This window comes from Buteo buteo, chromosome Z (assembly GCF_964188355.1).
Source record: "Buteo buteo chromosome Z, bButBut1.hap1.1, whole genome shotgun sequence".
Classification (NCBI taxonomy): domain Eukaryota; kingdom Metazoa; phylum Chordata; class Aves; order Accipitriformes; family Accipitridae; genus Buteo; species Buteo buteo.
The window spans coordinates 13624047-13758938 of record NC_134204.1 but is presented as its reverse complement, the minus strand read 5'-3'; the positions used below and the strand labels follow the sequence as shown (position 1 = coordinate 13758938).

Genomic DNA, 134892 nt, shown 5'->3' with positions numbered 1-134892 from the left:
CTCAGACGTTTATCTAATAAAAGGGATGAGAGAGTTCAAACATTGACCAGATGATATACAAAACTGACTTCTGGGAATGTGATGCTGCCGTTGAGCACACCTATTTTGGTCAGGTCCACTTGGGTCACTAATTGCTTAATTTCATGGGGTCGTTACTTGCCTTGCTCACATGCTTTCCCTAAAAGCTGCAGTCAATCTCCCAGTTGCTTTGTCTGCATAGCTGGGCTACTCACCACGGGCTGGATGGACGTCATCACAGTTAGAAAGAGGTAAGTTTCATTAGGGAATACAGTACCCAAAGTGGTTCTGATGAACAAAGCAAGGGCCATTATTTCCAGTTTCAGCACTATGGTTTAAGAGGGATGTTGCCTACGTGGAGGGAGTGGAAGAACAAAAATAAAAGGAGGGGTGGAAATCATAGTGCACAGGGAAAGGTGGAAAGACAGATCTTCGTGACTGCAAGGGCAGCACAAGCAGGACAAGGTGACCTGCAGTGGGAGGGCTCACCTATCTTATGCTCTCCTGAATGACCAGCATGGTGCTTGTGGAGAAGTTTGCCAGTATCTGTGCAATGTCAGCATCACATGAACAGGAGCCAGGGTCCCAGAGAGAAAGAAGACAAATGCCCTGACTGTTTGTTGGGTCTCTGCACACAGACATGGTGCAGAATATATTGCCCTGAAGTTATGCCTTCTTGTAATTTAGTGGATGACTGAACTGACTGTATTACAGGGCTTTTTCCTTGCTCTGGGTGCAGTGTAGGCCAAGAAGGAGCTTTTTGTTTGCTGTTCACCTTACTGACCAATACAAGCTCCACTGGCAAGAACTCTTTGCAGTCAGCAGAGGTGTATGTGCTGCAGGAGGAGCTGGCTACCTGCAGAACCTCAGAGGGGCCAGTCAGTTCCCCTTCCTTCCCGGCTCCTGCAGCAGCTCCCTTCTTGCACTCTGTCTTGCACAGCATCAGCCAATGCTTTCTACCATTATACAAAACTGATTTCTCTCCACAAAAATGCATACAGGAAAGTTAGGTATATGCTGTCTTTTACTTTTTTACATGTGTATGGATTAACATCACATACTGCTGTCTGGACTTGTGGGGATGGTACTGAGTTGGTACATAAGACACAATTTTTATCTTAGCTTTCGCTCTACAGTGGGTTATATGCAAGGAGTGTTGCCTTCAAAGTCTAGGGAAATGTCAAAGCCAAGTCAGAAATTGATCACAGTCATATGAACCTGTGCTAAGGCCTTATGTGAAAGTGAAGCGATGCTGGTGAAAAACAATAAACAAGGATTGCTTACAGGTTAGGGAGACTGCCCAACCTTTCAGTGACCTTGGCCTGAGGTGGAGTTTGTAACAAAACATGAAAACAGGCATACCTCCCCTAGTTTCACTTTTCAAAGCAAACACTGCAAGCCCAGCCCCAGTGCAGCCAAAGTTTAACTGCTACAACCAGTGAGAAACAGGAGTATATGGTGAGATCCTCCACAACCACAGATACAGCACTTATTAGTTCAAGATCATTATGTTGATGCATACAGTGTCACATTATAATTCCCTATGCAAACTTCATCACATTTATAACATCAGTGAAAATTTTTAGTGCTTGCCAATGCTTCGCTTATTTGCTTCTCTCATCAACACCTTTTTTTTCATGCTGGAGCACTCAGCATTTGTGTATGCTTATGTGAAGTGAACTTTGCAGGGACAAGAGAGTTGCATTGCAAACGGTACTGGAATCATAGCGTCACACTTCCTCAGCTGTTGTGTTTAAATTTCTCAGCTTTCTGATTATTGTAGAGAAAAAAAATTTCAAAGTGGAATCTTCCAGTTTAGCTCCCACTCTAGGAAAAGATTTTCGAAGTAATAAGGTAAAAGAAGGCGGGGGGGGGAATCATTTCAGTGAGATTTGTGCTTCTCAGTCACTGGAAAGCTTTTGAAAATCCCATGATAAATCTTTTGTTACCTAATATTTGTCTTGATTTTCACAGCTCTTCCACCCCCTTCATTGATCTCTAAGAAGTTGGTCATTACCTCTAAAGATCTGACTATTTATTTGAGTAACTAAAAATAGATTTCTGCACCTCACTTTAAGGAACTGTCTTGCAAAGGACTGTCTGTAGTTTCTTCTGCAGGATAATATTTACAAGGCTGCTGCTTCAGAAAATGTTCCTTCCATTTTACTGCCCCTTTGCCTAACTACAGGGTTCCATGGGGCAGTTTTGTTGATTACTGTGGATTGTCATTCAGCAGTTATGAAAATATATATATATAACATTTTGGAGAAATGCCCAGAACTGGGAGTGGTTTTATGTTGACTCATTCAGGACTTAGACTATGTACAAGGAGTACTGATTTCCTTCTACGAAGATGTCACAAAAGGATTGGCAATAGTTAGAAATGCATGTTCATTTGAAGTGCTGGCATTGCTCAGCACAGTTTTAAAGGCATACAGAGGTTGCAGTCATTCCCCCTTCCCAGGGCAGATTGGCTGCACAGGTTGCCTAGGTCCGTTGCAGTTACATTCAGCCCCACAGCAAAGAAGATGTAGACACCATCACAAACATGCTTTGTAAAAGTGAAGTGGAATCAATCTATTTACAGCACACTGATTTGTGCCTATTGATAACAAAACCCACAAAACCTTAATTTTTAAGATAAGTAAATATTAGCTTCATTTCATAGAGAGGGAATTCACTCTTCAATGTGAACTATGAATCCTGCCAGCACCCTGATCATTCAAGAGCCTTTTTTGTCCACCTGTCCATCTAATTCAAATACCTGAAAAAGATCAGAACTTTGGAAGAGGAATTGAACACTGAACACTGTTTGTTAGGAAACCAGATTGGAAAAAGCACCAACATTTTAACAGAACTGCATGGTTTGGAGTACTTTGTACTTCTGTCCAACTGGAGACTTAATGAAGGCAACCTCCTTAGCAGTAATTAGTAGCTGAAGGCACTATATGAATGAATATGCATTTCCAGTGAAATCATGGTAGCTGTCAAACTGAGTGTGGGAAAATCAGGATTTTAACCAACCACAATGTTACCTCATGAACCATGATTTTATACTCAGAAAGTAGTAACAATAATAAAACCTTTCACTTCTGCTCCTTTCTGAAATTACAGAAAAGCTGTACCAAAAAAAAGGTGAATTCTTCATCTTGATAAATCTTGATTTGTACTTTTATGTCAGCTTCACTTTATTTTCTCTAAAATTGTTCACTTATGTAAAACTATGATGTGAACTCTGGGTTTAACTAAGTAGCTGATCACAGCAGCAAGGGCTGTAGGGTGGGAAATGCACCATGAACCAGAACAGGACACGGGCATGTTCTGTCTCTGCCACAAATATGCAGCTTTGGGTCCTATATAGGTATGCTGAATCTGTCCCAGGCACCTTTACTATCTAACAGTGGTTTATGCTGTCACAGAAGTGGTATTTTAACAAACAAACACATGCAGAATCTTGAAGTTTCCTGACAATTGACTCATATGCACGTACAAACGAGAAAATGGTGTTCAGATAGGAAGCTATCAAAAAACTGTTTTCCTGTTTACATAGCAGACCCAATACTTACAGCTTGAAAAGTTTATTATAGTCCTGAATACTACTAAAATATTTTTACTAATATAAAAATTACCAACACTTCACATGCACTGAAAACCCGAAATTTTCTGTTCCAAGGTAAGAATACACAGTTGATGAAACAGAGGGTTCAACAATAGCTAGCAACAGAGAAGGTAGCAGCATTGGGGACTATGGAGAGTTAAACCACTTTAACTGGTTTGAACTGGTTACTTAGTTAAGCTAGAAAGCCTCAGAACAGACATTTTGGAAAGAGAAGCAGATTTGATAATTCATTTGTTGCTGGTGATCAAGGTCCGTAAATGTTGCTTCCTATGCTCAGAAGCAGTGGGACACAGCAGCGAGTGGGGGGCTTCCTGCAGCAGTGGGATTTTGTCATAGACATCAGTGAGGCAAAGATAGCCCGCAGCAGCTGTTCCATTTAGCTTCCTACCTCTATTCCTATATTATTAACAAATAATTGTAGGAGTAGTTACTTTTATATAACCATTTGAAAATTGCTTTTTAGTTTAGTTGCTATGAACATCTGTACTTGGATGTGAAGGGGACAATTATTATTAATGTATGAACCAGAATATCTGTTGCTCATTTCCCTCCCATTTTATCACCTCATATAAACAAGAATGTTATAGTAATTTACATTATCCAAATTATGCATGCATTATGCAAATTACTAAAAATGCAGAGGACTGATACGTAAAAAAGGAAATTCCTTAATCCAAAATTTAAATGAAGTTTATGAATCACAAGTACATTGGCATATCTTTGGATTAGTTTGTGAATGCCTGGCAAAGATGAAAGGGGCTGAGCTTTTTTAAAAAGTTGTTTGAAAATAATAATCACAGTAACTACATATAGTGATGGATTTGACAGCTCTGCTAATGATGTGTCATGCAATTTTCTCTGAAAGCCTTTCATCTGCTGTAAAGCCACAAAAATCTAGTGCCTTCAAATCCACACAAGAATTTACTACATCTGAAAAGACAGTCTACGACAGTTACTTCAGATGACAAGCTCCAGTTGATTACCTTAACTAAAACTCAGCTCTTATACCACATTTCCCACCTTCAAAGAAATATAGAAATTCATGTTACCATGTTTCGTTCCATGTCTTCTTTTAAACTTATTACCTAATAGACTGTTTTATTGTGTAGAAATAATCAACGGTACTTCTGAAAAAACATTGACCACTGTAGATTTTTTTATTTACCCTAAAGATGTACAAGTGGTTCATTTAGGTGTGGGTGTGACGTGACACTTTTGCCTGTGGTTTATGTGCTAGAATTGTTTTATCTAATGAGCCACTAGCATGCAGGCAACCTGCTGCTGGTTGTATGCATTGGGAATGAATGATTGTGGTCTGCATGTTTCTCATAGATCAGCACTCTACAGTTACTTAATTGCATAAGAGAAATCTCCGTCTTTTGAAGAAGTTTCACTTCTCACAGGTGAAAATGGAAAAACCTAGTGCTTGGCAAGATGCAAAATCTTCCCTTCCCCTTCCCTTTCCTTTTCACTTTCCCCTTCTCTTTCCCTTTCCTTTTCCCTTTCCCTTTCCTTTTCCCTTTCCCTTTCCCAACCATTATAGTCTTGAGAGGTTAATCCTACACAGCTTGGATGCCAGCCAACCTGGGCTTAGCATCAGGGTGCGATAGTCTTTGACCATTTTTTATTTAGCAATATAGACATAGCCTGGGCATATTTCTACTGCCCGAGAGTAGGTCTCAGTGTCTGCTAAATACCTCAAGTAATGTTCTTCATCATCTCCTTCCTTCCGTCTTTCTGTCACTCCCCCCTTTCCCTTCCACCTCCTTCAGTGCAGTCCCTGGGATTTGTCAGCTTCTGCTTCTGTCCTTCCTCTCCTTTCTCTCTCAGTGATGCCCCTCAGAAGCACTACTTGTTAGTTTTGCCCAAAATGCTAGTTGAACCATAATACAACTGAACAGCAGAGCTGAAGAGGAAAAAAATTAGAGCTTCCTACTACAATGCCACCGCCACTTTTAAAATAGCCTTTTTAACAGGTGAGGTTAACTGGACCTAATTTCATGCCTATTCTAGTCCTCCAGAGTCAGTTACAGACACTCTGAAGAGGTAGAGAGATACTTGCCCTTTCTGACTGCATGAAGGCAAGAATCTATGCAGAAGAAAAATAAGTTCCTAAATAATAGTATTGACTCTGCATTTGAAAACCACACAAGATTATGTAAAAGAGGCTGGAGAGGTCCTCCAGCACTGCAGTAGTCTGACAAAGGATGTCTTTGCCATCTTTTCAGATAGCAGGAAAAAAGTGACCTGATATTTCCTGAGGATATTTCAAATGCTTAAAACATGCATTAAACTAAAATATGTAAATGATTATAACTGAGTCACTGCTGCTACAGCAATTACTGAGAGACTCATTTCATTTGTTTTGGCTGTTTGAAGTTTCCAAAGCCCTTCACTTTTACATAAGCATGTGTCGTGGTTTAACCCCAGCCAGCAACTAAGCACCATGCAGCCGCTCACTCCCCCCCCCCACGCAGTGGGATGGGGGAGAAAATCAGAAAAAAAAGTAAAACTCGTGGGTTGAGATAAGAACAGTTTAATAGAACAGAAAAGAAGAAACTAATACTGGTAACAATAACACTAATAAAATGGCAGCAGTAATAATAAAAGGATTGGAATGTACAAATGATGCACAGTGCAGTTGCTCACCACCCACCAATCAACACCCAGTTAGCCCCTGAGCAGCGATCCCCTGCCCCCACTCCCCCCAGTTCCTATACTAGATGTGACATCCCATGGTATGGAATACCCTGTTGGCCAGTTTGGGTCAGATGCCCTGGCTCTGTCCTGTCCCAGCTTCTTGTGCCCCTCCAGCTTTCTCGCTGGCTGGGCATGAGAAGCTGAAAAATCCTTGACTTTAGTCTAAACACTACTGAGCAACAACTGAAAACATCAGTGTTATCAACATTCTTCTCATACTGAACTCAAAACATAGCACCTACCAGCTACTAGGAAGACAGTTAACTCTATCCCAGCTGAAGTCAGGACAGCATGACAATCAATTTAATGCAAGGACCTTTTAACCACAGTAACGTATGATGATCTAAATTAGGTCAGCTTGTATTTGTGAGTGTGTTAGAAGTGTAACCTATTCAGATCAAATTAGGTCAGCTTGTATTTGTGAGTGTGTTAGAAGTGTAACCTATTCAGATCAAATTAGGTCAGCTTGCAGTGTCCTGCTTATGAAATATGCCTCTAGAACAGGAGGTACAAAATCTGTCAAAACATTAACTGAGAAAGGCAGAGCAACTTGGGAGTACATCACCTTCTGTTTCAGATCAGTGTACCTATATTTGGCCCTTATAACTGGAAGTGAAAAAACATACCAGCAACATACCTTTCCTTAGACAGTGTAATTATGTATCTCCTCCTCCAATACCATTTACCTGTTGATTTCTATTGTATGTCTGGCTGAATATAATTGCTTAATCAGCCAGATGAATATCATCAAGGGTATTCTACAATATATTCTCTGCTTGCACAGAAAAAACAGCAATATAAAACTTGCACTTTCTCATCTTTAATTTTATGAAAGTATTCCAGTCTTTCTAAGTGTTAATTTTTCATGCTTATGCATTCTTTGGCTAAGGAGAAGCAATATGATAACATATATTAGTACATTCTTTTTAGGTATACAGCTTCTACCCTCGCTAAGCCCCTGAACATGATGCTTTTTTTTTCCCTAAACCATCTGCGTGTAAGCCATGCTTGGTATGCATGTTATACTGTATGTTCCTTTATTGATTAACATCTCTCTAATAATACAATACTACCAGAGTAAGATTGATTTAGTCTCTTGCAGCTGCAGCTTAACTTCACTAATTCCCTCTAAAGACTTTTGATGATGACACATTTAAGTCTTCTAGCTTATAACTACATGAATGAGATCAGTATTCTTAGCCCTTCACTACAGAAAACATGGCATTCCTTACATGAAGGCAAACTTACGTGCAAAACTTTTACACCTGTAATAGAAATTAACAAAACTTTTAGCCAGTCTTCCCAAAAACCTGCCTGGCCTCTGTTTTGTATATGCTACACCCATCTGAGCTAAAAGCCTTTTTGAGACTAACAGTTTAACACAGCCAGTGCCATTAACACACCGTCGTGACAAGGTTATCTTGATAATCTCTGGTAAAATATTTTTCAAAATACTGCACAACTCCTGTCAAACAAATCTAATTCAACTTGATCATATGTAAGAATTTGCAAACCCATGTTATATGAGATTGAGTTTGCATTTCTACATATAGACCAGGTGAGTAACTGTTCAGTTCGGTATCAACACTTGTCTGCAGATTAAAAAGGACAAATGAATAATGCAGATCTGAAAACACGATTTACAACACTTAAGTCCATTTAACAGCTTAGCCTGTTCTCTAACTCTGAGAGTGCTTAGACCACTTATACGCACAAATAAAACTAACACAAAGGCGAGCTCAGTGTTTCATAACTAAGCCTCCAAGAGCGTTGATGTGATCAAGATCAGCTGTAATACTCTCCAGCAACGAATTAAACCGCTTTTGCACATTAAATAGTTTGCCTTCGTGTAAGGAATGCCACATGTTTTCTGTAGTGAAGGGCTAAGAATACTGATCTCATTCATGTATTTATAAGGCAAAAGACTTGTATGTGTCATCATCAAAAGTCTTTACAAGGAATTAGTGAAGTTAAGCTGAAGCTACAGGACACTAAATCAATCTTACTCTGGCAGTATTATATTATTAGAGAGATGTTAATCAATAAAGGAACATACAGTATAACATAAATACCCAAAATAGCACATCCTCCAAATCCCCCACAGGTCCACGAAGAGCATAGCTGCTGTCAACTGTGCATGTTAAAGAAAACTGCAGCCATATTCTGCAGTGTTATGGCCTCACTAATTTTCTAAGGGGATGTTAAATTTTAAACCTTTGTAACATATTTTTTTATATTTGGCCTTTCTACTTTAAGAACACATCAGAAAGCTTTGTTAGCAATTTATTGAGGATATAGAAGGTGGTAAAAGAGTTGTGAATATTAAAATAATACCCGATTTCTAGATAGGCTTAACATAAGTTAAACTGTAATGTCTGACCAAATACTTGGCATACTTGATTCCAGAACCTGAGCTCAGTAATATAGAGGAACATCCATACAGACATATGAGGAAAGACATCAGAACTTAACTTTATTTTTCCTCTATAAATGAAAGATTAAGAAAATATTTGGTCATTGTATCTAGCTTCCAAAAGAAAGAAGGCTTTTCAGCTTAGAACACAGCGCACAACAAAGTCCAGGCACTGGAGCATGAAGTTAGAATTCAATCTGAACAAGAGGTGCACATTTTTAAAAATTAGTGTAATTGTTAGAATAAGTTGGTGTCTGATGGTCTGCGCTCTCTCCTAATCTCTTGCAATCATAAATGTACACTTTTCTAAAAACCATCAGGAAGGATTACTAGGCTTTTTGTGGGAACTTTAGAATGAAGTTTCTTGCAATCAAAGGTAAAATCTCCAGATGAAAACTTGGTTTAGATTGAAAGCAGTAACAAACAGTCCACTGATTTTAGTAGAGACAAAAATTCACCCTATGAATATAAATGCTCCAAAACAAACTGATGGTAGGAAACAATCTTTGATTTTATCTGAGTACCAGCTCTTTTTTTCTTTTTTTTTTTCTTTTTTTTGAGTTTGTCCTCATTTTGTTCCTTACCTTACCATTGTTTTTGTTGTTTGTATGTTCAGATGTGGGTAGTGGTAGAGAAGAGGAAACCTGTTTCTTACTTCTAATTCATCTGTTTCTGAGAAGCCACCCTAGCCCTTCCTTTGCTCAGCTTTGGATCTTTTAAGGAGTCTTGCATTTTAACTATTTGGGCTTACAATCAAGCATGAGAATAATGAAGAAACAGAGATATTTTTCTCTTTTTCTTTAGCACCAGACTGAAGAAAGATCAATTCAAACTAGATAGTTTGCTTGGGGAAAAGGTAAAGCTGTGCTGGTTGTCAAGTAGCCTATGTAATTCAGATAATGAGAGGTGAAAATATGCCATGGGCTAAGCTTCAGAGGGCTCATCTAATTCAACAGATTTTAAAGGAAGTGGTGGGGGAGATAAAAAGCCAAATACGCTGAGGTAGTGAAAACATACTTCTTTTAAAGTAAAAGCTAATTGTTGCTAAAAGTGTTAAGCAGAACACCTGAAGAGATCAATGTTCATCTCAAAAAATAAGGAAAAAAACTTCTATGGATTCTTTGAGATCCCATTGACATGGAACGAAGCTGAAACCTTCTGTTTCCTGCTCCCTTTGCCACTGGAAGAATGGAAAAGAAGCATTTTTCAGAAAACTGATTTTTGTCTCCTAAGGATGTATGCATGCTGCAGAATGCAGTATGAAGTTCAGGTGCTCTAAGTTTAGTGATGGCACTACAATTACCAGCCTCTGTTTGTTTTAGCGAGACTCCAGTGCCTGAACTAGCTAATTAACTTACTTGCAGCCAGCTTTGACACCCCTGTATTACATTTCACTTGACAAAGAGATATATCCTTATTGCAGAACCCTAACCACAAGACCATCCTTCTTCCCTTTTAGGCTTCCTCCCAGAAACAATGTGAATGACATGCCCAGTTTAAAAACCACTGGTTTCACTGTGTCACTATTAATCATTATGAGGCTAAAAAGGAAAACATGATGCTAAATCAATTGCAACAGGTACTATCTGAAATTCAGCTGTCATGGTACTGCAAAGCTTTTTTTGTGTTTAATCTAGCTCTGAGTACACAGGACTCCTGAATTCCAGGTGATTTCAGCACATCCAGTTTTTTAAAATACCAACAATTATTTGACTTTTTTACATAGTGCTATTTCTATTAACAAATCAAAAATGCCCAACAAAAATCCTACACTGACATAATTAAATGTTATTTCTCTAGAAGTAGCAATAGTTCCACAGGACTGACTATGACCAAGACCTGCTCCTACACCTACCTTATGATAGCTATAATATCTGTGAAGTTCTGCAGTAGATCAGATTACAAGTACAGTGCTGATTATGCTGCAAGTAAAAAAAAAATCAAATCAGGCACAGAATGTAATTTGCTGGAAATGCAGCAATTCACAGTTAACCAGAATGTAATTAAACTTCTTCAGATGAAAACATTTTAGCTTTCTCCATGTATATATGTGTACATATATACACATATATATACACATACATATTGGAAACAAAGAAAAGATGAACCTCTGTTATGAGAAAAAGAAGAGAGGAAAAATGAACTCTTTGCCTAAATTGAACTTTGAAGTGGGAGTGGGCACATTCTTTGTTACTGACAGGTACTGCTGCTACTTTTTAATTAACAGATATGATATTCATACTGTGAGGTAAATACAGGTTTTTTCAAAGTACAGGCAACCACTTGTGTTGCTAATGTAGCAAGGCCATGAGCTAGAACCTTGTTGAGCCTTGAGCTACTAAGTCAAAGCTCTGCTATTCTGAAGCGTAAGGATGTCTAAAGATGTTGCTACTGAGCCATGACAGTGAGAAATCGTGAATGTAGAGTGACTACAGAAGACAAAGGAAATGAAATTCAAAACGTTTCAGAGAATCTTTAAATGAAGAATAGAATATTCAAAGGTCCGGAAATTCCCCCTACATTTACCTTTACAATATGAATGCTTCCAAACTAAATAAAGGCAGTGATGTTTTATTTCTATTTTCTTTGTTATAACTCTATCGAATCAATTTTTGTGTATCAATTAACAATAAATTGCATAATGCATATATGGCAAAGCCATGGGTGAAATCTAGCACACGTTTAAAAGTGACAGTGGAAGATATCATTTCTGCTTAACAACAGTGCTACCTGGATATAGCCAAAGTCATACCTTTTGATCTCAGTAATGAAAGGATGTTCACTTTTTCATTACTCTCATCATGGTGCTCATAAGATAAGCAAAGATACTGGATAGCTTTCTCATCTATTTTCATCTTCAGAAGAACTGGTTGTTAAAAGCCACTTAGTTATGCCTGTGTCACAGCAATGAAGTAAATTATTTTTGCAGGGTACAATTGAAAATAATATATTTAAGATCATAGAATAATTCAGAAAGGAATTTACAGAGGCCATCTATTTCAATCTCTTGCTCAAGCAACATCTAGCACGATGTCAGAACAGTTTGCCCATGGCTGTATGCAGTCAGGTCTTGAAAACCTCCAAGGACACAAGACTGCACAGCCTCTCTGGATAACCTGTTCCACTGCTGGACTGTTCCTATGGGGAAAAAGGTTTCACTTTCCTCTGCTCAGAACCAGTCATGTTTCAAATGGTGCCCATTGTCTCTTGTCCCCCTGCCATGCACCACAGTGGAGAATCCGACTCCATCTTCTTGATAACTGTGTCATAGGTATTGTAAAACTACTGTTAGATTCCCTCAAAGTCTCCTATTCTCCAAGCTGAACAAGCTCAGTTCCTTCAGTGTCTCCTCTGCTGGCAAGTGCTCAAGTCCCCAACCCTCTTAGTGGCCCTCCAGTGAACCCACTGCCATTTGTTGATGTCTTTCTGGTATTGGGAGGCTCAAAATTGGACACACATTCTAGACATAATGAGTGCCGATTGCTGGAGGATAATGACTTTTCTCAAACTGCTAGCTATGTTCCTGCTAACACACACCAAGATGCTGTTGGTCTTTGCTGCCAGGGCACACTGCTGGCTCATGTTCAGCTTGCTGTCCACCAAGATGCTCAGGTCCTTTTCAGCGGAGCTGCTCCCCAGCTGGAAAACCCCTGGTGTTCATCATTGCGACAAGTTACTCCTTCTAAAGGGGCAGCTTTTTGCATCTGTCCTTGAATTTGCAGGGATCTCCTATGATGATATGTCAAACTGCAGAAGCTTAATTACACATAATACTTAAAAATAATAAAAAAAATTATTTCCCAATGTCAAGGAAATTTTGTAAAATCAGGAATGACATAAAATTGCTTTTCTTCTTACAAATGTGCACATTTGTTGCAGAATCTGTTAGAGGTACAAAAGCAGCACCAAAGCAAGTAATTTGTACTGATAAAGTAAACAATATTACATCTTTTGAAATATTTTGATTATTGTTGTTTTAATTTCATGTCTATAATATTGCAAATAAATTTGTGCAGTATGCTTGATTTTCAGATTGTATCTATCATTCTGTGCTTCTTTGAATGGTTTGGAGGACTTCTCTTTAGCAGCCTTCATGCGTTAAGAAAATTCAGCACAGCTAAGAGGCTTTTCACAAAATGGCTTGCTTCATGTACGAAAAATATGAAAAGAAACCATGGCTGAACTTCATGCTTAGTGGAAATTTTGAGGTATGGACCACAGAGCAGATTGAGGAACTCTTCTTGCTATTATGGTGACAATGTGACACCACATAGCCACATTTTAAAGTGAAAAAAATACTGTCTTTAAAAGTGTTCTTCTTACTTGTAAATTTTGTAATCATCCTGTACCATACTCTCCTGAGGGGTGTGCCTGGAGGGATTCTACTTATGCAGAGGAATGGATCACACCCCTGAAACAGACTAGTATGGAGCCTGAATTCTTTAGAAAATGAAATGTTGAGCTTGATTTATGCAGAGAGATTTTATGTGAATCAATACAAGTGTAGGAGACATTCTCATTCAGCAGCACTTTGGGGGTTTGGGGTTTTTTTGAAGAAACATTTTTGCAGGGATGGAATACAAGTAATTTTGATTATGATAAGAAAATTGTTAATAAAAACTCCCTTGCATCTTTTCTAAGGCAAACTATCCAAGGCATTTTCTACACAGCACACACAAGAATACCTGAAATAAGTGAAGTTAAGGAGTAGAGGAAATAAAACATTAAAAGATAGCATGCTGTGAAAACAGGATCAAACACCATTAACTGAAAGCCAAACTAATTTTTCAAGTTTTGTTTTTAATTATGTATTGTAATATCAAAAGTGCAGTTATTTCTTGTTTCAGTTCCCATCACAAACTGGATTTAAAAGAACCATCTATCTTGATTTTACAACTCTGTGATGAGGAAATCACTGCAACATTTAGCAAGTTGCTTCAACAGTTAATCTACTTCCCTGTTAAAAATTTGTGTGTTACTTTGAAGCCTAAGGTTCCAGCCATCGAATCTTGCTTGTCTTTGTCTACCAGAATGAAGATGCCTTACTTGGATTCTTGTAATCTGATATCTGAACACCCATTAAGCTTTCCTTTGATGAAGCAAGAGGACTGACTTCCTTGAATTTTCTGGTATAAGACATGATTTCCCATCATTCTTGTGGTTCTTCTCTGAACACTTTCCAGTTTTCAACATCCTGCTTGAAGCGTAGATTTGAAAACTGAACATGATACAACTGTAACTCCACCACCAAATCTGACTGCAAATGTACTCAGCATTCCCCCTTCACAAATACAAGGACCTCTTTCATGTCTGGGCTCCAGCATTAGGCTGGGAACTCCAAGTCTATTGAACCACTACTGTGATACTCAATTATACTCAAGTAGTAACTGTTAACAAAAATAAGTTGCTATTGTCAGGGCATACTTCTTTGTTTTTTAAATTATGCCTTTAAATTACCACACAGAAATATGCACTATTTGACACTTCACCATGCAATCCAGTTCACTTTTTATTATTTGGCATTGCTCCACAATTTGCACTTACTTTCAAACTTTATCAGTAATGATTTTATGTTCCGTTCTAGGCTATAGGTAAAGTATATAAACAGTGTCTGACAAAAGAGTAACAGTTGAGGAACCTTACATAAATAGTAATTTATGATTTCCAGTAGCTGAAGTAACCTTTTACCTCAGATTTGCACTCAGATTTACGGACGGTAGGCAAGCCTTTCTGAAAACAATGCCTTTTATTTTCACATGGAGAACTGCAGTATGCAAAGTCAGAATTTAACACTTAGTAATTAAAGCTGGCTTTTATTAAAGAAACTAAATATGAAACAAAAGTAAAAATTTAGAGATTCCGAAACATGCAAAAGGCAAGAACTGCACTGTAATTTTTTTCTATCCATGTAATATTTTCACATAAGAAGAAAAAAGCCAAAGTCTTGTATGAATGTATATATCTCTGTATTTCAAGAATATTGGGGATAAAATTTTTACCAAGTTGTATGTGCTACGTGAAGAAATGATTCTGGTAACAAAGCAGATTAATTTGTATGCATCATAGTCTGTTGTCATAAGTAAAACGAGGATGTTGAGGTTTTAGCATGGTTTGCGGGGGCACAACAAAGTTACATCTGTTTCTAAGATAGTACTTAGCTACAATGTGCTGGTGTGGTTAGCACAAAATATGTAGAGTGAAGAGACACAACATTATCTGCCTGAAGTGATAATCTTACTGAGTTCTATTCTGAGCTTCATATATCACATATAGATGCTTTGATCTGCTACCGCTAGACTACCAACTTTCCTTTCAAAATTTGACTGTCTTTAATTAACAAACAAACCTGCCATTATTGACATCAGCAAGTTCTAAAAACCTGAAAAAATGTTTATTATATCATGACAGAAAACAAAATGTATTTTACAGGTAGGTCTGCTAGTCATTGTCTAACTATAACTATGCCAGTTTATCTTTTTTGTATGCTGCTATTGCTATTTTGATACATAATTGTTTTATACCTCAAGGAGGCAATTTAGAAACCTCATTAGGAACATCAGCAAATGTTATGCAATTACTATACTATGTCATGCATACTTGGCTAAAAAGTAATAAAGTTAGTTACATTAAAAATGTAAAAGTATTCTGTGCAGATAGCATGTCTCAACAAAGGGCAAAGGTTTGTGGTTCCCTATGAGTTAGCTGACTTCAATGGGACTATTTGTATTCTTAGAGAGCATCATATGTTTGAGTACTTTGCTGAATCAAACTAGGGAAAGGAAGCTTTAAATGTTTTGTGCAATTGTTACCAGGGTACTGCCAAAGGCAGAAAAAAATATGCCAGAATGATGGAGCAGTGTTCAGCTATGAGTAGGCTCCTTGGAAGTATTTACTTATTAATTATGTTTCTAAGCTAGTAAGACAATGTAGAATGCACAAGGTTTGCTAACATCTTGGGCAGCTGACAGATTGCAAATTAGAAGGTATACCGAGTTCATATAATCACAGTTACCTACTTGCTATGTTCAGTCTTCAGAAAATTTGAAACTGTAGATCAGAAGAATGAGTACCACTGAAAACTGAGGGTTTATTAGACATCTCAATGATGAATTCCAGAGGAATTAATTACAAAGAGTGCTCTACAATTTATGTTAAAAAGTTCCACAAAAAAATAGTTCCTATCGTCTTATAATTAGCCATAACTAGCCACAAGAGAACAGCAAAGTTGAATAAAATGTCAAGAAAACACAAACATCCTATTAGCAAGAAAATTTCTATGAAAACTGTTCCAGAACAACTTCCAGGAAACCAGTAAGAGTCAGACTGGATACAGAAAAAGAAGCAACGACTTCAGCAGTACATAAGGAGAATGTTTCACCAAGACTCTGCTTCACCTCCCACAGAAGGCATCATCCGCTAGGTGTCATCATGTGCCATGGAGATTTTTAGGCAAACACCTACCATACCTGAACACCTGCAACGTGTCTCTGGAGTATACGGTGCCTTTGAATACACTGTGCTGATTAAAAAAGGACTTTTAGCCGATTACCGAAAACAATTGTGTGGAACCCCACTGCACATTCTAGTCACTACCGATATCATGTGCAGAATCAGCAGTGGAACTACAAGTGGTGTAGCACCTACCTTACTGCTTCAGTTGGGGCCTGCTCAGTGCAACATGGTGGGAGGGGAGGCTACTGAGGAGCAGCACCCTGTGACACCCATACGTTTGGGCTCTGTGCAGTGCTGCACTGGAGGAGCCTGCAGATTTTCAGTGGGTGGTAGCAGAGTTGAGCTGTAATGGAAGGTGAGAAATAGAGAGGTCGGATAACAAATATTCATCACGTCTGCTGTCAACCAGCACTCCATTTTCATGTACATGGTGTCCTTTTGGTAGTTTATCCTGATAGAGGAAACAGTGTTTTGATTTACTTATTTTATTAGCTATGAATTGCAACATGTTTTTAAAAATTAATTGATTACATTTAATTCATTAAAAATTAATGAATCAATAAACTATACACATAACAAAACGTGACCAGATATCTTAGCTCACCTACAAGAACTAGACATACTCTGTTCTTATACCAATTATTAATGAACACACTATCAGCTCTATTTAAGTTCAGAAACTGGTTTAATTTTATTTTGAACTATCATCAGATTAGTTAGTATGAACTAATATGAACTAACTATAACTTTCTCTGTTTGGTTTGTTGGGTTTTTTTTATTTTAAAGTAACAGCAAATGTGTAATTGCAATGGGGTTTTGCTTTCAGAACAACAAACAAACAATCCTTTCCCATGGAAGGCAGGACTGGAGATCTAAGACACATTTCTTACAAACTTAAAAAAAAAAAAAAAAAGATTTCTTAATGTTCATGAACAACGATTTTTCATACATTGATGTCTTTACATGTGGTGTTTTTTCCGTCAGCTGACTGTGCTTGTTCGGATCTTTGGAGAAAGCTTTTAATATCCTATGAAAAGGAAAATGAAACAGTAAAAGGTCATTTCATGTCACAGCCTTATCTACCTTAAAACTTGTAATAATAATGTCTGTCTTTCCATGGGGTGAGCTTTCTAACTAGTGAGTAGAAGATTATGATGAAAAACTAACTTCAGTGGAGATACATTGCTATAAATTATACTTTCTCTAGGTTACATAAGATGTCTTGCAGAAGGGCACTAAAACCAACACTATCATAGCACTATGTATGTTCAGTGCACTCATGAAAACATAAACATACAGTGACAATTGTGGAAAGAACATTCTTCATGGCAAATTCTAAAAGAGTTCCCGAAGTATCATTAATATCATGCCATTTTCATGTTATCCACACAATATCATTGCCTTCAGCAGTTTTACAAAACTACAGTGTGTTAAAATGCAATTCTTAGAGTAAGCAGAGATCTTAAGCATCAGCTTAAACTTATCAGTAAAGAAAGGTATTAAGACTGTTGTTTAAATCAGCAAATATTATTCAGAACATACAAAGACAAATTCTTCAATAAAGTTTCATTTTTAATATGTCATATTTCAGGCTGAACTTAAACAACACTCCAAGGAAGTAGAAATAAAAAAAAAACAAAACTAACATTTGGCATAAACCACCCACATTTAGTTAATTTTTTCACAGCTCTGCATTCTTTGTAACACATTGTTTGATTTGTTAATATTTGATAATTTTGTATTAGCACAATCTTCTCTATTTCCAATTTGAGCAATACTATTCATCGTGTAAGTAGGATGAACAAGGAATTTTTGATTTAAAAAGTAATGTGCTGAATGGTTAATAAAAAGATAAATAATAATTTAACTTCCTAGCATTTTCTGGTATTGTCAACATATATTTCCTTGAGGAGAATAATTACCAGTCAGAATTTTTATAAAATAAAATAGTTCAAATTCAAATACATACTCCAATAGGTATTTTGTGCATACTTTGAAGACATGACCTTTTTTCAAAAGCAAAAATGGCCTGTATGTAATGATGCCTCACATGCCTTGCAAAATATCAGGAGCATTTCAGTGAATACAGAAGAACCATTTTTAAAGATAATTTTACCAGTCCTTTGTTTTGGAAGGTAGTACTAACATTTATCTTTGACTCTAAGAAATACTTCAGTATAAGGAGGCCTTTTTCAGCACATTGAGTCAGAAAAAGGAGTTTCAATTCCGGTTCAACAGAAGTAAATGTTAGTAAATGGAACCTTCAGCAAGTTCATTATCAGTACTTATCATTACCACATGAAGCAGATGGGGATCTCAGTAAACTGTAGTGCTTCTGGTGTGATAGAATGTGAATTTGATTATGAGAGTTCTAAATATAAAGTACAAGTATATGTTCCTGTAAAAAATAAGTTTGAGAAAGCTACTGCTGATCATTGTGGAGCAAATGATATTTAGTGATGCATCCAATACTCTCATTGTGTGGGAAGTGGAGATTTTATGCTCTAGCAATGCCACGGAAATATATGTTAAATATCAATCTAAAAGTAAGAATGGTATGATTGAAATTTATAATCTGATGCAGAAAAGAGAGTGACAGAACAGCATTTAAGAATGAAGAAAAGTTTCCTCTGGACAGATTTTACTTATCTAACTACCAGTTTTGCAGAGGAAACCAAAACTAAATAACCTCAAAACACTGGAGAAATAGTACTGCAACAGATGTACTATGTCTGTGTTTGATGAAGCAAACAATGTTTCTGTTACATGAATAGATATTTTTATCATTTTTTAATGTAAGAAACAGTATTTTTCATGTATATTTGCACTTCCTAAGATTTTTTTCATGGAATAAAGAGAAGCACAATATAGGTATCTTTTTTAAACTAGGTATTTAAACACTGAGTTAAATTTTCCTTCTCTTCCACACTGGGACATTTAAAACACCACATGAAAAAGGTTTCTCAGGTTTCATAAGTATTACAACTACTGCCTATGAGTAGACAGTGATTCAGCAGTGGTTTTTTTTTTTTGCCAAAGCATTGACTATGAACTACATGATCCACCTCAAGCCTTACTGAATGTAATCTGTATGAACTCTGTCTATACAGAAAGCATTTTTACTTCGTTAAATGATACATGGAGTTCTGAATGTTTGTTGTGTGATATTAAATGCCTACTGTGACTATAAACAGGTTTTGTAATAATTGTTCCACATACCAATAAATGTTTTTTTGATAAAGACATGTTAACTATACATTATAAGAAATCCTGTCTCAGTGGAACTCCTATTTGAATGAATATCTGAGTAATGTTACCAAAATGATTAACAAAACCAACAACAATAACAGCAGTAATAATGTGACAATTAATTTAGAAGGAACAAGGTTGATGCAAGGGCCTATGTTACATGTATTCAAAACACAGATGCATAGAAATGCAACATGATATCCCTATCTTCAAACCTAGAGGTTTTTAAAAAGGACTATTCAGGATTTGAAAGCAGGATAAAAAAAGGTAACATAACATTATGAAATGCATAACAGTTTTGATATCAACAAATTGAATGCTAATTATCAAACTACTTTGCTATCCTCAGTAATTATAAGAAGGTAGTCCACTGAAAATAATAGATTAATGCAAGCATTAAGAATTAAAGAAGTAGGATATATCCCAGACTCAGTATTTAAATTTATCACAATAAAAATGCAGAATTACTAAAATGTGCAGTTGTTTCTCTATTACTGTATCTGTGACAGTCTCAGGATAGAAGGCAAAATTTGTAACAAGAAATAATACCAGGCCTGAAAAAGACTCCTTAAGAGACCAATCTTAATAGACAAACATATGCAGTGGAAAAAGTGGAATTGCTTGCTTCTTCCATCTGAATCAATTGGTCTAACAAAATTTGTCTCTCTTTTATTATTAAATGTATTTAAAGACAATTTAACTCAGAATGTAATGAAGTGTAGTCATAAACACACACTCACATATAAGTGTGGTCTAACTATTCTAAAGGAATAAATTTCATTTGATAAGTGAAAAAAATGTATTGATAATGGCAAACCACTTGAAAGTTCTAGTCAGGACCAGAAAGACTTCTAATCAGAAGAGAAAAGACCAGATGAAAAAGTAATAGAATTTCCAAACTTGTTCATTTGTTGGCATTTGTACTGAGGCTAACAGAAAGGTAATTACCATGTAGGATGTTGCCAGCCCACTGGTATATGAACTGAGAAAACAAACTCCCTTCAAAAGACAAGAATATATTTCACCTGGAGAAAATATTTTTATCAGAGGTAGTATTGCTTAAAACTGAAGAGGTCATCAAGAGGTCAAAGGAATCAGGTGCCTTAACTCAAATTTAAAAAATTGTAAGCTAGATATTCCATTTATAGTTTTCAGCAAAACATTTTATTTTCCACTGTTTATGACTGCAGTAGTAGAAACATTTTAACCTTAGAAACCACACCCTAACTTACTATATTTATCTTGTAAAAGATCTCAAAATAACAGCGCTGTGGTTAAATTTCATTTTTATAGAGATTTTTATAGACTCAGGAGAATTTATGAAAAAATTATTGGTGCTAAAAATATTGTTTACTTACTTTGGAAATGTTTTGGGAAGAAAAAAATTCACCTGTTCACCAAATATAGTTCTATGAAGAACTGTCAGAGGAAAACTCTTCCTGGAGTACGTATGTTTTTGACTAGAATCCTAACCTCCATAAAACAATGGCCACTGGGTCTCTATGTCTGTTTGCTGGTGAATATAATAATTTGCTGTAATGTTGAGTAAGAACTTGTGGTCTTAGCTCTTCCCCAGTTAGTCAGAATTTGAAAGTAAAACTGTGAAGTGCTGATTTCATGCATAAAACAGTAGTCTGTATTTACCAGTACAGTCAAGGAATATAATATTCTCTTTTTAAGTACAGAAACCATAGAGCACTATATTTGAGACACAGTCAGTATAAGCCCTTGCAAGAGGAAATTCTAAGTATTACAAATGAAAACTGAAGCTCTGCATCTTCTGTCAAGTCAGGAGATACAGGCATCCAATGAATCTGCCAAATAAGTAGAAAAATGTACTATTTAAATGTAATAATACTGGTATGTCTTTAGTAGACAAGCTGTGGAAACTCGTTTGGGCTAGAGCATGTGCACTGAAACCCTCAGCTACTGCCAAGATTCATATACAATTTTTTCCCACCTACACCTTTTCTCATAGACTGACAATTTTTATAACTGTACTGCCCTGACATATCCTACCAGCCACAAATAACATAGGTGATAGATGGTAGCTAATAAATTTTAAATGTATGCTACAATCTACTCTTTAAGCTATATAAAACAGTTTCTCCTGAAAGTGGTACAGGAAGATTAGAATTTTTGATAAAGAATAGACACTGTGCTCTTGATATTCAGCTATTGGTTAGCGTGAAAAGATTTTAAAAAGAAGTCCACCTCCCTGTAAAGAGCAGAGTATATGCATATGGCATTACTCAGTTTAGACACTAGTAAAATGTTACTTCAGGTTGCATCATGTTTGATCTTTGTGAGGAGCTTGCATTATGTTAAATGTTGTAGTCAGTGAGGTGTTTGTGCAAAGAACAGTTCTTGAGATGGATCGGGTACAGAACAGAGAGCTAGTTTAAGAAATGCTGTGGTCTACAAGAAGTTCAGTGAAGCTGGAAAAAATGTTCAAATTAGGAAATGCAGTACTCAAATAAAAAGGGTCAGGAAGAAAGAATGGGGACAGGAAGTGAGGAATGACCTAACATTCCACGGTGTCTATCTTCCCAAATTGGCTGAGACATTAACATAGGCAGGATAGATACTCATTGATAGTTATAATCTTCAGTTGTGTTGTCTTTGTCTTACATTTTCCTTTTGTATCTCTTCCTGCTATAGCAAATAAATTTTTAACCCTTAGACAGAGTGAATATATTTTTTTATTCTTATATCTTGTCTTTTACTAACAATGATTATAAGTAATATAATAAATGCTGGGCACTTCACTTCTTATAAGCGGTGAATATAATTAACAAACAGCAAATTACTCCTGGAGTATCATGTATCTTATTCAGATTTACAGTTTGTGGGACACTATGTGTCCCTGGTGGTGATCATCTCAAACTTGTGAAGACTGTTTATGTTTGAACTTCAGGCATGCAAATGCAAACATCCTTTCATCTTGCCTCACACTATTTTCTTACACCCTGTATATCACGTATTTTTGCCATAGTTCGACACATTTAATAGGTTGATACACTGGCCCAAACTTGCCTTATGTGTAACTGTTTTAATGCACATTTAAACATAGGTGCAGGTAACAGGGATGCTCTAGACTAGGGCAGGGAACAATATTTGAACCTGTACTACCTCTGCATACCCTTTTCTGCAGCCTGGTTGGCCTAGGATGGAATGTGTTCTATCACATATCCTATAGTGTCTTGCAGTAAGATCCTGTTGGGAAGATAATTCAACCAGGCTCCTTCCTATGGGTGGGGGGAAAGGCAATGCCACATGTGACAACACAGTAGAAAACCTGTAGGCAGCTATAGGCCAGCAAGACAGGTGTAAAAACATAGGTCAGAAAGCAGTGCAGTCTTTGATGGATGGAGTTTTCATGGAAAACAAAACAACTGATCTAATCTACAACCTGCTATGCTATATATCTGGTCTACACTGCAAATTGGCAGTATCTAAATTAATTATATTTATGTGTCTGAGATAATGCCAATTTCAATATGTGTACTTACGAAGTTCTTGGTCCCAGAAAGCAATACTTACAGGAAGCTTGTATTCTTGATACCTGTTGATCAAGTCTTGAATGAAAGGATGCTTCAAAAGGAGTGCAACTGGGATGGGTGTCAGGTCTTCAGTGCCTAATTCTTTGTATATTTTGATGAAATGCTTTAAGAAAAATAATATGTGGTCAATTAATTAAGTGTTTAAAAAATTTGGGGAAAAGGAAAGATTGCAGCAGGTATTTATTTAACACCTAATGCAAGGTACAAAAGCTTCTTTAAATCAACCAGCCTACCTTATCATAGCTCCCTTCCCTGTCCAGATTACTAAACCTATGATTATCTTCATCTTTACTTCCTCCGGTATGAAACACTTTGAGTAGAGTTGCCATTGAAATTATTCCTTCACCCATGTAATTCAAGACTTCTTTTTCATCCTCTATTAAAGTTTTCTCATTTGGCACTATATTGGTATAAGGAAAACCCTAACAAAATAAAGCATAGATATAATACTTGGTGATAAATGGTCTGTCAGTAGGTAATCTGTTTTAGTTAGACATTCATTAAGGATCAAGTGGATTATACTTCCAAACTTCAGTTCTTACAAAACAAAAATCATCAACTCACACAAAATTATCTGCTGAACTATAAGATGAAGGAATAGATCCCGAGAGTCCAGAAATATCCGTAATGTTGGCGTTAGTAGAAATCTAATAAACAGCTTTTTCCAGGAACACGGCCAACATTCCACTGAGAAATTAATATTCTTCAGAGCAACAAAATATAAAAATACTTAATAGTTACAAATTACGATACTACCAAGAATTTTGTGTTTGTATAAGGAGCAAACTTGGTAATTCTGGATGTTCACATAAAAAAACCAGCATGAATTTTCTAGTCCAAAACAAGGAGTCACTGCAAGAACTTTATTTTGGCTAACAGTTAACATAGGCTCACCAGCTCTCCATAGAAAAAATGAGAAAGGCTTTATGCAGAAAAATTAGAAGTTTACTATAAACAAGCAATGAGGAATCTTTGTGGTGCTATTGGAGATGGCCAAAGAGAAAAAAAAAAAACCAAAACCTGCCGTAGAGATTTTTAAGCATAAAGATGAGAAAGGACCTCACACAGATGAACAATGCTTTGACTAGATTAGGCCACTGTGTAGACTAACCATTAACAACAACAGGAAACTGCATTTCATTGATTAGGTCACTGTGTGGACTAACCAGTAACAACAGGAAAGTGCATGTAATTGAACATACCATTCGTTTCCTCATTAGGAGGGAGAGACTGCTGAGATTCAGTCACACTTGTGCTATGTGTGGCCTTAATACATGTCTTTTTCAATACACGAGGAGCAGAGTCATTGATACAGTCCTTTTAAAATTTTTAACATTCAACAGTGGAGTTTACACAAATATCAGCACTTAGGTTTTTCTACCTCCCACTACTGTTTATATTTAGCTATAAGATCTACACAACCAATAACAAAATTATTGAGACTTAAAAGCTAAGTATTTTAAGTAAAAGGGTCTTTGCTATGAAGTTAGTAAAAGTAACAAAAGTCTCTAGAAAATGCTTGTCTGATCTTCTCCTATTAACATCATTAAGTTTCAGACTTATTTCTGTAGGCATCTAGTAATGAGAAGTCATTACAATTATCAGCCCAGAACAAGAAAAAGAGAAGAGACAAATTAGGTGCTGCTGCATTAAGTGCCTACTTATAAGCTAGCTATCTAAAGTGTATTACCAAAGTCCTTTGAGATGAGCTGATAGAGCTTTATGTTCCACTGATTAATACCCCACTAATAATATTTACTAGATTTCCAGTAACTGTAGCGAGAACTGGGATATTTAGATCACATGTAAACAGCCAGAGACAGAAAAAGGTTTAGGTTCTTAATTTGGTACTGAAAACCACTTTGGAGGTCTTCAGGGATCTATGTCATTCTATTTGATGGAGCTTGACTCAAACATGACACAATACCAACTCATAATTTACTCTTTGCGCCCTTGCGGTTGTTGAATATCCTGCATGAAATGCTGGCCCTACTGAAGCCAATTGTGAAAACTCATTCACTTCAGTGGAACAAGATTTTATTTGTTCTCTTTTTTCTGTATTCAACTTTATTGTTAAAGTGTACACATATGGAACACAAGGCATAAGAAGAAAGAAAAGATTAAAATTATGTTCTATGAGCCCTGCAATTCTGAGCACCAACCTATGAAAGACAACTATAAAGTCAAAGAGAATCCACACATGCAAGATGTTCATTTAGCATCTAATTCTTAATATTTCTAGGTTTCTGAGGGACTCTCCAAGATTAATTAGGTACACTAACTGTCTGTATAATACATTGTGAGACATACATCAGACATAGCACAGATTCACAGAGCCAATACATTGAGTGGGAAACTAAGCATGAGGAAATTCTCAGGCTGGATGGTGTATAACACTTGCCCCTCAGAGATACGTTGTTAACTCAAGATTGAAAGGAAATGTTTCCCTTCATCTGTGACTCACAGCCTTAAGAAGTCATAGAATCATAGAATGGTTTAGGTTGGAAAAGACCTTTAAGATCATCAAGTCCAACTGTCAACATGCCCACTAAACCATGCCCTGAAATGCCTTATCTACACACTTTTTGAACACCTCCAGGGATGGTGACTCCACCACTTCCCTGGGCAGCCTATTCCAATGTCTGACAACTCTTTCAGTAAGGAAATTTTTCCTAATAACCAATCTAAACCTCCCCTGGTGCAACTTGAAGCCATTTCCTCTTGTCCTATCTCCAGCCACCTGACAGAAGAGACCAGCACCCACCTCACTACAACCCCCCTTTCAGGCAGTTGTAGAGAGTGATAAGGTCTCCCCTCAGCCTCCTCTTCTCCAGACTAAACAACTCGAGTTCCCTCAGCTGCTCCTCACAAGACTTGTGCTCCAGGCCCCTCACCAGCTTGGTTGCCCTTCTCTGGACACGCTCCAGCACCTCCATGTCTTTCCTGCAGTGAGGGGCCCAAAACTGAACACAGGACTCGAGGGGCGGCCTCACCAGTGCCCAGTACAGGGGAACAACCACCTCCCTGCTCCTGCTGGCCACACCATTTCTGATACAGGCCAGGATGCCATTGGCCTTCTTGGCCACCTGGGCACACTGCTGGCTCATATTCAGCCGGCTGTCGACCAGCACCCCCAGGTCCTTTTCCGCTGGGCAGCTTTCCAGCCACTCTTCCCCAAGCCTGTAGCGCTGCGTGGGGTTGCTGTGACCGAAGTGCAGGACCCAGCACTTGGCCTTGTTCAATCTCATACAACTGGTCTTGGCCCATCGATCCATCCTGTCCAGATCCCTCTGTAGAGCCTTCCTACCCTCGAGCAGATCGACCCTCATGCTCAACTTGGTGTTGTCTGCAAACTTACTGAGGGTGCACTTGATCCCCTCATCCAGATCATTGATAAAGACATTAAAGACAACTGGCCCCAATGCTGAGCCCTGGGGAACACCACTGGTGACCGGCCGCCAACTGGATTTAACTCCGTTCACCACAACTCTTTGGGCCTGGCCATCCAGCCAGTTTTTTACCCCGCAAAAAGTACACTTGTCTAAGCCATGAGCCGTCAGCTTCTCAAGGAGTATGCTGTGAGAGACAGTGTCAAAGGCCTTGCTGAAGTCCAGGTAGACAAGTCGTTGACACATAGCTGATAATGCCAGTGCAGTTGCTTACAATCTTACAAAAGTCCCAAGCAAATAGATCAAACCAAGCAGAAGACAGTAAGGAGGAGAACAGGTTGTGTTGCTTTATATCTAGTGACATCAGAGTTAGAACTTTCCACTGAAATATGGGAAATGGGAAACTAAGTTCAGATCTACTGTATCCAATTGGCAGCATGCTTCTTTCTATGAAATGTGAAAAGGAAATTGCCTTATTCAATCTCTCCTATGGACAAAAAACTCTGTTGTGCCAAATAAAAGCAGACACAAGGGAGTACAATAATATATTTTGTCATTTGAAGTAATAAAATGTAATTAGGAATATGTATAGGATTACACTGTGTGGCAAAATAATGCCCTTTCTGTACTGTTTCTGGAGAGTACAACTGTATTTTAAGTATTAGGCAAATGCTAGAGTCACTGTGGTTGTGAAAGCATAGTGAAACATTTCATTATCTAGAAGAGAAAGGTCTTTCCAAGGTGTATACAGATATATATTTTATGTCTCAAAAAATGACTTATACTTCAATAATAAGTAACTGATGCATGCAATGCACTAATGGCAAATTTGAGACTTTAAAAATAACAGCATACCCCAGAAATACTAACAATGGTCAAAACCCCAGCTTCATTTGATGTGACAGTAGAGTCATCATGGCTCTAAAAATAATTTTTAAAATTATTTCATATGAAACTAATTATTAATTATTAATCCTTCTGATTTACAGGTAAACCAAAACACTTGAAAATAACAACAAAGGTGTATATACTTCTACATAACCCAAAGAAACATAGCAGAAAATAAAGTAAGACCAGCAATAATATCAGGTTTTATATTTTTAGATAACAATACCATAAATCACACTACAGTCTAATTCCTGGGGATCAATAGCTGGACTTAATTGTCTAAGATTAGGTCAAAGAATGTCCTCTGTTCATCTCTACAAGGAGTAGTTACCAGTAAATATCTTAAGCTTTCATTTTTATTTGGCATGCAAATTTTCAGACTTTTGGCAGAGTACTTCTGAGTATTATTACCAAAGTCAGTGAAACTATTTGCAGAATTCCCATGAAGTCAGTGGGATTACTTGTAAGGACTGGAGCTACACAGGATAAGAAAATATACAGAAATCTAGGTAATTTATAATTAGCAAGCACCACTACTGTTCCTAATATTTTACTGTAATATTTTACCACACATGGAAGAGAAGCTGCTTCTTCGCTATGAATATATGTTCCAGTAGCAATGCTAAGTGCTCTGTAAACACCTTCAACTGGATCAGAGTGGGAGGCAAAATAAAGGAGCATCTGAGTATAGTTGAGCAGAGCAGGATCTTTTCTGTTATCAGCAAATAAACTGAAGAAAAACTATAGACAAAAATATGTAAATTAATTTCTACAAGTGGAATTTAATCAAATACAAATCAAAGTCTGTAGAGAAAAGGACGAAATAAAGTAATGACTGCTGATAAGTGGTATTATCTTTAAAAATGTGTTGACGATGTGTAAATCAAGAAAAATCAGAAGTGTGTCTGTCATTCAGGGAAACAGAAATTGTAGTATTTTCTTTTCTAGGCTGAGGACTTTCATGCAACAAGGAGAAATTAATAAAATCTTGTGTCATGACAAATAGGTCCAAAACATTTTTTTGTATTCAGATCACACTATTACCTCCCTCTTTTATGGCGACTTCCACGAGCTTAGATGTGGGGATCATTTGCCTCCCATTCTTTACAAAGCTGGTTACTGTGTAGCAAAATTAATGCAGTTCAAAGGAGAACAGGAATAATTAAGTCTTTCTGAGTAGACCATGATTTAGAATACTGAAGGACAATTCCTAGACTCCTTGCTACATTATTTCTAACTTTGAGTTTTTTATACATGGAAATCATATTCTGAAGCACCACCTGACCTCAAAACCCACAGAAATACTGCAACAGTTACGAGACAAAAGATATCCAAGAAACTTTTGAATAAGACCTCTCAGGTTAGAATAGTGAGTGGTCTCTTCAAAAAATACCTACGTTTTTAAAGTTACCTTTAAGAGATGTCTTAGCCTATCTAAAGGCAAGGGTTCTGTGCAACTTTTTGTTATGCTTAGATCTTCATTTCCATTAAACCATAAGCCAACCTGATTAAAAAAAAAAAAAGGCATTTATTTTCACACATTAAAACAAAGTGATCTTTATGCTCTATCATTGTTCAACAGATGGATTACTAAAAGCTTAATTCCTGGACTTAATCAAGCTAAATTTGTTATTAATATACAATGACATCAGAATAATGAAGTAGTTGTTTGTACTTTGTAACAGATACTTTGGGAATTATTGAAAGTGGAGTAGGGTAGGAGTCTATGCTCTTGAAAAAACTGAAAATTAACTAGGTAGTTGTAAACCTACACTGCCCAAGAAGTCACAGAGTTTCTATGTGTGTTCTGGTTTCTTCCTTTTAGGGTATCCTTTGCTACCCCATAGCTTTTGTCCTAACTGTACTTTGGGAAGAAACTGTCCATACACTTTGGTATAATGAAGGACAAGGGCATGGCTCTTCCCATGTTTGCCTGCTCTGAACAACAAGACAGAGTGTCCCGTAATGCCTACAGAGCTGTACCTACAACTGTAAATTAAAAGTGTCCAGAACCAATTCTCCAATACTAGACCCACCACACAGGAAATATCAGCTAGATCTTACCTTCTAAAACAGGATAGCCAGGAACAGACTGCCTACAGAAAAATTCACTTGCTTGGAAATGGCCCATGTTAAACCATGCCAGGTTGTGCAAACAATGCCACAGTATGGACAATTGAGTACCATTACCTGGGGATGTTCCCTAGCACTGTGTAGTTTACTAGTAAAGGTGCAGATAGAAGTGCCAGCTGGGGCACCTCAAATTCCCAGTGGAAGGTTCTTCCTGTTATTCTCAATGAACATTGCTTGTCATTGTTTCTTGTTAAGACAGTAAAATAAAATAAATAAAGTTTCATGACATTTTGAATGCATGTAAGCGCATGATCTTTTTGGTACTTTTTAGTCATTAAGGAACTGTATGAGACTGTAGGTTCAGCATCATTAGTCTCATGGAAGTTTGGAAGAACTAACGGGGGTAAGTCTATAAACAACTGAGTATACACCATTGCATACTTACTATCAGTGACTGAATATGAGCAAATTCCAATCCTGAAGTGAGTAAAAGAATTGCTCCATTAATATTTGAACTAGAATCCTGTGTTAAAAATGTACATTCTCAGTCTGCATGTCTTGTAACTGGATCATATTTTTAAACTCACACTTCAGTAAAGATCACCACATCAATAGACAAATAGATGCAGATAGTCCTGCACATTTTGTGGGTTTTCTGGCTTTGCAGAATTTGTTTCTTTGCAAGTCTGGGATGGGTAGGGGTTGGCAGGCACTCCTGGAAGTTTTAAATTAATCAAAGTAGTTCTGAAACTAACAGGCTTCTGGAATAACACAGCTTCTATTTAATTTTTGAGGAAAACTAATACTAGGTGACTGGAAAACAAACCGCAATAAAGACTCTGTGAAATTTATTTAAAACAGTTTGAAAATTATTTTAGTTTCACCAAACAAATAAAAACTGACAGAACTGTAGAACTTTTGTGTATACATGCACATGCATATATATCTACATATATATATATGTTGATACATAAATATATATCATATATAGGGCTAGTATGCACTAGAAGAATGAACCAGCAGTCATCTTAAGTATGATTAAGAATCCAAAGTAAAAGTGAAAATTTAATGAGCAGAATTTTGCTAAAAGAAGAAAAATGTATTCTTAATACTCTTTCATGAAGCTTGCTTCCTGAAAAACCTCGCTGAACTATGCGACAGTTCAAAGAGAACTTGTCTTTAGAGAAAAGAATAGATCAGAGAATTTTATAATTTTCTGTGTATTCAAGGTCTGAAAAACAATTTTCATTTGCAAAAATTCCTTATTAGAAATATTCTAGAAATATTTAATTAAAGTAGAGCTGGTGAGCCCAAACTAAAAAACTTATTTCTGTTTGGAGCAAATTTTTTGTCTTATAGATACATTGTCAAACAAGTTAATAGCACAGAATAGTTTCTTTAGAACAGGAAGGATTTTCACTTGAAATTAATTTATGGGGAAAGTAGGAAATGGAAGTAAAAAGTAAGCTTAATTAGTCTGATTTGTGGAACTATGGATAAGATAGACATCAGGCCTTCAATTTTCTGAAGAAAATTTTCACTAGAAAGCACCCTCAAAACCCAAAACATTTAAAATTCAGACTGAATTTCTGAATGTGAATAAACCAAACAATATATCGTTCAATTAAGAGAGTTTAACAAAAGAATATTATTCAGAAGAGAGTTTAACAAAAGAATATTATTCAAAAGAGAAAAGAATTATAACCTGCATATAGTATTCCTGTGTGACAAAGCCTGACCCAGCTACATCAACAGACTTGAAGCTATGCAGCGTTTTGAGAAGTTGTGTCACAGATGGTATTGGCCAAGGCTGTGCTGCTGCTAGCAGGAATCTGCGCCAGTCGATAAGTTCTGAGTTCACTGTGAATGCAGATGCCAGATTTTGTAACTGTAAAAACAAAATAATAAATACTGTCAAACGTGTGCATAAAAATACCCTTTCTATGTATTATGTCTCCTTAGGTCTTTTTCCTGGTTAGGATGGACATGGTTCTGCAGTGAGATTTCAAAGATGTATAGAAGGACATGTATCACTAAACAAAACAGGCAACAGACCACTGTCTGTCAATGAGGCCAGTTAGCCTGTGCAGCCCTCTAAATAAATACTCGGACTCCCCAGACAGGTGTGTCTATCTAAACTGCCTATCAGATAACGGCTCTTAGTACATGCTAAACCCTGAACCGTCCTCCATCTGGGAGAGCACTAAGCATTGAAAAGACAATTTAGCAGCATGAGTACAAAATCTAGTAAATGCTTGGGCCTGTGCCTTGGCCCTATTTTGCTAACTCTAATGGGTGTCCACCACGTGGCTCTTCTCTGCTCCAGCATTATTTTAAGTTAGAAAAAAGTAGTTGTAGAAAAGCTGCTTTGCAGCTTGCCGCATGTGTCTTTTTACCACTGAAGACATTGTATGTGGACAGCAGAGTGGGGTACAGAACACAGATAGGAGAATACATGTAAAATCTCCTGACACAGCATTGTGAAGGCTGTATCTGATAGAGAGAACAAAATTGGCACAGTTCATTTCTGCACTAATGGTGTGGTGAGACCCTACTATGTATCTCTACGCTATCTCCTGCCCCACATCCAGAATTCCTTGTCAAGGGAAGTGTCTGGTTTGTTCCAGACTGGAGTTCGAGAAGGAAGCAATGTGTTTACAGGAATAAGGGCCTGGGGCAACACAGAGTAAGACAATTTGGTAATGTTGTAGATGTCATCTGCCCTAACGTTGGCAGGTACAGTACCACTTATTAGAATTTGAAAACTTATTTGAAATTCTATTAAGTCACACAATGATGAAATGGTGAGTTCAGTTCAGAATAGCTTGTGCAGAATAAAGGTCTACCTTATATAATGCTTCATGCATCTCCTTTTGTATGTAAGTTCTTGCCTTCACTATAAATTTAAAAGTCTCATCTAAAAATGGTGCTTTTAAGGAAAGAAAATTCTGATATTAAAATAAAAATAGTACTTAAAAGCACTAAAAGTTCTCAAAGCATAAAGAACAAGGCATACATACATGTCATCTATTAATAAACAATTTTTTACTCATATAATTAATCTCCTGTGCTAAGATTAGATTTTTATGTACTGACGATGACATTGGTGCCTAGTTTTCACTAAACTCAGTTTAGTGAAATCCATCATTCAGAAATGTTAAAATGGTTTACTCATGCAGTTAATCTGTGTGAAAAATATTTGAATAAGGCTGTTTCCCTCATGTAAAATCCAATTAAAATCTTGCAGTGAATCATGGCTTACTATCAGAAATAATTATCAAAAAATGCTGAAACAAGTAAATCTTTTCATTCTTTTCATTCCATAGGCTTACCAGCAACATCTGAAAATAAAATTAATCAGAGAATTCAGTGATGGATGATTTGGAAAGACTAAATTACAATTTTTCATGTTCCTAAATCTGAAAATCTTGGATAAATAAATTTAAGGTCATACAGCTCCAGATTTTATTCTCCTGTGTTAGAATGAAGAACATAAACAGTCTTATTTTAACTCCTGGAAATGGAATTTTCAATGGTGTCTAAGGAACTGATATAATCTGAAAATCATAAATAAACATAGCGCTGACAAAAACATTTTATTTCTGGCACAGTGGCTTCCAGACTCTTTCTCTAGTGAAACAGAAGAATTTTAAGGAAAAATTGATAGTGCCCTTTAATAGTTATACTCTTGACTTTATCATAGTAAGGACAATACTGCATCTTCTACACAAACCAATACTTCAGTTGAAATGAAAATAGGGGTTAACTTACATCTGGAAGTGTTAAGTTCATCCATGCGTTGGGAAGGCAATTTGCTCCAAGATTCAAATTAATCAAGTCAATAAAAATGTCAATAAATACTTTCTTTTGTATAAAACCTAAGAAAAGAAAGACAATATATTAAAAAAAAATATATTTACCATTTTAAATAGACTTCTTTTGTTAAAGGAATTCTATTTTTTTATTTAAATGGCCATATGGGAAAATTATTTATTTTGCTATTATGTACTATTGATAGTGGTAATACCTTTCAAGCCAAACATAAAATTTTCTCATTCAAAATAAATCATGTGTGGTCTGTCTAATAGCAAAATGTAAAATATTCCAATACACTGCCATTCTTTTAATAAATCTGATCTGTACTGTGATCACTAACACATTTTCATGCAATCCACACTGACAATTTATGAGTTATTGAATTCACAAATACCAATCACACACATTTTCTATGTAATGAATACCTATCTACCTTTTCTTTTGGTGTGTTCTATTTTAACCAACCATAAATCTACCTCTATTCTTGAAAGCAAGCATGTATTAGAGAACAGAATGGAAACACACATGACTGTCTGTTAAACTTTGAAACAAAATTTAATTGCTTAAAAAGCTTTAAATACTTCTACAAAAGTTATAAATAGCTCCATCAATTTTATTTTAAAGAAATCATAAGATAAAAATAAGTAAGTGCAAAAAATCCTATTTGTTTTTTAAAATAGGCATGGATTTTCTTATAAACAAATAGAAACTTCAAACTTCATGCACAGGATTAAAACACAAAATTATGTATACTAAAATTTAACAGACAGATATGAGTCTTTTCTTTCAGAAATGGACTTTGCTGGCTAAGTGAGGATTCACTGCAAAACCTCTACAGTTAATGACAAAAAATATAAAATTAAAGTTTCAAATGATCTAAATTTTGAGAGACAAAGCTGATTTGGTCAGGTTATGATTACTTCTATAGCGTCAAAACAGTAAGTTTTCAGATTACCTTTAAAGGCAAACACAATCAGTGAAATACTGGAAGGACTTACTTAATTTTTTTCTGTTTTACAGCCAAACGTCTTCTCCTTTTGAAAAGGCACAGCTGTGCACATTTTATGGCTAACAATTTTTTTTCTTTGAAATGGAACAGTGAAGTGAAGTTTGTTAAGTTTATGAAGAAAGATTTAAGTGCTAGGAATATTGAGAATGTGAATGAACATTAATTTTATAATGTCAGTACTCAAAATCAAGTTGCCAATTTGAATTAATTGTCTACTATATCTGTAGACCTGTTTGCCTCCAATCAGGAAAAACAGGAGTAATGCCCTCAGCACATCTTAATACAGCAGAGAAATCCTATACATATATAAGCTTGGATAGAACAGAAGAAAATAGATCTGCGAAGCTTAAAGTCCATTGGGACAAGAAGAAGGAAGTGAGAAAGACCTGGACTTGAAGTCTTATGTCCTACAATAAATTTCAGCATGAAAGCAAAAGCTGCGAAAAAAATACTGGCAGACTGGTAACAGTGCTCTGATGTCAGCTCTTGAAGGTTTTTGACTTATCAACTTTGAGACAGAACATCTTTTAAAAATCATGTGAGTTAGGCTGTTTATTGAAGCACCTTGGATTGCTGATTTCTTAATGTTAAGGTAACCAGAAACTTTTATTTTGATGAGAACTTCAAGCCACAAGAATCAGATGATTTCCATATAGCGCAATAAAGCCTACATCACAGAAATATCATTACTGTGAGACTTCATAGAAGATTCAATAAACCTGGTAACTTTTTAGTGGTTCATGAGGAGAATAGGCTATGGTCCACCAAGGAGCCAGTGAAAACTTTATATTAAAATAACAGGAAAAAAATTTTACATCTTATCTGCAGTCTCAAATTGTCTAGTGCTTTACCATGAAAAGTCCAGCTATGATAATTTTTATTTCATGTTTACTAAACATTTCCCTTTCCACATCTGATCCCCAGTACTCTGGCAATCTAAGTTCTTTCTCTCACATTATTTTAGGGTTTAAACTGTTCAATTCCTACTATGATTTCCCTATATGACAATAAAAAATGCTGTTCCCGTATTTCCTATGAGTTTCTGGCTTCCTAAACCAAAATTGAATTCTGGTTTTCTGCATGAAATTCTAAAAGGATACTAATATCCTCATGTCACTTTTTTGTGAGGTTACATAACTTCAGAAACATACCTAAAAAATATTTGAGGGGTGAGGAAATTAAAGAACTTGAACCAAGAGATAATGTCAGAAATGGGATTAAAGGCGGCTTAGAGTCTAAAAAATTAAGCACAATTTATAGAACTTTGGATTGTCAAACATGCTAGAACATAGTTTTCAGGTAAATTTAATGTTAGCTGATGCAAGCCTATGGCAAACATGAATTAATGTGAGATATTTGAGCACTGTCAGGTGATCTGCAGTGTCTAACCATTTTTATTCCTCTGTGGTAAATGTGAAGAAACAACCCTCTCTTTCATTCAGAGCTAAGCTACTTTCTATCTATTAATTATAGAATTGCTGATGTGCTGTAGGGTAATTTCTTTTGCTTTACTACCTTCTCCTGAAACATCCAAGGTGGGACAATTCCAAAGTGTCTTCAGAAAGTTGTAATAGTTCAAAAATTTCAAATGGAGTGTGACCTAACTCCTCCTCGTGACATAACTAGGAGGAATGAGGAAGTCTCAGAGAGAGAGGAAACCCCTCATAAGCATATAAAAAAGATATCAAATAACTTTCCTCAATGTATTTTAAAATATTTTGTCTATATTTAATGTATTGGTTTTATATCATAGAGCATGGAACTGGTTTTGAATATCTGATTATATTACAGGACAAAAGGTGATTCATCAATTTAATTCAGGAGTTGCCAATGTTTTATAATCATGGAGAGATGCTATGACTGGGCAGCTACACAGGTGGTGCTGAGAAAAGAATACTGGTATCTGCAAATGGTACCCTGCAAGTGGTAAAATGAAATAATGTCTTCTGGGAAAGAAGGGGAAAACAGTTCCTAGAATCAACTTTGTCTACTAACAAGACTGGTTAAAAAAAAAAACAAGTATGCTCTTTAGAAAATCTTTTCAAGTCCAAAAAAGAAGAAACCAAACCCAACAGGTTTTTGTTAAATGATGTAGGAGACTGACTAGAAAATTAACTTATTACATGTGTGGAAACGCTTTTAATTAGAAGGGATAGCAAGCATTTTGGAAAAAGAATCAGAATTCAAAAAGATTTTGAAAAACTGAAGAGATGGTCAAGATCAGTAAGTTTCACTGGAAACAGATCAAAGTGCTTTGAGGAAACAGACTGCACAGGATTAGAATTCAAAATGAACTTTACAAATTTGAGGTATAGTCTAGGCTAAGAAGGACACTATTCAATAAGAATAATTGTCAAGTGCCACACTGGGATGAAATAATGAACTGCATAAATGTCACAATGGAAATCTTACTGGCAAAGTAAAATTTCTGTAGAAAAGGCTCTGGGCATTATGGCAGATTACAATATTGCCAGAAAGTACATGGGAAGACACTGGAAATAATCTAGTGCATTCTTTTCAGCTGTTAAAGCTTCTGTCGGTATACAATTTTGGAATTTGCAGATCTAGAAGGATGTATGGAAACTAAAGAGTGCCCTAGAGAAGGCAGCAAGAATCATCACAGGCTTAGAAAACATGTCCTGAGAGGCAAGGCTGAAGGAATTCTGCTAGTTTCATCTATGAAAGGAAGACGATGAGAAGACATAGCAGTAGTTTTCCAGTTAAAACCAAATGTTACGAAGAGGATAGGGATAACACCCTCTCCATAGCTGCAGTTAGGAAGAATGATAGGAGATAAAATTTATTTTCAGCAAAAATATTTCAGATAGTAGTAATAAAACATATAATCAGAAGGACACCAAAGCACTAAGGAAAACAAACCATACATTCTACAGTAGACTATTTTAAAAGCTTATAAAAAAAGAACAAGGGGGAAATACTGGATACAGATTGTCTGACTAATCCGATTTTTAGACATGGATGAGTTCCTGATATTCCTTTCCAAATACTTGTTATGATACTAAGATTTTGCTATTATTTTTCCATGGGCAATGTATCCATTATCTTCAATTCAAATACTAAAAATGTGATGCTGCCACCATGCATCATAGAAGTGACTTCAGTGTTATAGATTCTAAATATACTTTTGTTCTTTATTTTGTTTTTTGTCTTCTGTTGTTGACATTCTGGGGACACATTTTCAAACTTTTTCCAATCTCATCATTGTTAAAATCTTCCCATTTGAAAACTTTGAGGGGAAAAACTTGGTATTATGTGACTGTGAGAGACTGAAAGAGTTAATGTCTCAAACATTGTGGTGGGGCAAGTTCTGCTTAAAGACAAATTCTGAATAACAACAAACCCTGTACAGCAAGGAACCACAGGTGAAAAGCCCATCAGCACAGGCATCAGCAACAGCTTGGGGAGGGCATGCTGGAGGGTGCACAGCTCCCTGTTCTGATAAGCTGTTCTGGATGGTCTGCAGGGAAGGGGAAGTTACTCCCCAAACGACCCCCAAACCCAAAGGCTCACAAACTGCTCATTAGCCTAATGAGTTCGAGTTCCCACCCAAAGGAGGGGCAAGGAGATTATAAAAGGACACAAAATGAAGCCTTAGGTGCGTGCACCCAGTGGAACTGGACCCAGGACCAGTGAAATCTTTCTCTCTTCCTTTTTCTCTCTCTGTCTCGCTCTCTCTTTCTTTTTCCTTTTCCAAAATCCCTACACTTCATCCCTTTAAGTCATAAACCCCTGACCAAGTGTGGGACTTAGGAGTGGATCCAGCCGCCCCTGGGCCCTTCTCTAAGAAGGAGTGTAGAAAGCAATGGGGTCTGCTCTGAACCTCTTGACTCAGTGGGAGGGATCTCCTTCCCTGAATTGATGTACGTGGTTACCACAGGTTACATGGGTCACTGAGGTAGTTCCATGCCAATTCCTGTTGTGAGAAACCCCACCACCGACTATCACACCTCCCCAGTTCAGTTTGCTTCTGCCATGAATAAAATCTTTAACTGATCATTTGGTGCCGTTTCACCTTAATTTAGCCTGTCAGAATTCTGAATTAAACATGACTCCCTGGTCTGTCTAGCCCTGGTCATAACAGTGACTTAACAGAAAATCCTTAGAATTAGCAATGCCACATATCTAATAAGGTACCCTTTCTCATATATATCCTGTTGCTTATTAGATAAAGAATAACTAAACATTTTTGTTATCTGAGAAATCACAAATGAAGATACTTCACTGATGGATCTTTTATAATCAACCATAGAAAGCACAGTACTGATATTTTTTTTCTGATCCCCACAGATTAACTCTACTTGAGTGGACTAACATCCCCTAACGAGGCATGCATTCAAAACCTACTCTATTTCTGACATACTGTTTAGACCTAGAAGAAGCATGAATATATGCAAGGTATGCAATATATGCAAGACACACAAAATAAGACTATATGTGTGTGTGCGTATATACATATAGTATATCTTCTGCAATTACTAGACATGTTTTATATTGAAAGTAGAGAGTTGATCCTGATTAGAAAAGGGTTGATTTAAAGGTGAATGACCTCACATTCATTTCTCCCCAATTATTTCTAGTTCATCTTCATCACTGTTGGAAGAACTAAGAAGGGTCATGAAGGATTTCATTTTTAGCTATCTTGTGATATAAAACATTGCTTTTTCCTTGATGGTAGACATATATTGTGCTGCTATGCTTTACCTTGATTATTGATAATTTTATCAAGTAGAAAGTTGCATTTAAAACATGTAGAAGTATGAAGTTATGAAATCAGATACTTCTCTGAACAATTCTCATTCTCAGCTCCTAAATTAAAAATCAAGATACAGTATTCTTACTGCAACCCTCACAAACATTTTTACAGGTAATAAAAGTGGTTCAAGCTGTGAAGTATATTAGTCATATCCTAGCTGTAATACTATTTGCTATGGGAAGACTGATTTGTGCATTAATAATCGGCAATGGAAAATGGATCTGTTCTGCCTCTGTAGGAAAGTCTTCTGAAGGACAAGTCCGACAAAAACCTGTGAAAAGTCATATTAGACCTTATCCACAAGAGAATAAAAAGTAGCAACACATATAGATATGGAGAGAAGGTATGACCCAAAATTCATAGGTTACATAGGTCAAGCAATCATTTGACAGAAATAATGCACTGATTTTCCACACATTTATCAAAAGAAAATCAAAGTTTTCAAATCAGTGAAGCTTCTTGAACTATTAAAGACTGATAGTAAGATGACAGTTAACTCCAGTGGTTATAATATAATATGACTCAGCTAAAGGCAATAAACAATTAGATAGAAGTTACGAGTCATCCCTCCGTCCACCAAGCTAACAATGTACTCCATTATTTTTGTTCATTGTCTTCAGATTTACAGAAGTCAGGTACAGAAGAGCAAATGTAAACATCTACTGGTGATTCAGCAGTGAACATAAAGAAAAGGCATGTTTGAACATTAGAATACATTATGAAAAAAATACAAATGTTACACTCATTAACCCTGCAAGGAATTCTGTTAAAGTATCCATATAAGTTGCAAGAAGATTGCAAAATAAAAAGTAACAATATTCATCTATTCACTTCCACAGAGACTCTCCAAATCAAACTCAGAAGAGTAATCTGGTCTTTCATTTGTCATCATATCACCTCCCTGTAGTCTTCTATTTCTCTGCCAAGTAACATTCCACAAATGAATAGCTTTCTGGGGGTCAAATTTTTTGATATCTGGAGAGTTCATCTGAATTACCATAAGATCCGTCACACTTTCAGACCTTAGTTTAGAGTGTAAATGCATCATGGTGAGTTTCATTTGACTGAAGCCTCGCTCTGTTTCAGCTGAACTTGCTGGCAGAGTTAGGATCAAATCTACCAATGCCAGGATGTTGGGATACTTCTTTGAATAATGTGAGTTCACTGAATCCCATGTCAAGGTCTGGATGTTCTGAAACCTAAAAAGCATGGTAAGAAATATAATTATAACTACCACTAAATGTATTTCCATAATCCTTTTGAGTAAATCAATAAACAGAAACAAATGAAGTTTTTTTATTACCTGTTATACAGCTCTAATTTCAACATGCTCCATTCAGTTTCTATTTCACCTATTTTCACACTAGCAGCTTCTAGTATGACTTCATAATGTTTAGTCAAGACAGATACTTCCTCTTCACCAAATTCTATAACGGAGACAAACAAAACATATTTTTATGCTTTTAAAAAATTTAGAAGGTGCACTTCAAATGGCCACTACCATTGTTCTATACCTTGTTTCATTTTGTGAGGCCACAGTTTAAAACTTCCAATAGTAGTTGCTCTCAAGACATCTTGACTTGCATCACAAAAACAATCACGTAGCCTCTTCACCAAATTAGTTAGTACTTTGGTTCGTACTGCAGAAATATTTCCATTTCCAACAAGCTGGTAACCATGAAAGTGCTGAATGGTCTCCATCAGCCGTTCCTTTGGACCAGCTCTGAAAGATACAGAATACAAAACAATATATAATACTCTTTTATTATATTCTAAGAGATCATTGTTCAGTTGTTAGAAATGCCAGACCTTGTTTGATACATGTGGAGTGTTTCCAGTGTTGACTGCACAGTTGCAAATACATCTGCAATGGAGGAGTTGTGATCCAGAGTAACACGTGACAGAATGTTGAGGACATTGATGACATCCAACAGAAAGTGAGAAAACTTGACTATCTCCATTCTCAGAAGGAGGTGTAAAAGACCTTTGACTTTCTGCCGATTTGAGGCTTTTGAATCTCTTTCAATCTGGAAATCAATATAGAAAAATAAAGTGTCAGGTGTGTGGACCAAAATTAGCCATAGCAATTAATTTTTCCTGAAGTTACATTGAAATTTTAAATTATTTACCTTACTCAGATGTAGAACAATTGCAGGATAACCTTTAAGGAGAATTTGTAGAGCTGTTCGTAGACGAGGAAGCCACTGGGAGCCTCCAATGCGAGAAGGAATAGCTGGGTGTAACTTAATGGCTTCATATGTGGCTTTGAGATTATTCTTATTTAGAGGTGAGTTATGATAAAAGTAATAGATATTTCTCAAGACATTGCTTAAGATGTTGTACAGCTGAATATTCTTCAGTGCTCCTTTGTAAACCAGCTTTAGGCGGTGAGCAAAACAATGCACAGACTGTACACAAGGCTGAATTTCCCTCAGAAGTTTAGCTACCCCACTGTTTTCTCCTACTGTGACATCTGTACCATCGCTTCCAAATCCAACTAATTTTCTTGACCAGTCTTGGCTTGCCAGACTAAGCTGAAGATTTATTTGTAATGTGTGCTCAATTGCATTTTTTATAGTTGAAGCATCAGTTTTGTGAACAGGTTGAACCCCAACAATCTGGCAATGAACTTTTCCTTCACTTGCAAAGCGTACGTAGACAACTGCAGCTGCTTTGAGTATGCCGTCTGTGACCCCATCACTAATAACAGAAAAGAATTTACATTTATCCAGTTTCTCTTTCAAAGCTCTTCTTTCTACTTCAGCAATAAAATGTATAAACATTCTTGCTGACTTGTCATTTCTAAATACAGAACCAATATCCACTCCTTTCATATCATCCAGTTTGCACATCCAGTCAAGGTCTGTAAAGGGATGACCAGATTTAGCAATAGCATGACATGTTCTAAAAATATTTTCTACTCTACCTAATGTTATGGAGTTCATGCTCTTCAACATCTGCTCAGCAGAAGCTGTATCTGGTGAAGCAGTACTGGCAGCTTCCATGCAGGTAGCCCAGGCATGAGCTTCACTACTCTGGTGTGTATTTATAAATTCAAGTTTGAAGTCATCAGTGCCAGAACAAAAATTATGAATGTTTTCCCCCAAATCCACATTATGTTTACGACATGGTGCACAAAACATTATTCCTCTTTCATCATCATATTTTAACCAAGAGTATTTTGTTAGCCATATTTTTGGAAACTGGCGATTCCTCTTTGTTCTCTGATGTTCCAAGTCTTTCTTCTCTTTCCCTCTGTCACCAACTTCTCTCTTGCTAGAAGAATTACTCTTGCTTTTAAATTGTTTCAGTGCTCTTATGGCTATAATTTAAAAAGAAGCAACTAAATATAAAATAGTTTTTATTTCATAAATTATCAATTGTATTTTTTCTTTTTTTTTTGTCCCTATTTATTTTGTTAATTTGAGACTAGAATGTGACTTGAAATAAACAGCCATAAAAGAGAACAAGGAAAACTGAGTTCTACTCTCACATCACTTGGAGGCTACTCAGAACCCTTGTAAGAAATCGTCAGTTTTGACTCCAACTTCCTTTTGACTACCAGAAGTTTGTCAGAATATGCAATCAGTAAAAGGCAGAAGCATCAATACCATTTTTGAAACACAGAAAAACAGAGTTAGGGAGTGGAATTCAGAATGGTCTTTCAGGCAAAATGTCTCCCAAAGATACTACTGAAGTCACAAACCTATTACGATGCCCATTACACCTGACATTAACAGAAAAGTTAACTTGGAGCAAGTCTGTAAATACATAATCAAATACCTGTCACAGAATGCATAAGATGTTCTATGGCATATGTAGCTGATCTTATCTTCTTAAAATATATTTATCTGCAGAATGATTTTAGTACTGTTTTGAGAAAGAGGAACTGTATAAGCTTCACATTTTGTTCTCAAAATGGAAACATTCTTAAAGCATTGAGATTGTTCTCAATATTATTTTCCCAAATTGTTCTCAAGATGGTAATTCTTAAATTTTATAGGACTTAATGCCATAAGCTGATGTTTTTGAAATTTTTCTCTCTAGAGCTCATGAATCTCCTACTTTTGGCAAGTAATTTAATGATTCTTTTAGTACACTGTTGCCATAAGTTCATGACTTTGAAAAGAAAGCAGTCAAATAATGAAGGCAATTTCCATAAAGAACTGAAGCAATAAAACTAAATATCTATTCATTGGGAAACAGCAGAAGTAAAGCAGTGAGGAAATGACCTAAGAACAATCTGATTCCCCACCCTCCTTGTTGTGCTGTGTACGTCAAGGGGCAAAATTAACAATTGCATTAAAATAATCATAGAAGGAAATGCCATTTCTGGTGCTTTAAAAGGCCTTAAGAAAAAGAGTCCCTGTATCCCACTCTTCTCTATTTTACAAGGGCCAAATTTTCATATATGCATTATACAATTTGTGAGAACTGTTTGTTTGTTCTCATTGTCATAAAAATGAGAGCTTGTCTGTTCCATTCTATTCTGAGCATCCAGAAAGGCCATAATATTAAAAAGTTAGGAACATGCAGTTTAAATACATTTCCATTATGAGCGATTCTTTTAAAGGACTTTAAATCTGAGGTAGCAGCTGTGGTCCAAATGGACAGCAAAAACAACCAGACCACAGAAGTTTTTTCTGACATGTGCCCAGGTATGATACCCAGGACCAAAAAGAGAGGGGGAGAAGCTTTCTTAACATACAGTGAAGATTAAAAATATTCCCTAACATTAGGCAGCCTCAAACTGCAAGAAAAGGTGAAAAAGAGATGGGGGACAGGATTAATGGATTTGAAACTGCAGAAGTCAGGGGGTGGAAGGTACAAAATGGTTGTAACATCTTTGTAGTGCCTACTACTTTTTCAGGTGTACGGGCACCTGTAGAAATTTGCTGTTGATTAGAAAAACGGGGATTAGAGTAGATTCTGTGAGTCACTGTCAGGGATAAGATTCCCTGTAAGAAGGACCTTCAGTCACCAACATTTTTCAAGTTTTGAATTTTTTTACTTCAAAACACAAGGATTTAAACTCTTAGAAAAATATGTTTGGGACATCATGTGTTTATAAGTGATCAGCTGTATTTGTCTTTAGAAAGACAGCATATCCTACAGTGTGTGAGAGCAGTAACTATATAGTTAAGAGGCATGAGCCATCACATCAGCTCTATAACCAATCTAAACTATGATTATACTCATTACAAATCCTCCCTCTAGTATATTCTTACCATGCTTACCTAAGGAAATAAGGTCATGCAGTTATGTTGCCTATATATCTTTAAATCAATTTGTCTGTCTGCCAGTTCTCCCTCACTGGCCAATTTGAAACAGGTTTGTCAGGAGGGTAGAGTTATGAAGGTCCTATAAATTTCTTTCAGATCTGTTCTGAGGTACAGGAGAAAGATCCTCAAAACACTCCTGCTGAGGAAAAAGCAGGGAGGTGACCAGCTTTTATCCACTCTGTGGCCAAGAGGCGTAAGTCAGCCTAAACTCAGTTCCAGACCACACAGCATCCAGTGCATCCTAGCCATAGCTGTGCAAGCAAAACACATAGATAAGATGACATGAAAGAAAGACAACAGTTGGTTTTTTTTCTTAAATGAGGCTAACAGACATGAAAAGGAACAGGAGGACTAGTGGGAGGAAACTGGGAACATGGGAAAAGGTGGGATTTGTTGCAGTGGTTCTATGGAAAGAACACAGGATACAAAAGAAGGCCAGTCTACTACTTCTGAAGCAACCTCTTTTTCACATAAACGTTTGTCATCAATGAAATAAAAATAAAAACTAATGTAGAAAAAGCTACACAATGTAGAATTGTTTTCCATGAAAATCTTTTTAAAAGTCAGTATCATTCACTGATACACAAGGTGAAACTGACAAGTATTTACATGTTTCAATAACCAGTGCAGAAACATAATAAACAAATGCAAAAAATTAGTGAAGAAATCAAGAGTATGACCATGAGTGAAACCGAAAACAGAAAAATAAACATTAAAAAAGGAGCATTAAGAATGACAGCAGCATAAGTGTACACTAGGTGTGTACCCTGTGAACCAGGACTGACATTTTAAAGGGACATAAGAAATAAAGAGCAACCACCATGCCTCATTTATAAGGCACAGATATACAAATGAGACTATTTCTTAATGATACACGAGTAAGCAGAATATTTTCATACATATGAAAGTATTTCCCTAAATCGAGGATCTGTAGTAAAGATTCAGATTACAAATTTAAACAGGCAACAAAATATGAAGAAATTGTAAACCTATAATAGAGATGAGAATTATGTTAACATTTTACTCCCTTTTCATCAGATTTTACCAAAACATTTCAACAGATTCCTGTTCTTCTCCATTTTCACTGAGAAAAATGTTTCCATAGCAATTTCTGACTAGAAGTTTGGATGATGATCTATGCAAGTTACGCACCAGAGTCTGTAGCAATGCTGTAAGGGATGGATGAGTGAAATAAACCCTGAGGCTGAATCATATTCATCTAACTTTAGTAGTCTAAAAGCTAGTAATATGGGATACTTCTGTCCTTAGATGAAAAAGACAGGAGTCACAAAAATATGATTAATTTCCTGCAAGATATTGAGATTCTCATCAGCCCCTGCAGGTGATTTCCACTGTAAATATTTACTTCATTTATTCACTAATTATTACTGAATCTGCTATGTTGTATGTCCAATCTTCACTAATTAGCAAGAATTGGGTTTTTAAATTTAGAATCACACAAAGTAAGGTATGCCTGTTGCTGCACAATCATGCTGATTGAAATCTTAATATTTGTATATATATATTCAAATGCACAGAAACATATACAAACATTAAATATCTTTCATAAAAGTAACTGGATACACAGATGTTTGAACAACATAGGCAAACAGTCAGAGACTTCTGAAATTAAATAACATACATGATTTAGTAAAAGACATAACAGGACGTGTAAGTGAAACTGTCAGTAGAATTACCAAATTTTCCATTATCTGTAGGGAGAGGTATTCTATCTATTCTGGATCTCTGATTAAGGGCTTTATATCTCCAAAGTTTAGCCATTTTCTATCTATATAATTTGTCTAGCAAAAGATATTTCCTCTGTCTACAAACTTAACTCTTCTTATTTTCAAGTTTTGAAAAGAAATATAGTCTTAGAAAAGAGAAGTTGGAGATGATGAACTTTCTGTGCTCACACATGGACTTCACTCTCTCTTCACATCCAAGTCAGGTCATGAGGATTACCATTTTAAGCTCTTGAATTGTTTCTACAAAAACACTTGGGAAGAGAAAGCATAATCTACAGACATTATTCAGGATCAGCATATAATTCTGACTGTTCCACTCAACAAAATATTCTATTAAAGAGGTAAAATTTTAGCCTAACTAGATGCACACTTTAATCTGCCTATCTGTTCCAAATCTAGCAACACACTAAAACTCAATTGACAAGTCTACAATTTGAAATATAACAGCAATACCATTTGGTCATAGGTTTTACTGGTTTTCCTGGTTCACATTTTAGCAGAGTATTTTATAGTTTTATAAATAAGCATTTTAAACATTTTCTGGATATTGGATATAGAAGTTTTTTAAACCTGATGGAAGTTTATTTCTGATGAATAATCAGTTTTAGAATTCAAACTGGAATAGTGCATGAGGATCATGACTGTGAAAAAATGAATAAAATTTAAAATTCCCTTGTGTAATTCAGTCATAAGATAGAGAACAAAAGTCTGGGATAGAATCTGGTTTGATCTGTTTGATAATACAAAACATTACCAAAATTGCATTCTCTGAAGCACCTTTAGAAGAAAATTGAGACATTCCAGATGTGTCCTAATTGAATTGACAATAGATGTGGTCATAGGAAGAATATAGTCCTAAAGGGAATCAAAGCAGATGAGATCTAATAGATGGTTAGTTTAATTTTGTTGATAAGAACAGACACATCCAAAGAGACTGTAGAAAAGAAAAGAAAAAAAAGTGTTAGTAGCTCCATTTAAGACCTGCCACAGTTCTTCCTATAAAAAAGCCGCGCATTCCTGAGGCAATATATTAAAGCACTGTCATCAAGTTGATCAAAGGAGTTACTGAAATCAACAAATACTGCAGAGCCACCTTGAGTTTGGGCAATGGCACTTGGATTAATAAAAAAAATAGTAATTTAAGTATTTCCTTATCAAATGAAAGACTGGGTCAGTAGGTAGGAAGGTCCAGCATAGGCTGTAATTTCTGTCCATCGGAGTTTAGAATGGTGAGCAATGTGCTTCAATGGAGAACCAAGTGTGCAGGATAGAACAAAGTTGTCTGTGATGAGTCGGCAGTTCTTTAATACTTTAAATTCCTAGGAAACACAAAACTGTTTACAATTTTTATAAGATTTCTTTTGTAAGTACCAAACAATTTTAAAGTATATTGGTATTCCCACTTTTTGCTTTCATTTTGGCAATTTGTTAAACATATCTTGAAAAGACATCCTTTTGACCAAATACCCTGTGAGAAAACTGTTTACATATTTATTTCTTCCAACATAATAATTTCTCCTTTGTTATTCTTTGTTTTGCTTGGATTTCTGGGTAAAAGTCTTCTTCATGTAATCTCCATAATGCTATAGAAAATAAGCCTAATATTCCATTTTCAGAACAACTTTAGGAATTTTGCTATTTAGATAGTACAGAATATTGGTAGATTTATTCAATTTAGACTTGCCCTATAGTCTATGCCTCATGTGCTCATTTGTGTGGATTTCCATTATGAATGCTCAGAGGACTGCTTAGGTAAGAATTAGAAGACTAAGATATTTGGCAGCAAATTTAGTTCTGTTTACACGTTATCCAAGACAGGGTTAGTTTGTTACATTCTTGTATCTCCTTTAGAGCTGCTGTCAAACAGTTTCACTGCCAGTGTGTTGGGTGCTTTAGTGTTTTTCCCTCTTTTGTTCAGCAAGACACTAACTACTAAGGAGGCATGTTTTCTGTTGAGCATTCTATTGAACAAGAGGATGTGAAAAATCTTCCTGATGTTTTAGGAGAGGAAGGATTTAACTGTTCCTGTGGAGTCTCTATAATGAAAGTGAGTGGTTGCCTTAGGAAATCTGGGATGTGATTTATGTGGTCTTAAAGTGTGTAACAGAAGGAAAGTATTTTAAAAATGACTTGCATAGCTTGTGCTTCCCATCCTAATTCAGCTATCCAAGAAGATAAATATCTTGACTTAATAGTCACCAGACAGTAGAAGAATGCTGTTGCATGTTCTTTGGGACCTTATTTTAAACAATAATTCCTTACCATTGTCCCAGATAACATGCAACAGCGTTCTTCTACTGTCTGGTGGCTATTAAGTCAAGATATTTACCTTTTTGGATAGCTGTGCAATTAATCTTGGGTCAGTTTAGTGAATATAATATTATCAGAAGGACAATATTGTAGAAAGAAACATTTCATTTGTCTTCTTGCTAATTATTACAAATGCATGAGGAAAATAGTTGTTCTGTCTTAAACATGTCAAGAATATGAGAGTTTCTATTAGACAGTTGTTTTAAGTTTTAAATATCTTAATGAATAAATTATTTAAAAGCAAAAAAAACCCAAACCCTTTTAAGTGGAATGACCAGTCAAACTGGTATCTGCGTTTCACCTCTGTGGCACTATCTAATGACTACAAATGTAGAGATTTTTAGTTTCACATGGCATTATATACGCAATACTGTCTGCTAAATTAATCTCTATAGAAGAGTTTGGAATGCTTATACACACCCACGTTCCTACACTATAGATAAGATGATATGCATCTCTCTAAAGGAAAATTGTAAACATCTTTCTGCCTACAATGGGTTCATGCTTCAAAGTTAATTGGAAATCCTCCATAAATATGCATGAAAAGCATTTCCAAATAAAGAATTAAATTCAACTTCCTTGTGCCTTTGTGGCCTTATTACATAGAAGAGTTGGATCCAAGATCATAAGTACATGTTTACACATTGTATTTCATGATCTTAGTGGCAATCATGCTAAAATTATAATTATAATATGGAACACTGGTAGTAATGAAACTCTCTTCAAATATGTGTTTAACTACTTTCCACCTCAGTTTAAAACTGCCTTACCTAAATTATTTTGTAACATTTATACAGCAGTAGGAACTAGTTTTGCAAGAGAAACTTTCCAAGCATCCTAAGCCTAAGGTTCCCATAATCAGAGGGTAGGCACACAATAAATGCACATATGAAGGAAAAAAAAATACATCTCTGAGTTAACACTTGCAAATCACCCAAAACAACTGGCACACATTGACTTGAAGAATATAATGGTTAATAGTTATAATAGGCCCTATGTAATAGTTTCAAGAAAATAGTGATTTCTTTTAAAATGTGTTTTAAAATAATATAGCTTCACTGTTCACTGAGCTATGAATTTGTAAACAAGTTAAAGATTTGCATCTTTAAGCAAAGTAAGCATGACACATACCACTCTTAAAAACATATTACAGAGACACCTATTAGAGGAATATTAATTATGTGGTCTTGAGGATATAAAGCCCATAGCAAAGACATTAAAAGTTTTCAAGTGGTCTGGTATTTCACATTTTCAATATTCTGCACTATCACTTTACTTTTATATGTAGCAGGATCTTCAACTGTATTGCGATCTTTAACAATATAGGTAAGTAATGTTTAGTAGCTCCCACCAGTTTCAATTTTAAGTAGATAACTAACAGTCCCTCAGGTGTGAAAAGGAAAAATTTTTCTTACCTTTAGGTGCCACCTGTAGAAACTGCTTATGAAGTGTACTAAGTTGTGAAATAGTTAGAGTACCACTTCCAGAGGTCTCTATGTGTGGAACTTGCGGTGATAGAACAGGGTCAGGAATCACTTTTACATCACTGCTGATGAAGAAATCTGCTTCTTCTAAAGTAATTTCGTACTGGATTTTGCTAGAACTCTCAATATGATGTCGTGCAACCTCAATCAGCTTTTCAACACTGTGAAAGTGTAAATGCAGAAAACAATGAATACTTTTAATACACAATGTTAAAAACTTAGGTTCAAATTTTAATGTGTTTACACTTTGAGAGCTTTACTGAAGTAATAATTATAAATCCTGTGTGTGAATTCTGTACTCAGCAAAATCATTAGGAAGCATACCCCTCCTCTGGCAGCAAGAAATCTTGTGAAAGTGGCAAGAAATTTATATAAAGGCAGATCTAAGCCACAGAAGAAACCAGATGGAAAAATATGAAAGTATGACTCTTTATTCCATACATTTTATAGGGGTGGAGCATACACGTTCTATCTGTAATCATCCTTTACCCTTTACCTTCATCTTCTGCTCTGTCCCTAAATCCTAGATGTACAAAGCACTTTCTAGAGTAGCATTGTGGAGGGGCATATGAACACCTGTTTCAAGTGTAATGAGTACAATTTATACAGGGAAAGATGTCAGCTTTCTATAATGTTCAACTAGACATAGGTTTGGCCTGAGGTATCAGGTCAAAGAACATGATGTTCTGTAACTATTGTGTCTTTGGTAGTGCTTGTTGTCAGGAGACCAAATAAAACTGGCTGGAAGGCAGAGGCTCAGCCTCTTTGAGGTATTGACTGTCAGAGCTTTCACATCCTACATTCATCTCTCGTCTTGGCCTTGCCCTGACATGGATCAACTAGCACTGTCCCAGGTATACTTCAAAAGTTAGTACGGGCCAGAAACATTTTCCAAAAGGCAAAGTGACCCCTTTCTTTTGGAGAGTAAAATCCTTTAATGATATGAACATAGGCCATTCTATGTCAGATGACCTAAGTGTCATAGAGTGCTCCCAAACACATTTTATTTACTAGGACAGAAAAACTGTGAAGAACTTTTTTTTTTAATGGACCTTGAAATAATTTTGAGAAATGTTATACATGGTGGTAATAACACTAGGTTATATTTTCCAGCATATGTAAAGCACAGGGAAGAAAAAAAATCGCACAATACAAAGTGACAGGAGCCACGGAAATGATATAGAAGCTTCTGCTAAATGGAATAACTGGTTGTCTGCTGATGCTCATAAATCTACTAAATCTGTAGTCTAGAAAAACAGCAGAACTGATAATTACCCCTACTGCTGCCAGCAATACCTTCTAATCATCCAAAAAAATGAGATATTGCCATTCAGGTATTTAACATAAATTCCAGTTCATGAAATGAAATTATTATTTTCTACATATGTTTTTCAAATTATTTGCTTCTATATAAACAACTATCTTTACTAGCATAGTCTAGTTTGAAAAGGTTCCTGTTTACAACTGAATATACATTACCTGGACATTTCTGCCAAGAACCTGGATCCAAGCCACTTTTCCATATCTTTATAAGCCTCTTCTGCTTTCATTGTTAGGTCTTCAACAAATGCTAAAGCTTTTTCTTTTATAAGTTCTAGTCGAGATTTTGTGGCTACCTCTGTTTAAACAGTAATGTCATCATAATTAATATTTATAAAATTTGAGGAAAATTCTCAGTCTTAAGCACCTAGAGTTTAACATGTTAACCTTTTTTTAGGCAGTAAAATATTTATTTAATTTCTGATATTCTTGAACAAATTATTTTTCAGAATCGCCCCTATTGCACCATGTATTTTACAAAAGTGTGTCTTCTATAAGCATCAGAATTCACACAGTAACAAATATCTTAATAAAACTAATATAGAGGTGCAGAGGATGTTTAAGTAGACAGTGTCATTGAACTAAATTAACACTATAAAGCAGCAGACCTAGAAGCTTAATGATGCAAGTTTGAGTACCCTGTTATGGATAAACTTTAAAGAAAACACATCTAAATCATTACGTATGTTAATCACAACAAAAGTTTGCTTTTCTGTTTCTAACCTCCAGCCCTTTAAATAACCTTACTGGTTTTGCTCCAGGCTTCCTATATATGAGTATTTTATACCATAAAACTCAGGCTGCATTGGAAAAGAGTTTGGTTAGTGAGCACTAAGAAAATAATGAACCTTTACCAAAATTATGCATAGAGTATTTACATAAAACTTTTAAAAAGAAATTACAATGTCATTATTTTTAGTTTTCAGAATGGGAAGAACTGAGAAAAAAACCCAGTCTCTCACTGAGGGGCTAATACTTAAAAAAAGGAGCTAAAAGGACAAGAAATGGGAACAAGTCAGCAATGTGCAAACCAAAAAGGATGCCATGTGGATGAAAAGACAGCTGAGGTAATGTGTTGAGAAACACAGAAAACAAGCACTGAAAGACATTCAAAGCATTTAAAAAGAAGAGTAAGCAAAGAGGACCAGTAGCTAGAGATTATTTTCAATCCTGAAGGCAAATTCAGTATTCTACCTGATTTTTCTTCATATTTAACCTTCTATACTGCAGAATCTTTAAAATAATTAATATTTTATTGTAATTGGTACAGTGAATTCGAAGTTAAAGACTAAAATTATTTACATTATAATCCTTATTCTACCTGCTACTTAGGTTTGGGGCTGAAACTTTCTTTGGGCAACCAATGTAGAAAGATGGACCCTGAAAAATATAAGGCATGTCCTTTTCAGGTTATTTCTCAGTCACAGCAGAATACAACTCTGCACACTTTCTCTTTTGAGTAAGAAAGAGTTGACATTCAAAATTTTAAACACAGAATGGATTTGGGTCTCACAGAGGGTTACTTTATTTGATGGCAAAGACATAAGAATAAAGGTTCTAAGTAACTGAAAGTACCTCAGAGGATGCTTTGTGCCTGTCTAGTCACCTTTCTTTAATACAGTTTAAGGCTGCCTTATTTGTGACTTCTCTGCATTTTCTTTGAGTAGCTGCTATCAGTATGTTACAAAGATAAGTGTATGACATTTTTTGTCTCCCTGCCTTTTCAGAAGCAATTACTGCACAGGCCACTGATAAAGCTGCTCTCTTAACAGTAACAGAGTAAAAGGCAAGGCACATTGATGCAACAGAGAAATGGAATATGAAATCAACTTTAAAAACTTAGCAACTGTCCACAACTAGTGACTTTGCTAGTCTGTATATATCTGTATAACCAAAAGCACAAGCATCCAGTTACCATAGCTGCAAGTGAAACTATGATCCTCAAATGTACCAGCTACGTGCCTGTGCAATTATGAAATATAGCTCAACATGTTTAGTCTTCCTTAGATTCTTATCTTGGCTTTTTTGTTAAGTATAAGATGAAAATGAAGCAACCTCAAGAAAACAAAACATGTCAATGAATGACTAAAATTAATCTTCCTATATCAGGATGTTCAAAGTTACTACCATTCCTCTCCTCATTATCCCAAAATCTTAGAATATTTATTCCTATGCTGCTTTTTTGATTAAACCATGTTGAAAGTGGTAGGTGCACAAGCATTTGGTCTGGTGTGGACCTAAGGAAGCCTTATGAATTTGTGGTTTGTTCATTAACTGATGTTTGCCCTCTACTTTTCATAGTAAATACTATGCAAAAGTTAGCCTGCCGAGAAGGTAACATACATGATGATGGGCTTGCCAACTGTTGCCAAACAGAGTATCTAATGGCTAGGTTCTATCTTCCCTTCAGTGAGAAAGAGGTCTTTTCCATCTAGTCTAAACCCATCTTCAAAAAAAATTTCAATGTATTTTTGATTTGGGACTTCTGTTTTTCAGACATCTACTTTTGGCTGAAATTGTCCAGTTGGCTTGGAAGTTATTTGATAAGACAGAAAAAGAGACAGAACGACTGAACAATATGTAGCTTTTGGAAGGGTTTGTCTAGAAAGGAGTTTGTAAGAATAAACAAAATTGTGCCTTGCTGCTTGAATCCCATGCAGCTGAAGGAAGAGGGAATCAGAGAGAAGAGCATCAATGAAATACATCATTGCCAACAAATTCTTTCCCAGATCAAAACATTTTAAATACTGAATTCAATTTAATTGAATACTGATGAGTGGCTAACCACCTATATGAAACTTACTCTGTCATGATGAGTACTTGCTTAGTCATGGAAAATGAAATGAAATGAAATGAAATGAAATGAAATGGAAGAGAACAAAAAGAAGAATGAAAAACACATTTCTAGTTTAAATATATTCACCACAAAATCACTGATGACTACCACCCTAAAAAAATTCCTGATTTCTCCAGACACTCCTTTCTCTCCCCTCCTTTTTCTTACTTATCCATCCATCCATTTTCCCTTGAGTTTCTGGCTAGTTTTGACTACTACACTACCTAAATTAGGAATAACAATCAGCCTCCAACATAAGTAACAAAATAGTAACATACCTTCATGATTCAAAGCACTGAAATATTCTTGCTTTATCTTAAGTGTCAGTTCTCGTTTCTTTAATTCCTCTGGGGTTATAGGAGCTGGACTGACTTCAACCACAGATGCAGTGGAAGGTGGTCCTGCAGGAAAATAGACCTCTCACCGTCTTTGGACGTTGCTGGTAAGTTTGTGTATCTCTACACAGGCACTCACAAGACAGCAAATATTTTAAAATTAAAAATGGCACTTTCCACCTTACTTGATGTGACCATTTATGAGAATACAAAGCGGGGTTACTCAGGTGTCTTATGTCCACATAGCATATTTAGATTTCTTCAAATGTGATTTACATCTGCAAGACATGCTAAGATTAACACTGCATAAAATTACTTCAGCATATGCAACTGTCTTATAATTGATTAAATAGCACCCTAAAATGTATTTCTAAATGAAGATCATGAATCATAAAATCGTGTAGGTTGGAAAAGACCTTTAAGATCATCGAGTCCAACTGTCAACCCAACACTACCATGCCCACTAAACCGTGTCCTGAAGTGCCACATGTACACATTTTTTGAACACCTCCAGGGATGGTGACTCCACCACTTCCCTGGGCAGCCTGTTCCAATGCCTGACAACCTTTTCAGTAAGGAAATTTTTCCTAATATCCAATCTAAACCTCCCCTGGTGCAAATTGAGGCCATTTCCTCTCGTCCTACCTCCAGCCATCTGACAGAAGAGACCAGTACCCACCTCACTACAACCTCCTTTCAGGTAGTTGTAGAGAGTGATAAGGTCTCCCCTCAGCCTTCTTTTCTCCAGACTAAACAGCCCCAGCTCCCTCAGCCGCTCCTAACAAGACTTGTGCTCCAGGCCCCTCACCAAAGTGGTTGCCCTTCTCTGGACACGCTCCAGCACCTCCATGTCTTTCCTGTAGCGAGGGGTCCAAAACTGAACACAGTACCCGAGGTACTCACCAGTGCCAAGCACAGGGAAACGATCACTTCCCTGCTCCTACTGGCCACACCATTTCTGATACAGGCCAGGATGTTATTGTTGTGATCCTAGATGACCAAAATGATCTCTTTGAGCCTAATCTCTACCAATTTATCACAACCAGTATATAAATAAACCTCTTTTGAATAATAGTTATTCCTTCTAGGGCAAATTCAAGTTTAGCAAACTGTAGTAAAAATGCTATGTTAGTAAATATCATGTTACCATCAAAGCAGTGAAAAGAACAATGAAGCTATTTTAAAAAAAAATCATAATATGTCAGAAGAAAAAAAAAAAAAGAGGTATGTTATTTCATGCTTTTCTAAGCCATTCTGCTAGCTGCTTTTGCAGCTTGTTTTAACTTACATATCAATGAACAGACATTGATATTTGATCATGTTTTTAAAGATTGCATGAAATTGTGGTCCCAACACTTTGACTATAACTCAAAAATATTAAAATATTTCTAACTGCTTTGTCCAAGAAGAAGAGCAGATGGAGATGGTATAGAAAAAAATATTGACATCTGCATGATACCTAAGGTCAACTTAAAGCAAATGATCAAATCTAGAAGTGATAAAAGTACATGTGATAAGTAGTCTCACTCAGTTACCAGCCTACAGCTGTATCCTAGGGAATTATTCTGTTACAGGAGCACTACAGCAACACTGCATTCGGCATAAAATCAAGGTTGATACTTCAGTTACAGACACATTAGTTGACACTTCATCTTCTACCATGAGGAATACACAGCTGAGTTCTGGCTGCAGTTCTGTCACTTTATAGTTTTGTGACTTCAGGTAAGTCATCTAGTACCAGGTCTGAACAAAAATTTAGTTCCAAGAAGCAAACCATAAACTCCAACCTAGTCACTTAGCATACAATAGGTGATAGCTGCTGATTTTTTATCACAAAGCTTTTCTAGAAATCTGAAAAACTTGCTACTCTCTTGGCTGGACTGAGATGCTAAGCACACACCTAAGGCTCCCTGGGGCTCACAAATTAGGTATCCATGTGGCTAAGTATTTGCAGGGCTATACTTGTTCACTGTACTATGAGCAGAATCAACCAGAGAGAGAGCACTGAGTACAGTGCAAATAAAATGTCCTTCATGTCAAAGAAAAAAAGTCAGCTGCTTTATGCATAGTAACTCTGCAGTTACAGCTTTCTCACTTGGAAATGGAGTACCTGAATTTCAGGCTACCCTCACACCCACAGGGCTTAAGCCCCTCTCTTGCTATGTGGAATGTCTTTACAAAAGATACAAGGTTTAGGCTACTAGCCTTGCTTCCTGCTGGAGCTATGACATTTTGCAGAAAGAAGTGGAAGTTACTTAAACCACTACCTGCTCAAGGAAGTATTTATGAAAAAATGTATAAACAGCATTGCATGGCAGAATTCCTTCCAACAGACTGCCTGAATTGCTAGGCTACAAATATAGAGGTTTTTAGGTCTGTTTCTCTTTTGCAAAAAAAATTTGTATTCTCACCTGGTTGGGCAGATTCTTGCCAGGCCTATGAACAAGATCTACCTCAGTGGCAATCTGCTCTTTCTTAGGACTACATATGCCATTAGATTTTATGTTCTTTATTTACACCACATTACAGTTATATATAAAAATGATGGACCTTGATAGATGCATGCTACTATATGGCCGATAAATTCATTCCAAAATATCTTGGGGTATTGGATAATTTATCCATTCTATTTCAGTACTTTTATTTTAATATTTGAAATATTTTGCATTATGGCTGGCAAGTAGGCAGAATTTAATGGAATTTTATTTAATCTGATAAACTAGTTCTAACTGTTCAATTCCAAAACAGCACATGGAGAAAAATTAATACTTACTTTCTAGGTTCTATTTAGAACATTTATTACTACATAATAATAATGACAACACATATGATTAAATAAGTGCAATTGCCATTCAAAAGCCTCTGCACTACCAGCTTTTCACATTGATATGTCACACTTGACATCTCAAAAGAGAAATTAAATCCAACTTAAATGTCTTGGCTTACTCTTTTCTGCATTACTGACATATTTACATTTCACTAATTTCAAGCACTGCTAAAACAAATTCTGCATTTCAAATACCTTTCTTTTTAGTAGCTGATTTCGGAGAAAGCTTTTTGGTATCTTTGACATCTTTCCCAGCAGCTTTGCCTGACAGTGTCTGTGAAGATTTCAGATCTTCTTTCAGTTCTAGCTGCTGATGTTCTTCTTCTTCCTCCATTTCTTTAGACTGTATTTCAGCTGTTACCTTGACACCATAGTCACACATAGTAAAGTACATAGTATCAACACAGTACAACTACTGTTTTAAATAGCCTATACTTGCTGAAAGTACGTGCTGAGACTTAAATAAAACAAAGGAGATATTTTAACTAACAAAATTTATTACATTCTGACTATTTATCAAAAATAAAATTCTACAGCAATAATGGAAGACACAGAGAGAGTGGTTTTAATTCTTGTAACCCATTACCTGTACTCTAGGAAAAAGTGAGAAATGTAAGAATCAACAGTATGGAAAGCAAGGCTACAGTTATACTGTAAGGGTGCAGAAATTAACTTATTTTAAAATTAACAAAGAGAGAAGAAAAAGTGAACCGAGAAACCAACCATTTGAAAAGCCCGCCTAATTTACTTTTAGCTATATATAAAAAAGAATGTAATCATAGCTTTTTAAGTTGTGCAAGGTTTGAGCAAATGTTGCATCACGGGATAAAACTTGTCCCCGTTTTCACGCTTCTATTGAGGGATAAGGGAAGAGTTTATCACGGAAGAAGTAGATATATAGAGTCAACATTCAAATTATTTCTCTCAGTAATGGAATGAAAGGGTCAGTTATAAATACAGAGGTGCTGATAATACAGAGATTCCAACATTTTCCTCATAGAAACACAAACCTATTCAATGGAAATATCAGTGGTGGAGCAAGAGGCATGAAATTGAGATACACAGTGTGTAGACTGTATGTTTAGGCTGCCTACTGAATGGGAAACTTTGACTGTTTGATCCAGAAATGTTGAAGTAAATAAAACATTCCTTACGATATTTGATACTGCTGTTACTGCTGTTTGCCATGTATCAGTAATAAGATTTTCATCTTTCCCCAGAGTGGCCACTCCATTTTCAGAATTCTCATCCTTAACACTCTTCTGTAGAGTTCCCTTGCTTTTTGACTTGATAATATTTATTTCTGGTGAAGGCAGTTTCCAAGAAACTAGAGGAATCCTTAAAAATAAAATGTAAGGCATAATTCACACTCCCCTTTATAAAAAGTGTTAATTTGTAACTACATTGGAGAATATGCTAAGAGAATGAGAATACTATTTTCAAAATTTGCCATAGCAACAGAAAAGGGATTAACTTTCCTTATGACCAAAAGTGGTGTAAGACAAGAAAACTGTCTAGTTTAACTACCGAAGCTAAGGAATAATAATAGATGGTTAAAACTATATCAGATGACTGTGTGATCTGCTAATATATTCCACAAGGGCTAGAAGCACAGACTCATTACTCAGATAGTTTCTAAATGAACTGTAAGTATTTTAAAAGAGCAAGTGTCAATATTGACAGCATTTTTGATATTGTGAATTATTTGGTGGTATCCCTTACCTTTTAATATGGCATTCAGTTTTGTGCATCTTTGTAGGTAACCTTGATTTATATTTGTCATTAGATAACTGATTTAATTATGTTTGTTGGTGCAAATTTTAAACCTGTTAATGTTCTATAATAATTTACGTTAGTTATGTGAGGATTGTGCTGGAAACTGTCAGCAATCCAGAGGGAAGTAGGAAACATTTCTATAGCAGGTTTCTTTCAAATGCAGATTTTAAAATGTTTTATAATTCAGAGATGCATTAATGAAAATTATATAGGTAAATCAGTAAAGAATCAGGGAAAAATTAAACCTATAACATGATTCAAGATTCATAATTTGACTATAATCCCTAGTTAAAAATTCTTATTTCCCCATCCTTTGAAATATACACACATCCATTTCCACATGCACCCACAAAAGTATCAGTGCATTGTATTTGTTGATATTTGTATAATTCAATAATGCATTTCTACCTTCTTGATTTGTTTTGCTCTTCTTTCTGTTCTTCATCAAAAATATCTAACAATGGGATTCTAGTAAAATCTTGAATGTCATCTGTTGGGATTTTTCCTTCCATTGCCCTATAATAGTCATGAAGAAGTCTCTTTGTATCTTGGAAACGATCCACTTCAACCTCAAGAAGAAAGGATAGAAAGATTGCAATTCAAAACAAGACAGAACAAATTTCTGATACATTTTTAAATACATGATAGCAGAAGCAATTCTAAAACCTAAGTGTCTGAGGGAGAGCAAGAAACATAACCATATTTGTTTGAAAATTTATAGCGTATTCAATGCATACTTCTATTTGCACCTATAGTGTCTTCACACTGATATTTCTAAGGATCAATAAAGCTCTTTGTTGTTAGAAAAGGAAAAATTATTTACAATAAATAATGTTTGATGCATTAAATTTAATTACAATATATATTGATATATATATATTTCTATAGTAGCAAGTATACTAGTACCAACAAATTATAGGGACCTTTTTGTTCAAAAGAAAAAAAATCCTTAATAGCATAAAATAAAAATGGTTAAGTGAAGGAGAAAATATTAAAAGCCATACTTTTTTTCTGGAACAAAGAAATCAACAGTCTTTACACACCTAAGTGTCTTGAAGATCTTTTTGTGTGAATCATCTTGGAAGAAATCAAGTAAGATTCAAAAACATTTAACACCTGTCATGTTTTGATTTATTGATACAGTATGGTCTTAGTTTCTAACTGACAAAACAGTACAAAATATTCATGGGAAAATGCACAAAACCACATTCGCAAAACAAAGGATAAAACCTTTGTGGTGTAAACCAGCACTTATCCATAAGTTAAGGAGAAAATACATTCTAGTATAACAGTGTGTACCCAGAAAGGTGAAAAGAAATCTGATAAAAGGCATTTATACAAATCTATGTGTTTATACAGCAACAGAACCACCTGGGGAATACATGTAACTTCCCACAGAAAAACCCACAGACGGAGAGCTCAAGACCAAAGAAGCCTATTTTTGGCTGCTTCTCAAACAAAGCCATAATATAAAGATATAGTTATTATATTTACAGTTCTGTAGTTCTAGCATTAATATTTCATTTATTTTGGGGAGTATATACTAAGTAAAGAAAGTAAAAATGGTTTACTTTGCATTTTTCTTTAGGAAAAAAAATGCTTATACATGGTTAATACATGCATTTGTAATTTTAAATAGCTATTTTGCATATCCACACATGACATATCAAATTAGATTCATAGTGAATCTCCACTGGACTGCATCATACATATCCATGAAATTCTGCTAGAAGAGAATTAGGATTGCAAAGTTATACATGAATATAAAGAAGAAAAAGAAAAGATTTAAGCTCAGCAATATTACTTTAATTTGGCTCTCATGCATATAATTCAAGATATATTTTTTAAATACTCAGTCCTATAAATATCTTAATTACCAGATGAATGTGGTTCAGTTAGTCAGCAGTTATTTCATATTTCAACCTCTCTCTTTAGTCAGTGGCCTTAAGTCTTTATTTAGGGCATTATTTAGACTTTTTGAAAACAGAGTTAATAATTTCCTTACTATAGCAACTGACTACTTCACAAACCTTGCATAAATTACCACAACACTCATATGAAATAAAAGAGTGGTTCCCTTGTTTATTAAACGTATAAAAATAACACAGAGGATTAAAGGGGAGGAAGCCCACCCTAAGCTGCTTAGGCCCAATTTTTCAGCCAAATTAGCATCACACTGCACATGTTTAAAGCACTGGTTTCATTGTCTTCTTTAAAGTTGCCAAAACTTTAACAGAATTGTCACTCAGTTTACATAACAGCCTGTCTAGTCTAGTGTATCCGAGGCCAGTCCAGCCCTAAACCAAATTTATGCACCTAGAACAGGAGTCACAGGGAAATCTTACTTTACTAAAGTAATTAATAATCAGACCAAATGAGAGGAAAGGCTTAATGTGGGGGAGGGGAGAGCCAACTAACAGAAGATGGTCTCTTGAAAACTTTAAAGTTAGATGTGTGAAAGGTGGGTTATATTTGAATGGATTTTCTCAAAAGCTACCAATTACATCACATTCTCACAAACATTCCTTGCAATTTTTTTTTCAGTCTGTACATAAAATTTCAAGCCACATTGGTGAAGTTACAACTGAAATAATTTTTTGATATGGAAAATACAGGACAACATTAGCAGCAAGTTGGTTTACAACAGCAGTGAATTATGTAATTTGTAAATTAAGAGCAGATGTTGATATGATCACAGAAGGATAAACAGCTCTAATATTTCTGTTACAAAACTCAGATGATTCACTGTACTGATAAAACTGCAAAAAGTAGCACTATACACTGCAGATTGAAAGTTTGGGGGTTGGACAATAACAATGGTATTTTTCTTAACCTTTTCTGCCTGCCAGTTAAATGTATGGAATGTCATCTGCTTTTTGTCTCTTAACTTTCTAGATAAATGAAGAAGAGGCATGAATATTTGCTTATCTAATTCTCAATCGCTTAATTATTTGGAGCCAACTGTATGAAATTCCTCCGAGGCTTACTGTCCTCCAAATCTAACTCATTGTCCCCTTTCATTGCAGACTCCATAGTGGATCCGTACCTGCATAAGTGAAAAGAAATGGTTCATAGCGATCCCCCTACGATCTGGTAGCCAGCCATCATTCATGATATCAGTGCGTTCCTGCTCTGCTTCTTCCCTTCTGTTATCACAGATATCCCAGAGAAGATCTCTTAAGTCCTAAAACACAAAATCAAATATGAGAAATAACTATGAATGAAAACTTAAATACCCTTTTTATATTTATTATTAAAAATTGTGGGGCTTTGCCTGTGCATAGGGCATCTTCCCATTTGGGGCTTTTTCTTTATTGTTATAGATGTTAAAGCCCGGTCAAGAAGTCATATGCTTACAGACAGCTGAAAGAAATTAGCTTTACAAATGTGCCAGAGAAAAGAATACAAAGGTGTGAGATGAATGTGTAGGCTGCCTCGCTTTCCTCAGGCAGAGAAGACCATCTAGGCTAGACAAAGATGTAAAAATATGAATAGCTAAGCTCCCAACTGCACCAATAGCTTTCCACTTGAATGGTTTGCTAATACACTTACAAGAAGAATAAGGGGATGTGCAATATGAAAAATTCTGAGAAAATTGTGTCAACACTCAAGTATTCTTCCAATTTGGACAGCTCCATGACATTTTTCCTTAACATTCTTTATAACTAAGTGCTCTTCACCTATATCTAATAACAGCACTATGTGGCTCACTGACAGCACTGAAGATATACTAAGCATACAACATGCATGCAAACCCTCTGCTCTCCATTGCCATCTCTGCATGGAAATAGTGAGACAGACCTCTAAATAATAAGAGGTGATGGGAAGAGAAGAGTGCTGTTAAATGCTGTGCTAAGGTAGGCTAAGATGAGCTGTCTCTTGGGCTCCAAGCAGTTCTACACCACCTGACCTGTTCTGGGATCAAGAGAAAACATGTTCCAGACTACTAGCCCTGCAATGAGTTTAGACTTCAGGTGGTAAGTGATTCCATATTCACCAGGTCTTGGTCTCAGCCTAATATGTCAGATCTTATTCCTCTCCCTTGTCCAAAGACTTCAGACAAATCCATTTGTCCTCTGTTAGACAAAACGCACAGGGAAGCTGACAAATGAGTAGTCCTTGGGCTAAATAACACATCAGTGAAGGTAGCCAAGGTGAAGGCTATCAAATATTCATGGCTGTCCACATTGTAGGATATACACGTAAGGATACACTATGAATAAAAAAGATATACACATACAACTTATCTGTTTTGCAGTGGTGTGTCAACCTTGGCTGGCTGACAGGTGTCCACCAAGCTGCTCTATCACTCCCCCTCCTCACAGGACAGGGGGAGAAAATATGATCGAAAAGTTCGTGGGTCAAGATGATGAGGGAGAGATCACTTCCCCGTTACGGTCATATGCAAAACAGACTTGACTTCAGGGAATTAATTTAGTTTATTGCCAATTAGTCACAGAGCAGAACAGTGAGAAATAGAACAAAACTAAAAACACATTTCCCCCACCCCTTCTTCCCGGGCCCCACTTCATTCCTGACTCTTCTGCCTCCTGTCCCCAAGTGGTGCATGGAGGAGGGGAATGGGGGGGTTGTGATGAGTTCATTATGCATTGTCTCTGCCTCTCCTTCCTCCTCATACTCTTCCCCTGCTCCAGTGTGGGGGGTCCCTCTCATGGATACAGTCCTTCATGAACTTCTCCAACATGGGTCTTTCCCATGGGCTGCAGTTCTTCAAGAACTGCCCCAGCATTGGTCCCTTTGTCTGTGTGCAGTACTCCAGGATCGTACTGCTCCAGCATGGGTCCCCCATGGGCCACAGGTCCTGCCAGAACACCTGCTCCTGCGTGATGATGATTTTTAAGTCCTCTACTTCATTCTATTGAAATAATGCTATACAAAAGGAGGTCCGATGATTTTTCCATCTCAGTGAATTCATCCATGATTCCACCAATGTTCCCTTCAACTAACAATGTCGCTAGCATTTTTTTTTCCTTTTCTTGGAGCATTTCCTGATATGATTTCAACTAAAAATCTGTTTTCAACTAAAAGTCTGTTCTGAAATACGAATCTAATAAATTCAAAGACAGCTCTACTTCCTGCCTATGTTAAACTTGTTAGGACCTTTAGTCCTATGGATTTTTGTGAAAAAGAACTCTCAGGACATGTATGACCTAGCAAAGCTCTACCTGAATCAAAACATTTCAAAGAAATTCTCTGTACTTTGTATGAATCAGTTTTAGAAAACATATATTACCATATATCATTTATGGAAAAACTAACTGACTGCCAAGATTTGTTAGAATGTGATAGAAATGCCCAAACTTGTGAGTAAAATCTCTGAAAACCATAAAACATAAAAAAAAAGAATGCAGAGAAATATTTATTTTACAATGTGCCAGAATACCACAGTATAACCTAAAAAAAGAAGCAAAACATAAGAAAGATATGGCCAAACCCCAGAGAAATAACTCTGAAGAACACTTTATGTGCAAGAGGAAGTGAATTAGTTTAAGAGGAGTGGTAAAAAGGAAAAAGATGTAAATAATATCATTCATGTTACATCAAGCTTGTATACAGTGAATAAGACTTTAGGGTATATTATAACATTTGCCATTTACTTACAGTAACTCTTTGGTGTAGTTCTGCTTTTGTCTCCTCATCTTCTCGCAGGTCATCAGCAATTGAATTATAATCTGTTTGCCACTGAGATACAAACTCCTGCTTAAGGTCTGGATGCTTCAAATAATCTTGGAATTTTTTTCTGTAAATTATGGTAAAAATAATTTTGGTGTTAAAGGCATTTAGAATGCCACATAAAAAATATAAAATACTAATATTAATGTAATAAGCCACTGTTTCTACTCACCTAATGTCTGCTAAGTAATAAATCACAGAGTGCTGTTCATCCCTTAGACATCTAAGTATAGTTTTGATGGCATTCATATATGCATGTTCTACCATTTCCCAGTAAGGTACTAAAAAATCAGGTATTTCCTGTGAATTTTTGAAAACACCAAAATTAATTGATATATTTCTTGGTAACCCATTTAGCTGTAGCATTAGCAAATATAAGAAAGATTATTTCATTAAATCATATTACTGATTTTTTTTAATGTATATTTCTTTTGCTTTACAACTATTTACAACTGATCATACACGCTGTACCAACATATAGTTTATCCTGTGCATTTCTTTGGAAAAAAGTGGCAGTACTCAAAATGAATGGGAAATTCCAGCAATTCCTCCAATATCTGTGGGTTTGGATATACTCATTAACTAAGTGAAGATTAGTTTAGTGAAGATAAGTACTAAGTGAGTACTTAAGTATCAAAATTTGGTGGTACACAACTGTTCAAGCTGGTAAAAATCTAATCTGATCGTATAGTATTGCAAAAGTGACATTTGACTGACTGACTGTCATGAGGAGCAAAATAAGGCCCATGGCCATAGGAAACCCAGCATATGCGAGCTAATGGCAGTCATGAAGGCAAAACTGGTAAATATTAGGAAAAGAATTACAGAATAAAATACAAAGTATCATTATGCACCTTTCAAATCTACATCTCAAATACTCTACGCAGTCCCAGTTCCTGATCTCAAAAAATTTACAGTAGAACTAGAGCAGACAGACAGAAGGGCAAGAATCATGACTGAATATATGAACTGCTCCACAGGAGGAGAGTTAAACAGATTATGACTGCATTGGAGAAGCAAAGCAACACTGAGCAAAATGAAGATGTAACAGACACCTATCACATCTTAAATACCTTCAGAGGATGATTATAGAATTATTATTCATTGTATCTCACAATAAAGAATGAGGGTCATCAAATCACCCAAGCAAACAACAGGTTTAAAGCAAAGAGGCAGAAATATTTTTTTTGGAATGAGCGTAATAACACAGGCTATATCATGGAGTCCAAAAAGTAAATTGCTTCAAAAAGAGGAACTAGACATAATCACAGAAGAAAAGTCTATTGAGAGCTACTAAACACAAAGATGCAGATATAAAGCCATCTCAGGAAACCCCTAATTTTCAGATCATTGGAAACTAGGAAGATGTCCTCAGGGAAAACATGTTAGAAAAAAGTATCCTAGGAGAAAGATCAATGCACACTCTCCCCATTCTTACATTCTTTCTACGAGATCCACAACTGGCCCTTGTCAGAGACAGGAAACTGACCTAGTAAGTCTATGCCAGCATTTCTGGCATAGTATTATTATTTTGGAATCCATGTGCTATTGTTCATCATCATTGTGAAGAATTTAGAAAAAAACAATGATCAAAATATTAAAGTGTGTGTCTTTAATTTATATATTTTAGTAGCAACTGTTATTTATATTTTTAGATATTTGTAATACAGTACCAGTGCATCTTTCATTGAAAAATACTGAAGAAAACAACATGCAATGAGACAAAAGGTTTAGGTAGAATATGCATAAAATACTAAGAAAAATATGTACTTTGATATCTGAGAGTTTTAATCATGAATGCATGTACCTTGGGAAGTGGTTCATCTACATAAATCCATTCATCTGATCCTGGATCAATTGGCGGTGGTGCCACAGGAATGGGAGGAAGCAGATCTTGACGTGTAACTGGTAAAAGCTTTTTTCCTGAAGATATTTCTTGAGCAGACCCTTCTATATGAACATACGATTAGTACCTTCAAACATATTTTAAGTATCACTAAACAGAATTAAACATCTATGCTACTCTGCAAGTTCAAAATAATGGAACCGATTCAATATTTCATTACTCAGGCGTTGTTCATCAAAAACCATACTAATCAAATCAGTGATGCCATAGTTCTAAAATCACTTTCCAGTTAAGCTTATATTTCGCAGGACTGATACTTTTCTAAAACCATCACTGTGAGAAAAACAGGAAGATAATGAATTAGTATGTATGCATATGGAACAAATTCTTTACCAGGTAAACCAAGGCCAGTGGTGTTGATACAATTCTGAGATTCTTTACAACTATCATGATTTCAAGGACTCCCTGCTTTATTAAATAACAGTTGTAAACACTTACAGCTTCCATGTTAGACTTAGGAAAGAGTGAATCAAGAAAAACAAACACTGAAGATGGAACAAACAGATAAATTGAGCTAAATTTGGCCTAATTTGGGAAATACACGTTACCCTGAGAAGAAGCTGAGAAGTATGAAAGACGATGGATAGGAAAAAAGAAAGAGACAGAAAAGATCATGTGTAGAAAAAGAAACAAGTGAAAAACTAACCTGCTAACCTATAGTATAGCAAAATAATTCTGCATGTAGTTAGCAGCTTCAGAGCATGATTCAACCCTAGGATCTGAACTGACCTCTGGAAAGATATCAGCATCTCCTCAGTGACCACAGAAGGATCCTACAACAACTAAATCTTTAAGTTAACATTAATTAACTGCTCAGAATCATGTGCGTGAATTCTGGCCAGTTTTGCTGTGGATTTGAAAATATTCAAAGAAAATAAATAGGTTTGCATTAAACCACTGTTGTAACAGTCTTGTCTTTTTGTTTGAAAGAAGCTTAACATTTAAAGAATAGATATGTTTTGTTTTAATTTAAGTGTGACAATACTGCCTCTGAAAAACACTGTCTTGCTGGGTGCTTCAATGGAAAAACTGCTATCATTCTCCCGATTTAAATTTATAAAAAGAACAAAACCCTTGGCCACATAAAATATTCCAGCTACTTCAGTTTCTGCTAAATATTTTGAGAATGAGAATCTGTATTTAGCTTTACCATGTCACTCCCAGAATGCTGCTGATGTCTGACTCATTAATATACATTCTCAGACCTCTGTTCTGCTTATATAAACCTAATAGTGAAGGACAGCTTGGTATCTATCAACATAAATATGAAATTAGTCATTATTAACCGACCACAGGGATTATTTCTCCACGGGGAGTAAATAGTCCTTACAGTACTTCTACAAGATAGCTAGATTCTAACCAGAAAATCTCAACTCCATTTGCATCAATAGGAATTTTGCCATTAACTCCAGCAGGGCTATGAATTGTATCAAGGACATAAAAAAACCCAATTCCAACCAGGTGCTGCTTTGAAAACGTTCCATCCAGTTTTCCGTCAGGTGTGATATCTCCAAGAATTTTTCATGAACTGGAAACCTTGTGCAGGAGGTCTAAACTTTTACTGGTAGTGCTTTTCAAGACAATAGGTTTTTTTGGTTTTGGGGGGTGGGGGGCATAGAAGACACAACAAGACTTTCTTGTAATAATTGTGAAGAAAAAACCTGGTTATTCAGAAGTCCTGGTTTACTTGAAGCATCTTTTCCCCTGGATACTTCATCTTTTTTGCTTTTTAATTTTTAAATGATTCTTTCCTTTGGGGTAATTAAGAAAAAAAATGGAATAAGCATGCACCAAAACACATGCCAAAATCACTCCAAGTTATCCATGTTTTTAAGCTGCTGCTGATAAATGAATATATGTTAATAATGGCAAGTTAGTCTTTCTTATACCATTATGCTATCCCACATGGTGAAGATGCTAGCTGCAATATTTAAACCAGGAAGAAAGGACTGAATTTAGTAATCCTTTACTTTATGGAATTTAAATAAATCCAACTGACACTTTCTTTTAAATATTTTAAAACTTTTTCTCAAATGATCTTTACAATTATGTGAAATTGGTCCATATCCTCTGAAAAGGTAAAAATACAACAGAAAAGTTCAGAGTTCTGGTGCAGTTATCATTAACTTACACATCCCCAAAGTCTTGCAGGGCCAGTGACAACTGATGTTTCCATATAGTTTTATATATTAATTATTAGTGTTAATTATAAAGAACAAAGTCTTTTCTTACTGAACTGTAAAAAGTAAGAATAGGAAAACTTACTTCTATTCTGTTTTTTGGCAATTTCTTCCATTATAATTTCCTTCACTGTTTCACACACAAGACTTTCTTCTGTCTCTGCATTGACTTTAACTAGAGTACTTTGATGGACTGAAAACCATTTCTCTAATTTTGGCCATGTGTCTAGAAAGCTTGAAATTCTACAAAAATCATTTTAATGCATAAAATTAAAATCTAACTAATGGAAAATCAAACATTTTCCCAAATTAATAAACAAAAGAAAAAGCAAACCATCTAATTTAATACTAAAACAAATCCAGGTAATATTCTTTGCAAAATAATACTCTATCCACATCAAACCCTTAATTTTCAACACAGGAGAACTTTCAAAATCCTGCTGTTAACTAGTCTTATATATTTCTTACTCTTTCTTGTCACAAGCTAAACCTACTTTCTTATATCACAACTAAAACAATAATAATCAATAATAAATTAGTCTGAAATAGTTAATAGTATCAAATATTTGGAAACAAAACTTGTTCTTGATTTTGCTCTTTATGTAAAGTTAAACATCAAATGATTCAGTAAAAAATAGAAAACTGATTGTTTTTTATAAACATAAAAGTGGAAGATACCATTTTAGAAAATCTGCAATTGAAATCAAGTGCATTTCACTCAAGGGCATTCACATGATGTATGACATATGTCAGATATATGTATGCGTAGATACATATATATACGTATATGTATACATATGGTTCATGGTTCATGCAATATATATCTGAAAAAGAAATTCTCCTTGGAAGAATACCCTGGAAATGCACAACACAAGAATTCTTAACTATTAGGATTATTTATATTGTGCCAAAAATGAAAGTACTCTTTAGGCTCCATGTTAGAGGAACTCCTAAGTAAATTCTTAACATCAGGCATGTCAGTACTATCATGGATCACATATGAGATTCAGATTAATTACATGCCTAAACATCTGGCTGAAGCAACTTTTTTGTACTTCATATAACATACCTATATAGAACCTGGTCCCTGGCTAAGTCTATCTTCTCTTCTAGGATTTCAGCATCTGAATTTTTATTGTTGTTCTCCTGTTCGGTTTGAGATGACTTCAATTTATTTGCTGTGTGGAAAACAGGATATATGAGCATACATTGAAAAAGGCAATTATGCAGGTAGTTATTCACCCAAAGCAAGGTAATTATTAAAAGAAAAATTTCAGTGTTCCTTGATATTACATTTCTCCATTTAAAAATTGGGTACCAAACTTCCTAAAAGAAAGCAAAGTCAGGGAAATATAAAATTAAACTGGAAAGGACCTGAAGACAGTGTCTGCCTCTTCCTCTGTTTAAATGCATAGCCAATTATAACAATAACATATCCTGATGGATACTTTGCATTCATAGAAATCTCCAGTCGTAGAGTACATTCCTGTAGGTGGACTGTTTCAGGTTTATCTATTGTACCAGTTACAAGGTGTTTTCCCAGTCTAATCTGAATCTTCCTTGAAGTAACTAGTCCTTTTCACAACAATGGGCACATATTCCACTGCATCAGAAGACAAGGTATTCTCTCTCTCTGAGTCTTCTCTAAAGTTAAAAAACACTCTTATTGATCAGAAATAAGCCAATTTTTATATATTTGATTTTTTTATTGTTCTTTTGACTCTTTCTATCACCACATGACATCTTACGAAAAAAATTGTTTGAATTTCTGAGATTACATCAGGTATTATGACATTTTCAAAGTTTTTTGGCAACACAAGTTCTTTAAATTAACAAGAATTTCCAGTGTCTATAGATTTATCTGTACCGCATTGTTAGCAGAAGCTCTAATGATTTTACCTCATCGTCACTCCTACCTATACATAAAAGTTAAGAGTAGATGGTGCTTTAGTTCAAGCCATGTGCCGTGTAAATGCTGCAGTGAAAACAATGAAAAGGAATCTCCTTATAATTTGGACAATATGGGACATAAAAAAAAGAACTTTGGTTTTGCCAAGGTGAGTAAGGGCAATTAAAAATGTGTGGTCTGGAAGTGAAACAGCCCTCTAAAAAGCCTTTGATGCCTTTGCCTTTTTGGCCAAAACTGACAATTTCTGATTGTTCACTGACTAACTTTAGACAAGACAAAGGCAGTAATCAATAGGGAATGAATGTTGGCACTCCCAGGGAATGAATGTTGGCACATCACTTTGTTTAAAATTTCCTTCAGCCCTTTCCAAATGTGTCTCCTGGAGAAAAATACTATTTACACACACTCATTTGTAATGAGGCATATTTCTGTATCTGTTGTTAACTTGTGTTTTTTCCAGCTGCTGTTTTATTTGATGTCTAACACCAGCCACTGTGCTATCTCTGGTCCAGTGAGAATTCAGTACAAATATAACAAGTATATACACATGCACTTGCACACTTCTGATCTGCCTCTGAAACAAATAAAAGTTATTGAAATAATATGGAAGAATTCAAGGTGATAATACACAATGAAAGTGATACTGTGAGATGTAGAGAAATTGTACAGTAATGCTATTTTACTCCAATAAGTACAACTTAGAGTTATAACTGGTTAATAATGCTTGGGATTAATGTGTTACTCATACTTAGTCATGTACTTTTAGACAGCTGAAGTTAAAAGGGGCCTTAGAAATGGAGAACAAAGCTGTCAAGAAATCTAAACAATTTCTAATTTCATAATTGTCAGAGGAAAATATAGAGATTATATAATTTAGTATTTTTAATTAAAATATGCAACTTGCTAAGCGCTCACAATTTAGCCATTTCAGTATTATAACAATCTTTACATTCCCCATACATCAGAATCTGCTTGCCATTTTACTTTGTTAAAATAGTTGAAAACTTACATTTCAAATTAGCCAGACGTTTCAGTACTGCAGTGTCTGAAATATCCAATAATACAGAAACATCAAATGCAGGTGAGGTAACAGGAGGCTTGTTAGGGGCTCTGGGATCTGTGACAAGTGAGAGCTTTCCAGAATTTGCATCTTTTGTTTCTGGATCAATCCCTGTATAGGCTTTTTCAAATAGTTTTGCCTGATTAATTGTCATTGGAAACCCATCCACAATCCACCCCTTCTCTGGTGGTGTTTGGCTAAAAGTAAATGAAGGACCAGAATTATACATTGAATTGATAGCATAATAATAACAACTAAAGAAGAGCTTGTCATAGCAGTCTTTCATTCTGAATTTAGTATATTAAATATCATGATGAATACAGAATGACGGACATAATTAAACTGTAAAGCAATGGATTTTAAATCAGAAAAATAACCTCAAGCCTAACTAAAAGTGAAAAAAATCAAAACCAAAACAATTTTTGCTGTTTGATAAAAAAAGGTTTCAAAAACACTCTCTATACAGACTATGATCAGAGGTGTAATTTCCCTATTTTGTCTACTAACTTTTCCACTAATGTAACAAATAGAAAAATCTGTTTTGTAACCTTAAAACATACTAATGGGAGTAATATAACTTAAATGGTATTCATGTGGGAACTTAAGTGCTAATTGCACATCAGGGTAGTTGAGACAATTTTCTGCCAAACAAGTAGACAAAAAAAAAAGTAACCTAACTGCAGAAGTATGAATACTTGGACTATGCATTTCACAAAATCTAAAAGAAAAAATACTAGCATGTACTGAATAGCTTCCAACTAAGAAACAAGATAGAGACATTAGTTATATTTAATGACTATGTGATAGTTGTGTATATTTTTACTTACCTTCAGCAGTGTACAATAATGTCTGCATAATTTAGGGCTAGACTCTACTGCTAGCATTCTACTGCTAGCATAAAATGAGCATTAACTAACTTCACTAATTAGCTCCACTTTCCAAGTTGAAGACTCCAGTGTTTAAAAAATATCTTAATAAGAGAAATGGCTGAATTTGGACTACATCTGGATAATTACGTTGTAAATAAGTGAGGGAAAAAAGCTATACAGTTTCATACTTAATGGCTTCCAATAGGATGTCAATTAGTAATTCATCAGGAATACTTTTTCCTTTCTTCAACAATTTCTGTGATGCGGCACCAAGCTGGGCACGTACAGATAGCTGTGGAAGAGTGCAGAGTAAGATTAATTTGCTCAGAACATTCACAACATTCACTGTTAATAAGAGTATGAGTCTACTTTATATATTATACATTATTTATTTATTTATTTATTTATTTAAATTTAATGTTTATTGTGTGATTTGTTTATATTTAATATTTATTGTTATCTATTAAGGAGAAATAGTTTCAACTGATATGAAAAAGGCCTAAATGAAATCTCCAACTGATTTCCATCATTACACCCATGGAAATGCCAGACAGAAACAAGGTTGAGAAACAAAGGATATGAAGGCCAAGAAATAAAAAATTAAGTGTCCTGGTTCTAAGCTTATTCTGATTTTCAGTACCATAAATCCACTGACAGTTTCCTACAGCAGCATTTAACTTCACTAGTTCTACAGGGATGCTTTCATATCTTAGCTTTCGAAGTATTTTCAAGTGAGCAATAAAGTCAAAGAGATCATTGTAGAATTAAATTTTTTTGAACGTAAAGAGAAGAAACCTTGTCAAGGAATGAATGATCTGCTTGGCAGCAGCAAGATCAGGAATATATTTTTGCTAACTCAGAAATTACATAGGAAGTACCATATCTTATGTTAATGGGACATTTAACAAGAAAATATAGAACTTTAACAATATGTACAACTCTAACCAACATACACAGGAATAGATTTTCACAATAAACCCTTTTCATATTTCATACAGAAAATGCTTGCAGTAAGGACAACAAATTAATTCAGAATGATGAAAGGGTGTCACTATTTAAGTCATTTAACCTTTTTAACTAATGCATCTTTATAAAGTAGAAGCTAAAATTGGATTACAAACCTTGGATAGGCCATCCTGACTGCTATCTGATATGAACTCTTGCCCAGATGGATCCTTTTTGACAGGACAATTTCCTAAAATAGGTATATTATAAAGTTTTACAGTTCTATTACTATAATATTTATTACTATAGATGAATAAGAAAAGTATATGCCTCATTATTGTTCTTTGAACAAATCAATATAGAAGGTTTATACAATTGTAGAATCATAAGATCATTGATTAATTCAGGTTAGAAGCAACTTCTGGAGGTTCAAGCAATCTTCTGCTTAAAGTGGCATCAGTTAAAAGGTCAGACCAGGTAGCTCAGTTGTCTACCCAGTTTGATGTTTACAACCTCCAAGGATGGAGACTACACTGCCTCTCAGACAATTTGTTCCGATGTTTGATGGTTCTCATGCAGAAAAGGCCTTGTCTTATGTCTAGTCAGAAGTGCAACAAGAAGGACTTTTACAGGTATCTCCATAGCAAAAGGAAAGCTAGGGAAAAAGTGGGCCTGCTGAAAGAGACATGCAAAAAGACTGAGGTATCCCAAGCCCCTGAGACTAGGAGGAAAGTCTGCAGCAAGAAAGATTTACCCTTGGTGGAGGGGGATCAGCTTAAGGAACACTTAAAGAAACTGGAAGTACACAAGACCATGGGACCTGATGGCATATACCCACACATGCTGAGGGACCTGGCCAATGTCACTGCTAGGCCACTCTCAATAATCTTTGAAAGGTCCTGGTGACTGGGGGAGATTCCTAGGACTAGAAGAATGCAACTGCCACTCCCCTCTTCAAGGAAAGCAAGGGGGAATTGGGGATGTACAAGCCAGCCAGCCTCCCTTTAGTCCCTACGAACTGATGGAGCAAATAAGCATGGAAACCATTCCCAAGTATATTAAGGACAAGAAGATGACTGGGAGTTGTCAGCGTGGGTTTATGAAGGGGAAATCATGCCTGACTAACCTGACAACCTTCTACAATGAGGTAGTGGGCTCAGTGGTTGAGAGAAGATCAGCGTATGCTGTTTACATTGACTTTTGACACTGTCTTCCTTAACATCTTCATAGACAAAATGATGAAGTATGGACTAGGTAAGTGGGCAGTGAGGTGGACTAAAAACTGGCTGAACTGCCAGGCTGAAGGGGTTGTGATCAGCAGTGTGAAGTACAGCTGACAGTCAGCGATTAGCGGTGTAGCCCAGGCGCTGATTCCGAGACTAATGCTGTTTAACATCTTCATTAATGACCTGCATGACTGAGACAGAGTGCACTCTCAGCAAGTGTGCAGATGACACGAAACTGGAAGGGGTGGTTGATACACCAGATGGTTGTGCTGCCCTTCAGAGAGACCTTGATGGGATGGAGAAAAGGGCTGACAGGAATCTCATAAAGTTCAGCAAAGGGAAATGCAAAGTCCTGCGTCTGGTGAGGAAACCCCTATGCCTTCAGTACCAGCTGGGGGGCCAACTGTCTTGAAAGCAGCTTTGCAGAGAAGGGCCTGGAGGCCCTGGAGGAGAACTAGTTGACCATGAGCCAGCAATGTGTCCTTGCAGCAAAGACGACCAACAGCATCCTGGACCACTTTAAGAAGATATGGCACTAGTGAGACCACATCCGGAGTGCTGTGTCCTGTTTGGGACTCCCCGGTGTAAGAAAGCCATGGATGTATTCGACCAGGCCCAGAGAAAGGGCCTGAGAGTTATTAAGGTCTGGGAGTATCTGACATATGAGGAGAAGCTGAGAGCTGGGACTGTTCAGCCTAGAGAAGAGAAGGCCTGAGGGGAATCTTATCAATTTGTAGAAATATCTGGGCTGCGGAAGGGAGTTAAAAAAACAGAGACAGACTCTTCTTAGTGGTGCCAATTAAAATTACAAAAGGCAACAGACATAAACTGAAACACAGGAAACTGCATTTAAACAGAAAAATACTAACTGTAAGGGTTATGGACTATTGGAACATGTTGCTCACTGAGGTTGTGGAGTCTCTATCCTTGGAGATGTTCAGCATCCAAGTGAACATAGTCCTGAACAACCTGCAGTAGTGACCCTGCTTTGAGGAGGAGGATTGGACTAGATGATTTCCAGACGTCCCTTCTACCCTCAATCATTTTGTAATTCTAAGCTTAGGTGGCTGAGCCCAATGTCAGTTCCTTTGTTGGCAAGATCTGTTGCAAAGAAAGGTGAGGGGAGAAAGTGAGGAAAGTGAGGGGAGATGAAGGCTTGCCCTTTCTTCCTTTGGAAGTTGCTTTTAAGCTGAAGTTCTCATCCCGGACCCTGCCTGTGGTACTTCACATCTGTGTAGCAGCCATTTCTGCACCCTGTATCCTGTCTCCTTGATCTGACCCTGATCCACACCTGCTGACTTGAGTGCTTGGCTTGACTTCAGACTTGCTTCACTGGCAGAATTTCTGGGTTATCACCAGACTGAGGTTCTCACTGATCAATGTCTCTGGAACTGATAGTGACCCTGACTTCAGACAATATCCTCACTCATTGTTGGTCAAAGTTGGTGCTTCCTGCTTTGCTATTGCACTCATCACCTAACTCACCTTCCTTCATGGAGCAGCCTGCACTTGCTGCTCCCAGACACTAGGAATGTGTGGGAACAGGAAATTCGTAATGGAAACTACTGTGAAAACTCAGATGTCATGGATACTACCATGGATACTACAAGAGAAAGGAGAATTGTTATGTAAATCTACTAAGATAAGAATTAAAACTAAATTGTATAAACTATATATACATATATAAATAAAATATATACACACCTTTGGTTCCATTGGTAGATGTTTCTGTCTGGAGTTTATTTAGAACTTTCAGTGGTGATTTTGATAAGTTCTTCTGGACCTTGTATCAATTATGAAAAGAAATGGATTAGAAAGGAAACTACATACTACAGGAAAAACAAGCCTGTCAATTCAAGCTGACTCTTGAAGACTTGTAAGTCAAAACTTAGAATTAAGTTTGAAATTGAGTAAAAAAAAATGAAACAATATTCTTTCCTCCTTATATATTTCATTCTCACCTTCCTGCTGGAGCCAAACCCCAAATCAACAAAAAATGCTTACCTCATTTTTTTCCCCGGAACTCTCTACTTCTTGTAGAATCACATTGTGCTCACTTTTCATTTCATTTTTAAGAAAAGCTTGGATGGCTTCCTGAACCAGAGTATCAACAGATAGTACCTGAATATTGCAAACTAATATACAAAAAAATTAGATCACTTACACAGTTTGAGTTGAGCATACATACAGAGAGACTATTACTGGCAATTAAGTGAATGATTTCATTTGGGCTGTTGATGAAAGTTGCTTCCACTGTCTCTTCTCTGTAACCACCGCACAGCGTGTCCGCACAATCACCTAGCTATCTTGCTAGTCTCTTCTATAACAAATATCCCCAGAGAATCTGCCAAAAGCATCTTCAAATTCTTAATGCAGAAGTAATACTATATGAACACTATATTCAAGTTCAGGTGTTTTTAATTTTATTTTGGAAGATAATGAATGAATGGCTTGCAACCACTCCCTGCAAAATACTGATGCATCTGAGGTTCAAGGATTAGTAACGCAAGGATTTGCCCAAACAATTTTCATTGTAAGAGTGGGATTTTAATGCAAATAAACATTTTTAAGAATTTTAGGGGAAAAAAAGAAAAATCTCTACCTTTTTCAATAAACTTTGCACAGGTAGTTTTTCCACTAAAAAGTTTTCCCAAAATACATCCCTTGATAGGAAATGGAGGAAATAAAGGTGGTGAAGATTTGGGTTTTGGAGGATAGAAAATCTCCATCAGTCTACGAAGAACATGACCCAGTATGTTATTATTAAGAGGAGGTTTGTTTTCACTGTTCTCTTCAGTTGGGCACCATTCCCCTGTCATACTCTGTATAAATGACAAATTACCAAATAATTTGTCAATATGCCTTGTCTTTCATCTTTCTAGATATATGTATCTATACACAAACACAATACATAAAATAACCAAATCTTAATAGTACTAAATATTTGTTAGAATAGACCCTTGTTAAAAGCTATAATTATGTCATAATCATTAAGCATTTATTGATATTCACTAATACTTAGTTGAGAGAGACAAGTACTCCTACCAACTTCTTTCATAGAGTCCGAGAATCATTTTTTTTAATTCCATAAACATGAAAAATCATTTCACCAATACCACAGAATGAATCAGTAGCAGATTTTTGGAATAGAAGCCCAGTAGCCTAATATTCAACATTCTAAAAACTGGGCAACATTATTGCCCAGTATCACACATAAATTTTTGAAAATTTTTACAGACAAAGGTTTCTAATATATATATTTGCCTAACACACATTCAATAGAGAGAAAAAACCCCAAAGCCAAACAACCCAAAACCAACCCAAACCAAACAAACTACCATATAATTCAAACAATTTTGAGGGAAGGACATACTGTCCTGGTTTCAGCTGGGATAGAGTTAACTGTCTTCCTAGTGGCTGGTACAGTGTTATGAGTTCAGTATGCGAAGAATGTTGATAACACTGATGCTTTTGCCACTCTAATATATACTCTACCAGTATTGGATCTTATAACACTAGGAAAGTCCTGATGTGCACTTTATGCTATGAGAAACTAAAAGAGAACATTTTAGTATGCAGGATAATACTAGTCCTGTATTAATTATTATTTAGTGGCAAAGTCAAATGTTTCAGCAAGAGGAATTCCAACTAGGAAAAAAAAAATGAAGAAAAAATATGTTCATAATGAGAGTGGTTAAGCACAGCAACAGGTTGGACAGAGAGTCTGTGGAACCTCTACCCTTGGAAATACTTGAAAGCTGACCAGACAAGGTCCTGAGCAACCTTATCTGACTCAGAATTTGGCCCTGCTTTGAGCAAAGACATTGAACTAAATGACCTCCATATTCTTTTCAACCTAAACAATTGTATCATTCTATACATTAAATATTTAATCACCATTAGAAGCAGCAACCAGTTTCAAAGTTCTATTGAAATATACTGTTTTGAATTCATGTTCCAGGTACAATATACAACCTTTTCCTGAACTTACTATCATGAATGATATATTGTCACAGCATACATTCTACTAATGGAACTTGATCAGTGTGGACTTTGAACATATGTGCATTAGAGAGAATAACACAATGTAACTTAGTATCACTCTAAATGAAAATATCACCTATTTTTAATCAGTAAAACCAAAAAAAAATCTTTGAGTTGCACAATATACCCTCTCTAATATATCTCAGAAAATGTCCTTCTTAATATGTAATTGAAAAAGGCATGCTTTAAAAAACCAAAACCTTGTCCCATCTGAACCACTCTTCCTTACTTCCTTAAACATGGAAGCAGAGATGGATTAGTTATTTTAAATTCTATCAGACTTGTAGGAAAAACGAATTCCAAATGGAATGGGCTCCCCATTTGAAGCACTCACCTTTCAGATTTCTTACCCTTTTAACCAGAAGATTGCTAGACTGTACCTGTCTTGATCTAAAGTAGCTTACCTGTCAGAAACAAGTTTTCAGGTATCCAGGTGAGAGTTATTTAAGTCCTGGTCAAGACTCTTGATCAAAACTGGAAATTATTTGATATTTTGAGCAGTGCCTACTGTTATGCTTGTTTTGGGTGATTCCATTAATTTATTTCCACAACTGATGATGTGGTAATTTCCAAATATTTTCAGGCTCAATCTAATGTGGAATGTGCAACTCACTGATAGCACTGTATTTTGTTCTTGTATTTTATCAAATATATTTGATGCTTTCAGTCAGTATTCCTTGTGCAAACTTAGTATTCTTGAGAGATGCCAAATTGCCTGTGCTGGGCATTTTTCTCAAGGGTTAAGAAAATCAGCATAAACTTTGCCAGAATGCCCTGCAATACACTTTTTTCTAGAAGCAATACTTTAACGGTATTGCTGTTTACTTAGATTTTTAGAATACATAAGTATGAACTGGTGCCAACAATTTTAGACATGTCATATGATACCAGCTTTCAATTAATACTGATTCAGAAAGACATAAGACTAACAACATCTGGAAAAAAAATTATGTGAATGTGCACTTGAAACAGACTGGTAGCAAAAAAGAGGCTTTAAATGTGTCATTAAATGTTTGTGACCTTCAGTGCCCTTACATCTAGGGAAGACTACAAGACTTTGTAATATAAACAACAATATGACTGAAAAAATTTTCATTAGTGTTCCCCAATAACTGTTCGCTGCCTGTATGTCCTCCCTGTTGGTCTTGTACAAATGCCTTTTTTCACCTAAAGAAACTGATCATGAAATCCATTACATGAGTTGATATGGTCTGCACAAGGACCTTATAAATAGATAAATCAGGTAAATATATGTTAAGATTGAAACCAAAGTAAATTGAGCTGTCAGGCATTCATCACAAAACCTGTAACAAACATTTATACTCATTGCAAAAGAAAATGTACCAATTGATTCAGGATGTGGATAAAGGCACATATGTATTATAGTTATTATTTCCCAACAAGTCAAAGACAGGTTATTTGCCAAGATAGCCATGTGCTAATTAAGCAGATTATTTGAAAAGACTAAATATGTAGTGGGATTGTTTTTTTTCCAAAGAAAAGCATTGTTGATGTAATTTGGAAAAAAATTGTATAATACATTTTAACAGGGAAACATCAACAAAATTAATCTTTCACTTGTGAAATTACATTAATGTATTGTTAAGTTGAGGAAAAGTTTTAAGGTACCCTGAAAAATAGTTACTTGTATTCTAATAGATGGTTAAGAAAAAATGTCAGCCATTTTTAATAATTTTCACAAACATTACCATCTTAAAATAAATGGATCACTCAAACCAATAAATCTTGCTAGAAAGCTTTCACTCAAAATTGCTAAAATTAAGACTATCAGGTTTTGTAACAGATAGAGTATTTAATTTTACTTGCTTTTGCTGGCTACTTTCTGTTGCATTTTGAAACACGGTAGCATTAAGCACACTTTCAAATTCCTATTAGCTAAATATTAATTGCATTGCAATTAACATGTTGGTCCTATGAACTCAGGAAAAAAAACATAATCAATGTTATATACAAGAATGAAATTGTACCAGTGTTTTAAAGTTGCAGCAGTTCTCCAGTGCTACTAACATAAAATATAGCCCCATATTTCATATAGAACCTCAGGAAATTAAAAGAAAATGCATGTCAAAATCTGGTTTCAGAAACTAGTAAAAGAACAAAATGAAACAACACAACAAAATGTTTATGATTATGAAAAATCAAGGTGTATTATCTTCCATTATGTCTCATCAGTTTGATGTACCTTGTATTCACCATAATCTTTTTCATCTAACAGATTCATTTTATTCAGCTCTACAAGTTGTTCTGGGTTTGGTTCATTTGGCAAAGGTTGAATTGAGGCTTGTTCATACATTGGTTTTCCATTAAAAAAAATTTCCTTCCAATCAAGCATCAATTTTAATGGAATTCTGCTGCAGAGGGGAAAAAAAAAAAAAAAAAAAAAAAGAGTTCCAAACCAAAAATTAAAGGGGTTAGAAATTTGAGAATAGCAGATCCAAATTTACAAGAATCACAATCATGAAACAAGCATATGCTAAACTAGATATAGTTTATAATGCCTTCTATAATTATTACAGCTTTTTATAAGTGCTTCGTTATTTATATGACAGCCATAGGCACTTGTAGGCTTCAGTATTTTCATAAACGTGTCATAACACAGTATTTGGCTGGCAGAGCTCTGTAGCAACAGTATTGCCATAGCTGGTTTTCCCTGCTCCAGAATATTCTTCCCTTTTGTGGGGTAAAGCCTCCTCTCACCAAAAATCTATAGAATTTTTTCCTGGAAGCTAAAATTACTTTAGAATTATATGAGTAATTAAACTATTTTTTTTCCTTTTAGAAAGGAAAATTATTCATATGAAACAACAAGACAAACTGCATATAGTAGCAAGCTAAATGCAAACAGGATGCTTACATGTCACATTAGAATTCTATGGCTGCTAAATAAACAATATAAATAACAGCTTAAATTTAACAAATGGTCAAAACGAAAGTTTCTACTATTTCTTAAGATTACATCAATTTGGACTGACTTTTTTTTTTTGGAAATTATTGTAGATAGTTGAATGTTATAGCTTTAAATAAACTCTGCATGTGCTGTTCAAAAATAATTTAATACTTACTGTATGTATCCTGCACAATGAAGTGCATGGAAGGACAGACAAACCATACCTATAGTCACAGTAAATGCAGATACAACCTTGATATGCATACTTTGGAAAGATATTTCAAATATCTGTACATACTGTGCACCACTCAGTACAAGCAAATGTGACACTGGCCTACACTGGAATCATGGGTGTGTCAGACAGGGAAATCATCAAATCATCACTAAACTGTGTCTAGGCTGACTATTTTTTCATGTACTCACTGGGCCTAAGTTTATATAAATTCCATAAAATATAATCATATGTATTTCATATGGTTACAGCTTTATTATTTTAACATACAATTACACTAAAAGGCAATGAAGATTTTGGCATACTTTCTAATGCTGTAAGCCTTACCCCATAGTCTAATCACTGAATACTAATGAAAGAACAACAGCAACAATACCCCACTCCATGGTTTTGGAAACACTCGTACAGCACAGGCACTTGGAGGTTATTGCCTTTTTAGGACCTTCTCAGAAACCCTGTGCAATTAGGGCATGTCAGAAAAGGGAATCACAGCATGTAGGACTTGGAAGATTTCGGACTGACCTTACTCTTTGGACAGTCCAGACAGGTTGAAATACATTAGGAAATTGATTCTGTTTATGTTATACCGAGGAAGTGTTCAGCTAGCAGCACAATCTAGAATGACATGAGCACCACTCAGTTTTTAACTTTTAAACTAAGGAATTTGTTCATAAAAAGGAAATCAGTAGTTCCACAAGCTATAGAACTAGTGGATCTTAGCCTCCTAAGGATTCAAGTTAGCTGAGTTTTCAAGAAATTATGCTAAGGCTTTAGCATTAGTTCATACTGTATTACACCTCAGTGAATCCTCACACAAAAGTAATGTCATCATTTTCCCACACAAACTAATTGGAGCTGTCCTGTAAGACGTCTTAAAATCTACATAAGATGTTATGGTGCTTAAATCAGTCTGAATAATGAAGCCTAACAGCTACCTAACAGCTGTTATTTTTGCCTAACAGCTACCATACTCACTTGTTTGTCAGTAGACGATATTCTCCTACTTTTGTTGACAAATCAATGATTTGGTTCATCACTTCCCAACATATAGAATAGTGCTTTTTATAACGTGCCTGAGCTCTTTCAATGGCAATTTTCTCATGACATTCTCTTTCTTTGATAATTTGTTCTTCATAATCAATTTTTTCTTGTTTTGCAAGAGCCTAGAATTTTTTTTTAAAGAGTAAATTTGAGATTGCAAAGAAAATGAAAGTGCAGAAGTGCACAGTCCTGGAAATGAAAATTAATGTGCTTATTTAAGTCAAGAAATTAAAAAAGCTAGATTCTCATGAGACTTGGATAGCCAGCAAGCAGATTAACGCATAGACAAATCTAAAATTTTTTATTCATAATATAAATTCCAGTTTGTTTGCTTTCTAACTGCTAAAATATAATGAAATAAATGAGAAATATATTACTTCTTTCATGACAAACAGATTAAGAACATCTTCAGTTCTTAGAGGGCAGGGAAACATGAAATGATGCTCTCTACTCTTCGTAATGAACAACTATGCAGATGCATTGGTAAAGGCTTAGTCCCACTGAAACCCACAATAGAATACCCATTTAGAATATATGACAAGTAATTTAACTTACAAGATTCTGATCTGAAAATAATTTGATGTTATTGATACTGTTCAATCTTTGAGAAAGATTTCTGGTCATGGTAGAAAATTATCAGTAGTTCCTGTGATGGTGTGTTCCTTTTGGCCAACAGCATACTTAAAGAGATGTTGTAATCAATAGCTGTAGCTGCTGATTACATAGGACTCCTGCTGTGTTGGAGGATTTGGAGCTGCTAATCGTTTTTGGCAGGAGCAAAATAAGATTTCTACCATACATTATGGCCTACTATGAGTGTAGCACTTGGCAGTTTGCCACAGGATTATGAGTCCTTTTAATTTATTAATCAACACCGAGCTCCAAGGTAGAGATTAGCACTCACAAGTGGAACTCCTCCAGCATTTGTCAAAAATGGCTATTAACAGATTGCATCTAAAGGAAATGAAAAACATGGTTCTTGAAACAAGATCTTATGTCATTGCCTTTTGTCATTTTGTCTCTGCAAGACTGTGCCTTTTAAACTCATCACACAGAGACGTTTTCCTACAAAGTTAAAATTAGTTTGGAAGAAAAGATCAAAATAAGACTTTCAGTTGCTCAGTTTTATCCCTTATTAACTTAGCTGTAACTTTGAACCTAGATAAAAGAATATATTCATCACTAAATCACCTTGTCCCTAGAAAACTCCTAAATTCTAACAGTTGACAATATGAATTCCATTTCATAACAGGAAGGTACTGCAACAGCCCTGCAGCAATTCAGGGAGCAAATAATCTTTTACCGCTTCTCTATCAAGAGCTTCCTGGAACTCTTTCAGTCTTCTTTCTTCATATTGTTTCTCCCTGAAAATTCTGTTTTGCCTTAACACCTCTTTTTCATGTCGAACATGCATGAGTTGAACAGCAATCCTCCGTTCCTGCTGAGATTGTCTCATTAGTCTATAAATAAGTTGCTCCTCCCGGTAAGCCTCCTAAAAGATAAAAAATAACAGTATTAAGCACAGCTTATAAACTATTTCATAGACAATTCATCAGTGTCTCATATGAGAAATATGAATGGAGTCATATAACAGCATCTACCTGCTCATTTGATACATAAATCTGGAACAACATACATATCTATTTATAAGTACTATTTTTGTAAACTATGTAAGAATTGTAGAGCCATAGAAGTCAATTCTAAATATGTCTTAACTGAGATAGTAAAAATACATTTGTTGAGATTCACTCAAATTTAACTTTCATATTTCCTGTGTGCAAAGAAACTGCAGCATATTTCAAATAATTGCTTCTGTTTGTAAAGTTATACCCTTTCCTTAGATCCTTAACTTAACCCTGCTCTTCACCAGTCCCCATTCTCAGCCATACTCTGCTGGATCCTTGATCAGTCTATTCTTCTACAGGTTTGAAGTTTTTCCTTCTTTCTTGGGATGTGGGTAATTACGTCTGCCACTCTCCTCCATTCGGCAGACTGGGAATATGAAGAAGCATTCAGAACAGAGGAAAATACAAGACGTCTGGGTAACAGTTTCAGTGTTCTCACGAGGACATGAGCAGAATCCATGAATTCCATAGAATACTTATTCAGTACTATAAGAAAATCATTCTGAATCATTGCCTGAAGCATGGCTGGTGTGCACAAACACTTTGAAGGCTGCAGACTCTTACTTTTCAAAGTACTTGTCAAACCATAATAGTATCTTACTACTGCATTTCTCTAGTCTGTTCTTGGTATCTAAACTAATGCTTATCCTAACCTAAAGTTCTTTCACAGTCCAGACAGCTTGCCTTTCAAGTGCCATTGCCAAATATCACTCCTCCAGCAGAATTTTAGAGGAAATTTCTGATTCCCTGGACATTTGTTTCAGATGGAATAAAACTGTTATGAAATGTGTTCCAATTTAAGGACCTAAATTGGGAACTGATCTGAAGATTTCAGATTCATTTTCCTAAGAACAGAGGAACAAGTAAAGCCAGTTAGTAGTAGTATGAAAAGCCAACCAAAATAAAGTATCACTTCTATTTTTTTTAAACTGGTTTATTTTCCATCAGCTGTCTGTGACAGAGAGGGCAGAACACTTTACATAAATTCCCTAAAAATGAAAAATCAAATTTTGTTACTTATTATCATACTACTTATGAAAGAACTCTACAAAAAGGTCTAGATCTGTGCTACACAATGCTATCAGGACATCTGTAATAGATTTCTAACACAAAGCTGCAAAACATGGCTATTTTAATTGCAACATTAAGAATTAAATGCAAGAACTTTCCAATTAATTTAGATCTTTAATGTTGATGTAAGGGAGAAGCCAATATTTTTCAAACAAAACTGCTTCTATATTTTTAAGTTCCTTTCCCTTTACAATTGCTGGGAATAAAGTACATTCCAATTAAATACTGGTGACTTGAAAAGACTAAGCTGATATAAAAATCCCTCAACATTTTGCTTATTTTAGCCAAAACGTGAACTTTGCACTCCCCTTTCCTAGCACTGAATCTCATGACACTGCATGATAGTTCTAATGGCAAGATATGGTCATCTCAGGCTTTAATCCCAGAGTGCTCCACCTGCACAGGATATTGTCCTTTACAAAGGTCATCACAAAATGAGGATCTAATTTTAAATGCGTTTTGGTTTGTAGTCTATTTGTAGTGTACTGTTTGTACACTATTTTTCTATGCACAGAATTATCATCATGCATGCAACTGAAATGGAAAACAATGCAATTGTAACAACTTTATATACACTTTATATTTTCATATTCATGCAACGTGTAATTTGATATAGTTCAGGTGATAAAATTTTCCAACAGCACTGCCTACTGAAGAGTTAATTTGTCCGTTTGTCTCTTACATTCATGAAGTCAAGACAATAAAAGGACACATAATGCCCTTTGCTGCCTCAGTTCTATCTGCTGTTTCTTTGGACTTAGTATTTCATTAAGATTTCAAAGAGTAGACAATGCACAGACTTTGCTTCCTATTACAAGTAAATATCATTATTGTTTTCTTCAGTTGCAACTGCTTATCTTCAGCCATGGATTAGTAAAGCAGTAAGTCCTCCACCAGAGGAAAATGGATCTTTAAATCCTAATTCACAGGGAACTGAAGGAGCCACCCTAACAGACTAGTCATTTGTCATACTCAAACCATCAACTGTATGGTGCAAGTAGTTGGCCCAGTGCGAAATCAAAGCCCCTCATCTAGGTGAATGCGCTCTTTATAAAGGAAATGGGTGCTCCTTTAGAACACTTCAGAGCGGCCAAAAGAGACTTTTTATTTGTTAACTGAAGGGTAGAGAACTTCAACATTCTAAGTGATCAAATATTTTGACATGCTGAGTAGGTCTAAAAAGAGTCAGCAGGAAATTTTTGAGGAACAAGAATATATGAAAAGGCAATTAACTCATTGCTACACAATGGCTAAATTATGATTCAGAACACCAAACTCCTGAATTCAAAAAGGGTGCTTATTGGATAGGGGATTGAAACATTGGTAGCTGTCTTTCATACAAGCAGGAATGGACAAAGTACTAACACTTAAGTTTGCAAAGTTTTGAAACTTCTGGACATACTAAGAGGCAAAATAAAAATGGTAGTACAATTTTTTGACCTAAGATTTTACACCAACTTCTTCACAGAAGAAGAAATCTGAAGAAATCATAAATATCATAAATGGGATGTCTTAGTAATCATTTGAAAAATTACTAGGAACGCATAATACACACTTTTTTTCACTTTACCTACTTGAGACAACAGTGGCATCCAGTGGCCAAACATTAATGTGTTTATGTTTAATGTTGTTCATAAATAATTACTATATCATGTTTTCCTATTTTTCTATTTCCTTGTTTAATTTACATACAAATGAAACAATTCTGTCCTGTTGTGTAGTCATAAAATTTATGACCAAAACTTACAGCTTAGCATACATAAATCTATTTGGCTGACAAGCAATAATCTAGTAACAATTCATTTCCCCTCCCATTTTTATCTTCTCAATTTATTGCTGACAGTAACTTCTTCCTGATAACTTTTTAAATTGAGAGATAAAATCTGAACAGAGCTTTTAAAAATAACAAGTACTTAGAACAAATACTTTGTTGAAATGGTAGAGATCAAAGATTCAATTAGGATGAAGCCATGTTACTGTCAAACACTTTCAACTTCTGCCTATGAAAATCTGACTGGCATCACCCTGTGCTCTGCATGGAGGAATGTCATGTAATTGTAAATTATATTTTCTCCCAGGCTCCATCTTGTAGTGTGCCAAAACTCAAGAATTTGAACAAGATTCTTTTAGTAGAGGTTTATACGTACAGACTTGAAACATACTAAAGCACTCTGAAGAGAGGAAATTCATTTGACTCTAAATGATCCCATGCCCTGTGTTCAAGTATATGCAGTATAGGTAAAAATCTGACCCTAATGTCTACAAGACATTCAGCCTGCAAATCCTTTCTGGTTTAATGTCTAATGGAGGGGAAAAGTAATTTTCAACTATTTTGTATATTTCTTAATTTTTTAAAGAAAATATCTGTTTGCTTCACACTTGTCTCAAGTCAAGCAACATCTAATTTCTGAAACCTCACAGAGTTCCAGCCAGACACCTCTTCCTCTGTTAATTTAGAATCAAATTACCACTAAATAGATTCTCTGATCTGGTCAGACTACTGTTCCAGTCAACCACTCACTTGTCTTTCCTTCTAATTCCTGCAGTCTGTGACTTCTATTGTTCCTATATCAATGCTGATTTTTCTTGCTGGTAAGTTAGGAACACTATTGTTACTTTTGCCTTGCTTTGGAGCCTCATTGGAGCTAGCCTGATTGGCAACACATGGCAACAATTCATCCATCTCAAACTGACAAGGCTTGTACTACAGCCACAGGTGGACCAGCTGTCTGACCTCCTTGACAGCACTGGCTGGCTTGGCTGGCTTAGAGCTGCTGTATCCACCTAATGCCCCAGCGATTGCTACTGGCCACGTGGCCATCAGCTGACAGCCATGGCTTTCAGAACCACTAGTCCAGGCTGCTGGGGTTGTGCTGGGGCTGTAACAGGTGATAGCAGGTGAAGAGCAAGTTTTGGGACTACAGTGATTTCGGACAACTGTGTTGCAAAACTTCTTCATGGCCTACGCATATCAACATGAACATGGTATAGAATTTCTTTGAAGAAGGGCTCAGAGACAGGATACATGGATAGACAGATTCTTGGTCTAAGCCACTACAGGTGGTTTTCATAGAATATAGGGCTGGGATAGTTAATGACAAGTCATCTAATTTCTAGATGCCTACCCCAACAAATTTATTTTTTTCTTAACGACTTCAAAAACATCTCCAGATATTACATGCCAATGCTTAAATATATTTATAATGTCACACACTTCCTTTTCAGAAATGCCACACATCTGAAGTGCTATAATTATGCAACAGCAGTGGAATCAAGCTCGGCTACACTGCGTTCAACACATGATCTAAGCTAAGGACTCACAGTGCATACTAAGACAAAACTAACTAGAAATCACAGAAACCCAGGAAGTTACAAGGTTCTGTTTTGATACAATCATTATGAAAGAGAAGATCTGTTAAGTCAGTAATCTAAGAGTTGCTTTTTGAATGAGGAGTGTCAGAGGAAGAATCTGAAAAGCTTGTGCTTTACAGGACAGGATTCAAATGGAATACCCTGCAACATCCATTTTTAGACATCCTCCAGAGACACATCTTCTATTCCATAACAGATCAAAGATCAAAGCTCTGATCTGCAAAACAAGTGTTTTGCTTCTTCATATCACCCATCACAACTACTGCAGAATTCATCCAGTCCAGATCAAAAACTTTACATGACACATTTGTAAATACAGGTTTTCAACCAAGGAATACCATGTTTGTTGCTTTTTAATAAGTGTCTTCTTCAGAACCAGTATACAATTTGATAATTTGAAGTTCAACTTTGGAAGGGGTGGAGGAAATAGAAGGCAGGTTTTCAACTGATTTTTCATAATCTTAGCTCTGCTGCCTTCATTTGATCTTTATGATTTCTAAGGGTTAAGTATGACATAAAGGTGGTGAGAGACAACAGACAACCTTCCGTATTTTTCAAGGAAAGACAATAGCTGGCATGAAAGTTATTTTCAGAGATAAGTGTATATAGCTCCCTTTATCCCCTGCAAATTTTATTCAACCCTCCAAAAAGCCTGTTCTTTTATATTTGTAAGCAAATTTTTAGATTTCTAATTATGCATGAGTTATATACTTCAGCATACATTTTCTCACCTCTTCAGCTTCATGTGCTATTAACTGTGCCATTAGCATTTTTCGTCGTCTCTTTTCTCGTTGTTCTCTAGCAAACATATCTTCCTCTAAACGTTTTTGAATTTTCCTTATATAGTCATCATCTGAATAAATGCCTAACAGCTCAGTTGCTGTCTGTGCTGTAATTTCTCGAGCTGTTTCTTGCAACTTCTGTGTTTGCAATGATTCTTTTATATTGCTGATTGAAAAGATTAAAAAGAAAAAGATCACTGAGTTTATAGGAATTATGGTTCTTAGAGTTGTTTTTATACAGATCCCTGTACAATTATGTGCAAGTCTGACAAATGCATAACAGCACTCTTTGTGGGCACTGTGGCTACTTATTCGTGCTCTTGTGCCCCACAATGACCACTAAGTCCAGAGGAGGGCTCCAGCACTGACTTGAGCCAACTGCCAATTAGTTGATTTGCTAATACGGAGCCAAATTCTGCAGAAACAGGAGATTAGGATGGCTCACAGAATATCAAAGAAAGATGGGTTACTCTTCAATATACCCATGCAGTCTTGCCGTTTTGCAGAGTTATTAATCACAGGTTGTTTACATGCCGAAGTATCGACAGCAGTATGTATGAGTGCCACCTCTTCTGAGTATGGTATACAAATCACTAAAGGTAACAGAATGACTATTAAAATTATTCACAAATAAATCAACATCCAGATAAGTCTAAGGAGAAAAGTTACTTCTCTCTATTACCTTTGAAATGTTTTACTGTTTATGTACATCCACAACCATTCTTGCCTCTCTGCAAGTCTAACTGACCTTACAGACTCAATGACTGAAATGAACAGAGAAGAAGAGATGCACTTTGTGTCCTTTGTTGCTGCATATATGGCAAAAAGGAGAGATGGAAGCTTGAGCCATCCCTACCACAACTAAAGGTAAGGTAAAAACATGCTGCAGTTGGAATATTTGCAGTGCTGGTGGGACAATCACTCAAAGGACAACCACAGCTTAAATTAAACAAGCCACTACATTTTCCTCAAGTAGCTGTCTACACAGATAGTAGGCACCTGACACAGGATACTGTCTAATCTTAACAATCTAATATCCAAATATTACCTGCCAGTGACTTGGCTGTGTACTGCAGAGGCATTTCCTGCCAAAGACTTCTCAAATTTTTTAATATTCTTGTATGTGTCCTGAAGAAATAACACAAAATTTAATGTTTCTTTTCTCTTCACAAAGCATCATAAGGAAGGTTCAACAGACTAAGTATTAGGGAATTATTTTTATGTCATGTTAGTACAACAGACATGTTTACACTGAAAATATTTTAAGCATCAGCTAGATAAAGAAAAAAGGCAAGACTATTTCCTTCTTCTACCTTTCATGTCCTTCCCCCCTCCCCTTTTCCTAGCTATACCTATGTTCACCAGCCAGAAAATCCTAAGATTTTGCAGCTGTTCATTCTGCAGGATAATTCTGATTTTATGTAGGACTCTAGCAGTTTATATAATTCCCACCATTCTGGGATTTGAAACAAGATATTCTGGACTATGATCTGCTTTAGACTGAGTATCTTGACTTTATCCCTGATAGTTACTCAAGCAAATATGTTCCTACATTCTACATTTAAATGCATCTTTTGTGGCTGTGCAGTTGCAAAAACTGGTAATATTTGCACTCCTAATGAAAATACAATCCATGAACTGTAAGATTACAATCCAAGTACTCTTCAGCCTTAGGTAATACAGAACTTTTTTTTTACTACTGCATTGCCATCATCTCTTGATTTAATCTAAGACTATCGTCAATTTCAGCTGTTACTAACATTTTTGATATAGCAGGCAGTTTTAGACTCTGTTACAGAAGAGTTAATACGTTATGGTGCAAAATTTCATCATGCACAAATGAGAAGGAAACATTAAAGCTTTTATTTCACATATTCTACTCAGTAGACTAGAAGCTAAAATACTGTCAACAATTAAATTAGTACCTACCTATGGTATTTATTCAATAAGAACTTCCTCTTACATCGAAACAAATTTTTACTCAGTAACAAATGTAGAATCGTAATCATATTAATATTTAGCCCCATTTTCACTGGTGGAGTCTACTATATCTTTTTAACTGTTATATCTGCAGCTTTTGGATGGTGCAAGTAGAGTATTTGTAAGTGTAAATGCTCCCAGAAATCATATGTTTTGCAAGTTCATACAATTAATATTGAAAGAGTATAGATTATAATTACCTCTGCTTCTCTTTTCTTCTTTAAGAGTCTTTTGGCTTCAATAGCTTTTATGGTGTGGCTTGGTGATGGCTTTGGAATTTGTATAATGGCTGCTTGAATCCTGGCCATTATTTCATTTTGTCTTCTTCTTCCTATGCGATGCTGAATATTCAACATCTTGTGTTTAAACAAAATACACCATAGGGCCCTAATACGCTACCTATATATCTATGAAGTAAATGTAATTAAGCTATAAGGAAAAAAATCTTCCAAGAAGAAAGTAGAAAAGCTTATCAGACTCCAGGCTTGAGCAAAAGACTTTTCTTTCTTTCCTTCTCTTTTTTTTTTAAAAGTGGATCACTAAAATGCCATGAAAGCAAAAAATTCTTTATCTTTTGTCCACAGTTAAACCTTAAGAATATACTCAGCCACTGTACTCATAAATCACCATTTTTAGATCAAGAAGTAGAGGTTGTAAAATGCATTTTAAATTAAAGTATCATTCTACTTTCTGAATAATCTGACAGTTACGTTCTCAACGTTTTGAGGATGAAAATATATTTTTTAAGTACCATTATCAGAAAATGGTACATCTGTAGAAGCTCTGTCTGCATTAACAAATAGCGTGGTGCAATAGAAGCATACCTGTAAAAAAAACCAGTTTGAGCTCAGTGCCTTATAGGCAGTTAAGGGCTAGGATTAAATTCTAGCTCTAGTATGGTTCCTGTTTCAGGTCAGAATTCAGCACAGAAACCGAGAATACCAGCTTCCTGCTACAGTAACTGAGAATACCATTAGGTAATATTGCCACTGAACAATGAGTCTCAGGTGATCAAGAAGTAACAAACATTTTGATTACACTAGTTAAAAGTGCAATACAAATACATGCAGTTAAAGGTGGAATTGAGTAGAAAAGAAGTTTTTTTACCAAGTGTCAAAGATAGTTAAAAATAAATATGTAATATATCAAATAAGATAATAAATTTTCTTTTAAAATTTTATTTTGAGTATTTTGCTTATTGCTTGTATTTTCTTTTCTAGATACATGAAGGGAATTTTTTTTCATTCTTATTCATGCAGTGGCAATAGAACAGCTAAATAACTACAGCAAGACTCCTCCTTTTAATTAGCCATACAAAATGTTCAATCTCAAATTAGTCAACTTCATTTTCATTGTGGTTCAACACCCCTTGGATAGCTGGCCAGCTCCTCTATATAAACTACAGGCTGTACTTTGGATGAGCGTTCCCATATGTTAAGAAATTAGTTTCTCTTTTTTACTTTATCAGAACAGCTACACAGAGCTACAAGATGTTCTGAGGCCATACCCACTATAGGTCCCCTTCCCTGTCTTTTTTCTGCTTTTTAACAATGCTTCATCTTTTCTTCACAAATGAAGAATGCCACAAACCTTTTACAAGGACACCTTGGACTCATGCAGTTGTGAAATTCACACTTTGTCTTCAAATCTATCAGTATTTGCCAAGCATGCCAATATGCAAATACTCTCAATTTAACATTAAGTGATTTTGAAATATTAATGTTTTTACGGGTCTTATAACACCATATTGGCTTTATATCTGCATATTAATGATTGCCACGCATACTTCTTTTCTTTGTTTTTGTATAAACATTACTACGTAGCACAGAATTAACAAGCATTCACACTGGCTTTAACTAACTCATTAGGTACATGACCTTAAGAAAATACTTCTTCAGAAGTCTAAAAAGTATGTAGTCACCTTTTCAATGCCTTGGGCTCTTTGTTCCTCTTGGAGCTTCTGAACTTTCTGTTGTTCTGCAATATGTATACGAGCTATTTTATCTTCTACTGCCTTAGATTTTATTTCAAAATGGTCTGAAATCTGCTGTAGTTGTAAATCAGCCTGACGTGGCGTTAAAGTTTTCAAATGCTAAAATTAAACATCGAGCAATGAAGAGTCAGAAACAGTAAAAAACTTATTTAGATATGATAATCTTTGCAATAGTAATTTCAAACTGTGTTTTCCTGTGTTAATGTACACAGAACAACACCTAAATATGGTCAAATATTTTTTCAGAAAAACATAACTAGCTCCATGGAAAAGAACATGCAGATTTGAACTTGAACAACGTCAAACTTTGTGTAGTTTGGAGAAAAGGAAGCTGAGGGGCAATCTCATCACTCTCTACAGCTTCCTGAGGAGAAGAAGTGGAGATGGAGGTGCTGAGCTCTTCTCCCTGGGATCCAGTGGCAGGGTGCATGGGAATGGCTCAAAGCTGTGCTAGGGGAGGTTTAGACTGGACATGGGGAAGCATTTCTTTACTAAGAGGGTGGTCAAGCACTGGAAGAGGCTTCCTAGAGAGGTGGTCGATGCCCCAAGCCTGTCAGTGTTTAAGAGGCATCTGGACAATGCCCTTAACAACATGCTTTAACTTTTGATCAGCCCTGAAGTGGTCAGGCAGTTGGACTAGATGATCATTTTAGGTCCCTTCCAACTGGAATTATTGTATTCTATTCAAACTGAAATATAGAAAATTCAACTTAATGATAAGAAAAAAATAATTACTGAAAGGGTGATAAACAATTTGCCCAGACAGATGTGAAGTCTCCATCTTTGAAGATATTCAAAACCCAAATGAACAAGGTCCTGAGCAACCTGCTCTAGTTGACTTTGCTTAAAGTGGGGGGGTGGATTAAGTGACCTCCAGAGGCCCCTTCCAACCTCAGCTATTCTACAATTCAAATGGCATTCTGAACCTATATATTGACAGGAGCTACTCTCAGTTGCTTTATCTTCTTTAAGCTATCCTTCTACAGATGTAGGGATGTTTCGACTGTTTGGTACTATCCTTGCACTTCTTGTTAAACTTTCTGCCTGTAGACTATTTTTCAGGAAGTGTGCTAGAAAAAAAAGTGAAATTTCACCCAGCTGAATTTGATTCACGATATATAGCTTCTTAATGATTGCTCAGCCCGATAACAAAGTATGCTCTGCACATGCTGAACGTCACTGTTGAAGACATGAAGAATGTCCTTAACAGAATCTACTGCACTGATACTGACTTCCTCTTAGATCCTCGTTCCCCTTTGTTTTTTCCTCTTTGTATTAATCAGCATATGGTTATTGCAGACTGGAGTGTAGTATAAATATATAGAGAAGGAACAACAGAAGGAACCAAACCACTGTGGCACAAAGCTCAACACAATTATAAACAGGTTTCTTGGAGGTGAAATTAGTCTAAGTTGATACCTAGACTGCAACGCACTCTGCAGTCTGTACTGATCAAATAAGCAAAATGGCAGCTGCTCCACAACCATTAGCTTTTGTTGCTATGCATATTTTAAGTCTGGAGAAAGCTTAAAAACACAGTGGGTAACACGGAATGAGCCAAAACAAAGGAACAGAAAACACACATGATCAATATCCTCATAAGTCACAGATAAACTGTGTAATCCCACTGTCTATGTATAAGACAGAGCAAAGGACTGCTTCTTTTCCATATAAGTATTGGTTTTGAATAGGAGATTTAAAAAGTGGGGAGGGGAAGCATGTAACATGCTTGAGAGGTACATGTAAATATGCTACCTTTTTTCCTATATATTTATACAAAATAGGCAGTTAGTTACCTCTCGATACAAAACACTTTCAATAGACTTAAGCTTTGCAGTTGCTGCAGGTCTCATTGCTTCCATGGCTACTCCAGTGAGCTTTGCCTTTCTCTTTTTTTCTAAAGCAATATACAATTCATACAAAAGCTTTGTTGCAGCCCCATGCTGTCCTGTCATGATGTCTTGGGCCACATTCTCATTAAACTGTACACCAAGGAGGTGAAGCGTGGGCTCCAGGCGAGAAAAATTGTTAAGTTTTGCACTTGCAACCCTATATGATTAAAAACAACAACAACAGAATCAGAACATAAACTTATTTTCAATTCCAACTTGTTGCAGTAAGCATGGTGGTGACATTTATCTCACACCAAGATAAGAGGGGGAAAAAAACCCACAGATGACTTCCTTAAAATAATGTGATATACACTTTGGCTTAGGTTTTATACTGCAGTGCATGTAACTGCATTGGTCTACTAGGCATAACTTTTGGAAAAAATAGAGAACACATTGGGTTATATGAATCTTGATACATGCACACACAAAGTGCATCTGACAGCAAAAGTTTACCCCCAATTGCAGCTAATCATATACCATCCACAAAGTACAGAGTTAGAATGAAGTTTCTGTATTAACTGTATCAATCTGCTTGAGCTCTAACCAGCCAAAATATAGGAAATTATTTTAAAAAATCCATATAATCTATTAACCCTCACAACACATAGCCATATTTCTTCTCCAACAAAAAGAAATGGACACATGGGTTGGAGTATTGTTGAAAACAAAGGCTATGGTCTCAATGAGCTATACACATTCAAAACTGAAACAGTGGCTTGCAGATCAACATTTGCTTTTGATACGTAGATTCTCCTGCAGAAGCACTCAAGATCAATAGATATACAGGCCAAAAAGAAGTAACAATAAATTATCACTGTATCACAATTAACACATCAAATTTCATCCAACAGATCCATAACTTCAACCTGAGTCAGAACATCATGTTTTCTATACTGCTCTATCACTTGAGCTCACAATAGTTCCTTCACATGAACCAACATACTATTGAGGTGAGCCAAGCTACAGCATAATTCTACAACAATGTCCAATTTTATCTTAAAACCTTCTGGTAACACAGTATTCACCTTATTCCTTGACGAAACAGTCCAGGAGTTCATTATTGTCACTATAATAGTCTGTGACTTATTTATTATACAATTATATACAACTGCAACTTACAACTCTTGAACACTTTTCTGCCATTGAGTCAAGGTTAAGGTGAGCCCTGTTGTCAGAAAACACCTCACATGCATTGAGAAGCTGTGGTGATATCACCTCTTATTCTTCTGTTCTGTAATCAGATCAGATGGAATTTCTTAACCTTGCCTCATGATACAAAAATGTTGTAAATCTTATTTCAAGGTCATCGTAAGAGTTCAGGGAAAACTACAATATTTTATTTTTCAAATATGGACAGCCAAACTGGAAAAAGTTTTCCAGTAGTATTCCTTTTAAAAAAAGTAGTATCACTTTCCCAATTATTATTCCTTTGCTTCTATGTCCAAGAACTGTGCAACATAAGCAGCTAATATAGTTAAATAGACCTTGACTAGTTAGTTACAATGACCCCACATTCTTTTCTTTTAGTGCCTTCTATATTACAGTTGCCTATCATAAAAAAGGAATCTACATTTCTCCCACCACCACCCCAAAAGGTATGATCTTGCCTTGGGCTGGGCTAAAATATATTAAACTGATGCCAGCTTACCAAGTGATCCATGAACAATATCCTTTTCCTTAACAGCACACTCCAAATTTTAGAAGTATTACTTTATAGATATTAAGTAGGATAAGGCAGGTACAGGTTCTCGCAGGCTTTCAGGACCTTACAATGACTATTATACATTAATAAGTGATTTACTGTGCAGAAGAAAAAACTTGGAATTGAGACAACATTGCCTCAATTCTTGATAGTTGTCAAAGGATCAATGCCAGTAATTACTAGAGAAGAAAATAATGAAAAAAAGGTGAAAAAAATCAAATTATCTTTACAAAGTCGTGGAGTACTGTGGTAAAGAACACCACATACAGTCCTCCTCCCTATCATATGCCAGATACTCTCAGAACTTAATAACTCTCAGGCCCTTTCTCTGGGCCTGGTCGAATACATCCATGGCTTTCTTACACCGGGGAGTCCCAAACAGGACACAGCACTCCGGATGTGGTCTCACTAGTGCCATATCTTCTTAAAGTGGTCCAGGATGCTGTTGGTCGTCTTTGCTGCAAGGACACATTGCTGGCTCATGGTCAACTAGTTCTCCTCCAGGGCCTCCAGGCCCTTCTCTGCAAAGCTGCTTTCAAGACAGTTGGCCCCCCAGCTGGTACTGAAGGCATAGGGGTTTCCTCACCAGACGCAGGACTTTGCATTTCCCTTTGCTGAACTTTATGAGATTCCTGTCAGCCCTTTTCTCCATCCCATCAAGGTCTCTCTGAAGGGCAGCACAACCATCTGGTGTATCAACCACCCCTTCCAGTTTCGTGTCATCTGCACACTTGCTGAGAGTGCACTCTGTCTCAGTCATGCAGGTCATTAATGAAGATGTTAAACAGCATTAGTCTCGGAATCAGCGCCTGGGCTACACCGCTAATCGCTGACTGTCAGCTGTACTTCACACTGCTGATCACAACCCCTTCAGCCTGGCAGTTCAGCCAGTTTTTAGTCCACCTCACTGCCCACTTACCTAGTCCATACTCCATCATTTTGTCTATGAAGATGTTAAGGAAGACAGTGTCAAAAGTCAATGTAAACAGCATACGCTGATCTTCTCTCAACCACTGAGCCCACCACCTCATTGTAGAAGGTTGTCAGGTTAGTCAGGCATGATTTCCCCTTCATAAACCCACGCTGACAACTCCCAGTCATCTTCTTGTCCTTAATATACTTGGGAATGGTTTCCATGCTTATTTGCTCCATCAGTTCGTAGGGACTAAAGGGAGGCTGGCTGGCTTGTACATCCCCAATTCCCCCTTGCTTTCCTTGAAGAGGGGAGTGGCAGTTGCATTCTTCTAGTCCTAGGAATCTCCCCCAGTCACCAGGACCTTTCAAAGATTATTGAGAGTGGCCTAGCAGTGACATTGGCCAGGTCCCTCAGCATGTGTGGGTATATGCCATCAGGTCCCATGGTCCTGTGTACTTCCAGTTTCTTTAAGTGTTCCTTAAGCTGATCCCCCTCCACAAAGGGTAAATCTTTCTTATAGAATCAGAGAATGGTCTGGGTTGGAAGGGACCTTAAAGATCATCTAGTTCCAACCCCCTGCCATGGGCAGGGACACCTTCCACTAGACCAGGCTGCTCAAAGCCCCGTCCAACCTGGCCTTGAACACTTCCAAGGATGGGGCATCCACAACCTCGCTGGGCAACCTGTTCCAGTGTCTCACCACCCTCACAGTAAAGAATTTCTTCTTTACATGTAATCTAAATGTGCCTTTTTCTAATTTAAAGCCATTACCCCTTGTCCTATCGCTACATGCCCTTGGCAAAAGTCCCTCTCTGGTTTTCCTGTAGGCACCCTTTCGGTGCTGGAAGGCTGCTCTAAGGTCTCCCTGGGGTCTTCTCTTCTCCAGGCTGAACAACCCCAACTCCCACAGCCTGTCTCCACAGGAGAGGTGCTCCAGCCCTCTGATCATCTTTGTGGCCCTCCTCTGGACTTGCTCCAGCAGGTCCATCTCCTTCTTATGTTGGGGGCCCCAGAGCTGAATGTAGTACTCCAGGTGGGGTCTCATGAGAGCGGAGCAGAGGGGCAGAATCATCTCCCTCGACCTGCTGGTCATGCTTTTTTTGACGCAGCCCAGGATTTGGCTGGCTTTCTGAGCTGCGAGCACACATTGTCGGGTCACGTTGAGCTTCTCGTCAACCAACACCCCCAAGTCCTTCTCTGCAGGGCTGCTCTCAATTCACTCATCACCCAGACTGTATTTGTGCTTGGGACTGCCCCAACCCAGGTGCAGGACCTTGCACTTGGCCTTGTTGAACTTCATGAGGTTCACAAGGGTCCACTTCTCAAGCCTGTCAAGATCCCTCTGGATGGCATCCCTTCCCTCCAGCATGTCTACTGCATCACACAGCCTGGTGTTGTTGGCAAACTTGCTGAGGGTGCACTCAATCCCACCATCCATGTTGCCGACAAAGATGTTAAACAGCACCAGCCCCAATACCGATTCCTGAGGATCACCACTTGTCACTGATCTCCACTTGGACATCGAGCCGTTGACCACGACTCTTTGAGTGCAACCACCTAGCCGACTCCTTATCCACTGAGTCGTCCATCCATCAGATCCATGTCTCTTCAATTTAGAGACAAGGATGTCAGGTGGGATAGCGTCAAACGCTTTGCACAAGTCCAGGTAGATGACGTCAGTTGCTCCTCCCTTATCCACCAACGCTGTAACCCCATTGTAGAAGACCACCAAATTTGTCAGACAAAATTTGCCCTGAGTGAAGCCGTGTTGGCTGTCACCGATCACCTCCTAGTCTCAAGGGCTTGGGATTTCTGAGTGTGAGTTTTACCAGTAGAGTAGACCAAGACAGAGAAGGCATTAAGTACCTCAACATTTTGCATGGCAGATGGAGGAGTATTCGAGAATCTGATAGGGGAATTGATCAATAGAACTGTTTCCTGCCATCTGTGATGCATGGAAGTCAACTCTGCGTGGCCACTACAGAGGCAGGTCCTGGATCTGCTTTGTGCCAGGAGGAAGGCAGCATCACCAGGGATAAAGAGTGGTGAAAGAAGATTACAGCATGGAGTGGAAAGAGAAATCCCTCCTTAGCCTCTAAGATACCTTTACAGAATAGGTACAAGGCCCTGGGTACGGTGGATGAAATGCATGATGAGACAGAGGAGGAACCTGCACAAGCAGTCTTCCCAAGGGCAGAGAGACCAACCCCTCACAACAAAACCTGCATTAAGACCAGCACCAAGAAGAAACAGCGGTGAGTTATGGTCATTGGTGATTCCCTCCTGTGCAGAACGGAAGCACCCATTTGCAGACCCAACTCTCCTTTCAGGGAAGTTTTCTTCTTCCCTGGATCCTGAATTAGGGACGTCACCACAAGACTGAACAGCCTAGTACAACCTTCAGACTACTACCCATTCCTGCTCTTTCACATGGGTACAAATGATGTCAGAACAAAAAGTCTGAAGTCAATCAAAATATAGTTCAGAGCCCTAGGGAGAATGCTAAAAATTCAGGAGCACAAGTAGTGTTTTCCTCAATGTAAGCACTGATGGCTTTTTTCACTGGGTCCTGTGCCCCAGTCAGCAGTAGGCTCATGTGTTCTCTAGCCTTCCTTTTGCTGTGGAGATACCTGTAAAAGCCCTTGTGGTTGCCCTCCATGTCCCTCATCAGTTTTGATTCCTAATGGGCATCAACTTTCCTAAAGTCACCCCTGCATACTCAGACAGTATCTCTGTGATCCTCCTGGGTCACCTGCCTGCTTCCACATCTTGTATTCTTCCTTTTTATGTTTGAGTTTTGTCAGTAGCACTTTATTCTTCCATTCATGCCTCTTGCTGCCTTTGTTCAGTTTTATTCACATTGAGATGTATTATTCTCGGAGGAGATGATCCAGGGAAAAAAAAAACTTATTTAAAAAAACCCTGATCAATCAGCTGTCTTGGACCCCTCTTCTCTCCAGGACTCTTTTACATATGTTTCTTCCAAGCAAATCCCTAAACAAGCCAAACTCTTCTGTCCTGAAGTCTAGGGTTGTGACATTGCTATTGTTCACTCCTCTCAAGATCATGAATTCCACCATCTCATGGTCACTGCAGTCTATGCTGTGCTCTACCTCCCTTGTTTGTACATACTAGGTTTAGTAGAATGTCTCCCCTCCTTAACTCCTCAGTCACGTTTCTCATGAAGTTATCATCAATACATTCCACTAACCTCCTGGATTGGTGGTGCCTGGTGGTGTTTCTCTTCCAGCAGATACCAACTTGGTTAAAGTTTCCTATTCAGACTGATGTCTGTAAAAATGAGAATGCTTCCAGTTGTCTCAAGAAAACATTATGTACTTCTTCCTGCTCAAGTGATCTGTGGCAAACAGTCACCACAGCATCACCCAGCTTGGTCTTTCCTCTAATCCTAACCCATAAGACCTTGACTGGTCATCACCCGTCCCAAGGCAGAGCTCCGTGTATTTTCTCTGCTCTCTCACATAGATGACAACTCCTCCTCCTCACTTTCCCAGCCTGTCCATCCTAAGGAGCCTATATCCAGCCACGGCAGCATGCCAGTTGTGTGAGCTATCCTACCGCTTCCTTGTGATTCCAGTGATACTGTAGTCCTGCAACTATACACAGGCCTCTAATTGCTCCTGTTTGTTCCCCATGCTGCATGCACTAGTATACAGGCACTTCAGAGAGGCAGCCAGTTGTGCTGATTTACCACAAAAAGTGTGAATGCTTCTCCCATAGTGCTGTCTTCTCAGCACTTCTTTAATTGCATACAAACATTTGGGGTGGGCAGCCTTCTGCACCGTTTTGCCCCTCTTATTCACGTCACCCTCCTCCTCTTGCTTGCCAGTCTAGGCCATCACTTCCTCACTTGTTTGAGAGTAATCATCTCCTTCCCCCCTCACTACTAGTTTAAACCTATCCTCACCAGGTTTGCCAGCCTGTTGGCAAAGATGCTTTTGCCCAACGTGGTCAGGTGGATCCCATCTCTTCCTAGCAGTCCTGTATCTTCAAAGATGATACCACAACTGCAAAAAACAAATCCCTGCTGTTGTCAGCAGGTGCACAACTACTTGTTGACCTGTTGAATCTATCCACTTCTCATCAAGCCCTTTCACCTCACCAGCAGAATTGAGGAGAAAAACACTTGGGCCCCCATGCCCTTGACTTTTGCCTCCAGAGCCACTCTTGATATGCTCCAGGTCTCTCTGGCAGTATCCTTGGTGCCCACATAGAAGAGCAGCAGGGGTAACAGTGCAAGGGCTGGCCAAGCCTCTGCAGTCCTGGACCCAATCCCCAGCAAGCAGCAAACCTCCCTGGCTAGCATGGGAGGTCAGCAAATGGGCACATCCATCTCCTGCAGGAGAAAGTCTCCCACTGCTATCACTCACCTTTTCCTCCTGGTGCTCCTGTGTGGTTCAGACTTTGCCAGCTCAGATGCTTTGTCACACAGAGCCACCAGCTTCTCATCTGCTACCAAGGCAATGAACCTGTTCTGCAGCTGTGGATCAGCAGCTGGAGCAGGAACCTTCCTTCTCTTGCCAGACATCACAAGCTGCCAGTCATCTCCTTTTCCCAACCCAACAAGCACAGATTCTGCCTGCCTCTCCCTCAGCACAGCGGCGGGTTCAGGTTCCTGTATCTGCAGTGTCTCAGAGAAGATCCAGTCAATCTCCTTTTCATCATCTGTGATGCTGAACAGTCTACTGACCTTCTGCAGCAGCTTGACTTGGTGACACAAACCCTCCACAAGAACACCTCTGCAGGCAAAGCCACTACCTCCCCCTACCCAAGGCTAAGTAAAGACTCTGGGCATTCCCTACAGGCCAAGACATGAAGAATTGCCTTTTTTCTCCAGAGAGCAATCTGAGTTGAGGCCTCTGACATTCTGCGTAGTTGCCCCAGTAGGTACTGGGGATCATGCCCTGTCATGCATCACTGCCTTTGCTGAGCACACATACACTGTCTCAGCAGAGTTTCTAACCTCTTCTTGCACCTGCTGAAGTGCAGCTTTACCAATTGCACCACCCTAATCAGAAGTCAGCTGGAGACAAGGGCTCTTCCTTTTATCAGTAAGGGTTGACAGAAGTTGTCAGAAGCTGCTAGAGCTTGCTAGAAGTAAAAGCCTCCTGATGCTACCCTTTCCCAGCAGCAGCAGGCACTCTAAAGTTCCTCAAAGAGTTACCAGGAGTTCTCCAATGATCCCAGAAATTCCTGAGAGATCTAGATGTCCTAGAAGCAGAGCCCAAAAACTGCTGTGTAAAACTGCTGTGTTTGTTGGCTGCCTTTGTTAGCTGTGCTTAAGCTGCTCTCCTATAAGTTGGCAAGGCTTGCATAGAAAAGGGTATAAATAAATAAGAAGTGCAAAGAACATAAAGAAGAGGTTCAGAAGAAACAGGAAGAGGATGTACAGCCTGGCATGCTTGATATGCATGTGCACCAATATCTGCCAAAATGGAGCATAAGCCAAGGATCGCCATGAACTGCAACGTACCAAGGCTCACAGATCTGCACAAAATTTTTAAACTTCTTGTTTTTCTGTTCTTCATTATGGATATTACACCAGTTTACTTGTAAACTTATAAATTCCTATATGATCTTTCACTAGGAGTTCACTCAGAGCCTCACAATGCATCTCCACCATTTTCATTTTAATGAAGATGTAATGGTCACCACCACACCACACCTCAGCTCTGGATTCCTGGCTCTACACAGCTCCTGGGGACAGTGTCAGTATCTCTAATCTTAGAGACATCCTTGAAGGGCTAGTTGAACTTCTGGTCTAACCTGCTACTATCGTAGTTACAATCAAAACGCATAATTTTCTTGAAGTAGTATGATCAGTCTCTCTGGAAATACAAAGCTAATCTGTGTGTCAAATACAAGTAGCTTTTGACTTACTAATAAACATATCAAATCTTGGTAAGTTCTAGATGTCTTTCCCACTCTGTATTAGCAAATCCAAACTGAAAAATAAATACTTTTTCTTATTTCTTTAAGAGACATGTTATCCATATGTACTAACCTGCTCTGTGAAAATTGATTAAAGTCATCCTGAAGACCATATTTGTGTAGAAGTTCTCCTAGGAGGTAGCCAGTAGAAAATTCTTCTGAAAATGATCCTGGAACTAAGTTCAGGTTTTGGTTGTTTGTTTTTAAAAAAAATTAAGATAATCAAAAGAATTAATATATTTAAGATTAATGTTATTGGTTTCATAACAAAATTAAGTCCAAACTTTACTAAATAATCCAAAGGAATTTTAAGAGATTGATCTAGCAGTAACTAGTCTTCAAGTCACAAATAAATCTGCTTTCAGTGCAGTTATTTTGCAACATAAATTTTAGGTAGCCATTTAATTCTCATTTTCAGTGTTAAAAAGTAAACGTTGTCATAATTGTCATTAAGATCACGGCAATATCTATAAATGATAATTACTAAATTTTCCATAAAAAATGCAAACAAAAACAAAGCTAGATGTAATGTGCTTCTCTTCCACAGGAAGTTGCTCCCTCCTTGCAGAACAAATGCTTCTCCAAAGCCAGCACAACACCTGACATTCAAAACAAAGGACTGCTTTGTAAACATATTAAAATGTTTTTATCCTCTGGAGTCCTTATTAGCAGATGAAGCTTGAGCTCTTCGTATCTCCTGAGAGCACTTGCGCCTTGAGGAAAACTAACTTCACCTCGAAAATCACTGTCTTGCACGTGAGGATTAAAAACGTACCTGAGGAGGTATCCGGACGCGAGGAAGGGGGAGGCTTCGTCGGTAGGTCAGTGGGAGTTGGCCCCGGGGGACCCCTTGGATCCCCCAGCGGCACCACGGCCTGACCCGGCGGCAGCCCCCCGCGCTGACGGGCAAGCCTGCTGCCCCCCCGAGCCTCTGCCCCTTCACAACGCAGCGAGCCCCCCCACTCACCCACGCTCCGGGAGAGCTTCACCTCCTCGTTCAGCCACTCGCACAAGATCTCCGACATGACGGACGACGACGACGGCCGCGGCGGCAGCGGCGGAGGCGGCCCTCACGACCGCCCGGCACCGCGTCCCGTTGCCACGACGACCGGGCCCGGCGCATGCGCGATGGAGGAGAGGAAGGCGCCCCCGCCCGCTGCTGCGGCCGAGCCCCACGAGCGCGCGCGCCGCCGCGAAGGCTGCGCATGCGCTGCAGCGGGCGGGGGAGGGGAGGGAAGGGGGCGGGTTCGCGTGGGTGGCCGGGGAGGGCTGACGAGGAGGAAGGTGAGCGCGCTGCGAGCAGGAGCGCGTGCCCGCCTCCGCCGGCCGAGTGGCGCGCGCCGGGCCACGGCCCGGCCCGGCCCGGCCCGGCCCGGCCCAAGCGCCCCCCTCCGGCGGGGCCGCTCGTCGTTGGGCGGGCGAGCGCGGGGCTGCCCGTTGGGCTGAGGAGGGGGCGGCTGAGCCGAAGGGAGCTGGCGGCTGGGGGGCGGGGAGGGGGGCGAACAGGATCCTTCTAGTCACAGGTGCTCGGTAGCCCCTGTCATTCGGCCATCCTCTGCCGTTTTCTGCGAGGCCTGTCGCCGGCGGGCGCTGCGGGGGCTGCCTTGTCAGCCGTCCTCCCCGCCCGCCCCACCCGCCTCCTCATGGCTGCGTGGCCGCGTGTCTAGCTGCCTGTTTAATAGGTGTTTAATTCAGTGCTCCCCCCTTCCACCCGGCTTTAGGCGGCTCATTCCTGCATTTGCTCCTGCGCTAGCACGGATGGCATGGAGCAGAGGAGTCTTGGGCTGACAAACGACCTGGCAGGAAGAAGAAAAGTGAGGAAAAGTTAATCCGGGGTAACCTTCCCGAATCCGTTCGCAGAACAGCACAAATTACTGTCTTGGCACTGTAGAAAAGAGGGAGAGCAAGAACTGCTGAAAAAAGCACTGCTGGTTTGAATGCGTGCTACACATTTACAAGGATGTTTTTCAACAGTAGTGTTTGTGTAAGAAGTCACGGAAGCGTTTGTGTGCCAATTCAGCTGCGTGTGGCTCTGCGGTAGGCCAATTTGGGAATCTGAGCTTGGTTTGAAAGAAGCCTTATTGATACTCTTTCTTACTCAGCTTTCAATTGTAGTAGGTCATCTTTGGTTTAGAATCACACTGAAAGAATCATGAAGAGTTTTGTTGCCCCCATTTTGAAGAGTGTGTTACAAAAATGTAGACCATAGAGAAGAGAACTACATCTGGAAAATACAGTGTACACCATGGGAATTCTTCTTCTGGAAAAGATCTATAGTTGATTTAATTAAGTTTTCAAGTACCTTTCAGTGTAATACAGAGTCCTAAAGGACTATTTAATCTAAAAAAGACAGGAACAAGAGGATATAGTGGCTAATGACAACAAACCAACCATAATTTTCAAAAGTGACAAGGATTAACAGTTGACATAAACAACTTGGAATATTATGGATTCTGTACCTCTAGAAGTCTTCAGATTAAATCTCTGTGCTTTTACAGGCAGTGTACTTTAAATCAAAATAAATGATTGAGTTTTGTAAGAGTAAATGTATAACTGGCCAGTCATTTATATCTTGACAAGGTCATTGTCAAATTAGTGGCACATGAATGAATCAGTAACAGGAGACTTCAAGAGAGGGGGAGTACTTTCTGGGCAGATGTTTAAAATTTATATCCTTTTAAAGATTTAAAGTTTTGCATATATCTTAAGTTACAAAAATACCTACACTTTAGGGGAAGACAAAAATTTGATTTTTTTTTTTAAATGATAATGTTTGCAGTGGGAGTTTCTACCATCAAAGTGTGTTTCTGGTATGTCAGAGTGCAAAGAACAAATCTATTTTAGCTTCAGCATGGAATTTTTTTCCTCAGCTCCAGAAATCAATATATATGTAGTTATGCTTATATATAGTTACATGTTGCTGCAAGTAGTCATTAACAGAAGTTTATGTTGATTTAAAAAATGCAAACCTGAACTGATTTATATTAAGTCTAGAACTTCTTTCCATATTGCCTCTGACTCTGAAAAGCTGGTACTTCCTAGATCTTTACAATTTTTTATGGAATGTATTCCTTCAAGTTCTTTGTCATATTCAGTTGATTTCTAAACAGCTAATTTTGTTTAAAAATAACATTGGTTGTTCAATTGGCTGAGACCTAAAAAAAATCTTACTTAGATAAGCTAGAATTGTGAGAAAGATGTGGAATTCCTCTCGTATTTTAATTCAGTAGTGATTTGCTGTTTCATCTAAGGCCGTCTTAGCTCTTAACAAATTAATGTAGCTTTCTTACAGGATTCTGAGTAGTGATGGAATAATGTAGTAATCAATTTTTACTTCATTCTTTCCCTGAATTTAAGAACTTGGAAAGATGTCTGTGTTCTGCACTGTGAAAGCTTGAATCCAGAGAGTGTTTAAAGGAAAATACTTGCAGACAACAAGTAAGGTAACTCTTTCCCTAATTCTACCCTTGCTGAAACACCAATATTTTTAAATAATAAGGTTACTTATTCTGTGTTCTGTTAATTTCTTACTCCTCTGCTAGGAATGCCAGTGGGAATGTCCTGGAAATGCCAAGCTGATTTTCCACAGGACGCTGTACTTCATATAATGTAGCTTTTAAACACTAACACTGGGCTGTGGAATGCATCTGAATTTTTCACCCAAAACTCTGTGTTTATTTTAAACTTAATGCATCCTCCTATGAACTTGCTTTGGAAGAGGAGAGAATTGTCTATAGGTTGTATTTGTAATGTTCAAAGGAATAGAAGACATTGAACAGCAATCTTGAGCAGAGAAATTGAAGTGCCAGGGTTTATCTGTTACATTTCATTTCTTTTGCCCTCCTGAAAGAAAGTGCATTTATGAAGAACAAAACAATAGCTTATGACATAAAATCAAGCCTACAGCTTTTGTGGGTATTAGTTTTTAATAACATGGATGTAAAGTGGTATGCATAAAGAATAAAAGGGCAAAATCTAGTTTTTAAAGTTCTTATCAATAAGCTTCAGCTTTTACCACAAAAGGACAATCAAAATACGCTAAAAATGTTCAATATACTAAACTGAAGGGGGAGTTAATTAGAGGAATGATTTCATCTTAATACAACCAAGATGAAGAAAAGTCAAATGGAGAAGTTCTTGAATTCTTAAATGAAATTGCATTTATATTGAAGCCATGCAGACAGTAGTAGCGCTAAACTGATACAAAGTAATTAAAGAATGTGTGGGTTCAGGAGTTTTCTTTTTTTTGTACCAGAATTTGTTGCTACATCATTAAGATTGTTCATAAACATTCTTAAGTATGATTTTTTGTAACTTTACATTCTTATTTTTTATTGTTTGGTTGCCTTGTCTCTTTTCTGTGAAGTTACAGAGAAGCTAAATAGCTTCCACTTCTTGTAGGGCTTCTTTTCCCTCTCTAGTTTGATTATTCATTTACTTAATGTTATTTATTCCCTCTGGCATGATCAAATGATCATGTCCTCTTAGAAACTAAACAAAACCTCGTGATCTTAAGGTTTATGCTCAATGCACGTTTCCACAGCTGTTTGCTAGCTACATCTCTTAGTTCCATCGCCTGTACTGACTTTTGGAACACCACGATTCTGGAACCCTGTCCTGACTCTTACCTTGGTTTTCTCTGTTGCCACAAGACAACAGCTATATTGATTCAGACCACTGTCATGACCCGGGCTGGACAGACCAGGGAGTAGTGTTGAGTTCGGAATTCCCGTGGGGTAAATTAAGGTGAAATGACACCAAACGATCACTTAAAGATTTTATTCATGACAGAAGCAAACTGGACTTGGGAGGTGTGATAGTAGGTGGTGGGGTTTCTCACAACAGGAATTGGCATGGAACTACATCAGTGACCCGTGTTACCCATGGTAACCATATATATCAATTCAGGGAAGAAGGAGATCCCTCCCTTTGAGTCACGAGGTTCAGAGCAGACCCCATTGCTTTCTAGACTCCTTCTTAGAGAAGACCCCAGGGGCTGCTAGATCCACTCTTAGTCCCAGGCTTGGTCAGCAGTTTATGTCTTAAAGGGATGAGCTGTAGATGGATTGTGGGAAAGGAGAGAGAAAGAGAGAGTGAGACAGAGAGAGAAAAAGGAAGAGAAAAGAGAAAGATTTCACCGGTCCTGGGTCCAGTGCTGGTCCCACCAGCCGAGGGGTCCAGTTCTGGAGGGGGGGGGCGCACATGGGGCTTCCGTTTGTGTCCTTTTATCATCTCCTTGCCTCTCCTTTGGGCACGCACTTGAACTCATTAGGCTGATCAAGTGTCATGCATGGTTTGTGCTTTCAGAAGCTTTGGGAAATGGGTTGGTGGGCTTGGGGGTCGTTTAGGGAGTAACTTCTTCCCTGCAGATGTGGCCATTGTTTGATCTTTGTATCAGAACAGGGAGTTGTGCACCCTCCAGCACGACCTCCCCAAGCTGTTGCTGATGTCTGTGCTGATGGGCTTTTCACCTGTGGTTCCTTGCTGTGCAGGGTTTGTTGTTATGCAGAGTTCACCTTTAAGCCGAACTTTCCCCACCACAATGTTTGAGACATTAACTCTTTCAGTCTCTCACAACCACATGTTTGTCTAGTCCAGTCTCTTTGTCTCTGACAATGATCAATAACAAATTCTGGGGAAGAAGTTAGGGGAAAGCATATAGTAAAACCTGTTGGCATATACTAAGACTCCCTACAGAACATTGTCCCAGCCACCGTTTATTGTGGTGAAGGAATTTCTGCATTCACGTACACTAGTACAATTAACTTTTCCTTCCATGAACACATGCAGACAGTTTCGAATCTCTGTAAATGTTTAACATTGACAGTGGTCTGTGGTAGGAGTTCCATAGCTTAACCTGGCTTTATATGAACAAATTATATCACCCTTCATTATGTGAAAAAGTACACTGTTTTGTGTATTTTGAGGCTGCATTGTCTGCTCATTGCTTTCAGCACTCAAGTAGTTCTCTTATTTTTAAACAAGAATACTAGGCATCTGATTTGCAGGTTGAACTGATGTTTCAAGTGCTATCTTGCTTCCAAGAACTGTATAATGGATGTGTTTTATATGTACATTTACTGTCCATCTTTATTCTCTCTCCTTCCCTATTTTTGGGTTGTGGGGGTTGTGCCTCTGGAGAGAAACTGTGGTTTCTATGGCATATCCTGCTCTTTTTATTATCTGCATGAACAATGCTAGGGTGTGAGTGTGCTGTACAAGTACTGTAAAAAAAAAGTCCCCCACTTTAAGTATTTGTAGAACAAACACTTGGCAATGCTAATGTGGATACATACAATATATATCCAAGAACTGCAGTTACTGCTTAAGTAGCCTCTTTATATTTTAAACAAGTATGTCACCTGTGGTCAAATACTGATGAGAATGTATGATGCAGTCTGGAAAATTACAGCTACACTGTGTGCAGGAAAATATTGTAACTGGGTGCATTGTTTTCTTTACTGCAAAGTGGATTATTAGTATGTAGGTTCAACTTGAATAAATCTCAGTAAATTAACTGGGCAAGATTAAGGCAAGAGAACTGCAGAGAAGTTCAGACACCATGAAGAAGAAACAGGGCAAAATGCTTCCAGTATGAGGAACAAGTGTAGTGTTATGGCTGACTGATGTTTTGATTGTTTTCCATACTAGTAACCAAGTAAGGAAGAAGATAATTTAATCTATTGCACAGAAGCATAACTCGCTTGTTGTACCTAAGACAATATGGTTCCGATTAGTTCAGTTATAGCACTTCCAAATTTAAGCCAAGGTCTGAAGAATTCTTTAGCTTCAAATGAGAATTTAGTGTCTCCAGTGTGATGTGTTTCTCAGGAATGACTGCCCACTACAGTGGATATTGGCACATAATATTGAATCCTTCATTCTCCAAGTGATGGAGGAGCCAACAAGGACAGGTGCTATACTGGACCTTGTTCTCACCAACAAGGAGGGGCTGGTGGGGAATGTGAAGCTCAAGGGCAGCCTTGGCTGCAGGGACTGTGAAATGGTGGAGTTCAAGATCCTTAGGGCAGTGAGGAGGGTGCACAGCAAGCTTGCTACCTGGACTTCAGGAGAGCAGACTTTGGCCTCTTCAGGGATCTGCTTGGTAGAGTACCATGGGATAAAGCCCCGGAGGGAAGAGGGGCCCAAGAAAGCTGGTTAATATTCAAGGATCACCTCCTCCAAGCTCAGAAGTGATGCATCCCAACAAAGAGGAAGTCAGGCAAAAATGCCAGGAGGCCTGTGTGGATGAACAAAGAACTCCTAGACAAACTCAAACACAAGAAGGAAGCCTACAGAGGGTGGAAGCAAGGACAGGTAGCCTGGGAGGAATACAGAGATATTGTCCGAGCAGCTAGGGATCAGGTTAGGAAAAGCTAAAGCCCTGATAGAATTATATCTGCCAGGGTCCTCAAGGGCAACAAGAAAAGCTTCTATAGGTATGTCAGTGATAAAAGGAAGACTAGGGAAAATGTGGGCCCTCTCTGGAATAAAAAAGGACACCTGGTTACCTGGGACATGGAGAAGGCCAAGGTTCTCAATGACCTTTTTGCCTCAGTCTTCACCAGCAAGTGCTCCAGCCACACCGCCCAAGGCATAGAAGGCAAAGGCAGGGACTAGGAGAACAAACTGCCCACCATAGGAGAAGATCAGGTTCAAGACCATCTAAGCAACCTGAAGGTGCACAAGTCCATGGGACCGGATGAGATGTATCTGTGAGCCCTGAGGGAACTGGCGGATGAAGTGGCTAAGCCACTGTCCCTCATATTTGAAAAGTGATGGCAGTCCAGGGAAGTTCCCACTGACTGGAAAAGGGGAAACATAACCCCCATTTTTAAAAAGGGAAAAAAGGAAGTCCTGGGGAACTACAGCCTAGTCAGTCTCCCCTCTGTTCCCAGCAAGATCATGGAGCAGATCCTCCTGGAAGCTATGCCAGGGCACATGGAAAATAAAGAGGTGGTTGGTGACAGCCAACATGGCTTCACTCAGGGCAAATTTTGTCTGACAAATTTGGTGGTCTTCTACAATGGGGTTACAGTGTTGGTGGATAAGGGAGGAGCAACTGACGTCATCTACCTGGACTTGTGCAAAGCGTTTGACGCTATCCCACCTGACATCCTTGTCTCTAAATTGAAGAGACATGGATCTGATGGATGGACGACTCAGTGGATAAGGAGTCGGCTAGGTGGTTGCACTCAAAGAGTCGTGGTCAACGGCTCAATGTCCAAGTGGAGATCAGTGACAAGTGGTGATCCTCAGGAGTCGGTATTGGGGCTGGTGCTGTTTAACATCTTTGTCGGCAACATGGATGGTGGGATTGAGTGCACCCTCAGCAAGTTTGCCAACAACACCAGGCTGTGTGATGCAGTAGACATGCTGGAGGGAAGGGATGCCATCCAGAGGGATCTTGACAGGCTTGAGAAGTGGACCCTTGTGAACCTCATGAAGTTCAACAAGGCCAAGTGCAAGGTCCTGCACCTGGGTTGGGGCAGTCCCAAGCACAAATACAGTCTGGGTGATGAGTGAATTGAGAGCAGCCCTGCAGAGAAGGACTTGGGGGTGTTGGTTGACGAGAAGCTCAGTGTGACCCGACAATGTGTGCTCGCAGCTCAGAAAGCCAGCCAAATCCTGGGCTGCGTCAAAAGAAGCATGACCAGCAGGTCGAGGGAGATGATTCTGCCCCTCTGCTCCGCTCTCATGAGACCCTACCTGAAGTACTGTGTTCAGCTCTGGGGCCCCCAACATAAGAAGGAGATGGACCTGCTGGAGCAAGTCCAGAGGAGGGCCACAAAGATGATCAGAGGGCTGGAGCACCTCTCCTGTGGAGACAGGCTGTGGGAGTTGGGGTTGTTCAGCCTGGAGAAGAGAAGACCCCAGGGAGATCTTACAGCAGCCTTCCAGCACCTAAAGGGGGCCTACAGGAAAGCCAGAGAGGGACTTTTGCCAAGGGCATGTAGCGATAGGACAAGGGGTAATGGCTTTAAATTAGAAAAAGGCAGATTTAGATTACATGTAAGGAAGAAATTCTTTACTGTGAGGGTGGTGAGACACTGGAACAGGTTGCCCAGCGAGGTTGTGGATGCCCCATCCTTGGAAGTGTTCAAGGCCAGGTTGGACGGGGCTTTGAGCAGCCTGGTCTAGTGGAAGGTGTCCCTGCCCATGGCAGGGGGATTGGAACCAGATGATCTTTAAGGTCCCTTTCAACCCAGACTATTTTATGATTCTGTGAATAATATCTGAAATATTGTTGCTGTTTGGTTTCATTTGTAAGAATACTTGGAGACTTAATAAAGCAGATTTTTTTTTTTTTAAGTTTATACAATTACTGACTTTCAATGAACGTTCTGGAAGAGATTCTGTGGCCTTAAGGTAGACAGCGTTTCTTAACCATTTCAACAGCAAAAGAACACTTCATACAGAAAGCATCAAAACAGTAAGTGATGGAAATTAAGAACCAAACTGCCTGACAGAATGAAAATTCACGTAAGCAAAATCAAAAGAAGTAGAAAGCTCATTAGAACTTATCTGAATAATGAGTACATACATGTCTTAAGGACACAGTAAATTACGGGGCAGTGGGAGACTGGCATGTAGATACAGCTTTAAGCAAGTGTGTAAAACAAAGGAATGGGAAATTAAGGACATTTTTATTTTAAAGAGGTCACTGTGGTGCCACTGAATTGATTACCCATTTTGGAGCACCTCATTCTTTATAATAGTTTATTTTCATTTTTATTACTGATTTCTTTCCTTTTAATACCTGTATGATAATTTTTTTTCCATTAGAAAGGTGGAGATTCTGGGATGCAGACTGTGATCCCTTAGTGGGATGCTAGGAGTAGTTGGGAAAGGCAGTAGGCAAGGGGTAAAAAAAGTTGAAAATTAGAGACTGGAAATGTATAAAGATTCATCAAGGAATGTGACTGGTACCGATAGCTAGCCAAGAACAGGGTTCCATTAGGGATGGAACAGAGAGGATCAAGGCGACACAAATTGGCTTAATTCTATGGCTTGAACAGAGCCTTGAAATTCTGGCTCACTGTTTCTCTGCCTTAGGAAATTGTATGTAAAACATACTGGTAAAGGATGTTTTCCATCAGTCCCAATAATTACCCAGATCCACACACACATCTGTGTCATAATACAGTTAGAACTTAAATTTATGTGAACATTTTTCTTGTAGTCATTCTTTTATGCACAGAATGATTGTGTGCTTGGTGTGGATGAATGTTCTCTCCAGTCATTAAAAAAAAAAAAAAAAGCAGCTAGGTACTAAATAAAGTTCAGATCATTCATTTTTGTCGTGCACAGTTGATTTCAGTCTCTGGCATAGTGTTTCTGTAAGATACAAATAAAGTTAATAAAACCAGACTTTTCCAGACAGTTACAAAATGTGAGTTTATCATTTTATGGATGCATTACTTTATATACAATGGCCTGATATATTTGGAATAGTATTTGGAATACTCACAAGGCCTCATCAGTTAGTATTTTATTGTTCAATAAATGCTCATCAACTGTGCACCATTTGTCTTACATTCTTTCACTGTAGCTTTTGTTTAGCACTATTAAAGAATGTATGTAATGTAACTGGAATCCTTTTAGCTGTTACTGAAATGCAACTGATTTTTCATTTAGAAATAGGACAGCTATTATGCACTAACAATTCTGTTCAGTTATATTTCTAAGGTATAAAATGAAGAATAGTGTGTCTGTTCTGGAGTAGAGAGGGAATGTAAGTAGGCATAATGTAACTAACTGATCTGGAACTTGGCTAGCACCCTTGCAACTAATGCCAGCACCTAAAAGCCCTGGATAATTGTTCTTTCTAACTATGTTGAATGAGAACATTGGTCAGTCATACTGTATGTTGGAAATGTTCTTCGTAGAACATCAGGCTTTCACAGTTGTTCTTTAATCCACAGTTGTTAGCTAATTAGGGTAAAACTGATGATGTAAATGATTAAAAAAATTAAAGTGATGTTGATGTAGCTAGGCAAAGGAGAGACCAAAGGAGAGACATGCCCATTGCTCCTTTTAGCAATAAATTAATTCTAAATCATGGCATGATAATGCTAGTACACAGAATTTAATTTTGTAAGGAGAAGATATGTGTAGACTTTATTTTCTATAGTAATGATTTATCTCTCAAGTTGCACTTTCCTTTCATCTTATGCCAGAATAAATTTGTTCTCACAGTGATTCCAAAAAATGCTTTCTTTTCTTCTTGGATGTAAGAGTTGCTGATAATGACAGGGATATTGTTGTGGTTGTGCTTAATGGCTACTGAAATACAATTTTGTTTAACAATATCTTATTCATAAACAGTTTCTTTTTCAACTACATGCCATCTGACTAGAAGATTTAAATAGGAATAAACAGTCTGCCTTAACATAAGTGAAATTCTGTAAAAAAGTTTAATTTGATACAGAATGACTAAACACAGGCACTGGTTAAAGATGCAAAAAAGCCATCCAACTGTTCATGCTTTTAAGTTGTGGCACAATAAGTATTTTAAAGAAATGACAGAAATTATAACTGTTAGGAACTTGTGTGGTGGAGCAATGACTGCCTTACTATTACTGACATATTACTTCAAATTATATAACAATGTAGAATGCTTTACGTTCAAGTCAGTAGTAAGACTCTAAAATAGTGTGCTACTCTCCCTCTGATGTTCTCCAGCAGTCCTACCATTTATTCCCATTGCCAACTCCTTTTGCTCCATTGATTCTTGTTCTCTCCCACAATCAGAATTATTCTTACCCATATATTTCCATTTATTTCCTTCTTCATATTCTTCAGGTGTCCACATCTGATGATGTGTCTTTCTTCTCATTTTAATCTACTGCCATAATCAATCTTTCCTACTAGTAGTTTATACATATTCTGAACTATGCATTATGTCAAATTTTTATTGTAACTCTGATCATTCTCTTTTCTCCTCTTTCTCCAGAGTGATGGTAGAAACTGTTAGAGTTGCTTTTTAGGTTCAATGGCAAGAATTTGTCCCTTTTGGCCATTTGAGTCATGTGGAGAGTGGTAGGCCAAAAACTCTTCAGCTGATCCTTTTGTACAAGTACTTTGTAAGCTATTTGGCATATGGATGTTTGGCACATGCCTACCTAGACAGCTTAGTGTTTTTGTAAATTACAGTTTTGAAATTTCTTCCCCAGAGGGATGGTAGATGTCCTCCTCCATCCCAGAGAAATGTATGAATGAGATATAAAATTAAAACCAAGCAAAATCATAGTTGACTGTCAGGTATGCACAAAACCAGCTGGTGACTATGCCAGCTTTAAAAAAACCCTAAAACCAGACAGAATATCCATTTCCCAAGTATCTTGGGAAAACATTGATCATGTATCCTCAAATTTGCATAATTATGCCTGTGTTCATATGTATATTGTGCCTTATTCTGAACCTATGATATAAGTTCTAATTTATCTTACACAATTTATGTTTGAAGTCTGGCACATCTTTTTCTGCCCTTGGGTTTTGAAAGCTGATTGCTTCCTCTAGGATCAGCTACTTGTCAGTGTGTTCAGCTTTTTATGCAGAATGAATACTCCCGAAGAAATTATACCAATGACAAGTTCCTTTTTAGCAGCACAGTAGCAGCATTTGTCAGACTAAATCATTAACAATATCCAGAATGCACCATTTTCTTCCTGCCCTTTCTGAAAACCTCACTGAGTTTGAATTAGCATTAGTCTATATATATACTCAGGTAGACCTGCCTTCAGAGTCAGTAAAGAGGTGATACGCCACATCACTGTTTCTCTTTTTTCTTCTCACTGATGATTTCTGACAGTAAAGCTCATTCTGCCTTTTCTCTTGTTTTACCTCTCACCATACTGTTACTTCTCTTTTAGAATACCAAATACAGGTGCTCAGGCAGCACTATTCAAAACAGCTATTTCAACTGCAGTTGCAAGAGTGGGTACTTGCTGATGTTAAATGTTTTCTTACACAAGTACTAGTAAGTTGCTGGTAGAATTTCTTCTTTTGTGAAATTATAATCAACAGAAGATTTGAAGATTTAGTATAACCTTGAATAGAATTCTTCCAGCTCATAGCAATTTAATAAATTCTTCTTTCATTTCTATTTTAAAAATGAAAATTATCATATTTTCCGTGACAAGAATTCTTCTGCATGGTAGATAATAAAATATGTAAATGAAGTCGACTTATTCTATCATTTGGTCAGTTTACCATTGGATGGCAACAGAAAATTCTTTTACTAAAGTGCATACCTGCTGCAGACACATAATCCATATATTCTGCACACATCAGAAGAATCTTACAGAAACAGAGTAGTCCTTATCCTCCATTTAGAGAAATGTGCCTTTCTAAAGGTTTAGGTGTACAGTTTTGGATTCTATGAGGGTATAACTCTTTTTCATCATATTTGGAATAAGAAAAGAAGCAAGCCTATAAAAGGCAAGTGCAGCACACTGTTATTAAGTTATTTTAAACCAAATAAATTCTATCCTTTTGTTTGAATATTTTTTTTTTTTAACAGATTAATGCATGGTTACTTGAATGGGCCAGGTGAAAAATAGTTTTAATTTTGAAACAAGAAATAAGTGTACCTGACAGACTTTTCTGCTTATGCAGCGTCAAATTAATCTCGTTTATATGTATAGGCCATCCAAATAAAATTTAATATTCTACTGCATAATATATGTGGAACCTAAGATTTATATAATTCTGTTTCTGGAATTACGCAGCTGCTTCCTGTGATTAGCTGCCTTGGGAACCTCTGTTCAACAATCCCTTTTAAGGAATGTTTTTAACAGTTCCTCTTCCATGGTGAGAGAAGAGCCAGATATGGAAAGCCCAGGAATGGTAAACATAACCAAAACGCAAATAAAGGAAACCGCGACATTGTAATTTTTTTCTTAAAGACCCAGACATTCATACAAATAAAATCAGACGATGCAGCAGTTAAATTCATGTGAATTTTGGTTCAATTGTTTCAAGATTTGGTCATCTTGTAATTTGTGTCTAGAGCTAAGGAATTAGGTTTGCTTTGCTTTGGTGTATTAACATGGAAAACTCTTTTACTAGTGGGAATGGATCTTGGTGGTAGCAACCACCGCAAAGCAATTCAGGCAGAAAATTAAAGGACGTTTTGGGAAGTCAAATTCTACCCCATCTGCCTCATGACACCCACTTTTATAGAAACCTGTAAGATTCATAAGAAAAACTATGTATAGATTGTGTGGGGGTGTGCAGGCATGTGTATATATGCTTTTAAATATTTTTTTAAAACATCCAATGATTTTGAAAGCTCTTTTGCAAACACAGTTAAGTGTTTCAAATAATTGATAAACAAAAAATAGTGATTGCTTTCTTACTGCTGCAATGTAGTTTCTTCCCCATGAAGTTACTTATTTGAATTAAAATAAAAGCATTACTTTTTTTTTCCTGAATTCTAAATGTAATTCACTGATTTAATATTTTTTTCCTTCATGACATATTTTTGAAATTTGAACAATTATATAAATACAACCTCTTCAAACATTTTGTAGGTCCAGTCCACCTGAAATATTCTTTTCTAGCCTATTCTATCCTATCTGTCTTTTGAATTTATCATCCATCAGCTTGTTTGTGCAAAGAGAATAAAATGAGTGTAGCAGGTTTTTATACATATGTCTGGCTTGCTTTTTCTATTTGTGAAATAGAATAAGTAACATTGCTTTCCTTATAGGTTTTGTTAATTAAATAATTAGCTTTTATTGTCCCCATCACTTCTGTATTTGTGAGCCACTATTTACAACCTTTTTGTAAGATTAAAAGTAGGTATTTCCATCCTATGTGTAACATGTCAGCATATAGAACAGCAGCTGCTACAGAGGTGTAGTTTATTAATAATTATAAGATTTTGTTTTGTTGAGATTTGTAATTTGTTGTACTCTATGTCTGTATTATACAACAGAAACTTTTAAATATGGTTATTTTTTTCCCTTCATCTTTGAGCTGAATATGATGATCCATTTTTATTTTATAGCTTGTGTTTTGTTTATGATGACGATATCCTCACTAGTGAAGAGGACTTAATTGTTGATTGTTAATTTTCAGGGAGGGTCCCTTAGAGTGTTCAGAGTACACAAGTGTGGTTCTGCCATGGTTTATGAGACCAGTCTGTAATGTGGAAATTTAACAAACAGAAAAAACGCATGCTTTGCAATGTGATAGACTACAAGATATTCAGGACAAATAATGGAAGCATAAATCATATAATTACTAAATAATGGAGATGTAAAATCTCTATGAAGAGTTTGTAATTACAGCTTGCCTTAGCAAGAGATATTTGGTGGTATGAATGTCACTTCAAGGAAAATCTCTTCCGAGATGAGGGGCATTTTGGTTTTAATCCAAATGCTTCTTCAGCATAATCGGTAAAATAAATGTGGTAGAAAAACAAGAGACAATGATAATGCTTAACAGAAATTCTTATAGAATTCTGTAAATCTGTTGAGAGTTCACTTGCCCACTACCTACATAACAGCCTGGGTTAACTGGGGAGGCAGTTTAGGTATACTGGCCATAACTTTTAAGCATACAATTCAGAAATTTGTGCTGACTGTAATGGTGATCCGTCATTGACTTTTTCAGAAATTAATCCTATCACCAGGCATTGCTGCTTACCAGTTACCCTGATGTAAAAGTTACAGTTACCCTCTTTATCCCAATGTTACACTGAACCTGTCTTACTGGCATCAGATCACGTAATTGTCTGTGCATTAGTTTCATGTAGTTGAAAGATGTGTCTCAGTTTCTAAGGTCTATTCGGAGTTGAAGCATAAAAATGGAGAATTGAGACAGGGCAAAATTCTAAATTATTTAATTTATTCTTTTGCATATATTGTCCTTCTATGTATCAAGAACTTCTTAAGAGAACTGTAGGTACTATGCCATAATATTCCTATTGCAAACCTTATTTATCCTAGTATTCTAGATATTCAGGTGTAGTATGTATTCCATATCTATTCTGTTTACATTCTTAATGCTGTGATTGTAATTCTCTGGAATAGTGTTTGGGAGAAAAATGTAGTAACACTTCAAACCCAGTTGTGTGAAAGGGCAAAATTCCTAAAAATAAAAATAATTTAAACCCCCCTGTACTTCTGTAGAGAAGTTCCATTTCAGACCCTAGCTGAATCTTATTAATATTTCTCCAACCTCTGCTTTCTGGTGGGTTGCTTACTTCCTCCACCTAATTCAACTGATATTACTGTCATTTTTAGTGATGGCTGTTTGTGTGAGTTTGTGAGTACTCAGGAAGCATCCTATCTTTAATTCTACCAGCTTTTGTTTTCACCTATGCAAGCCCTGCTCATTGTCCTTCACACTTCTTTCTGCTACCCCTCTTCTTCCTATGTTGTCATATTTCCTCACTGAAGAGAGGATTTTTTTCTGCTTTACTTAGTTCAGATTCCATTTCTTTTCATATTTATTTCATATTTCAGACATACTGGAAGGCCTAAAATTCTTCTACATTTTAACGAGTCTGTAAAACTCATTCTTTTTCCACAAAGGTTTCATATTATAATGAGTTTTACATCAGGTCTTGGCAATGTAAGTAAAACTCCTAATCTAAATATATTGGATACCTCCACAAAAGAAAGAAGAGAATGTATGAGTTTATGGGAAATAATTTTGTCCTAGCATTATAAAGTCTAGCAAGTCCTGGCAGCAGCTCCTTAACAATCTGCTCATCTACGGCAGCCAGAAGAAATTAATATATTAGAAAAAATATGTAAGATTTAACTTTGTGATCAAAGAAGTTAAGCTTAAGGCCCTAAAATGTCATCCTTATCATAGGTGATTTTGTGAAGTATTGTCATTACTGAGCAAGATATAATTTAAAGCTTAAAAATGTATGTATATCACAGTAAATAACTGCTGACCACATTCTTTGCTAACATGTAATTTTGTTGAGATAAACAGAAATTTGCCAGCAAATGGCTTACTGAACCTGGAATTATCACAGTGTTCTCATAAACTACTGATGTGTGATAAACACTTTCATTACATAGTATGAAACATATGCATGCTATATTACTAGTACATTGAAAGCCTGGAAATATTTCAACACCTTCAAGCTAGCAAGTGTGTAAAGCAGTAAGATAATATAATTAATAATCAGGTTCTGGATAGGGATTACACAACCATTATTGAAGCAATTCTCATTAAAGCAGTTTTTCTGAATAGGACGTGCATTATAGAATATGAATGCCACTTTTCCAAAGAATACAAGCAATGACTACTAAAGTTGAACGTGCAAAAAATTAGAGGAAGAGGTTCTGGTTAATTAAAAAAAAAAATCACTGTTTTGACTACAATCTTAAGTGTGAAATTGTAGAACAAACAAATCAGTAGACTAATAAAACAGATGAAGCCCAGGCCTTTTAATTCAGAGTCCATTCATAAGCAATAATTTTGCAAGAGAAAAGAGAATTAAAGAAAGTGGGGGCTGTTTGCTTAGCTGGAAAATGTTGATATATTTTCTTGCTGAATCCTTAAAATGTTGGCAGTCTAAAAATCTAAGAAAGGATTTGATGATGAGTAATTTTTGAATGGAAAGATGACTAAGTTTACCTTTTATATATCCCAGTCACACACACTTAGAGGCTTAACTTGGCTATGTTTTTCATGCCCCAGTAAGACATCTGTTTATACTATCCTGGCCAGAACAGGTATGTAGTAATTTATTGTTGAGATACAATGCAATCAACTTAAAGTATTTAGGATTATCTTTAATATTTTGACTAGACTACTGTACCACTGATGTTTTTAGTTGAAGATTTACTTTCAATCAAGTTGTAAACTTGGAAAATCTTGTTTCTGTTCTCACACAATTTAGTATTTTTTATTTGCAATTTCAAATTAGGTATAGTATGAAATTCTAATTTTTTTCTAATTTGGGGTGTTGTTTGTTATTTAATCCACTTTATGGTAGATCCATTTAATGCTTATTTTTTAAAGAAAATAAAATAAAATTCTGGGACTCAAAACACTGGTCCTCACAACAAAATGCCAGCAGCTAAATCATTAGGAACCAGTCTGACTTGACATTATGATCGATCTCATTTGTGACAGTTGTGGTCCTTTGATGGCTTGTATAGGCAAACTATATGTTTAAATGCAGTAGAAAATTATACATTGTAATTTATAGTTATTGCCATTAATTACTGTTTATTGCCTTACCGCGACTCAGAAATCCATTTATGATAGGATTTAAACACAAGAGGTGATGATGCCTGAGAACATGTATGAGGTGAAGATTAAAAATGTATTTTCTAGTCTGTTTTTTTTTTAATTTTCTTTGTTTCTTAGTTTAACATTTGACTTTAAATATGTTTCATTTGTAGCAGCTCATCAGTTAATATGACTTGGGACTAATTCTCAGTGTGCTATCCACAGCTGGATACTGAGCTATCCACTTGTTTTATTGTCCCTATGAAAATATGGTGTAGTCTATCATTTAACTGAGGGACAATCTCTGGAAATCACCACAGCTTAATCTAGCAGATGTAGACCATATTTGTTGCTACCTAAACTGTGCTGCTTTGCTGGTCTTGCCCAAAAACATTTTCTTTAGTCTTAACTTTAATATGTTTGTTAGGCTTTCATCAAAATTCTGTGTCCTTTTTGCTAGATACAGTGAATGCCAAGTTTTTCTTAATTTGGGCATGTCTTCTGAATATTTGACATCAAATTGGCTTACAGCATTGAAAGTGGATCTGGTGTTACAGTCTTTTAAAGCAATATTCTATAATTCTGTGTTAGACTGTATGAAGTTTTCTTAAAAGAAATTAAAAGAGAAATTATCAGTCTAGTGCTCTCCTGTTCTGTCCCTTCTTGTTTATTATCTATTTCTCACTTTGGTCCCAGAGCAGTCAGTCTGAAAGAAGATTTTTTCATTATACAGCCTTTAACATATTACCTGTATTTTTGCTGTTAAATTAGTTATTGTATATACCTTAAGTTTCTGAATTTCCTTTGAATATTTTTAGATGAGGTGCTAAATTAAATGTTGTTATGAATGGACAAGTTTTTATGTATTCTTTGTATGGGTTTTTCTGTATTCTTTGTATGAGTTTTTCTGTATTTTTTGTATGGGTTTTTCTGTTTCTTTTTTTGTTTGGTTTTCTATAATGGAAAGCACATGAACTGTCTGGTTTCTTCAAGAATATGAGCTTCTTTGCACACATAACTTTAAATTTCGGAAGCAGGTGATATGATTATAAAGGCAAATGTGTATTTGTGTTTTGATTTTTTTTTTAAACATTGATAGATCATGTATATAATTTTTTTCTTACATTTCAGAATAAAGTTTAATGAATATATCTTTTTTATGTGTATATGTATATATTTTTATGTAAACATCTATAACTCATGTATATACATACATAATATTACCCCTTCTATATGAGGCTATCTCTTTATAAATCTTTACCCTAGAGCTGTGAGAAAATATTCATCATTACTAGCTTACTTAATGGCTTTTGCTTTGTGCATAAGAAAGACACACTTCAAAAAATACATTTAAAAAAATTAAGAAGGGATTGACATGTTGAAACTTGCAATTACTTTTCTTGGCCATGGGGGAAAATCTTTATCCTCACTTTAACAGTAGTCATTGTCAAAAGAGGAAAGAGCAATAATATTGGAGAGGGAAAACTCATTTTGAACTCGCATAAAAGTCTGCTTGTTTATTTTCCAACTTTCTTTTTAATAATATTGTATTCATATTAGGAAAGAAAGAATGTCCTATATTGTCTTTTAAATATTTTAACTTAAGTTAGTGAGATGGTATGGTTAATGAATTGGTACTGTGTAATGTAATTGTGTATGAGGAACAGTAACCTGCTCTAAGACACAATGTGAACTTTATGATAATTAATGCTGTCTGTTGATTTGGGTTCTTTCTGAAGACAGGTACGTGATTTTGAAATGAAGGGAAACCTTGCTGCAGGCACAGCCATAAAAAATGAGCCTTTTCTAAATTCATAAGGAATAGTATACTTGTAAGACTATTGGCTTGCCCTCCTGTGAGCCTGAAAGGCAGAATTAGTACTTCTTCCACACTAAGCAAAGTGTATGTTTTCTACCCTCCATGCCCACCCTCCCCCAACCATTGGAAGTAAAATTCCTGTTAGACCTACAAAGCCATGCAGTCCCAGAATGGAAAGATGAATAATTGGATACAGAAATGTAAGTCACTACAAGGAATTTATATTGACTCCCCTCACTCCTTATGCACATGAACAAACTAGATGGTGATATGATTACTGTATAGTCAGGTCTGAATGGCTTTGAGTGCTCTTTTGTTTATAGAGCACTTGGTGGCCTGTGATGTGAGTTAAAGTGCAAATTCTAGTCAGGATTAAGACTGGCTTTTTTGTAACTGATAATAGAGCATCAATAGCCAGGTCTGGGTGTGTGAGTAAAGTATAGACCATTAAGAGGAGTTTTGCTGCTGCACTTCAAACTGTTCACTGTATGTGATGAGTCAGAATTTGTTATTGGAATCAGCTGAGATTCAGTTTGCTGAAGAAATTGTCTTTGCAATTGCAGAATCAAAAACAAACTTGAAAATAGGAAAGCATCGTGATGATGATCTCAATCCCTGAAGTATTTATCTGGATTTTAAAGAGACATATCAAAATATGGGTACACTATGTCTCAAGCAGCTTCCTCTGGAGACTTACAAAGCGTTATGAGTATCATCTAGATGATGAACTGAATATACCAAGAAAGAGTTATTTTACAACCAATGAAAGCCTGAATAGGTGTGTGTAAAACCAACAATGATTTTGGAATATATGGTGCATATTCTATGTAACACATATGGTTTACTTTATATAACCATAGCTTTCTTCCTAAATTCAACTCCTTCCTTTTGCCATCTTTAAGTCTGCTTGGAGTAACAACAGAACCAAAAAGGGAGCATGGAGCAATTGTATAATGTAACTAATCCTCTCCAGCAGTTTTAGTACAAATTATTGATATGCTAATCATATCAGTAGTGATCTGTAGATCATGCCAATTACTTTTCAGATATTAATTGAGCTAAAGCTTTTGTGGCAGTTAGTATTAGAACTGACTCATATTAGTTTAAATCCTTAATTGCATTTAATTATAGATTTGCTTATGAAACAAACAGCAGCACCTTTTCCATCAGCTCTGTTATTCTGGCATTTGAAAGCATTAAGCTTCTCTGCATCACCACGAAGTATTTTTCAATTTAGTTTATCTTGGCTGTATTTTATATCTTACCTTGCACCTGGCCTAATTTTTCAAGAGCTCTTTATTGATCTAGTGCAGCTTCTTATCTAACCACATTAATGACATTACTCTTTTCATTACTTTTTGCAGTAACCCAGTTGGCTTGCCTGTCTTGGCTCAAGATGGTAGAAATTAATTTTAACATCTCAAAGAAAACAACACATATAGTTTGCAAGCAGCATTCTTTAAAATGTTGTAACAAATGAGTTAAATGAAGTTGAGTACGACTGAAACTTCTCTGACCAGTTGCTGATAAATACGATCTGGACAATATTTTGCAAGAGTATTTATTGACAATATTCAACATCAGCTTTTTAGATCTTATGAAATTGACTATAAATATGGGCCCAAGCATAGGAAGCTAAAAAGGAAGCTTGAGTAAGATAGATTTTCATGGAAATTTACATTTACATCTTCTTTTTTTGTGGAGAAGTTATTGAGGGCTGAACTGCAAGGCAGCAGAATTGCTTAAACTTCTGTTGTTTTGCTGTGAACACAGATGAGTTGTTCACCTACCAGATTAGTGAACGTGGTTGTTTGGAAGCTAACATCATAAATATGGAAAGTGCAATTACTATGAAGTATGGCTGGGTGGATATGCTTCAAATCCCTGTATAATTTCCCCAGAGGACTGATGATACTGGTGTATGGTTCAAGGAAGGGAGGCTACTTTAACTGTGCTAGCACCTGAGTCTTGAGATGCAGCAAAGGTTTTCTGCACCAGCCAGAGTAACCAAAAGTTTTGCACATGTAATCAAAAAATCTTTGATTATTTGTTGTGCATTGAATTCTGGGTTGCTTAAGCTTGTATTGTCTTTGAGACAGGAATGAGAAAAACTGTGCATCTTTGTCTTTGCAGACAGTATGATTTGCATTCATAGTTATATCACAATATATAAACCAAATAGTGAGAGTTTGTGGGTGAATTACACAGCATATCGGTCATCTTTACAGTTCCAGGTGTATAACTGGGATAGAAATTTGGCTGTTAGCCATCAGAATGACATGGCTTAACTAATGTTATCAATCTTGAAGCAGACTGAGTCAAAATTTTCTTTCTCAGGTGAACAGAGGCCACAAGATATGTTCTAGCCAGTTGATATAAGTATTATTATTACATCATTATTATTATTATTATTATTATTAAATACTTTTTGCAGCAACCAGGTATGTCAAATAGGCTATTTTGTATCCTTCATAAAGAAGAGATCTGAGGAGCAGCTTGTTCCTTTCTTTCTTCTTCTGTGGTTTTTCCTTTAATGTATCCTTTTCCGTTAATGTTTTCCATCCCTCCACCAAGACAGTCAGTGCTAATTCCAGTAAAATGATCCCCATGACAAGGAAGCCACCTCTTTGCATGCTTCTGGAAGTGCCATTTTGTTGACTTGGACATTGCTGCAAACCTTTGCAAAATTCAGGCCTGCTAAAAACTTAACTTCTTCACTTCTTCTTATTAAATGAAGAAGAAAAAATATGAAAAGGACCTGTACTGAGACAGTACAATATATGTATTGCACATACTAAAGTTAATGTACAAGGCAGAAGGTATCCTGCCACTTTATATTACAAAAGTGGAAGTTAAGCCACTTTCCATTAAAAGTGTAACATTTCTGCCTGCAAAAAAAGGCTCCATGCAACTGGGAAGATGATTTTGTAAGTCAAGAACAGAGTGAATGAGGACGGTAGGATTGAGAGTCATGCAGGAGACAGGAAACAATGAGGAAGCCAGAGGATGGTAGAGAGTCACTTGGTTTGAGAGTGGCAGCACTGATGGGGATTGGAAGAATGGAGAAGCTAGGGTTTGCTGGACAGAGTGAAAGGATGTAGACAACAATAACTGAGGTGGGAGAACAGAGGAAAAGGGATGAGACAGATTTGTGGAGATTGAAATAGAACAGCCTAGGCAAAGAGACCATGAAAATAATGTATTTCCTTATGATGCCTATTGTGATTATCTCAGGGGAGTAATAAGATTTTGTTCTTCCTAAATGTCCTTAAAATTAAATTTTTTCCTCATGTTGAGAATATTGTAATTTCTTATTACATTGTATACTTTATCACTGTGTGTCTTGCCTTTAGGCCCACCCAACTTCCTACAGATCAGATGGTTACTGACCAATTGTAAATATTTTTATCCCTCTGCTTAGGAAGGGGCGATCTTCTCTATCTAATAATATTCAGAAGACTGAAGTAGAAAACAAATGTATTGTTGGAAGATACATTAGCTCCAGTCTTTCTGATCCTGTTGCTACTGGAATTTTACAGGTAGTAAGAACATGAAGATTACAAAACATCTAGTTGCTACATATTCAGCAAAATAGAAAAAAACTGTTTGTGGTTTGGTTTGGTTTTTTTAAAATCATTCATATGGGCTTATATTTTTCACTAGATGGTCTTTTATATAATATAAGGTTATTGAACTACGACTGTCATCTGTTAATGAAAACTCTGATATTTCTGAAAAACTGAAAGGGAAGTAACATAGAAACTATTAACCTGGAAGGCAATAATAAAAAGGAAAATAGAAATATACAAGAAACTAGATAAAAAGATGTTGGTTGTTGGTTAGTAGATGGAAGTGAATGACCACTGAGTTGCATCGGCTGTCACTGCATGTTGAAAAGCCACACTGTATAAAGTGGTATGTAGTTAATACACTGGTTTACCAGAGTCTAAGAATTCTAGAGAATGAGCAAGATAGAATCTAAAATAGTTCTTTTAGTTCTTTTAAAGTATTTTTCATTCTTGGTGATATATCTTATTTCTCATTGCAACTAGTGTGAAAGCTTCTGACCAGCAAACTCATATTCAGTGATTATCAAATAATTATCAAGCTACTAGCTGGTTTTGCTTAACACTGCTAGAATAAAAAAAAGAAAAAAAACTATATTCTTTTCTTTTGTTCTTTATTTCTCTCAGTATTGATCATTTTGGCAGACTTTGCCCTCAAATTTATTATGACTAATAATTCTTTGAGTGTATTCAAGTAATAATATACTGCCTAGTAAAGAGAGTTGGTTGATGCATGTAACACTACATTCCTGGGCTTTCCAAACATCAGATACTGCTTAACTAATAATCTCAAGATAACCTATTTGGGTTTTAAGTTAACAACACTTGTAAGGATAAGTTTTCTCACATGGAATTTTATTGTGTCTTTTAATTCTGAAAAAGAAAAAAGATACAAAATGTTTAATTCTGTTGACACTTTCTCATTTCTTAATAGGAAATTGTAATAGATTTGTTGCACTGTGTTGAAATGTGTTCATTGTATAAAGAATATTTTGATTTAAATCAGTTGAATTATTCTAAGTTAGTAATGTTTTCTAAAATGAGTAATTCCATCAACCAGAGACAATCACTGCATCTGTCACACTTTACAGACTATGTAAGACTTCGTGTAGATTTTATTTCTCCATTTGCATCTAGAAGGATGCTGAAATTTTACAAATTTTAAATGGCATGTCACATCACTGAAGATTTTGAGACTCCGCTAGCACTGGTTTTAGAAGACTTACTTTACTGGGAGAAAGATGAGGTCAAAAGATATCACTAGATGTCTGTGTTTCCTTGTATGATGTGCTGGCCACATCTTAAAACTTCATTCTTTTAATGAAACAGGACAAATTATGCAATGTCTTTATAACTATGCAATCGAAAAAATATTGTCATGTAGGAAAGGTATAAACAAGGAATATAGAGACATGCAGGTAGTAAAACATGAATTACTACTGTAAGACAATTAAGATTGGTGGAACTTACTTGTATGTCTTAACATTGTTGCTGTAATGAAGGGTAATTATATAGAAATCAAAATTGGAGCTGCAGTGATTGAAAATTTGTATTTTCATACGCAGAGATGCTGGCAATTTGGGTTGTTTCATTTTGCTGTTAGACTTTTGGTAATTACCTGAACACACTTGACAAGGCATCATTAAGTAGGACAAAAAGAAAAATCTATCACCATCACATTAAAAAATATATTCTGTAATGCTGAAAGCTACACTGTTTTTTAGGAATTGGAAAATTTTCTCTCTGATTTTAGTGCCTCTACTACTGCTCCCTTTTTAACCTGTGCTTAACTCTCCTTTCAGATACTGGAGGCTGAAAGAATCCCTAGAGTTTTTGAAACAAGCAATGTGAAACAAGTCCTCCTGCCCAAATCTCCTGACTGTGTGACATGGTGTAAGTCATTTAACCATTTTCCTTTGTAGATGATGAAAATTTACTGTTTTCAGTATTTTTAGGCATGGTGATGAAAATTTTATTTTAAAATTGAAGTTAATTTAGTACAGAGAAGCTGTTTTGAAAAAAATCTAAAATGAAACCTTAATTCATTACTTTTCCAGCTAAAACTATTAATTAGATTTGTAATACTTCCACAAATAATTTCAGCTGACCTAAACCTGATGTATGTGAGACTGCTTATTGTTACTTTTTTTACATTGTTACTTTATAACTTTACAATGTTTTGAGCATTTAATATATATACCTGTTTAACAAGTAAAAGTTGTTATCGGCTACAGTTTATAATCTTGTTATGTGCTTGATTGTGTTTTAAATAATTTAATTCTTTTGGAGCTGTGAATTATGATTTCAGTGTTTAAGTCCCAATGATCTGGGAGCGTTCTATTCACTAGTGGGTCCAGCAAAAGAAGTGATCTCACAGAAGAGAAGTCAACAAGTTCTGAGATATAAGATATAGAGAATAAAGGAAAATATCAAATAGAAGGTTCTTAGGAGAAAAGAAACTTTTAAATCTCTGTGTGAATCAGAAAAGGCTGACAAGTTTCAGTTCAGTGTCCATGTTAACACAGTATTAGCAGAGAATCTGCCTTTCAAGTAGAATATCAGCATCTTCCAACTGATCTGTGTTAGAATCTGATTAACATACATTCATAATAACTTAAGGATATAGGTAGTAGAATTTTCAGAGGAATTTCTTGGCAAGTTAGGATGGTAGAGCTCACTCTGCAGTAGACAGGACATAAATACATTGTTTAAAGACAAGAATAGGATAACAGCTTGGAAATCCTCAGTAGCTTATATTTCAAAGTGGTGTTCATAGCTCTAATGACTCCTTCAGTTAGCTGGCAAGATGCATATTACCACCATATATGCTAGGACAGCCGTTCACTTAAGGTCCTGACTGTAATAAAATAGCAGTTGTGATCAACATGTTATTTTATTTGTAACTTGGGTTTTGGCATTGTTTTTGATATCTTAACCTTAGTACAAATATATTTTAACATCATTTATATCTTCATTCTCATGTGAATATTATTGTAAGAACTTAGGGATTTGGGGTTCTTCTAGAGTGGGTGTAAACATGAACTACCATGTAAGAATCTTGGTTTTAAACCTGAACTAACCCTGAGTATGCTTGTATTCTTTTTGATTAATTAGTGTCTTTTCCTCTTTCTTATTCCTTCTTCTGTTGCAGAAAGCCTTATATCCACTTAACTTTGCTTTTGCTTTTATCTTGCCCAGTATGTGCTAGCCTCCAAAAGGAGTGAACTTGAAATCTTTGTTGTTTATTCACTAGTCATTCTTTTTAAAGAATTTAAAAACTAGATTAATCACATTAGTCATTATTTTTTTATTAAACATTTGTAGTGATTATTTGCTGTGTTTTTCAGCTGATGTTTTTTAAGGTAGTTATGAAAATTAAGTTGCTTTCCTAACTATTTTTTTTTTTTATCTGGTATGGATGTAAAACACATGATGCAAATAAAACTGTGTTTGCAGTTGTCATCTGTTTCAGAATTTCTAATAATTAACTCTGGGGCTTTCCTGTAGGTCCTTCTTTGTCTGGTAACATTAGCTGTCTTTCTAAATGTAGTTGTATTTCTTATAAAAGTCTCACTCCCAGATGAGACGTCTGCTTCTGCATCATTAAGTTTTGAAATGGCTAATTAATGGTTTGGTTGTGTATTAAATTATTTTTTAAATGTGTAAAATATTTTATAACAGTGTTTTCACAGAGCATTCATAATGCAAGGTGCTCATAGTCTTTACAGACTGAACACTCTTTTTAGCACTACTTTAAACAGCCTGTCATTTTCCAAAAGCCACTTGGTCTCTCTTCACTGTCTTACAGCTGCAATCTGAAAATTTTGTGTGGTTCAATCACCTGCGTAATTAATAGCTTTCTCAGAATTGAAATGAGTAAATAATTAATAGTTTTTCATAGGCAATGTTTTATTCAAAGTAAGTTTTCACAAGTTTACAGAAAAGTTTGGAGTTTAGACTTTTTCTAACTTGTGAAAGATGAGGAGACTAAAGCACAAAGAGTGTTCACCAAATGCTGTTACTTTGATTAACTGTGGTTATTTTACTAGGCCTACTCTATCTTGCTTATCACTGTACTATCTTAGTATCTTAGAAAATTGATATTGTCTCTCTTACGGCATTCTTTCAAAGGTCCCATTTTTCTTTACTTGTTATTTATTTAATATGTCTGAAAGCAATAGAATTCATAGTTTTTCTGTCTTCCCAGGGCTATTGACAAATATGGGCCAGACAGATGGAGAACACTTTCTACTGGTTTTTTTGGGTGTTTAAAAACAAAACTAAAACAAAACAAAAAGCCTCCCCCAAAAAAACAAACCCCACAATAATTTTCTTCTCATTTTCAGCTCTACTATTCTTGAAGGTGGAAGGTCATTGTGATGAGACTGTGCTTGCACTTGTGCTAACCTGATCTTTTTTGTCATGTAAGCTTGTACACTTGAGATATTTGAAAGGAAAAATTGAATACTTGAATTTAACCATATTCAATAGGAGAATAATTATATGAGTGGAATGATGTGTTCTTGGTGACCTGTGTTGCTAAGAAACAAACTGCTGTGTTCTCAATTGATTAAATCCTCTTCTAAGTGTTTTTACCACAAGGTACATTTCAATGCTTTATTCAGGCTCAGATATCTCAAATCTATTAACCATGAGGTCAAGCTATTATCTGCTTCTTTACTTCAGTCTTGCTCCATCTAATCTAAAATCACTCAGACACCTCTCCATGAACATCAAGTATAAATTTCCAGTTCAACGGGACAAAACAAAACCCTTCCTTTTGCTGCAGACTTCTCTCCCTCTCCTGTTTCTTGCCTTGATGCTGGCAATGTGTCTGTCACATGCTACTGGAGCCTGGATGCCACCTTCAGCCTATTCTTGTCCAACAGTCATTAGTACTGAATTTGCCCAGTGCAAGCTGGGTTAGAACACATGTGGGCACATAGTGCATTTCTGTTAAATTAGCCACTGCACACAAGAAAAGATCTTTTAACAGCTTTTTGCTTTTATATTAGAGTACTTGATATGTGGTCAGTGATACTGATGACTGTATTCATTGTTTCCTTCTTCCTCACCTGTCTATATCCATTTCTCTTCTTGCGCGGTAGTTTTGCTCTTGATTTATGTGAAACTAGAATTTTAATCCAAATATCTAACTCTAACCATTTGGAACAAATTATGTACCCAGAGAAGATCTGAAATTTATTAAGAAGTCAACCAAAACAGATAGAACATTAGAAATCACAGATAAAAGATCTGCCAGTAGAAAGTTACCCTGTCAGCATTGTTTGAACAAATTTAAACCAATAAAGTAATTTTATGTAGGATCTATTCTATGCATTGTAGCACTGCGTAACTTTGATGTAGTACAAGGAATTATCTGGCTAGATTTACTGTATAATTTTTTTGCCTATACTTAACTGAAGAATATTTCTAAAATAACACCTTCGTTATTCAGCTACAGAACTGACATGTTTGTTTTCTCTTGTTTCACCATTTATCTTAATTATTGTAAAATCCTTTTTATGAAGTTTGAAAAACATAGCCTTATTCCATGTGTATTTATCTAAAATATTGCTGCAGTGCGTAGTTTGTCACCATTTCATTTCTGTATCCACTTTTAAACTTGTTCCTAAACCTTTTACTATGCACCCCCAATGCTACCTCCCTCCCTCCCTTTCTATGCCAGCCATTATTGCCCACTTGTTAAATTTTCAAAGGGTACTTATTTTTCTTTCCCTCATGTTGTCTTTCCTACTTGATAGGAATTTGTGTAAACATTCAGGAATCCCCTTGTATCCCATGGCTTCTTACTATCACTTTTGCTCTGCTAGCTGCACAAAGTTCATAATGGTTTGATCAAGGTTTTGCTGAGATTACAACTTATAATGCTGATCACTGTATTCATTGTTTCCTTCTTCCTCACCTGTCTATATCCATTTCTGTTCTTTCATGGTAGTTTTGTTCTTAATCCAGATATCTAAATCTAACCATTTGGAATAAATTATGTACCCAGAGAAGATCTGAAATTTATTAAGTCAACCAAAACTGATAGAACATTAGAAATTACAGCCTGTAACATCTTGTGCTTATCAGTTAGTGCTGTTTGGCTGTGACTTGTCAGCCATTAACCATTATCATTTTTATCTTTCCATGTTGTTCTTAATTTGATATATTTAATTTATTATTCCTAGCCCTATATTTTCAGGAAGTACAAATAACTTTATAGATCAGCTGTCACAATCTCAGCTACTTTTTGCTGACCCTCACTTCATACTTACTCTGAAATATTTTTAGGACAAATACCAGAGGCTCAGTAGCTCTATTGATTTATAGTAGCAGTAATGCTCTTTCTCCTTGGAAAAAAAAAAAAAAATTCCTGTGAAATCTTCGTATTACAGGCTAATTTGGGATTCTCAGCCTTTTTTACCAGAGATGATTCAACTGATCAATCATGACTTAGAGCATTAATTTGGACATATGGCTTATGAAATAATGGAGGATTTCTGGCTTCTGCTTGAACAAATCATGTGTTTCTGGGTTAAAATTTTTGGTTTGTTTCTCAATTTTAAGTTTCATTGGACTCATTTTGTTCTGGGGTTTCTGGATAGAACTAAACACCATAGGCCACTATTATGGTTATTTCCAATGCTTAAAAGAGGCTAGATTTCATATTAGTTCTAAATTCAGTAGAAGTGGGTTGGTCCCACTGTTCACAATAATAAGATATTTCTTCATTGACAGGCAAATGCAGGATCATGACAACCTCCCAAGCTCTGAGGTCAGAAGTTTTTTTGCACATGAAGTCTCACCTCCCTGGTTCTGTGAATGTTAGTAAGTTACATAGTGCCAGGCAATTTCCCTGCCCCTCACTGGAAGTCATGCTCACAATCTATACGGTTTTATTATTTGTACAAAGGAGTAGAGTTTTGCCCAGGTCATTGCTAAAAATTTCCAGAGTTTGGAAGTTTGTACAGGCTGTGTGTCATTCCCAGATGGCAGTTTGCTTGCAGACAACCTGTACATGGAATATAATAGAGTTTAGTAATATGGACTTGTTCTATTCTAGGGCAGTTAGTCTGAGTGCCAGAGAGTGGTACTGGGCACAGTTAAGTTA

The 134892-nt window shown here is 36.7% G+C and overlaps 3 protein-coding genes and 1 long non-coding RNA gene across 5 annotated transcripts; 1 reads left to right on the top strand and 3 right to left on the bottom strand.

The window, feature by feature from the left end:
* Nucleotides 1-16519: 16519 nt before the first annotated feature.
* Nucleotides 16520-28868, bottom strand: LOC142027014 (sperm flagellar protein 2-like). The gene is made up of 5 exons (XM_075020574.1): nucleotides 28703-28868; nucleotides 27859-28032; nucleotides 23248-23436; nucleotides 22995-23117; nucleotides 16520-17229 (listed from the first exon to the last, which is right to left on the bottom strand). The coding sequence occupies exons 1-5, from the start codon at nucleotides 28817-28819 to the stop codon at nucleotides 17146-17148; spliced, it is 687 nt and encodes a 228-aa protein (XP_074876675.1). The 5' UTR covers nucleotides 28820-28868; the 3' UTR covers nucleotides 16520-17145.
* Nucleotides 28869-33162: 4294 nt separating this feature from the next.
* LOC142026669 (zinc finger protein 862-like) lies at nucleotides 33163-42685 on the bottom strand. The gene is made up of 7 exons (XM_075019899.1): nucleotides 42670-42685; nucleotides 41093-42285; nucleotides 40773-40990; nucleotides 40478-40686; nucleotides 40267-40390; nucleotides 39986-40162; nucleotides 33163-33242 (listed from the first exon to the last, which is right to left on the bottom strand). Exons 1-7 carry the CDS (start codon nucleotides 42683-42685, stop codon nucleotides 33215-33217), a joined length of 1965 nt encoding a protein of 654 aa, XP_074876000.1. The 3' UTR covers nucleotides 33163-33214.
* Nucleotides 42686-46088: 3403 nt separating this feature from the next.
* Nucleotides 46089-105265, bottom strand: SPEF2 (sperm flagellar 2). Its single transcript, XM_075020573.1, has 29 exons — nucleotides 105148-105265; nucleotides 104254-104356; nucleotides 95515-95767; nucleotides 93647-93817; nucleotides 91926-92066; nucleotides 90842-90873; nucleotides 89695-89911; nucleotides 84199-84387; nucleotides 82830-83017; nucleotides 80918-81086; nucleotides 77273-77492; nucleotides 76675-76805; nucleotides 76375-76453; nucleotides 73621-73694; nucleotides 72688-72791; nucleotides 71580-71827; nucleotides 69731-69839; nucleotides 68747-68904; nucleotides 66383-66525; nucleotides 64748-64875; nucleotides 64504-64642; nucleotides 61928-62065; nucleotides 59290-59450; nucleotides 58260-58443; nucleotides 57301-57466; nucleotides 54222-54344; nucleotides 51267-51405; nucleotides 49719-49948; nucleotides 46089-47327 (listed from the first exon to the last, which is right to left on the bottom strand). The coding sequence occupies exons 1-29, from the start codon at nucleotides 105203-105205 to the stop codon at nucleotides 47305-47307; spliced, it is 4218 nt and encodes a 1405-aa protein (XP_074876674.1). The 5' UTR covers nucleotides 105206-105265; the 3' UTR covers nucleotides 46089-47304.
* Nucleotides 105266-105449: 184 nt separating this feature from the next.
* Nucleotides 105450-108511, top strand: LOC142026444 (uncharacterized). 2 transcript variants are annotated; one of them, XR_012648815.1, is made up of 3 exons: nucleotides 105450-105464; nucleotides 107538-107623; nucleotides 107723-108511. It is a non-coding gene; the product is annotated as an uncharacterized LOC142026444 (long non-coding RNA). The 2 variants fall into 2 exon arrangements; XR_012648814.1 differs by lacking the exon at nucleotides 105450-105464 and adding an exon at nucleotides 105876-105994.
* The last annotated feature ends 26381 nt before the right edge of the window (nucleotides 108512-134892 follow it).

What these genes read in the sequence shown, in the direction of transcription:
- LOC142027014 (XM_075020574.1), bottom strand. Translation starts at nt 28,819, where the DNA reads ATGCCTTTTTTTTTTTTTAATCAGGTTGGCTTATGGTTTAATGGAAAT. An exon ending in CAGCTTCTCTTCCATGTGTG is followed by an intron (nt 23,437 to 27,858) that starts GTAAAATATTAC and finishes TTATTTTGTTAG; the next exon opens with GGTTTTCCTTATACCAATAT. An exon ending in ATCAAGAATACAAGCTTCCT is followed by an intron (nt 17,230 to 22,994) that starts GTAAGTATTGCT and finishes TCCTTTTCATAG; the next exon opens with GATATTAAAAGCTTTCTCCA.
- LOC142026669 (XM_075019899.1), bottom strand. An exon ending in TTGTTCTACATCTGAGTAAG is followed by an intron (nt 40,991 to 41,092) that starts GTAAATAATTTA and finishes ATTGATTTCCAG; the next exon opens with ATTGAAAGAGATTCAAAAGC. An exon ending in CATTTACACTCTAAACTAAG is followed by an intron (nt 33,243 to 39,985) that starts GTCTGAAAGTGT and finishes TTCTTTTCTTAG; the next exon opens with GTTTTATACAAAAGAAAGTA.
- SPEF2 (XM_075020573.1), bottom strand. Translation starts at nt 105,205, where the DNA reads ATGTCGGAGATCTTGTGCGAGTGGCTGAACGAGGAGGTGAAGCTCTCC. An exon ending in ACGTCTGGCTAATTTGAAAT is followed by an intron (nt 69,840 to 71,579) that starts GTAAGTTTTCAA and finishes TTTTCCACACAG; the next exon opens with CAAATAAATTGAAGTCATCT. An exon ending in TGCCAAAAAACAGAATAGAA is followed by an intron (nt 66,526 to 68,746) that starts GTAAGTTTTCCT and finishes ATGTTCATATAG; the next exon opens with AAGGGTCTGCTCAAGAAATA.